We start from the raw sequence: 144,179 nt of genomic DNA, 5'->3' as shown, positions 1-144,179 counted from the left end.
ATTTTTTTTCTTAAAAGGGTGCTGAATTGGAGTTAATCAAAATAAGTGATCTGACCAATGAAGATTATAGTGCTGATAAACTATCCTAAAATAGTTTTAGGATAGTTTGATGACTTCCAGTCACACCATACATTAATATTCAGGGTGGAATTAACTATAGTTTCAAGAACCTTTTTTAATACCTGCTATTCACAAGCCAAGAATCCTTCATCCTATACTTGAAATCTTTTCCTAAAGGAGGAATACTGATTATTCTCAATTTAATCACAGCCTGTTATTTTTTTTTGGTAATAAATTTTATTTATTAAATTTTAGCCTATCAAGATTATTTTGAACTTCACTTTGTAATTATCTCTGCTACCATGTATTATTTGAACCACTTATTTATGTTTGTTTGTTCCCCACCTTTATTATTTTTACAAATAACCCAAGGTGGCAAACATACGTAATGCTCCTTCCTCCTCCTATTTTCCCTCACAACAACCCTGTGAGGTTAGTTGGACTGAGAGAAAGTCACCCAGTTGGCTTTCATGGCTAAGGCAGGACTTGAACTCACAAGCCTCCCGTTTTCTAGCCTGATGCCTTAACCACTAAACCAAACTGGCTCTCATGTTTAATAGATTCTATGTTTGATAGACCAAACATGGTAGATCTAGAACCAAACCTGTTTTAGCCCACTTGATAGCTTACACCAATTTGATTGATGAATATCTAAATCTAGTTTTCAAAAAGTAGCATGCAAATTTCTGAGGTCCAATAGCAGAATTTTAGAATTTTACAGCCTTATCTGGAATGCAGTCAATTACTTCCTGCTCCAGAATAATCACATCTGGAAAATATGATTACCCATACCCCAGAACCGCTGGATTCTGACAGAGAAAAAGGAATGAGGACACTGGAACCAGACCGTGGATTTCTACTTATTTCAAGTGAGCTGTTGCTATGCCTGATACACATGCCACCCAGCCCATACTGTTCTAGCTTCATAACAGACTATCAGGATAAAAAAAGCAAAAAAAAGCAAGGCACAGAACTCACAACCAAGGAACCTGTTCCTAAAATTCACCTCTGGGAACAGCTGATTGGGGGTATTCCAGAAGGCAGATCCACCTGCCAATCAGATTTTTTCTTATTTTCATCCCCAAAAACTAAGGTGCATCTTGTACTCCGGTGTGCCTTATACTCTGAAAAATATGGTATTCTATTCAACCTTGTTAGTGGTTCTTTCCTGACATTCTAATCATGAGGTCTTTGATATGCCTCCATCTTCTGAAAGAGAAGATTGTGAGAAAGACAGTCAGGAATTTCCTGGAAGGACCATGCTAGCCTACCTCCTGCTTTTTTTACCAACAGATATCAGGATAATTAAATTCCCTCATTACTGCTACTTTATGTCTCTTTGAAGCAGCTGCAATTTACGTTTGAAAAACATAATCTCCATTTTCTCTTTGGTTGGGTAATTGCTAACAGCATTGCTTCTTTTATTCTCTCTTACCCATGTTAACTCTGATTCTCTCAATACCACTGCCAAGTTCATTTCCTTGGATTTCTCTTCAGATGTGGAAATCTTTTAACATACAGTGCAATGCCTCTGACCTACCTATTGTTTATATTCCTTATGAATAAATTGTATCATCAGTTATTATATTGCAGTCATAAGAATCAGACTAATGTTTCAATCATATCTATTAAATTATATTTGCCGTTCTGTAATGACACTTTGAGATGATAACCATTTATTTCTTCAAGCCTTGGTGCAATGACAATAAAGATTACACATCTTATCAATTGGTTTTCTTCCTGGTTGTTCATGCGGTGGGGTAGATGCTCTTAGTGTAGGACACATTCAGAAAACTTGTTTAATGGGTTTTCCTCCACTCTGTGAAGACACTAAGGATGCCAGCATAAATTTGCTCTGCTCCCATAGCTACTGTATTTTTCAGAGTATAAGACGCACCTTTTCCCCCCAAAAAAGAGGGTGAAAATCTGGGTGCATCTTATACTCTGAATTTAGCCCCGCCCAGCTTCTCAAACAGAGGTTTCAGAGGCCGAAAAAAGCCTCAGAAACAAAGCTTCAGAAAAGAAGCCCCCAAACAGAGCTTCAGAAGTTTTTTTTTCTGAAGCTCTGTTTCGGAGGCTTTCAGAGGCAGGAAAAAAGTTTTTTCTGAAACAGAGTTTCAGAAGTTTCAGAGATATATTTTAACCAATTAATGCTTATTAAGTAAATTGCTGGCAAGGAATAACTATAACAGATGCCAGGGGCATGCTTTTAAGGAATTTGTACTGTTTAAAGGCTGCTGCAGTCTGGAAATAAACATATGTCATGAAGTTGTAAGACTTCAGTACTGTCTCCTCACAAGATCACAAATCATATGAAAGACACCTACAAAATTTATATCGTAAATGATCAGTGAAAAGAGGGAAAGCTAAGGCAGTGTAACTTAAATGAAGTACTAAGTGATAAACATCTTTGTAAAAACTATAACCATATTTATTGAATAATGATATTAATAATATTTGCCCCTCTGCTGTGAAATGATCTGTGCATTCCTATTCCCATTCATTGGAATAATTGCAATTGTATTAATGCAGAGTTTTCTCCAGAGAAGTTCAGTAATATTAATTCTGTCAGATTAAAATTCTAATGCTAATAAGAAAGAATGGTGCTAAAGCTATCTTCTCCAGTCTGATAACTGTGCAGATGTTACGAAATCTGTACATTCCAGTATTCCAGACAAAAAGTTCTAACACATCTGGATCTTGCTGGACTAAGAGGGCTGGTCTTACCTTGTCGAAGCTTTAAACTGACCAATTCTAGAAATAAACACAGAATTATAAAATCTACCACTTCATCGGGCCAATAATATGCATTATACTGTAACTTTTCTCTACAAAACACAGGACAGCTTTGCTCCAGAACAATAATATGGGGCTGAGCTTGATCAACTATGACAGTGGAACTCAGTGAATTTAGAAAGAGATCAGTGCTGCCTTTCGTCAAAGGATCTTACATATAAATCCTCTCCATCTTGCCCTCACAACAGCCCTTAAAAGACTGTTGGTCTCAGAGCTTGTGACTGGCAAAAGGTTATTCGGTATCTAAGTGAAGATTTGTGACTGGATCTCATCAACCTTAGTTAAAACTCAGAAGACTTGAGAACACTGGGGCAAGAGTCTAACTACATCTGTATGGGAACATAGCATCATCAACTAGATCAAAAAATTGGGTTTTGATTAAAGGGTTTAATCTTTTAAAATTTAAATTAATAATTTTTCACTTTCCAGTTCCTACATTTCCGACAGAAGACGAAACAAGATGAGATCAGAAATTGATAGGAGCACAATCTCTTCTTATTGCTAATTTTGTAAGACACTATAGAATACAGCCAAAGAAAAAAGTAGTCATATTGATAGGTGATGGGACCCTCTCAATCAATCCAACCTTGACCTTAGATCTCACCTGCCTTGGTTTAGAGTCTTGTTACACAGTAATTTCTTTCACCACTATCCACCCTTTTTGGAGCAAGGAAATTCCTCCGTTTGGCTTCCAACCCTTAATACTGACTTCTGAGAGAGATGGGCTTCTCACAGCCTGACATGCTAATACGCTGTGTGTGTGTGTGTGTGTGTGTGTGTGTGTGTGTGTGTGAGAGAGAGAGAGAGAGAGAGAGAGAGAGAGAGAGAGAGAGAGAGAGAGCGAGAGAGAGAAAGAGAGAGAGAGAGAGAGAGGCAGAGGCAGAGGCAGAGGCAGAGAGATATATGATGATAATTTGCCAATATACTGAAGTGGTGATGATCATAATGGAAAACAAAATCCAGCATTATTAATACTACTAGCATTAGTAGTTTCAAAATGTTGACCAGATAATAGTTTCCCATGCAATTTCAATTGAATTTATTTCCATTCAGATTTCTATAATTAAAACTGTAAACCTATCAGCAATCCGGTAGCATCTTTCCTAATACATTTTATTAAAAGGCATAAGCTTTTATGAATTTGGGAAAAGTTATGCCTTTTAATAAAGTGCTTTATTCAGGACAGATGCTACCAGAGTCCTGATTTTTTGCCACTGTTGACTAACACAGCTCTCCTCCTGTACTGATTACTACTCTAATATCCTAATTAATCGTGTGCATGATCCTGTTGCGAACCGGTGGTAAAGGTAAGTAGAATCCACCCCTGCTTATGTGTTATGTATATAAAGAAAAGTTAATGAATCCTGTTTTGGTGGCGCAGCAGACTAAAGTGCTGTTAAGTAACACCTGCTGCCTGCAATTACTGCAAGTTTAAATCTCACCAGGCTCAAGGTTGATTCAGCCTTCCATCCTTTTGAGGTAGGTAAAATGAGGACCCGGATTGTGGGGGCAATAAGCTGACTTTGTATAAAAAAGAACACCGCTTAGGGGGGCCCGAAAGCCCTACTAAGCAGGTATATACAAAAGTATGAAGGCTATTGCTTAACGCATTGTAAGCCGCCCTGAGTCTCCAGAAAAGGGCGGCATATAAATCGAACTAATAAATAAATAATAAATAATAAATAATAAAATAAATAAATGAATCAGTTACCTGTGTGTGCTGCTGCAAACTCTGATAAAACCTGTGACATGCAGCCAACCCCCCTTTTTGCTGTATATATATTGGGACTGTAACATGGATATTTACCTTTCTCCAATTCCATATAGGTGATTTCTGAAATTTAACAAAATCTGGATGGCCTTGATTTAGCTTGAAAATGCTAAATATAGAAAGATCTGGTAGTACTTGGATGGGAGACTATAAAAAAATAAATCCCAAGACTGTATGCTGGGCTGGGAACTTGTAAACAATCCAGAAAAATGCATTAGGAAAGCTCTTCTGTACTTTTACAACTTGCATGAATACATTCCTACAGTCATTAGGAATCTTTCTTGAGAAAGGAGGGTTTTCCCTTCCTTTTTTTTCTATACGTTACACAGACTTTGAAAGTTGATGGCAAAGCAGTTAGTAGAAGGTTGTCTTTCAGCAACATTTTCTTCCAAGGAAAAGGGGTGTTGACTCCTTCATCTCCCCTGGCTCAGCTGCTATAATCTCAGGATGTTGTGCTTTAAGTTAGAGCTACATGTTGACTTCAACAGAGAGTACATGATCCCACCCTTCCCAGCTGCCTTTCAATAACATTGACAAAGTTGCTTGGAATTGAGATGGGTAATTTAATAAATAAATAAGTAAATAAATAGTAAAACATACCTGCTGCATACACATTGTAAAGAGCATCACACTGCTTGTCTAAATACAAAATTTATCCTAATAGAGGTGAAGGAGGAGATGGGTATAACTATATTTTAAGAACAAGAGAAGCTCTCATAACCCAGGTCACCCTGGAACTGACACTATGTCACCAGGCTATGACATAGTTTACTTTAACCACAGCTTGTTGAAGAAGCCATAGTGGCTTTCTTTATATATAATACCAAACCATTAATTATAGAATACAATTTACAAGGGATAGGGCTTATGGGCCGGTTAGGTTAAAGTCAAACAAGCCAATTTATGGATTTAGCACAATTAAAAAACCAGTTTCTGCCCATTTTGAGGGGAAGTAGCAACTTAGGATTTAAATCAGAGTTGGACATTTCCAATTTTTCATGGCTGTTTAACTGAAGTCCTAAGGATTGTTCATCAGATCTTTGAACAAAAGTAGTTTGATATAATTCCATTCTTCTAGTGCAAGGGTGTCAAACTGGCGGCCCACGGTCCGGATGCATCACATGCAGGTTACACCCACCCCAGAAAAACATTGTGAAACATCACATGACTGCAATGTGATGCGGTGAGTTTGACACCTATGTGTCAGGCCTGGAAGTTATCTTTTACATTGGGCCTTCAGGCCTGACACATTTACTGCTCTGGGAAACTGGGCGGAGGGATTGTATGGAGCAGGGTAATATATATAGTCATAATAATATTCCTTTCTCAGAGAGTCAAGGACAACTTGTCCTGTACCTGGAGGGGTGTGACTAGGAAGCATCTCCAGTTGGGACGGTGCAATGATTGGACCATGTGATGGACATGTGGGTGGCCAGAGACTTGAACTTTCCTTTGGGTGGGGAAAACCTGGAAACTTTCAGATTTGGGTTTCTCCAGATGTGCCAACATGAAATCTCTAATAAAATGGAATTTTGAGGAACTTCAAGCCTCAGTCTTCTTTCGTTGGGGGTGTTACTTGGAACCTGGCACTGTGTTCTAGTGGATATTTGTATATTCAATATAGGAAAAAGCAACTTTCCTTTCAATCATAATATGTATGATTGGGCTGGAAGAGCCATTATGCTGTAGCAATGAAGATATCAGATTACTAACTCTTACTAACTAAGAGACCACAAGTTCCACTTCCACCTTAGGCATAAAGTTAGCTAGGTGATATGGGCCACTCATTCTCTTTCAACCCTGTGAAGAAGACAATGGCAAACCATTTGAAGTAGTTTTGCCAAGAAAACTGCAGAGACTAATTCAAGTAGGCATCAGGAGAAAACAATGACTGAAAAAAGGAGGTCTTGGGGATACCTTAAGAAAATAAAAGGACTCTTTTGATATATTTACAGGCACTGCCATCATGGAATGTATGTCAAACAATTCGCAAAATAACATTCTGGTTAGCTTTGCTTCAAATTCACTTCATGGAGAGGATTTTGTTTATTACATTAAGGACATTCCAGTTCACTGACCCACTAAAGACTTTAAAAATTATAATAATATCAAGGCAGAGAAACCCTGTAAATACAAGCTAAGAATAGTTCAATGGAGAGATGGATGGCATATTTCCATTACCTAAAAAGAAAAGGGAAAAAATAGATATAGAGGTTTTGAAAGAAAATATGATGCAAAGGGAGCATCCCTTATATTTTTACCAGAATCATAGCTGCTAACAAGAGAATATATCTTCTCATAACTTTAGTAGCAAGACAGTTTACTTCTCTAAGCCTTTTATGAGTTAAAAAGGCAAATTTTTCAATTTACTGCTTGGCAGGATTATTCTTCAAGAGTGTCCATATTACAGAGTACTCTTTTCTTTGAATATAATCAGTTTATAAAACAAGATCTTCCATGTTTGGTAATAGAAGAGGGGCATCCACTTACCTAACCCCGTGATAAATATCCGCTTTCCATTGCATGATATAAAACATGTGATTCAGAAAAACATATTGTGTTAGTTTGGTGAGTGCATAGATGGAAAACTACACAAGAGAAGCCCTGAATTCTATTTAATCAATATATTTAAATAATATTTGGATCATCTTTCCAGACTGCTTATATGCAAGGGTTGCATAATATAGGTCTAATTTTCGAATCAAATTCCTGTATTATACAAGATAAATCTTGCCAGCTTCTCAACTAGGCAGCTCTGTGCTATTAGCAATTCAGTATGGAAGTTAGCTGTTACAATCTTTATCCTGACAGTGGAAACCTAGACTGATTCTAAATATTTAAGATGTTTACTTACTGCATTACATAAACTATCATAGAGGTTTACAAATTTGATATGCAGTGATAAACAACACTTAGTAAGGATGAAATCTCTCTTCTCACAAAATGGGAAAAAATAACAACATGACGATAAAATATGGGATAGAATAATCACCCTGATTTTAACAACCGGCTGGAATAGAGTGCACTGTCTGTGCTTCCTTGCAGGCAGTCAACAGGAGAGATTACTGTATACTCATTTCCTTAGAACTGAGTTACATTACGTAACAGTACAACTGCAAAGAAAAAAATTGTAGTGGTCAGAAAAAAAATAGGAATATATAATGGGATACATGTCATCTTTTTCCAAGAGTGCCAGAGAAAAGGAACATTGGATTTGGTCAACAACCCAGACTAAAAAGTAGTTGGCAAATTGGGGGGGCAGGGTTATGCCAATTCAACCACTAGTTAGTTTAGTTTATGTGTTGTGTGAATTCAGGCAGTTGGACTCAGTGCACAGTGTTCTTTTCATCATGCTTTATCACACTGCATAAATATAGATGGTTTGCATCACTGCAATTTGTTGAAGAAGTTATAGTTCAAAATAGCCCCATTTCCTATGCAACAAGGTGCTATTAAAAGTACAAGATTGGATGTGCCTTTTCTTGACCAAATCATTCTCCTTCCTACAAAGGATGGTTAGTCCTGAGAAACAGCAATGCCATTGGCAGAGACTATAGAAGAGGGGCAAAATGGCAGGAGATTACTTTGGTCTGGCAGTGTGTCTATCATGCTTACCTATCACTATCTAATGCAAAATTATGACTTCATGCAATTCACTAAACCCAATAACTAACTTGACTATACAGGCTGTGTCCACAGAGTGTACCTCATTTTTATTTGCTAGGGTTAGTGCCATTAGAGTACTGTACTACTAAGACTGGGCTTGCACAGTGTAAGCATATTGTGTTTAAATTATGTACTAGATTAAAATGTGACTTAGTGTATGTGGTACCAAGGCAGGAAGAAATCTGGTTAGTTTATCATTTAACATGTATGAATCCAAGCAATTTGGTTAATAAGATGAACCATGGTTCTGATTTTGTGTGTTGCTTGTATATAGCTGAAGAGTTAATATATTCCACAAGAGATAAGGAAGGTTAAATTCAATTCCAGATATAAACATACATCGCTCATTATATATAATATATAATTTTATTCAGGTACTTAGTAATTTAAAAAATCTCATTCATCTTGGTTTTCTTTTCCTCCCATCCTCCTGAAAATATTGAATCCCAGCAGCTTTTCTGAATTCAGACCAGATTATTTGCCTTGGTTCCTTGGGATTAGTTTTAAAACAGCATTATCTGCTAATTTATGTATTTATTTTCTGAAATAAGGCTTTTTGGTTCTTTGTTAACTATAACCTAGAGTTAACAAAATTTCAGCCAGGTTCTACAGCTTTTTCTTAATGTTATTTTGATGTGCAATATTTGATTATTAAAGGGTTACAATCCTTTCTTCTCACAATGCACTGAAACAGGAGGAGGAGTTTGTCTTGCTATCTCAGCTCCTTACAATAGTTTGCTTCCTGTAATAGACATAATGAGGTCAATTTAAAAAAAACAGTAAAACAGTAAATACCTTTGAACAACAGGCTATGCTATGTTAGTTTTAATTTTAATTTTGTTTAGGTGTTTTCTTGTGTGTGTGTGACTTAATATGTTCTGAGAATCCATCTCTTAGTTATTTTATGATCTAATGTATTTGGCGGACCCAAAATAAGTAACTAAATTATGTGTGCTGTATTGTAAAAATCCAGCACCAGTTGTTAAAGAGATCATTCAATCACCATTTACTTCCTGTGTTATGAATATTAAATTGCCTTTAAAAGTACAAGAGTTTATCAAGCCATTTATCTTCATACTTTATCTTTCCTACTTAGCTCTACTGGCAGTCTTATAATTTATTTATTTATTTATTTTATTTTATTTATTTGATTTGTATACCGCCCTACTCCCGAAGGACTCAGGGCGGTGAACAGCCAACAATAAAATACATAAATACACAAAATTTAAAAACCCGATAAAATCAAATTAAACTTTTTGGCCCAGACAAATTAAAAATACCCCAATAATTTAAAAACAAATTAAAATTTACATATTTAAAAAGGGAAGAGATCAGGCCAAGCCCGCTTGATGGAATAAAAAGGTCTTCACAGCACGGCGGAAGGAGCGCAGATCCGGGATCCTCCGTATCTCCGGGGGGAGCTCATTCCAGATGGTAGGTGCCCCCACAGAGAAGGCTCTCCCCCTAGGGGCCGCCAGTCGACACTGTTTGGCTGACGGCACCCGGAGGAGTCCCTCTCTATGAGAGCGTACTGGCCGGTGGGAGGCTATTGGTGGTAGTAGGCGGTCCCGTAAATAACCAGGCCCTAAGCCATGGAGCGCTTTAAAGGTGGTAACCAAAACCTTGAAGCGCACCCGGAAGACCACCAGGAGCCAGTGCAGCTCGCGCAGGAGAGGTGTTACATGGGAGCGCCATGTCGCTCCCATTACCACCCGCGCGGCCGCACTCTGCGCCAGTTGGAGCCTCCGGGTGCTCCTCAAGGGGAGCCCCATGTAGAGAGCATTACAATAGTCCAGGCGGGAGGTGACGAGGGCATGAGTGACCGTGCGTAACGAGTCCCGATCCAGAAAGGGACGCAACTGGCGAATCAGGCGGACCTGATAAAAAATCCTCCCGGCCATGGCCATTGTTAAAAGTTTGAACTTTTTATGGTAGAGAAAATATCTTGACATACAAACTTTATTCAAACATTGCATAAAACCATGCCTTAATTATTGATTAAACCACAATTAGCTGGATCTGTGCCACATGCCAAACCTAAAATCATGGCTAAAAAAACAAACAAATCACAAAATGGCTTCCTATGATACATGATCTTGGTGACATTTATCTAAATGTACCAGCTCTTCATTTCAGGATGATTTTTGTCCCCTGCAAATATTTCCTCTGTTTGATAATTTTGACTCACACATCAGATCTTTGGAGTTCAAGATGGAAAAGAAGATAAATTACTGTCTAACCCTGATGAGAATAAAAGCTCGTTAAAATAAAATAACTATCTTGCTTATCTTTTAAGGATTTAAGGAAAGGTGCTTTCTTATTTTGCATACTTTTAAGACTTTCAGCTGAAAAATTATAGTGGTTTCTGCATAACCCTATTATGGATCTGCCTTTCCTAGTCTGGCAACTTCTGAAGTTTTGGGAGACAGCTGAAACACTCAAACCTCATCTCTGTTTTTCTCTCCCATCTGTTTTCACTCTCACTTAAGTATGAATAAGGCTTAACATCTGAAAGAAAAAATCCTTTTCAGCCAAATTTCAACAAATATCTTCAGCCTCTCCCATGGACATTTTTTTGTTAATGTTAGGGGGTGGGAGGGCAAAAGCTATCTCTGTTGAGGGAAAGCCATGCATTACTAAGGAAAATCATACTTTTTTTTTTTTTTTTTGCATTCAGCATCCAGCTTAATTTATCTGAGCTTGAAGAGGAGAAAGAAAAGGCAAAAAAACCCAGCCCACAACTCTATCTTTTTAAATATGTACAAATTATGGTAATAAGCCAGAAAAATATTAAACATCTCCTTATGACTCTTGATTCATTTTAGCATTCATCTCTAAAACATTTGTCTAGATTATCTGTATGGGTATCTTCTGCATTTTAGCTTTTGAAAGATAGACCTATGAAAGAAATAGATACAAAGGGAAGGTAGGTGATCTGTTCCATTTTTCTTTAAAAAAAGAAAAAGTTGGGTAACCAGCATATGAACTCAGAAAAGTTGGCCTCATATATTCAATACAGGAGTCTAAAAATTCCTGGGCAAGTTCTTTCTCAGCAAGAGACCCAGCTTAGTTGTCAGAGAGAGTAATGGAACTGGATCATAGGTGATACCATAGGCACCAGAGAACCATATGAAGGTTCCCTTGAGTTGATTCCTGGTGATTTCACCAGTGCATCCATGTAGCCTTTTTTTAGCAGAAGTATACAAGTGATTTACCACTGCCTTTTCTTCTAGAATATTTCTCCCAAAATCCTTATCTAGCTTAGAGTCCTGGGCTCTCCTAATGGTTTCCCACACTACTACTAACCAGGAAAGTCAAGTCATGATTAGCTTTTGGAGGATCAAAGTTACCATACCATACCTGATTTGCAAAAGTATAGAGAACTAGTAGGTGGCACCAAGAGTTGGTGTTTCTATATCTGGGTTTCTACAGTTTATGTAAGTAAAGGTAGCCATAGCAATAACATTTAGATTTATATACTACTTCAAAGTGCTTTACAGCACTCTTTAAGCAATTTACAGAGTCATCATATTGCCCCTAACAATCGGGACCTCATTTTACTGACCTCAGAAGAATGGAAGCCTGAGCCTGTCAGGATCGAACTGCTGTCTGTGAGCTGAATTAGCCTGCAATGCTGTATTCTAACCACTGCGCCACCATGGCTCCCATTGTCCAACCCCAGCCTGGGGTTTGCCATACCTGGGGGAGGGACTCCAGCACAGGAGGTGTGTGGTGGGAAGACCATCTGTCAAACCCGCAGCTGCAAACAGCATCCCAAACCCAAAGCTGCAATACCATTCTAGATTAAAATTGAAAATAGATACAACAAAGGAGTGGGAGAGAGGAAAGGAGAGAGAGGGATAGAAGAGAGGGAAAAGGAGAGGAAGAAAAGGGAGAGGAAAGAAGAGTGGGAGAGAGGGTTAGAAAGAGGAAGAAGAGAGGAGCGGGGGGAGGGAGGAGGGGAAGTAGAAGGGGAGGAGAGGAGGAATGAAGAAAGTAGAAAGGGACAGAAGAAGAAAGAGGAGGGAAGAAGAGGAAAGGTTGTGGTAAAACAAAGAAGAGGAAATGGTAAAAGAGCAGCCCCGAACAAATAAAAATGAAAGTTAAAGGATAAGATGAATGATAAATGATAAATGATGGATAAGAGACTGTATACTTAAATATTTTTATGAAAAATAAAAATAAAAAAAAATATGAAAAAACAAACAAACAAAAGGCTCCCAGTGCAAACTTTAGTCCTTATTTTTTCGGAACTCACTGTGTGCCAAGAATCCAGCTTAATAAACCACTTGGAACTCAAAGTGAGTGGCGTCCTGTTTGTGAGTTCGGTCTGGAGCTCGGACCTTTGAGACCTATAAGGTAAATGTAAAGGATTTTCTGTCCAATCGTGTCTGACTCTAGGGGGCAGTGCTCATCTCCATTTCTTGGTCTCCAGCGTTGTCTGAAGACATTTTCTGTGGTCATGTGGTCAGCATGGCGATATGCCAAACCTGCACAGAACACTGTTACCTTCCCACCAAAGTGGTACCTATTAATCTACTCACATTTGCATACTTTCAAACTGCTAGATGGGCAGGAGCTGAGGCAGCTTATTTAGGTAGAGTAGGAGTTGCCATCAGCTATAAAATATATAGTTATCCAATTATCACTGTGACGATATACTACTAACGAAGACCAGTTTCATATTGCCATAGCAATGGTTAAATGATAATTTAAAATACTATAATCATTTTCAACTGTGAAAATGGCAATTTGTAAGCAAATAAGAAACGGCATCTTGATCAGGCCTATTGTGCTCTCAAAATTAAAAACCAGCTGTCCAATAAAAGATTCAGCAGTAATTGCAATACAAGGGCTTCCAAATTTGGGTTTCTTAGCAACTTCTTCCCATGGCTGCTGACATCAACATGGCTTGTGGCCATTGTAACATTCTAATATTGACAGTTATTTTGTCTTCTCTTCCTAATGATTCTCAATATTGCCTCTTTTTTTCCAGCTACCTATTGGATCGATTCATTCACCATATCATCTACCATGAACCCAGAACTATTCAGGTCTGATAAATTTAAGATTTCCAGATACTGAGGTTGTCCTTTAGATATCCCTCCGAGGACTCTAGTCATGAACAGTATAACAGATGAATTTCTTATCTATTCTTTTTTAAAAAATATATAGTATACAATACATAATCTAATTATACTTAAATATATAATTATAATTATAAAATAATATAATTCCAATATAATTATTGTAATTATATATTATTAGTACTATTCCCTGACTTCTTTTTTCCTGAATTCCCTTTTGGTACCTTTGTGAGAATTCATTTACAGGACTTTAGTACAGAGACTTATCTTAAGTATACGTTGCAATTTTTTTTTTAGAAGAGCAAAGATTTTACATTTGAGGTCAAGGATATGGAACTTCTACTCCTTTGAGGCAGTGAGGGGTTCCACTTACCTTCGCTACCGGTTTACAACCAGGAGCACTCGCACGTGGCCCTTCTGCACATGCGCGGAGCATCCGTGATGACGTCTAGGCAGGTGGGTAGAGCCTCCCGCCACCGCTACTACTGGTTCCCACGATCCAGAGCAAACCGGTAGAAACCCACCACTGCTTTGAGGCATTCAAGATATGCTTTAATTTATTTTCAAATATTTACTATTCCCATTTTTCCCCAAGAGAGAAGAAATTGAAAATCAAAACTTAAATTCTGGACAAGTAGTTAGTGAATGTTGGTATAATAGACTAATTAATTTTTTTTAAAAAAAATTAAAAGTATATAGGTAGCAAAACCACATCAAGAGAATAATTTCAAATGATATTTGTATAATTTTGTCTAATGACTAACAAAAACTGCACAAGGGTTGGGACAGAGGGTTGGCTGAGAATGTAGCATTTTTGATCTAAGTACAGGCCAAATTTCCTCCCTAACTTTGCATGAAATATTCCATTAAATTCCTGTACCAAAGCCAAATAATATTTTAACCTATTTTCTACACTGTCATAAATTACATGAAGATTGGGTTCTTTTAATAAAGCAAATCACATCCTTCCTAGCCAATGGCTGTCCTCTTCATACGAAAGATTTCTATTGTCTAGAACCCTGTTGCAGGCCATTGTGCCAAAACTATACATTTGTTTTGGGCTTTTTCTGTACTTCCCTTGCTATACTTAAAAGAAATATATCCAGAATTTGACTCAGAATGCTTACCAATAAGTCCTCTGATCTATATCAGCATACTCTCCATGTGAGGGCTCTGAATCCCTGAGTTATTTAGAACAAAGAGTGAAAGATAGATGCCAATGGGCATATGGCCATGTACACTGTATGTGGATTCTCTTTTTTCTGACAGTTATGCTGAGTGTGCACAAACATTGCAAGGAAACTAGTATCACTTAAGTGGAATTGGGTGGAGGTGGGGGAGGCTGTACCAGAACTTTTATTGTAACATACTCCAGTTTAGATCATGCCTGAACAATGATCTAGTCATCTCGGGATCTGCTATTGAGGACTTTCCCAAATGGTCTAAAGTTTTCTGCTTCTTTTTATGTTGGACATTTCTGCAAAATTAGATCTCAGCTGCTTGGTAACACAGATTTGTCATTTAAATACTATCCTTTATTGGCTCCTAGTACTGGTATCTTATTTCTGAAACATCACTAGAATTATCTGTGAATAATATACCCTAACTCAGTAACATTACAATGTAGACTGTATTTAAACAATTACATAAATTGTTTAATGGCTCCTTTTAAACACTCAAGTGAACTCTTTGGAATACAGAAAATGAAGGCAACTGGATACAATTGCCAGCTATTACTGAACATCTTGGTTGTAGATTGACATTTGCAAGTTACATTTTGAGTATTATTTCACATTTAAGAATCAGTCATTTCTGGCAATATTGTGAAATGGAGCTTGCTGGGACTTTCATGTCTGTACAAATCAGTTAAATTCTCTGGTTTGGATTCAGTCTCAGTTGTAATTGAAAATCCTCATATGTATTATTGACACTTAAATCAAGCACTGGGAATATCCTCTACATCCTTCAGATGTAGAACTATCATTCACAGTATATTTCACCAGCGGCCATGTTCTCTGCATTCTGGATAAATATTTACATGTTGTTGGAATTATTTTATAGTGCTGTATCCATGCTATTTTCTATATGAAGACTAAAATAGAAGGATACATAGTATATTCCTAAAAAATGTAAACCAGTTTAGCTGCTTTCAAAGTAGCCGTTCTGTTGGGAAATGTTTTATTTAAATAAAATGGAGCAATTTATTGGAATAATTTGCATTATCTCAAGAGCTGAAATTATCTATCATTCCTGATCGAATTCCAAAACTGGAACTTTGAAGAATATATTCAGTAAATCTTATTCCTTTACAGGATGTCTGTTGGTTTCTAACAGCTCCCTGACACTGTGCAGACTTTTCTAATCAGTTCACGATGGCATTTATAAGACAAGAATAATCTTTATCAGTAGCAAAAAGTCAATGTCAGTGTACAGAGCACACTGGAAAACTAAGGATTATGATTATAACAAACTGAGATAATTCCCAACTCTATAAATGCTTCATTTTCTGAGTAACCCTGCAAAGCCAAATTTCCTGAAGCACTAGGGTGGAAGCATTTCAAGCCTATTCTTTGCTGTGAATATTACCCATGGCCCAGTCATTATACCCAGCTGCAGTTATATTACATTACTGTATATAAAATTGTGTCAAAAAATAGCCATATTTGAATCCCCAAACCAATACAATAAATAATCTCTACTGGTTTCTTACAGTACAAATTATGGAAAAAAATCTGCTAACTAGGTTAACTACTAAATAATATAAAAGATCTTAAGACATTAGATTGTTCCATTTAAGCTTGGATTAGTAGCTTCCAGCTTGGCATGCTCTCTTAAGTAAACTTTTTTTCTGGATATTGAAGGTTTTTAATATTGATCATGAAAGTAATACTTTCCTGGCTTATCCTCCTGTATATTAAATCAATGGAATTTTTTTAAAAAAATTCCATTAGAAAAATATATATATTGGCACAGCTGTAGTTTAAATGTCATTTCAGTAGTGCTTTTCAATGTTGCCTACCAATCCTTCTTACACAGGGACACTGGAGCAGAAGAAAGGTATAAACAACCGAATTTACCACATTTAGTGTTCAAGTCATAATAATAGTAATAATAATAATAATAATAATAATAATAATAATAATAATAATAATAATAATAATAATAATTTTATTCTATACCGCCCTTCTCCCGAAGGACTCAGGGCGGTGTACAGCCAATTTAAAAACACAAGACACAACAATAATTAAAAATTAAAATAATTAAATAGATTTGGCCAATTTAAAACCCCAAAAATTAAAATACCCCAATTTAAAATTATTATATTGACAGCCCTGCCTGACGGAACAACAGGGTCAGTGCGCATTTGGATTTTCGTAGTGCATTTGGATTTGCTGACCCTATAGGTTTCAGCAAGTCTTTTTAATTTACATTTGTTCCCAGAAAAATCTGCCCTGATATTTCAATTAATTCAGTAAGCATCCAGATTAGCCAAGGCCTTTCCAGAAATTTCCCCAAATATACTACCTCTTGCAATTAGATGATCAAATCTGGCAGAATAAAGTAGAATACTGTAGATATACATTATGGCAAGGATGTTTATGTGGCAGATGAAATAATATATAAGCAAAGAGTTTATTAATATTCTGATGCTTACTAGAAACTAGCAACAGTATTTCTTCAGTTCTGAACATGTTATAAAATACTGTAACTAGGGAAAGGGAAAAAGATCGAAATGCAATGCCCTTCTTATAAAATATTGCTGATTGCTCATCCAAATTCTTGTGTGCCTTGCATAATAAACAGCATCACTACTTCTACTCTGAAAACTATTTGATTGCCAGAAGTGTGCGTGGGGGGGGGGGATATGCCAAGCCTTAAGAGACTATTTTGAAGAAAAAAAAAACCAATTAAAATATCCAAAGCCTTCCATATACAAATGGTAGATTTAGAAACACAGTATCTTAGAGTTGATGGAATAGGCAGTCAACTAATTGTTAACACAGAAACATTTGTTTTTAACATACTTTTATGTTTATAGCAATTATTTATGATAAAACTCTACAGTGTCCTGGCTCCACTCCAGATCACTGTTTCCATGCAATACCATGATTGAAAACCACCAAGGAGCACCATCCACATCAACCAGTCTAAGTGCATTGTGCAAATATATCAGCTTTATTTCTCTTTTGTGGAAATAATTACAGGCATTCAGGTAGAAACATATTAAATTAATGCAGTCTAGAGTTTAATGCAAAAATAAATATAAAGTTCAGCAGCTGATTGCATTCATAAAACTTCATTTTCCCCTTCAACGTTTATAGAAAAAGATGTGCAATTTTTAAAATATTTTCTTCATATTGCAAAGAAAGAAAGAAAGAAAACCTCAAACAGCCAAGCTAGAAACATACAAGCACTTTTTCCCCAAACAAAATATTTTTCTTTCCAGACTGCTGCAGATTTGCAGACTGCTCTTCGAATCTACCACATTCATACTGGATCTTATTGTCGATAAAAGAAGAAAAGAAAAAGAAAAAAAGAAAATAGAAAGTGGAGGAAGGAATGGGATTCCATCCTGTCAAGTCTCCTTGCAAGGATTTAGATTTATCGTACAAAATAAACCGGAGCGCCCCAAAGGCTATTTTTGTGCGAGGAGGGAAAGCCGAAATGAAGGTTTATTTCTAACCAAGTCTTTTTCAGAAACTGTCCGTTTTGTTTCTCTCTCCCCCCCTCCCCTCTTTTTAGGATGCCCTTCCACAGAGTTCCTCCGCCAACTTCAGTATGAAGCAGAGAGCCGGGGGTGCGGTGGGGCGGGTACACAAGTCCAGGCGGCAGATCCGCTTCTCCCCCCACGCCGGTGGGTGAGGCGCGCCCGAGCCCAGCCGAGGCGCAGCTCCCGTCTTCAGAGGGCCGAGTCGGAGTCGGAGGAGTCCAGGCTGTTCCTCAGGCGGCTGCAGCTGCTCAGCTTCTTCTCCTTCTGCAAGCTGAGGTTCTGGGTGCTGCGGCGGAGGCACTCGAGGGACTGCAGGAAAGACTTTTTGGCTTTCTCCTCCTCCATGGGGGAGACCCCTTCCTCCTCCACCTCTTGGATCTCGTCGAAGGTCACCGGCTGCGTCTTGAAGCGGGACTGGCGGGGTCTGCGCAACTTGCCTTTGGCCAGCTTGGCGGGCCGGATCGGTTGAGGGAATTCCTCGGCGATGCACAAGAAGTGCGGCATTACCGCCTGGTAGCTCGAACAGATGCCCATTAACTCGGCGGGCTTGGCGGCGGCGGCGGCGGCTGCCATCCTGCTGCCTTCGATCCCCCCTTCCGCGCAGGGTCGAGGCGCGAAACTCCCGCTCGCGTTTGGCACCGGCCGGTTGTAGCTGCTCCCCCTCAGGGGACTCTGGCTCCGCTGCTCCGTGCCGCTTGAAAGTATACTCCCCGGGAAGGAGCAGAAATTGCGCGGGAAAACCCGCCCGGGACTCAGCCGCCTCTTTGTTTTGGTTTTGGTTTAGCGCCGAGGACTCCGCCGAAAAGGAGCACGGCGCTTGCGAGGCTCCTGAACGATCCCACCGACTCGCGCCGGCTCTTTGCTTGAGAGCTCCGCGTTGCGTCCCAGTCTTTTTTATACCCCTCGCCGGCCCACTCAGGAGCATGCTCAGATGACACGCAATGCCATTTAAAGGCGATGAGGCTGCTTTCCTTCCGCCTGAGGTCTCCACGGCTCGCTCTCTCTCTCTTAAAAAAAAAAAAAAAAAGCAACAATAACAGAGTAACGGGGACAGCCCCCGCGATCCCCCACTGTGGAGTCGGAGGAAGAGGAGGGCGCGCTTCTGCATCGCCTACACACACACACACACACACACACACCTTTCTCAGGCGACAGAGAGAGACCGAGGAGGGGTGAGGGGAGATGTGGGGGTGCCCTCTCCCGCAGCCAGAAACGCAGCTTCGTGCTGAAACCTAGGCGGGCGTATCAACCTGCAAGCTGCGCGGTGGGATCCCCAACTTCTAACACCGATTTAAACAACTTTGACGAAGCTCCAGAGGCGGCGATTTGCTTTTGCACCCGGTAGCCGCTCTCGACTGGACGGGACTTTTTAAAACCTGGCTCGGTGGCGGGGACGTCTATCTATCTATCTATCTATCTATCTATCTATCTATCTATCTATCTATCTATCTATCTATCTATCTATCTATCTATCTATCTATCTATCTATCTATCCATCCATCCATCCATCCATCCATCCATCCATCCATCCATCTATTTTCCCGAGCCCAAATTTCTAATCTCGCTCGTCCCCTTCCAGCGACGCATGTTGTTACCCGATTGCAATCAACAACGACCGTGTATTTAAGCCTACGAAATGTGTGAAAGAGAAACTGTTTTTAAATTTTTCTCATTTGTTGCTCATGGTCGCTGAAAAATCGAAGTTTAAGCCTTGTCTAAAGGTAGGAAGGTGGTGTCGGTTTCTTTGGGCTCACCCTCCCATCTCTGGTTTTGTTTTGCTGGCATCTACAAGACCGCAGGAAGTCCCATGCCAGTCCCCCGAGTCTATGTTGATGGCGATGGTTGCTTCGTAATCATTCTTCTGCGGAAGAATGGCAAGTTTATGGGAGAAGGGATTCTGGTAATTTGTTACAATGTGCAAGAAAAGGAGCATCCATTATAGTACCTGTTTTATAGGTGCATCGTAGAAAAGCTAGATAAATTGGTTAGTTAAAAACACTTCAAGTGACTAAAAAGCACTCAAGTAAAAATAAACACAACCATATCGAGCAGGGGGTTGGACTAGATGACCTCCAAGATCCCTTCCAACTATGTTATTATTACACCTGTTACTATTACTTGACTGTTAATAAGTTGGTTTCAGAAGTGTACATGCTGTGCATGTTGTTTTCTATTGTATTCCACAAATCTCAGGACCACAGGCAGTGCTGTCATATTTGCATGTAAAGACCATACAAACATACCCTGCTGGCAACATTTTTAGGCCATGTCTGACAATGTTGTTTTCATCTTGTTCTCAGCCCAGGAGTTATTTATTTATTTAAATAAATAATAAATAAACCCAGGAGTGAGACAAGTGTACATTGTCCTTAACTAAAAACTGTGTTGTACAAATATTTACCATGTTAGCCCATTGCCATCCAAAGGGAGCCTCAAGGGGTATACATTCCTCATTAATGACATAACTTTATCCCACCATATCAGTGAAATAAAGTTTATTTTCATTACTAATATAGTGACCCAGCAATGGCAGACAAATGATGCTATGATGATGATCTGAAAATCCCAGGTGAAGAATGGCCTTTGTCATCCATTGGCTTGGTGGGAAATCAGATTATCTGCAACAGGTAATTCAGACAGGATGAGATTTGACACTGCAGACAGTGTCAAATCTCACATGCTGCAGTTTTCTGCTCAGGAATCAGCTCAGCAGTGGTGCAAGGCACTAAGTACATACATATATATGCACTGTATGATTCCTTTTCAAAAACATTGTGCAAAAGACAGAGAGTGAGTAAAAATAAAAAGACAAATTAAATCATGAGGTAAAAGAGAAGAAAATATAGCTAAATTTATAATATGCTATACTACCATACCTTTCCATCCTTGCAAATCACGGTGGTGCAGTGGTTAGAATGCAGTATTGCATGCTGGCTCTGCTCACTGTCAGGGGTTCGATCCTGACTGGGTCAGCCTTCCATCCGTCTGAGGTTGGTAAAATGAAGACCCAGATCGCTGGGGGCAATATGCTGACTCTGTAAACTGCTTAGAGAAGGCTGTAAAGAACTATGAAGCAATATACTGTATAAGTCTTAAGTGCTATTGCTATGATCCACAACACCTCTTTAAATGAGGGTTTTTATTCTTTAAACTTCTCACAAGTCTCTTTTTGAAGAATTCCTCAGTTTCATCCAACCAAAACTTTCTCCTTCTCTTCCTTTTGGTCCCATTGTCTCTTTTCTTCCTACATTTATTTTGCTATTTGCTTCTCATTAATTCTGTCTATAAGATCAAACCATTGCATTGTATTTCATACTGGTGATTTAGTTGTTATTTAATCCATGTCCATTTTCTCTCCAAGATCCAAAACTAAACATTGGTCTGTTTCACATTCAGAACCTCCCAGAACCTTCTTGCTTCCTTTACTAATTATCTCAATGTCTTATAATAAACAATGAAATCAATTATGTTTTTTTATTTATAATTTTTTTTCATTGATTTCTTTATTTTATTGCATATGAATAGGTTTATGTTTAAATAGTGTATTGGAAACTAATACACATTCTTCTGTAAACAGTTACCAGTTGTTAATTCATTTTTGAATTTCTCAATAGCCCACCAATTTTTCTGTTCTCTCTCTGATTTAAGGATTATTGGAGTTGAACTCCAATCCATTATTCAAGTTGGAGAAAGTTACATAATTTTCCCCAAAACTCACTTCTGTTTTTTCTGTTCTGCCAGTGGAATGTAACCTGTACCCATGACCATCCTTTGAAGAATTACTTTCATGCAATTCACTACAATCTTATTCCAACTTTTTGACACGTTTTAGTCCTTTCATTCATAATTAAGCCAGCATCTTCAATTCCAACCATATATTCATCAGCTCTACAAGATCTAACCATATTCATTCAGATTTATCAAATCTGAAATAAGTTGTTCTTGTTTTTTTTAAAAAAAACTTCATTTGTTAAGATATGATTTTTACCACTTAGTTACATTCCAAGTCACAATTTTCCAAGTGCCTTCACTATTCATCATGATGCTTCTCATAGTTACTTTGTTAGTATTGCCTTCAGTCCAGTGGTGGGTTGCTACCGGTTCACCCCAGATCAGGCGAACCGGTAGCGGCGGTGGTGGTAGGCTCCTCCCACCTGCCCGGATGTCTCTGCGCATGTGCAGAAGTTTCTGCACACATGTGCCCACGAGCGAACCAGTAGCGGCTGAAATTGAAACCCACTACTGCTTCGGTCACTGGAGCAAGGGAGCTGAATTTCCAGTCTTCAGGTTAGAAAATTCCGTTTAATAGGAATAAGATAAAATATCACAAAGTTCTAAGTATCTAATGGTTTTTTAGTTATTTTTTCCTCATATTTTATGATTGAGAACAGCAGGGAAACAGCATACTAAAGCTATTTTTCTATAATTTTGTTGTGCACAAACAGGAAATATTAAGTATCTCATGGGGTGTTGTGACCCAGGCCCAAGTAAGTGGTAGGAAAATCAGTCAGTGAAAAAACAAACAAACTTTATTCAAACAACTGAGAATTACTTCATTCCCAGCATCGTTCAACTAAATTAAAGCAAATTCCTCCCAACTCAAATTCCTCAGTCCTATTGCAAACCTTGGTCCAATTAGGCAAACTGCCAAAGGCCTTTCTTGGCAAAGGTTCAGAAGTCACAGATACAAAAATAAATACAAGACGTAGACTAAGAAGACGACGAAGCTACCAACATTGTTTTCCGGCAAAGCCCAAATGCCATTGCTGGCCTGTTTTAAGCCTTATGGGAGGGGCCAATCATCTCTTGGCCCTACTCCTGAGTTGTCCTTTTTGTTTGAGCTGCTCTTGCCTTCTGGCAGCTCTTCTCATGCATGCACTAGGAACAGACTCCTCCTGTTCCTCTGCCTCACTCCTATCAGTCTCTGGAGGCTCTGGAGTCCACACCTCACTCCCTGATGACTCTGTCCCCATCTCTGCCTCCGACGCAGAGCCCTCATCCGGGCCTTCCTCAGCCTCCAGGACTGGCCCATGTTCTTCCTCAGCCACATCGCTGTCCGACTCCGCTGCCAGCGCCGCAGGCTGCTGGCGGACCACAACACAGGGTAAGAAGCATTACTATATGTTTTGCATGGAATGTCTGAAGTGCATTGTGTACCAAAACCAGGATTCTAGTTACCTTCAAAGTTTTTATGATAAAGATAATTCACTAACAGATTTATTCATAATTTATGGAGTTTCTACATGTAAAAAGAAACAAAGTGTTATTTTAGAACATCAGTAGAACAAAAGTAAAGTTTTGGCTAATCAACTAAAATCTAAGTATTTTGTTACTTAAATTTGCTACAATATAAAACAATGGAAGCAGCATCTTGATGTCTTGTCCAGAATCTTCAAAACATTTCCCTGATCACCCTTTCTCAGAAACCAAAGCCTCTGCATTAACCTGAGACTGAGGTTAATGCATCATCTGGCTCGCTTCCTAGATCTTTGTGAGGAGTATTTGAAATTATGTTTGAAAGGAAAAAAAGGAAAGAAAAAAATGATACTAATTTGGCAATGGTAAATTTTACTACCAATTAAGTGAAACTTTACCAGTATTTTAGGACTACTATAGAAGGATTTTTTTAGACTCATGGTGTGAATAGTATATTATTATATGATGGAAGCTTTACTAACACTGAGCTCACTACATTATTATTATTCCAACACATAATCAGTTGCCCTTTGGCTCATTCATAAGTACCATCTATGTCTACTGAAAACTACTGCAAGTAAAAATCAAAGTTGAGATACAAACCAATATTTGAGACTTAAGGGCCTCGTGTTTTTTTTTACAAAGCCTTGGTCATCTTACCTAAGAAATTGAGGAAACATTTAAAAATATTTGTTGGGCATGAAAGGTTTGAGCTACAGGTGCAAAACAAAACATTTCCATCAAGTACATGAAATAGAAAACCAGGAAGAATGTTGCTGACCTCAATAATCAGGTACGCCAATAAAACATTAACATAATCTTTACTTCTATTTTAAGCCCAAAGTAAATCTGATGTATTTCCAAGTTCTATTAAACTAACAAAAAAAACACCCCTCAATTTCCCCTCAATGGTATTTACATATATGATATGCATACAGTATATAATTTTTAACAAATGAGTCAAGTTTTGTTTAGCTATATGGGCAGGGGGCAAACAAGGAAGAACAAAATAGGGAAATACTTATGGATTTAAGAAGAAGCAGGTCCAAGTTACTTAAATCAGTATTTTATTTTATTTTTTTGCCATATTCTTATAAACTGTCCCAAAGGTGCTTTTTCAGGAGGCAACTGGACTTTCTTGTTTTTTCTTTTGAAGATGTTTTGCTTCTCATCCAAGAAGCTTCTTAGCTCTGACAGGAGAGTGGGGAATAGTAATCATGTCAGAGCTTCTTGGATGAGAAGCGAAATGTCTTCAAAAGAAAAAACAAGAAAGTCCAGTTGCCTCCTGAAAAAGCACCTTTGGGACAACCATGACCTGGATGACTGAGAATCTCTACAGATTCTTACAAGCTGCTACTGTTTTATGTGAACAGATAAATTTACATGTTGGCTCACTGTTATCTCCGATTAAAAGAGTACCAAATGCCATCTGAAAACTCATGAAATTATCATGAGGATCTTAAGAGACTTAACTTACACTTTGGAAACCAAGCTATTAATAATATGTAATGATTATTTTATTTTATTTTATTTAAACCATTATACATTTTATTCTTTTTTATTTTATTTAACCTGTTTTCTACTTTTTTATCCATTGATAAAATATTACAGCATAATATAAAATTATGCATTAATCCAATGCCAGCTTTGAAGAGACAAAGAAGTTTTTGCTATTTGCTGGAAAGCTACAAATAAGTTCAATGAATATTTCTTGCCTGGGATATCATTCTGTTCTATAAATACAATGGAAAGTGGGGGTGGGAATTAACTGTATTCACAGACAGTAACCAAATATAATTAGTACTTAAGCTGGGAGTTGGGTGGCATGTATATTTAATTAATTATTAATAATAATACTAAATCCAAGTGTATTGTTATTTATTAATTTGTTAAATTTCTATCCTGCTTTCGTACCAGAGTTCAATGTACTGTACATCTTTGTTCCTCCAATAACACCCTTTGAGAATTAAGGCTAAGCTTAGAGAAACAAATGCCTATCCAACGTCATCCAGGGAGTTTCCCTGGTTAATATACTTAAATGAACCTGAATGTCCCTGACCCTGGACCAACCTCTTAATCAGTAAACCACACTGACTTTGGAGTTTAGCTTTAGCATCTTATGTAATGTAAAGTATTTTGGTTTGTTATCCACAATGGCTCATTTCATTGTCGGCCGCTGCCGACTATAATGTTGATAGGGCATATATGCACAGAGCAGAGCTTGTTTTTTTTTTAAAAAAAAAATCTTTACGAAGATTCATATGCATCCTATTTTAAATAAAAGTAGATATCTTTGTGATCTCTTCAGTAAAGTATAGGATGAGAAGTTACCAGAGATTGCAGAAAAAGTGCACATTCAGATATGTAGCACTAGTAAAGCATCAGCCATTCAGTATACTGGATCAGCTCTCCTATCAAGAGTGGTTTCCTACTTCTTTTAATCAAGATTAATACTTCCCAGCACTTATCCTATGATGCAAATATATTTGAGGCAGATGATCATTCTCATAATAAATTAGTCATACAGATTGCATTACTTATCAGCAAATAAATAGCTGATCAGGGATGTGAAAGAAGTGCAATGACTTGACAGCATGTCTTCATGCTTCATAGCATGCAGAACAATGCAAAATACATTAAATATGACTTTATGCTTTTACGAAAAATATATTCTGAACTTTTGGATGATTTCCCATGCTCTTTAAATGTGTTACATCTCTTCTAGAGTTTACAACATGGCTTTGGCAGTGCCAATCAATGGGACTTTGAAATCCACTGCCTCCATTACATCTTACAGCTTCAAAATATACCTCTGTACAATAAGAAAAAAATTGTTATCCATGCAGTCATTACAAAGACATAAAATAACCCTGTGATGCAATTAACTATATTTTCCCAAAAATTCATAAACAGAATAGTCTTGTATCCATTCTATATTGCCTTCTCCCTTGCTCTCTTCTGGAACTCAGATATCTCTTTTTAAAAAAAGAACATAGCTTGTTTGCAATCAAAATTAGTAGCTATCTTCTCAAATGATGTGAATTTGATTATATTAATAAGCCAAAAGTTCCCTTATTCTACTTGTGGAATTGGCATTAATAAACAAATCATAATTCACGTTATATATTTTATTTCAAGGTAATATACAGTATTTGCATACTTTTCCTGACTCCCCCCCCCCATTTTTTCATTTTAGTTTGCTACTTAATTCTGCTTAGAATTTTCACATTTGAAATAGTCTGCTGACACAGAGAAAATCCTTTTACATAAACAGATGTTTGACCTGCCTTAGCAGCAACCTATCAGGAAAGAATCAAAGTCTCAGAACAAAGTATATTTGATCGCTAACCTGTAATTAAATACTAATCATGCTCATTCTTTTCCATCCTCTCTTCTCCCTTATTTTATGAACAGAGTTCTGCATCAGAACAACTATTTTCTCTCCATCTGGAAAGAGCGTTTACGCCATACCATTATGAACAAAAATGGGTTTGGATAATTTTCTGCTGAGCATGCTCCATGTAGCTGAGATTACTATTTGCTAAGCATTGGGGCTGCATAGCCCCTTTTTTGTTAATATGATCCATGCAGAAATTCTTTCTTAGCCATACTGAAAAAAGAATATAAGATGCATAACAGGTGGGGAGAGTAGTTTTTGCTCAAGCAAGCTTAAAATTTTAAGTGGAAATATTCACTGATGTAATTTTCTAACTTGGGTTTTGGCTTGCAAACTGCCCTAATGTCTATATTTGTTCCAGTGGCTTAAGTCATTGCTTTAATCTCCTGGTATCTGAAATGTGACACTGACATATAGATGACTGATACTTCATGTCATGCAGTTGCTCTAAGTAAGTATATTCCTTGCATGCAGCAAATTCAATATAGCATATACATAAGGCATTCTGACTATATCTGGTAACATTTGAACCACTACATGTTATTTAAACCAACGCTAGATAAAGGAAAAGCAATAATAACATTGTGACTGACAGTCTTTCTGAATTATGTATTGTTTTCACTATTTATCACCATCACCAGCTGACTAGATGAGAATTATACATTCTGCTGCAATTTTGGCATGGTTCTATTTGGTTCAAAAGCTACAAGTCCAAAGAGCCCCATTTAGCTCAGGGACTTAATTTTGGATAAAATTGCAGAAGATGAACCTCTAAGCCTTTTTGACTTAACTTAGTGTTAGTGAAACAGTTGTTGGTGATTTATCAAAGCAGCACCAAACATCAAGGAATAAAGCTTTGAATGGAGAAAAGATTTAATAAAGGTAAGGTTTCCCCTGTCCAGTCATATTTGGCAATAGGGGGCAATGCTCATCTACATTTTTTAGCAGAAGTAGCCAGCATTGTCCAAAGACATTGCTGTGGTCATGTGGCCAGCAATAACAATACGCCGAGGCACACATAACACCGTTACCTTCCTGCCAAATTGGTACCCACTTATCTATTCACATTTGCATGCTTTTGAACTGCTAAGTGTGGCAGAGCTCACTTAATGGGAGCTCACCCCATCGTGCTGCACTTGGATCTTGAACCCGGACTGTCAGCTTTCTAGTTGATAAGCTCAGTGTCTTTAACTGGAGAAACCCGGAGAAAAGAGATATGAAACTATCTGTAGAGCTGTTGTCTCCTACTGCTAGGAGACAGGAGTGTGCCAGATGTTTTGTTTTCAAATGGGAATTTTCTGTGTTAAAAATTACCCTTAATATAGTAAATATTCACCTTTTTCTCAATCCTATAGCATTATTTCACCTGTATAGTATCATCATTTCCTAGAAAGTGAAGGGTGCATCAAGATCCTCTGAATGAAAATCTGAAATTACCAGTTATAATTAGTTTTTCAAAAAATAAAAGCCTTTATCTGATGGTTTGCCATAGTACATCTGTAGAATACAGCTATTTATAAAATTAAAAATCTTGAAGGCTTATTTCATTATATTGTAATTAATGTGCATTGCTCCCAATAATCACGTATTAGAGATTTTATTTTTAAGTACTTTGTAAACATACCACAGATCCTTTATCAAAATTAACTAGGAACAAATAAATGAATCTGGATGTGGTAAAGTGTGTAGCACATAATTCAAAGTTGTAGTCCTCATGATTATCTCATTTCTGAAGACATTATCAGTTTACCTAAATGATTTTGGTTTAAGTCTTTGAATTTGGAAATTGTCCACAACTACTAGTATTAGGGCTGTCTCATTTTTAAAAATTGAATATCTATATTCAATTTCATGTACTATGTATATGATTGCGGAATGCACACAAGGAAAATATTTTTCCATCTCAAGTCTATTAAGACTTAATATGGACACTATCTCATTCCCTCTTACTTTTAGCCTAATTCAGACTTCAACTGAATTTCAGCATCATCCAGAATTATAGACTGAGATTTATTTGGGGCCTGGTAATATACATCAAAGTCAGAGCAATGGCTACTTTCCAACCATATGGTCCCATTACTAATAAATTCTCCTGCCTCTGGACGGTACTAATGGGTCACATCCATTGTTACAGCCTGGTGTGTGATGAAGCTTTCTATTACTGCCCCCCCTTCTTTATCTGCAAATCTATTCCACAGATTTTCCCAACTTTCCTGGAGGGAGGGAATGGAAGAAAACTTTATTTTACTGGTCAAAAATTCCACCAGATTTAATTCTCTGTTTAATCAAAAATTTTAAAAGCCTAAGCTCTTAAAAAAAAAAAACACCACTAAAGTAAAAAGGAAGGAAGTGCACAAGAATAAAAAGGGGATATATCAGAGGATATAAACATTTCAGTTTAGTACAGCTTAATGCAGAGACAAAGCAGAGATAGCCGATTCTGAATGAGAAAAATGAGACGTTCCAATATGGATTCTGATGCAGCAAGTGGCTGAGGTAGTTCAGTTAATTTTGTTGACAGATGTCAGACTGAATAACATCTTGTCTTCTAAATCATCAATGCCAAGCTACACTCTCATTAATTCAGCAAGTAGAGTACAAATGGTTTTCTGCCAAACGTATAAAACTGGAATATTTGCAATGGTATTTGCATGCATGTATTTTAAAACATGGAATTAAAACTGAATGGCTACGTGAAAGAGCTGTTGACAAGATGTTAATCCACTTGTTTCTTGCATGGACTGCACCAGTAGAGGCTAAACCAATTTTGTTGTATACATGATGTACAATGACGATAAAGGCTTTGAAACTTTGTTTCCATCCTCTGCGCAGCCGTGGACAAAACACAGCACTTTGTACTTTTATCAGGATTATTTTTAATAGTTGCTCCACTCACATGAAGCTTCACAAGTGATTCTATCTCTATAATTTCCAGAATCAACCTTTATCAGGGTCAATCCAATTCCCCAAAGATGATGTATGAGTCCACGTAGCTTTATACCTTGGAAACTACTTCAAAACAATTGGATAGCCACACAATTATTGTTCTTATGTGAACAATAAAAGATCTTTTCGTTGAATTTTGTGGAATTCTGACTGGGAGTTACCAGAATCCCTCAATCAACAGTGTGAAAATAGACACAGAGAGAAGTACCACACAAACTGTATTTTAGCTTTAATCGTCACACATTTTACAATCCACATTAAGAGTTCCAGAAAAATACACTTTCATAAGTGAGCCAGTGGTAATTATGAAGATCACAGGCCTTGAGCAAGAATGGGTGGTGCATCAAACCAACTTGGAAATAAGAATTTCCTGATAGAACTATTAAGTAACGGAACCACTTACCTTTCAGCACCCAGGTTTGGGTGCTCCATCACTGGAATTTTCGAAAAAAGATTTGGCAATCATTTGTCTGAGATGGGCAGGGGATTAGAAGACCTCCAAGGTCCCTCCCAGCCCTATATTATGATTCCAGTTGTGCTGAATCATCCCAGCGGTGTTACTACTTTAGCTTCTATAAATATTTAGAAAATTATAAAAACAAGGAAGAAAGGCAACGGCTAATACAACAAATCAAAGTTCAGGGATTGAGCACTATGAAGGTTTCCTGAAATATTACCTTTAAAATGCACCAAGTACTTCAACTAAGCCTAGCATTGCCCTCTAGAAAGCTTCAAGGCAAAGCTGATACCAGAAGCAGGAGAGACAAAAGCAAACATAAAGGCCACGTTGCAAAGAAACAAAACAAAACCAAACCCTTGCTCTTCCAGTGATGCTTGTAACCAACCAAAGAGCTATTGATTCCCACCTGATTGGCAGGACTCACTGTAGCCTGGTACTGGCTGCAGATAAATACAGAAAGATTGAGGCTCATTTTAAGCAGCACACACACGAGTGAGGGGGGGGGGGAAACATATTAATCAAGATGTCATCAAGAGGCAGTATGCTTAGATTGCACTTGCAAAACAGAAACTATCTTACAGAGGAGTAGATTGCCCCTGCACTGAACCCTTTTTTTAAATTGCCCTGCAGGCCTGTCAACTTGTTCCAAAAAGGAAGCTAGGATTCAGGCAGAGGAGGCCAGCTCTTGTTGATTTGGGGGAAAACACAGTTCTTCCTTAATTCAGGCATGTATACATCAGTCAAGTGCCTCTGTATTCACCAGGGCTGTCTCTTCCTCCCACTCGGTAGGTGGGCAGGCAGTTCATTCCGATTATATAGTGCCGGCCATCTCGATGAAGGGCACGTTTGTCCTTATCTCCCCCAAATAAAATATCGAAAAAGTTCTGCAAAAAACATCAGTCCAAACTGAATCTAAATCATGGTTTGCGCTTTTATTAATATATGCTGAAACAGTGACATTAAAAGAAAGCTGTGATCATCCCTTGTCACTGACCAATGCTAATGTAGTTGAGTGCAAAACACGAAGGGCCCCAGATTGCCTAATCTTGAAAAGATCATAACACATTACGATTTAACTTCTCAGTGTTTCTCTCGTGTATAATATAGAAAACAACTTTCCCTTATGAGAATAAACAGAATAACAAAGAATGGCTTAATTTAGGGGTGCTGCTAAAGAAATATAGATATCATGCATACATTTTTGTACCAGGAAACAAACTGCAACTTGATGTAGACATATTATATCTAGATGACTGCTAAATGGCAATTATCTTTGCTATCAGCCTGGGCTTATTTGGATTTTTCCAGCCTATATATGATACACTTTCATTAAAGAGGCCTTTCCCCCCAAAAAAATATTCGAAAGTTGAACAGCTCCTTTCTAATGTTATTGCTTTAATTCAAATTGGGGATTCCTGTACTATGAAAAAAGATATGAAAAGAAACAGTCACATATTTTGTACTTCCCAGAAGAGGCCAGGTCTGACAAACAAAGTCGTTGCTGAAGCAGCAATAGACTTATCAAAACTTCCCCATCTCTGATAAAGAAACCTGGAACACATTGACATTTATAGAAAACATTTGGTCTTGGAAGAGCCGGTGATTCCTAATTCAAATAAATAAGAGAGGGTTGCTGTAGAAACAAGATATTTAAAATTTGAACACACACCACACACATGCCTACAAATTCATTAATAGGACTTCTACTTTCAAATGGAAACATTATCTGCCCAGAAAAGGCAATTTGGAAAACTCTGTTTAGTTAAGAAAAAGGTGCCAGCACTGGATGCTGAGATATTTTGGGCTTCACAGACATCCATCAAGAATTGCTTTATATTGCCACTTGATGAAAAAAATGTTGTCCCAGGCCACCCAAGATTCATTTCTGTTGGTTCCCTGGGTCCTTAAGCATTTTCCTGTCATCAACTATCTGCAGCATTGAAAAGGTATTGGGTGACTTAGCCAATTCACTCAAGCAATCCTAACGTAATGGATAGAATGGGGCCAACTTGTCAGTTCGATAAAAATGCATGAATGATTTCAAGGGAAGACAGATTATAAAAGAAGTGCTTAAGCAAAAGAAAGAGAAGGTAAAGAAATAACAGTGGATTGGATATTTTCTGTTCATTTTAAAAAAAAAAACTTTCTTCTTCCTGGTGGTATTTGGTTTCATTTTGCTACCCAGAAACTCTACTAAATAATGAGGAAGAGGTACAAAACATCTCTCTTTATAGAGGGACAAAAATACTGTTGACCCAACACTCTATTTTTGTTCTACGCCTGGGAGAAATAGTCATTAGAAGGTTCCAGAAGGTGGAGTATAGATATGCAATGTTCAGTGTATGAACCATTTCATGCTCAGAACAGCTGGTTTTGGATAGTTCCTATACAACCTGAAATGGATAAGTTTCAGCTGTCTGGGGTCATGCGTGTTAGCAAATGCTGACAGAAGTGGTTGAGGGGAAAAGTGGGTGAATGGCAGAAAGGTAAAGGGAGAGAGGGAAGCAAAGAACAGCAGTAGGCCAATTAATTGTCTCCACTGGAAATCTTCCTTATTGCTAACACCAGTAAAGAAGGACAGGCCAATATATTGCAATAAGATGAGGTGAAGGTTTGTTCTGAGCTTGTGGGTTGGTTTCCAAACGTTTCGTTACCAGGCTAGGTAACATCTTCAGCAGAGTTTAGGGAGTGTCTGGGTTTTTTTGGTTGTTGTTGTTTATAAGGGATTCAGGTGTAGATGTATCAAGTGAGGATCTTGTGATGGGTCAGCTGTGAGTTGTTGATGGGTCTTGTGATAAGATTACGTAAAGTCAGAGTCATTGGGAGGTGAACTGCTGGGGGGGTTTGCGTGGATTGATTGAGGGTTGGTGCGGTCTCTGGTTGGCTATGGGGTTGATTTGGACCCTGAGGGGTTCATAGGTTGATTGTAGGTCAGTCTGTCTGTTGATGGAATTGCTTGCGGAGTGCCAGGCTTCGATGAACTCACGAGCGTGGCAGGTGGTAGTGTGGCTGATGATTTTTGTGTTGCTCCAGTCGAACTGGTGCTGTTTGGTGTTGGTGTGGGTTAAGGATTAAGGATTTGGGATTGTGGTGTTTGACTGCCAGCCAGCTGTTGTTTGTGGATCCTGGTTTTTAATTGACGTGAGATTTGTCTCATGTAGATTGGTTGCAATTGGTTAGTTGATTTTGTAGATTACATTGTTTCTTTCATCGTTCTGTATTTCTGTATAAGGAGAAGAGGCTGAGAAGATTGGAGAGCCAGGTCAGTTGATGGGACGTAACATCACCTCTAATCAACATGGAAGTGACATGGCAGAGAGGAGGGGAGCTGCTGAGATGGGAAATAAGATGATAAACATTTTATAAACAGGAGCTGGTCAGAATTAGCAATCTAGCTGCACCTTTCTTGACCAACAAATATTATTAAAAGGCATAGTTTTGTAAACTGAAGCTCATTTCATAGGATGCATAGTGGTTAGATTGATGCAGGATTTAAATCAGGTTGAGTCGGGAGTGAAAAAAGTGGAAAGAGAGAAGGTAGGTTGGCTATGTCTAAAACATTACAATAAATCAACAACTATAAAGTATCAAAAACTCCTTGTATTTGTTCAGACCTTCTGAAATTGCCCACAACCTTTTGATATATGCAAGTTCAACAATTGTTTGAAAGTGCTGTTAAAAGTCCCACTTTTCCAAAGTGTTTACTTTGAGGTTTGCTGTAGAACATCTGGGAGGTTTAAATGCTTTCATGTTATGTTAGCCTTGTTTTGAGTCTTTATGTCAAACTTTTCTCCACTATTTTTTTTGTCCCTATGTAGAATCCAGGGGAGATAGCTTGCAGATGATGACATATATCAGTTGGAAGAATAATATGTGAAGATGCCTCTAATTAGTGTGTATTTGTTGGGGCCTGTGATGTATATATACAGGAACCAATTTTTGCCATTTTGATATTATAGACTAACAAGGGCCTCCTCCTACAATGTCAAAAGCTACTCAGGGAAGGGAGATCTGGATTAAATGAGGGTGGAAATCAGAGGCAATATATTACCATGCTTGATCTTGATGTTATCTTGTCCAAACCAGAGCACCCTAAGAAGCCCCAAGTTTTAGCTCTGCTGAATTGTAACTGATTCAAAATAGTTTGATAGAATCTCCAGAACATGAAATTTTGCTTTCAGTTTCTAGGGAAAACTACTGTCTTCTAATAAGGTTGTTTATTGCTCCACATATCATCATGTTCATGCATATATTAAGCCATAACATGATCTGTTTTGTCTTAGCATATCTAAAGCTATTGTGCCTTGTATTGTAGCTTTATTCTTCGTTGTTTGTTCAAAAAATAATAGCGAGATGAACAAGATTGGCCGTTGCAGTTTGTGTGTAGTTTATGGTTTAACCTGCCATGTTAACTAATCATGGCTTATTAAATAATAATGGTTAAACTAAGTTTAGCAAGATTAATACATTTTGTAAGGTTTGCTCATAGAGCTTGACAAATATTTGCCTGCTACCTCTTCTATAACAGCAGTCAGAATTTTTGAAAGGCACATCCCCAAACATAATTCTGCAGAAAGAACCTACCTTCAGTTGCATAATTTTCACTTTCAATGAAAGCTTGCCATGGACACAGCTGTAAACTGCATTTGAAACAAATTGTTGCCATTTGCCCCGGGGTTACACAAGTTAGGTTTTTCAATTATGACAAAACAGAACTATCTATTGATTGCATAGCTTCCACCATCACAGGCCACAGGCATTACTGAACAGCAATTCTTTTTGATCCAGTTAAAGATACTAGCACAGAAAAAAGGAGAGGGGGATTCATGCTTATTGTCGTTACTCAATTTTTAATGTGCAGAAAAGGCTGAATCACACATTCACAATCAAAGCAGGCAATGAACAAGCTCCAAATAAGGGAGAAGGAGGAAGAGAACCATTTACAGCAGTGCAGCAGCCCCTCTAAAAGCATTGCTATTCACATCTACCTAATTCAAGTATGAAACATTAACCTACTAGTAGCTAATAATTTGGGAAAGGGGTGGAATTTGAAGACCATTCTGTGGGCATTCACATGACATTCATTGCCATTTAATTTATCTTTTCATTAAGCAGTTGGCATGGTGACGTAGCTAATCACAAAAACACCCATTTATCAAAAGGTAACTCATTGAGGCTGCTGTCTGCTACCCAGCTATATTCTTCTCCCTTTTCTATACCATCAGTTAGTTTAACTTGTCTGGGGACATGGAGCCCACTCCCAGACCAAGCACTCAGGTGCAACTCCTTATGTCTATGAAGATTCTCAGTCATTCAGGTCATGGTTGTCCCAAACCACTTAAGAGAGGGCTGTAAAAGCACTATGAAGCAGTATGTAAGTCTAAATGCTATTGCTATTACTAAAGGTGCTTTTTCAGGAGGCAATTGGATTTTCTTGTTTTTCCTTGGACATTCCACTTCTCATCCAAGAAGCTACTTCAGCTTTGACTGAATGGTGGGGAATGGAAGGATTTATACTCCTTGCAGACAGCTGATCATTTGCATTCTTTTAGAGCAGGGGTGTCAAATTGGTGGCCTGTGGGCTGGATGTGTCACGCACAGGCCATGCCCACCACAGCTGCACTAAGGGGAAAACATCACAAAACATCACATGGCAATATGATGCCATCAGTTTGACACTCGTGTTTTAGAGTTGTTGAGGCCATTTGGGAATTTATTTGTGTCCTTAGGGACACCCGAGTAATGCAAATGGGGTAGAGCCTTCTTGATTGTAGGATGTCCAGTGAGAGCTGAAGAAGCTTCTTGAATGACAAGCAAAATGTCTTTGAAGAAAAACAAGAAAGTCCAGTTGCTTGTGAAAATGTACCTTTGGGACAACTCCTTACCATGTTTATTTAGTAAGGCCTACGGAAGCCCACAGGCTCCTATACATAAAAGTGATATTGAAGGCAGATGTTGTAGGTATTGACAAGCTAGTTTCTCTCATGGTTTCAGTTAGAAAATATAAGTAAAAATCATTGGAGTGCAGATCCTGATAGTTATCCTCCTTCAGTATTTTGCAGTTGTTCAGTCATTCACAAAACAACAAGTTATCAATTACTCTAGGCAAGCTTTTGGAAGAGGCTCAAACTTCAAAAATATGTGGCATTGTAAAGAAAACTTGTTTCCATGAAGTCCACCCTTTTCTTTCATTTTTAAATGCATGTGCAAAACTATAGCAATGCATGCTGCTAGATCTCTTACCTTATAATTATACACAAGCTGTTTCAAGGTCATTACAGATTGGCTGATGAAATGTTCAAATTAGTTTGGACCCATTAATGGTAGCACCTAATATTCAAAATCCAACTGAGGAAGTTGCAAGATTCTTTATATAAGTATCAAGATGTATTGCCTTTACAATCCATGAAGTAAAATATATCTAATTTATTTAAATAATTTGAGCATTCGTGCTTTGCAGCTACTGCTAAAGCAGAAATGTACAGAGATTTCTACAACTTTCCTCTTCTAGCCGAAGTTATAGCAACAGTGCTAAAGTAGTCACATGTTCCAAAAGACTAATAAATCTCTGCCCCAAACAGCTTAACAAGTTGGTAGGCAGGAGGGCAGCCTCATCTCTCTCGAAACAACTGACCTGGCTGGACTATTTTGGGACACAAAAGGTTTACAAATCTTCCAGAAAACAATTGCATTCAGAAATATTCCCAGTGAGTGCACTTCTTCACCAGCACTCTGTCTTTCAAGAAAGAGGAGAGGTACCTAAAGCTTCCATCCCAGACCATACTCAAGCATACTAACCTACCACACTGAGAAGAGAGTGACTGGTGGAGTTTCTTTTCAGCAAATGGGAAGGAAACAAAACAGAAAATTACTGCCCTCAAATTGGCCCATAGTAAATCTATATGGACAGGACTATTCAAAGCCCCCTTACTAGGACAGATTACAACTATTGGGAGTACCAATTATGTCATCATATATTTCTGCCAACTCTGCTACTAGAGGAATACAGGGAGTCCTCATTTAGCTACTACAACTAGCATCAGCAACTCCGTTATTAAACAAAGTGGTTGCTAAGAGAAATGATGTGCTTATGATCTTACTTCAGCTTTTCTGCAAAAGTCATAAAGTAAGAATTATTTGAAAAAATACCTTTTCATCGTGACCATCATTTTGTGGCTTTCACTGCCTGCTTTGACAGTAAAATGGGCAAAATTACTCTTGATAAAAGTAGTCCTGGATTTAAGACAGCTCATTTAACAGTGGAGGAAAGTTACAGCAGTGTCAAAAAAAAAAAAGTGACTTACAATCCATCCTTGGAATTGCAACCCTGCAGTCACATGTTCTTAATTTGGGGCTTGGCAAATGGCTCATATTTATGAGGGTTGCAGCATCCTGCTATCACATGATCACCAATGCAATTTTCCCAGCTGGCTTCCCATAAGCAAAGTCAAGGGGGGGGGGAGGTCACACATGGATTTACTCAGCAGCTGTGCAATTCACTTAACAACCATGTGATTCGCTTAACAACTATGGTAATTGTTAACTACCGACTTCAGTAAAACTGATTGTAATATTGGTTCTACTCATATGACTTGGTTAACAACCATAATGCTTAGTAACTGTTAATTCTGGCCCCAATTGTGTTTGTAAGTCAAGGACTATCTGTATTTGTTTTTTTTTTAAAAATATGCTGATGTAAATATATCCAGAAATCTTGCTATATATATCCTGGTAGAGTGCTTTTCAACTGAAGATCCTGAGCAATCGTAACTAGGAATGTAGTTATTCCTTCCCTGTCTTATCTTATGAATAACTACACTTGAGAAGGAACATGCTCCTGACTCTTGAAAAATGAGGCCAAGGTTCCTAGATATATATTTTAAAATATTACTGAGTTCATCTAACACAACAGAATGCTGGACTGAATAGCACTGAGTTATTTAAAACAGCTCTGTGCTACCTTCAGTTACACTCCTCTTACTGGTATAGGTAGAAGATTCTATTGAAATCATTACAGCTAATTATAAGGATTACAGCTAATTATATTAGATACTTCTTTCTCCCTGCTCTCCTTTCCCTCAAAATTGCTCCAGCATTGCAAGACATAGTCATGGACATGGCAACTACAGTTATAAATTCTGAAATTGGAAAGGTTTCTAAAGTCCATTATTAGTCGTTCTCCTCAAGAAAAATCCTTTCTTCTTCTCCATTAAAGGTAACATTTGCGCTCTGAATTCATACAAGATTTCAATTGGTTTCAAACAATAAACAAATAATTGTCAGGATTACATATTAGCAAGCAGCCTAAGAAAATAATACATTGCTCAATGGAAATATGCAAAAGTTGTACGTTCTCTTTGCAAGCAGTCTTTCTTCTCTCCTGAGATGAAGGCAATCAAATGGTGAATCTGGCTGGGTCATCACATCCAAGTCAGCATTAAACTCTGAGCTCAGCAGAAAAAGCAGAGTTCTGCATTTCTTTCAGTCATGTATGCATTGCCTCTGGTTCTGGATATATTGTCCTGAATGTCAAATTTATACGTGGTTCCCTAGAGTGATACTCCTTGGGAACACGGTGCTGAAAAAGATGCAAAAAGACAGCCCTTCAATTACATAATACATATTAAGGAAATACAAATATTTTGTTCTTTGGCATGGAAGATACCAAATTGTACTTAAAATGAGTTTCCTTATAACTGCTATACTTCGTAAAAAATAAAGAAGAGGCCAAATCCCATCTTCCTTTTGTTCTTTTCTTTTCTTTTTTTCTGGTTAATAATACAACATTGTTTGCTTACTGCATTATTTCACAGGTGGCAATCTCATGCCTTTTGGTTGTCCAGGAAGAAAAAACTTGTAAGATTTTTGTGACCCATGAAAGACAAGCAGCCCAATCTCATAGCATAGCGTTCCCCAAACTTTGCGACTTGGTGACCCGGATGGGAGGGAAAGGGGAACCAGGATGCATGAGCAGCAGGTTGGCGCATATGTGCACAGCTCCACTCAACCCGCTGCATGTGTGAGTGGAGTTGAATGCGCACATGTGTGCCAGCCTACCTCTTGCATGGCCCAGTTCCGAATAGGCAGCAGCCCAGTAGTGGGCTGCAGTCCGGGGGTTGGGGACCTGTCATAGCAAACAACTTTTCATTTCTCCCCACCTGCATGTGTTTCATTGTTGCATTAGCCTCAGGTTCCAATCCTATACACAGATGGTCATGCTTACAACCATCACAGCATCTCCATAGTCACATAATCAGAATCTGGATGCTAGGTGAACAGTTGCAGCATCCCAGTGTCACATGATCACCATTTCTCACCAACTTCCATTAAGCCAAGTCAAAAGGGAAATGACAGCATGATTCCTTAACAACCATGACAGAAAGGTCATAAAATTGGGTGTGACTCACTTAACAACCACCTTGCTTACCAAGGGAAATTCTGGTCCCAATTGCTGTCATAAGTTGAGGACTACCTAAATATAGATCTGTAAGGAAGAAAACAGCATTTGTAAAACTTTTCTCTAGGCTCCTCACCTGCCAGTCTTCTTGAGTAGCTCCTTCCATCATTAGCAAAGTACCATGATCCAATGGTATGTGAACTCTTTGCACATAAGTATAATCATTGTTATCCTCCTAAAAAAGATGCATTAAGTATGATTAATCTATAGTCATAAAATTCTAGAAGTGGAAGCAGCTACTTAGGCTATTTTATTCAACCTCTGTCTAAGTAGATGTTTTAGCTTCTACTTGAATACCATGAATATAGGGAAACAAAATGTCCTTAAGCCAAGTGTTCTCATGACTTCCTATAAGAATTAATGAATTTGTGCAATCCCTCCGATGACTAAATCTAATAATATCATTAGGGTTAGGCGTGGACAACCCCCATTCTTTTATTAATTAAAGTTTAGTCTGATAAAACAATGATACATTTTGCAATTTTATAAATATAAAATAACTTAGAAACTGCAGCTAGTCCACAATGTGGCGATGCATGAAAGGCAGCATCATGTAAAGCAGCAGTCTACATGCAAGTAGACTACAATATGCATCATTGAAGGAGGATAATTGATATATCACACAAATTTGGTCACAGCTGCCACATCATCTTGCAACAGAAGCTGGAAGTCCAGGAGGATCCCCAAATTGCACATTAGGTCTGCCTGGGGAACTATGTTCCCATTCAGGCTAAAAAATGGGAGCCAGTTTGATCTAATGGTTAAGGCACTCAGCTAGAAAGCAGGAATCTATGAGCTTTAGTCCCGCCTTAGCCATGAAAGCAGCTGAGCTCTTTCTCAGCCCAACTCACCTCACTGGGTTGTTGTTGTGGGGAAAATAGGAAGAGGAAGTTGTGTTGGGTATATGTATCACCATGAGTTACCGGTATTTGTAAAAATAATAAAGGCAGGATACAAATACATTTTAAAAATCTACGGTAGTGGAAGCATTGAGAACATTCCAATTCGGCAGGGAAGCCACCCTCCCAATCCCACCTCCAGATTATAAACAGTCACTGAAAAAAGACCTCAACAACTTGGTCAGTTTGGGATTGAGATACAGTTGAGTATCATCCAGATAATAATGATAGCAAACTCTGTTTCTGCAAATGACCTCAATCACAAGCTTAATACAGATGTTAAACAGGTGAGGCAAGGATCAACTGGCCATGTGAAGAAGAGGAGAACTACGCAACTCTGTTCCCCTCATTCTTAATCCACACAGTGCATTTGGAAAAATACCAGTACTATATTTAACAAGTTATGCCATCTGTACTGGCCTAAAACTCAATTGACATGGGCCTAGATAACCTACTTCTTTCAGAGCCTTCTGAAGCAGCAACTCAAGTACCTTCTCAATAACAAAGAAGGGAAGGTTGGAGACTGAGAAAAATATTCAGAATTGTTGGATCCACTAATGGCTTCCTGAGGAGACAGCACATTGCCACCTCCTTCAGGGTAGGCAGAACCACATCCACATTAAAAGATCCATTCACCACCATAGGGATCCAACCATATATTATCACTCAACAAGAGATATGAGGAGCATGGGTCTAAAAAGCAGGTAATGGATCTTGTCCTTTTTCATGGGGCACAGGGTCGAATACTTTCCAGGGAACAAGACAAGTTAGTACTTCTGTCAAATCATACAGAATGCCCAGTCAGAGTCTAATTCGTAGATTATATTCAAGAGGGGTCCATGATAATGCAGATAGCTTTATGATGCAGCCCAGCAGAGAACCTGATTAAACAGGGCTGCTGGCCAATAACCATTTATGCTACAATGCCATGCCTAATTAAAGCTCTTATGTATTTGGTAGATTCATTCTTCTACTATCCCCAATAGCATACTAAGTCTCTCTTTTGTCATTTCATCTCCAGGAGCTCCTCAGAAAACAAGGAAGTTTTTCAGGACCAAGGAAAAAGAAGCCAATGCAATCTGATCCAAGGTCCTTGACACCTGCCCATTCTCAAGGGCAACTAAAGTCTTAGCTGGATTGCCCATCATATCCCTAAGTTTTCTGTGAAATCTATCAAGATTTATTAGTATGGGTCAGCTTCATCTGATAGGTCCAAGCTCCCAGCAGGGGTGGGGAAAGGGCCAGTAAGATGACAACAAACCAGAAAGTGATCTAACCATAATGAAGGAGTGCTAATAATATCCTTCATCTTCAGATCACACCACAACTACCCCAAAATAAAATCCAGGTCTAACATGTGATCACCACTATGTGCTAGCCTCTAAAAATCTGGGATAGATTCATGGTTGCCATGAGCTCTTTCACCAATCCATTCTGAACACCACATGCTGTCTTGAACAGGCAGAACAACAGCAAGTTCTGTTGGTGTGTAAAGCGAGAGTGGGTGTGAGTTCCGGCAGCTGCTGGCTTCCAAAAAAGATAGAGAGGAAACCCAAAGTGCATCACCTCTCAATATATCTGTATAGTTCCTGTTGAATTTCCCATCCCCTTTGTGATCTTAGCTGCCCTTGTCTGATATTTATATCCCATCTTTCCTCTAAGGAGCTCAAGCATTATAAACAGTTCTTCCGTTTCCACTGTAATTCTAATAATACTCCCGTAAGCATTAGGTAATGACATAGCAATTGGCCTAAGCTGAGCACACCATGCTTATTAAATAAGAAAACAACTTGGAGTCAGATGTCTAATTCTAAACAATCAGATATCCAGCAACTCTTGAAATACCTCCAGATGAGGTTTATATTGTATTACCAGAGTTCAAGATACTGCCACTTTCTGTCCCAGATAGTTCCATTACATGCAGTCCTTATAGATTACAAAAGTAATTCAGTTTAGTAGGAAAAGATGGAACAGCTACACAATGTAATTGGTAGAACCAGAAACAAATACAAGGAATGATGAATTTCTGCAAGCAGTATTCCTACCGTCAAGAAAACATCCAGAAAATATTTTCCTGAAAGAATTATTTTTCTACAGCTAGAATCATCTGCAAGGACAATGTGGAATGTAGATACATGTGGCTTCCATTGACTAAATGGTATTATGCTCTCAACCAAGAAGTATCCAAAGTCTTCCCAGATCCATATTGAACTCAAGATTCTTCCCGAGTTAAAAATTCAACTACTATAAGAAAAGCATCTATCCTTGAGTTTGGTGAATGTGTTCATAAATTTTGTTCCAATATATTTCTTTTTTTAAAAAAAAGTTCTTGCAAATCCACTGCAATACTGAATAGTAATAAGCATCTCCCACAATTAAGGAGAGAACTTTTTCAAGTCTGAAATGTTGACAGGATATTAGGCAATTGGTTAAAAAAATACTCTGAGGAAGTTTCTACGTACTATTCTATAGGATCCATCCACACAGTGTATCAGATTTCAGAGAGAAAATGCTAGCAGTTTTATTACAGTAGTTACTGATGTTCAAGATACCATAATAAATCTGGTTTACAATTCCATGGTTGCTAGTTCAAGAATCATAATGGAGTAGCAGAAATGATCAATTGTGGGAGATATGACTTTGGAGAAATACTGAAGTAGGAGAGAAAATAAGGCTACAAAATTTCAGGTCAACAGATACTATTATTTGGGCTTCTGAAGCCAACAATGATGCATAATGCAAGATATGGCCCTGGAGGTGGCTATCATGCTTCTGTGTAGGACTGATTTGGCAGGATAATTGGACTGAACAACTAAACACCCAGATAGTAATGACTGAATATTTTGTCATGCATCAGTCAAAGAGTGGGAGGGAGATGAAGTAGCAGTAATTTGAGATAGCAAATTTGCCAACACAGGAACCAAAACTGATCCAACAGGAATGTATTCCCATTGAAGATCTGGGATGCTGCTAGCATGCCACCAAACTTTTCAAATCTACAGTATAATTAATGCAAGGTTCTGACTTTTATTTAACACAACACTGACATTCTACATATCTGAAATCCTTGGCAAAAAACAGATCACTGTCAAGAACTATCACTTTAACTATTATCCATCTGTGAATCTCTGCATCTATATGTTCCTTTCTTTTAAAGTTAACAGAGTTATTACTTCTGTAGCAAGACCCAAATAATCTCTCTGCTCTGGTAGTTATCACAATGATTATTGAAGCTATTTTTATTTCCTCAAGGACCCACTAATTTATGAATTCATGTCTCCTGCAGCCTTACAAAACACACCAACATCCTATTTATTTCAATGTTTTGTTTTTTAAAATCAATCTCTTATGTTGGTTTCTTACAGACCTTTTTTTCAGACATTATGACCAAGATCAATACTACAATCGTTACATAATCTCCTGTTAGAAATGTAGACATTTATGTCTCATTTATAGCATGAGATAAGGGAACCTGCAGCCTTCCAGATACTGGACTACAACTTCCATCAGCCTCACCTGAAGTAGCTGAATGGAGATTCATGGGTGTGTCACTCCCAATTTGGTACAGCAACCAATAGTTATACAGACTCCATACAGACTCCAACCGATAGCTAGGATTGCAGAAAAAACAACTTGCCTTCCATAGAGGACCTGTATATTGCACTGGTTAGGACGGCTGAGAAAATATCAACAGATATTTTCACATCCTGGATACAAACTGTTTCAATTCCTCCCCTTGGAAAGCCACTACAGGGCATTGCATGCCAAAACAATTAAGATACAGAGAAAGTTTTTGCCCTTGTGCCATCATTCTGCTGAACACCTAATTCCCACAGTACTGTCCTATATCTAAGTATATTTACTATGTGGTATGGCTGTATTCTTCTTCTTCTCATTTTCTTTACCACTTCCTCTTACTGATATCATCATTATTATAATGATTACTCTGTTGTTTTGCAAGTACACTGAGAGCTTCTGCACTAGAGACAAATTCCTTGTGTGTCTAATCAAACTTGGCCAAATAAAGTATTCTATCTAATTAATGGAGAATCTATTCTGTCTTGGTTTGGGCTATGCACATTTAATATTCACCCAATATACATAAAAAAACTTCTGAGTAACAACTCATATGCATAAACCATTATTATCTTATCAATAAAACAAAAGGCCTTCTCTGCAGTTCTTTTCTGTTGTTTTTGTGTGTGTTTGTGCAAATAATTAAAACACTTAGTATTCTTCAGTGGAGGGGATCAGACTTTGTTCAATATTTTACTGGAAAAAAACAAAATTATTTAGAAGCTGATCATGGATATCCACTATTATCTAACATACGCACTCCTAACTCCTCCTCCTGCTCTCAGCTACCTGTTTCCTTGGTTACAATCTTAGTGGCAGAGCTGCTGCTTGCCTACCATTACAATTTGGCTTCAAAGCTTTAAATTTACATTGCAGTGTAAACTGGGAAGTTAACTGCAATGAACTAATTCTTCAAGCAAATTCAAGGCTCTGCAGCAAAAAAGACAGCATAGGTAAATTTTGCAGATCAGAACACTTATCATTTATCTTGGCTGCTGTATATATTTATTTTTGAGATACTTTTATTTTTAAAATGCTTTTATTGTCTCAACTGTTTTTATAGATTTAGAACAATAAGCTGCCCAAAGTCACTGGTTGAAATGGGTGGCTACAGGAATTCAATGAATGAATGAATGAATGAATAAAATCTAAGATATGAAAAGCCGAATTGCATCCTGAAAAAATGAAAAGCTAAATTGCATCCTGACAAATTAGTCACCTTACATGTCATGTTTCCAAACCTATATATATTATATTTATGCACGTATCCTTTTTGCAAGAAATCAGAATTCAAAGTTCAAAAAAAAGAGGTATTGAGTATATTGAGTAAAAAGGATCCTACTATTAAACACATCTCATGTATCCTTGTCAATAGTCAAGGTTTTACTATAAATAAAAATGTTTTTAATTTTCTAGAGTATTAGCTACCTCATGCAAATCTGTGATCTGCAAATTTGATAACCATTTTTTTTCTACCTCATCATCACTATTAATAAAAATATTGAAGATTAGAGTACTCAGAATGGAACCTAGTGCCATTCTATTCAATTCTTCCCCCCCAACCTGATGATGAACCATTATTGAACCCTCTTGGAGTACTATTTTCAAATATCGTGTTTTGTACTTCTCATAACATCCAGCCAGCATGTAACTAGTGTGATCATTATGATTATCACAGGGCATTTTCCAGATGTTATCCTGAAAACAAGACATAATATGCTTGCAGCATTTTGGCAATGAATTAAGGAAATTTATCTGATCAAAATATGCAACAATATTAGTTGGCAAGATTTGTTCTTGGCAAATCCACCTTGAGTTTTTATTATTACCTTACTACTTTTAAAGTTGCTTGCAAGTATCCACTTCTTTGTAATCTGTTCTAGAATCATCCCAGGCACTGATACCAAACTGACTGGGCTGGTCCTCATTCTGCCCCTTTCCGATTACAGAACTGGCACTTGCTCTGTTCCTGCCATCTGGCACTTTCACCAGTTCTTCCAGAGACAGCAGGCAAAGTACATTGTCAGCTCAAATGGCTCCTAGTCCACCTTTCTTTAATACATTTTAAAGTGCTGATTTTAATTTTTTTTTTAAAGTAAAACCTGGGACTAAATTGTCTGAAGTATCACCTTCCTTTATACCTATTCAGATCTTAGGATATTCTTCAGAGTTCCAATTCCATGCATCCATGCTAAGACCACATGAGGAAACAGAACAACAGAGGGACCTCGGAGGTCTTCTAGTCCAACCCACTGATCAAACAAGAGACCCTCTATCATTTCAGACAAATGGCTGTCCAGTCTCTTCTTAAAAATCTCCAGTGAGGGATCACTCACAACTTCTGGAGGCAAGTCATTCCACTGGCTAATTGTTCTCACTGTCAGGAAATTTCCCTTTAGTTCTAGGTTGTTGCTCTCCTTGATTAGTTTCCATTCATTGCTCCTTGTTCTTCAGGTGCTTTAAAAAATAGGTTGACCCCCTCCCTTCCTTGTGGCAGCCCCTCAAATATTGGAACAACAGCAGTGAATCTCTTCCTTAGATAAGCTCATCTGACTCTTTTGCCTTTGAAAAAAATTATAAAGCTAAATCCTCACTGGGCCATTAAATCATTTTATTTTTTCTGCTACTAGAAAATAACTTTTAAGATATATTTTGCTGTTAATTTTGATTCAAATCATAAAAAAATGAATATTGCAATTTATCACCAAATTTTATTCTTTCTTTTGTAAATTACTCAGGAATATATACTGATTAAACAGATTAAATATTGGAAGATATTTCAAGACAAGATGGAACGTCTTTTTATATAAGTGAAAGTCTGCTCATAAATTCTGCATCTCACATTATTTCAAATTATTGATCAACTAATGTATAAAAAGGTTGTTTTAATTCAATGTACAAAAAACTGTCATCTCTAATCATCATCTTCACTACTAAGCTATCCTATTCCTCAGCAAAGGAAAATGAACCTTGGAGTTGGCTTTAAAAAATTGTCAGTTATCCAGGGAGCAAAGAATGTCAATAGATAAAGTTTGTACATACAGTTTTCATTCAAGAAGAAAAAACAAATAAAAAAGTGGTCTTAACACCAACGGAAGCTGATCAGTTTCAAATCATTATTCCATTTGTCTAAATCTTATTCAACATTTGTTGTACTTCTCTACCTATTTATCTGAACAGGTTTAAAATAAAAGATTGGGTTCTTCCATTTTAAAATGGGAACATACAGTTTCTGGATTTACCAATCAGGTACAGTATATGATTAGGGCAAATGAGAACTGAACTGAAATTCTGCAATGACACAGGAAATATTGCTTAGCAGATTCACTACAATTAGGACATTTTCCAGCCTCATCCAGAAATGGCAGCAAAAAACCCTGCATTCAAACACTAACCTACTACCAAAGCATCCCACCCTATCACCAAATAGCTCATCAAATGCTATTTAGAGCTATGAACTGGTTAGTAATGGCTTGAGCACTGGGTTTATGTGCTATCCATCTATTTTTAGATAGGTGGGACAGAAAGAGCTATGTTGTATTATGCATTTAAAGTATTTAAAATATGTGTTTCAACTGAATTACATTCCAGGTTTATAAACTCACAGGCAGAGGTTTCTTCCTCATCTCAAACATCCGGGTAGCACCAAAGCTAAGCGATGCAATTATGGGATTTTTTCCCAGTGTAGGCTCATCATCGCTATGCCAGTCAACACTGTTCTTTTCATTTTGGTAAAGATTACAGAGTAGGGAATTGAAAGTATTCTTGGTGAAATCTTCTACAAGATCCTTCAACATGGCTAGTAGTGGGTGCCACTGAAATCAAAGGAGAAAAAAAAGGAGGTAAACATCACAACTACAAGCAAACTCAGCGCCCAGTAAATAAGATAGCTATATTACTAAGAAGCCTGTTTCCAATTGTAATATCACTAATTTGAAACATAAAGAAAAAATACTGTACTTAGAACTTGTGCTCAAAATTTAAGCATAATGAAATAAAAATCCCTCATCTTATATATGTAGGAACATATAGCAGTTAAGTGGTTGCACTCTTAAGAAAGTGGGCAGTTTGTCAATATTTCTTATAAACTAGAGTAGGAAGTTAAAAAAAAACAGAACGCGACAACCCAGAAGAAGGTAACAGTAATTCATGCCTGTATTACTGCCAAGAAAATGGGCACATGCATGTAACTGACAAGAATGATTCTGGGTACAACTCAAGGTGCTGTGATCAACACATTTCAAATTCTATATGGACTGGAGCCAGGCAATCTCAGGACCACTTAGATTTCATCTTCCCAATATGTTCTGGTAATCCCCACCATTTGCAAAGTGGATGAGAGAGGACTCAGAGGCAAGCATTCTCTTCAGGAGCTCCCTCTTGCAGAATGCCCTTGCACTCGTATAAGAACTGCACCCTCAGTTTTAACATTTAGGAAGGTCTTGGTAACATCCCTTTCCTACTGTAAATTTAGAGAACTGAGGTGAGAAAGGGAGATGTTCTTTTGATGTCATGACTTACAATGACTCTATTGGGTTTTAAGCAGACTATATTTAATGGTAACTTTGACAATGTGTCATTATGACCTGAATTGTATTGCTGTAAGCTATTTACAGTCAAATGATTGAAGCAGTATTTCTTAATAAATAAGCCTTTACTTTTATACAATTGTATCTTTACATACATACAAATTCACATTTTTGCATCTGATTTGCTAGACCCTTAGTTGCTCATATTCTAGAAAGGTACTGATAGCTTATGAAAGTCTTTCAGGGCTTAAGTGCCAGAAAGTTTATTAACATCTGATTAAATAATGTAAGAGCTTCATGGCTAGCAAAGTCCTTTTATAGAGGGTCACCAAAGCTTGCATGTTTTGCAATATCATGATTAATTGGTGCTTGCCTATAGCATTTTCTACTTTATGCCTGAACTATATAAGGGCTACAGGTAGTCCTCCTTTAGGGACAACTAGAATGGGCAACTCAAGTCATTAAGAGAAATGAGTCACTGAATGAAACACAAGTGTGCTTATGATCTTACTTCACTTTTCCTTGCTTTGCTTCACAGGTACTCCTCAATTTACGACCACAATTGAGTCTAAAATTTCCATGGCCACAGTTATTTAGTGAATCACTGCTCTTGTTACTAACATGGTTGTCAGGTGAATCTGGCTTCCTCATTGACTTTGCTTGTCAGAAGGTCACAAAACATGACCCTGGGCACTGCAACCATTATAAATACAAGCTAATTGCCAAGCATCAAAATTATGATCAGGTGATTATGGGGATGGTGCAACAGTCATAAGTGTGAAAAATTGTCATTTTTCAGTGCCATTATAACTTCAAATAGTCATTAAATGAATGGTTATAAGTCAAGGACTACCTGTAAAAACCTACGTTTGCATACATGAGGATAGGTCACAATTTTTTCATTATTGTCATAACTGTGAATGATTGCTGTACAAGGCAGTTGCTAAGAGAGGATTACTGTATTTTTCAGAGTATAAGATGCACCTTTTTTCCCCAAAAAGGGTGAAAACCTGGGTGCGTCTTATACTCCAAATGTAGCCCCCCCAGCTTCTCAAACGGAAGTTTCAGAGGCTGAAAAAAGCATCAGAAAAAAAGCTTCAGAAAAAAAGCCTCCAAACAGAGCTTCAAAAACAAGCCTCAGAAACGAAGCTTCAGAAAAAAAGCCTCCAAACAGAGCTTCAGAAAAAAGCCTCAGAAACAGCTTTTCGGAGGCTTTCAGAGGCAGAAAAAAAAAGCAAAAAAAAAAAAAAAAAAAGCAGCAAAGCACAGAGCTCACAACCAACAAACCTGTTGCTAAAATTTACCTCTGGGAACAGCTGATTGGGCGTATTCCGGGAGGCCAATCCACCTGCCAATCAGCTTTTTTCTTATTTTCCTTCCCAAAAACTAAGGTACGTCTTGTACTCCGAAAAATACAGTACTTATAATTTGTTATCTTGTTGCAGATGTGTATTTGAATTACAAAAATTAAACCAGTTACAAAGTTGCTCAACTAACAAGCTGCCTAAATTCTTCATGGGAGTTCAATTTTTATAAGAAAATTTCTAGAATTTCCTCAACGGTTTAATACCCAAGGTAGTTTGGGGAGGGGGGGAAGGGTTCCCTTAGCAAATCATGACATAAATCAGATTTAAAGTCAGAATTAGCACTGCTATTTGACAGGAAAAAACATTGTTAAGTTCTTCTCTCAATTTTAACTGAAGTAAGGAAAAATACTGTATGATTTCATTATGTGGCATGAAGAGTGATAGCAATTTTTACTCTGTTCTTTTCCAATACTGCCCTCCAGTGTTTGATAAATGCAAGGTTCCCCCCCCAAGAATTTTCCATCATCCATCCAACAGAAATTCAGGTAAGATCACCATATTTTAAAGTATACATTAATTAGGTTTATATCCTACAGAAAACTCACGGGCTATACCTGTAAGTCAAGGGTTGGGAAGAAATCCTAATTAAGCAAAGGAACAAGAGGAGGACAGTCTGAAAATTGAAATTGAGATTCAAACAAATTATAAGAGATAGTCTGTGAGTGCAAACCACTACCCAAAGTATAGAGGCATTAAAAGAAGATCTGTAAAAAATATTCCATTTTCATTCTCAATTCCCCAGTAACTGAGGAAGAAGAATGCACGTTCAAAAGGTGCATATATTTTTTTTTCTTTTCCATTTGATTTATATGCCGCCCTTCTCCGGAGACTCAGGGCGGCTTACAGTGCGTTAAGCAATAGCCTTCATCCTTTTGTATATTTATACAAAGTCAGCTTATTGCCCCCACAAACTGGGTCCTCATTTCACCTACCTTAGAAAGGATGGAAGGCTGAGTCAACCTTGAGCCTGGGGAGATTCGATCTTACTTTAATTGCAGACAGCTGAATGATAATAACAGGCTATTAGTCTGCTGCGCCACCAGGCACAGCAGATGGAACAAACCAGGCTGAATGGCCAATGCTGTAGTGCCTTGAAAGCTCAATAAATGCATTCCCTAACCTCCTCAGCAAGGCACAGTAAGAATACTGTGTATTAAATATTGTTCTGTCAAAACATCAGCTGCTTACTTTTTAACAAACCTCTGTTCAGGAGAGGGAAGAAGGAATGGCCTTGAGAGATAGGAGGAAGATTTGTTATGATAATGGTCAAAAAAAGGGCTAAGTCTAGGGCAGAAATTGTAATCTGAGTAAACAACTCAGACAATTGCTTAATGCATTGTAAGCCGCCCTGAGTCTCCGGAGAAGGGCAGCATATAAATTAAAGCAAAAACAAACAAACAAAAAAAGATTCTCCTTAGTAGTCACAACGATAAAGGAAGGGGAGGGGGAGGCATACTCAAACTTCAAGATTCTGTTACTATAGTTTTTCAATAAAAGTAGTACTACCTACACAATACTGCATTCTTAGTCTGATCTACCGTGAAAGGATCACATCATTCCTTATGAAATCATGACAAATTTTAAGGATCAGCTCAGTTTCTGTTTCAAAGGTAAAGATAATTCAGCTGTGATTGAGGGATTTTCCACTAAAGGAAAATCCGCTTTATCCTGTCTCAGGGGATTTACCCCCGTCACAATTCTCCACAGTTGCAACAAGAAGTGGCTTTGCTGCTTTCTCATTCCCATCCCCTGTATCCAGTGGAGTTGTATTTTTTCTCCCTTGCTTGAAAAGCAATCACAGTGAAGGAGGAATGCCTGAAATTCAGATCACCATTGTTATTATGGCTTTTTAATTTTATTTTTCAACTTTAGAAAACTCAAGATCCATACGTACATCAGGGTTTGCTTGCATTTCAAGTCTGGAATAGGTGTAGGGTAGTTTTCCATACCATGCTGTGAGTCTGGGTTCGTCATAAGATCGATCTACAGAAAGAAAATTGAATGCAATTATTAGGGCTACTATGGAAACCAGTAATAAATGGTTATAAAGTTTTTTGACATTTAGGGAATAAATGGCAATAACTCGTTTAGCAATGTTTTGTCTTCTCTAGATAAAAAAGCTAAGCAAATGAGACTTTAAACTTGCAATTGATAAATTATACGACCAAGAGAAAATTATTCTAGGCTATTTATACATCAATTAAGTTGTTCTGTTTGATATACAAATTACTAGAGGGAAATGTAAGAAGTAACACAAATGCCCTCAAGTGAACCAAGCTCAGACAGCTTATGGTTTGAATGTCATGGTACTTATACCCAAATCCAATAGATAAAAAAATAAACAGAACAATGAAAAGTTTGTTATATGACTAACCAAAAACATCCCATTGTAAAGAATCTGTTCTACCACAGAAGGTGTAGTCCCAACTTCCTACTGCCTTTTGAAACTCAGGAACAGGCAGACCAGTTCAGAGCTGAAAAGATAACACTGAATCTTCAGCCTCTCTGCCTTCTCAAAAAAAAAATCACCAGCAAAACACAGTACAAACAAAGAAGAATCACTAGTAGGTGCACAGAACCTTTCTGAATCTTTAGAGCAGGAAAAAACATGTAATTGTTTTGGCTATCTCCTTAAACAAAACAAAACAAAACAAAACAAAACAAAAAAACAAAACAAAACAAAACAAAACAAAACAAAACAAAACAAAACAAAACAAAACAAAACAAAACAAAACACAGGTTAGCCCTAAATCTGTGTGTTAAGTGGAGATTAGAATTGGTGGCAGAGGGCCAGATATTTTTCTGGCTGCAATGGATTCTACTAGAGTGAATATTTCAAGATTTACTGCTGGACCTTGCAAAAACAGGAGTCAACAGTTAAAGGAGATTGATAACAAAGCTACCGTGTCTAACGTGTGTTCTTTGCCTCCATGGAATTTCATGGAACAGCTGATCAAACATCCAATCTGCTTCACTCAAGGAAATGAAGCCAGGAATCAAATGAATCCTAGAATAAAGAAAAGTCACATTACATGTTGATATTTTCTGATTTTATTTCAAACTAAGACATTCCAGGCAGGTTCTGTGTCATTTCTTTCCATCAAGCAAAGAAAACAAGTGGCTTGCTAAGAAGAGTACCCACCACCACCACTTAAATATTGTGAGTTGCTTAAGAGTTATCAAGCTCTTCCAGTCCCCACTTGCTTATGTTTATAGTTTTGTTGGATAACTTTTTTTAAAGCTCACATTTTCTTCTTGTTCCTTGCCTGGAGGACAAGAGAATAGTCTCATGGCATCCATTTGGGAAATAAGAACAGAGAAGTAGATGTAAGGAGAAGTAAAGTATATGATTTATGTCGAAAAGGTGATTGGGAAAATAGTTAATTCTTCTAGACTTCTCAATAACCTTCAATACCACCATTATATCATTTTGAGTCAATGATAGGCCAATGCAGGCATAATGATATGAGGTTCCAGGTCATTCAGGAGGGACGTTTGGAAACTATAGATTCTTTGAAGCAGATAAGAAGTCAGTGATGATATTAAAATGTGCACACAGATGTGTAATTCGGATCTGGTTATAGCACCAATTCATTTACCATGTTTCCCCGAAAATAAGACCCTGTCTTATAGTTTTTTGAACCCAGAAATAAGTGCTTGGCCTTATTGCCATGCGCTCAAAAGCCCAACTGGGCTTACTATCAGGGGATGTCTTATTTTGGGGAAAACAGGGTATTGTTAACTTTTTAAACAGGTCTGGAATCTCGTGTAACACATTTTTGAATCACTTTGGCTCTCGTATAAATAGCATGACAAAACCAATAAACAGAAGACAGAGATTACTTTTTCTGAACACAAGTCCTCTTCTGTAATTGGTAAGAACTCCCTGTAAGCTTTTCTTCATTAGAAAGGAAAAATTAAGTTCAATCATGTTCTTTTGTTAGCACAGATATTTTTTGTGCATCATGGAGAAAGTGAGATTTGGAAAAGGAATGAAATTCAATGTTCTCCTAACAAAAAATCTATGGGTAAGTTCCCAAGCCCTGAAAGCAGGTATTTCTTCCTCTAGTAGCATTCTTTGGATCCAGGAAAAGAAAATTAAAAAAGCAAAATACAAGATTTATTCAACATGGAAGGAGAAATACACAAAATAATTGTTATTTTTGTTATTGTGGGTGTACAATAAAGGGAGATCTCCAAGTATGTCTGCTTTGGGGAAAAAACTCAGAATTTTAAATCTAGCAAATAAATATATAACATTGTTGGAAGGTAACTAATAGGAATGGTCTTGATCCAATGATTCTTTTCACCTGAAGATTTAGTAAAAACAGCCTTAAAAACAGTTAAGCTTCAACTACATTGTAGACTTATAAGGTATCTGTCAGAAAAGAAAGCCAATATGGACAGTGTTATTAAAACAAGTGTCTTTGATTAAAGATAAAAGGATGTTCTTAATAGGTGAAAGTTACTTATTAATAAATTTTATTAATACATTTCTGTACAATACCATGGTCCTCCATGTCTGTAGTCCTTTGTAACATCTTTGCTATAATGACTTACCTGTATTTTTCGGAGTATAAGACGCACCAGAGTATAAGAGCTCTGGTGGCTCAGCAGACTAATTAACATCCACTTACATCTGCTGCCTGTAATTACTGCAAGTTCAAATCTCACCAGGCTCAAGGTTGACTCAGCCTCCATCCTTTCTAAGGTAGGTAAAATGAGGACCCAGATTATGGGGGCAATAAACTGACTTTGTATAAATATAAAAAGTATGAAGACTATTGCTTAACGCATTGTAAGCCGCCCTGAGTCTCCGGAGAAGGGCAGCATATAAATCAAATTAAAAAAAAAAAAACCACACATCTTAGTTTTTGGGGAGGAAAATAGGGGGGAAAAAATTCTGCCTACCAGATATTTATCTGGCTACTCCCAGCACATTAGTTCACTCACTGGTTTTGAGGTTGGGGCTGGTTGGGGTATCAGCTTCAGCACATTAGTTCCCTCGCTGGTTTTGAGGTTGGGGCTGTGCTTCAAAAGCACAGCTGATCCTCGGAGGGAACTCCAGTGACTAAAGCAGGCAAAGTGCAGAAGGTGTAAGAGAAGGCAGCAGCTGTTCCGGGTAGCCATTTTGGGCACCGCACAGGGTTACATTCCAAGTATAAGCAGCACCCAAATTTTCAGCCTCTTTTAGGAGGGAAAAAAGTGTGCCTTATACTCCGAAAAATACGGTAATACTAATTAAAATACTTAAACATAATCCTAACAGAACTATTCTGCAAGAACACACACACACGCACACACAAAGTGTTAGATACTTACTTTGATATTCCTGAGGGCAATGTGCTGATCTCATATACACCCTGTTTTCTGCAGTAGAGGAGGAAAAAAAAATCCATCATGGTAGGGTAGACATAAAAGATTCAAACTATTAATTAGGGTTAGAGAAAGGGATCCAAGGGATATATACTATGTTTCCTCGAAAATAAGACCCTGTCTTATATTTATTTGAACCCCAAAATAAGTGCTTGGCCTTATTTTCAGAGGTCTTATTATTTTGGGGCACAAGGAGCAAGATGGGGCTCCTCTTGCCGTCTTATCTGATTTCCAGCTCTGCGTTTAAATATTTTTGGGGAGGGCTTATTTTCCGGGGGCAGGCTTATTTTAGCGCATGAGCTCAAAAGCCCGATTGGGCTTATTATCAGGGAAACAGGGTAGGAGTAAAAACACATTACAGGTAAACCTTGACTTATGATCATTCATTTAGTGACAGTTCAAACTTTTGACAGAAGTCACTGAGAAAAGTGATTTATGACCTGTCCTTGTACTTATTACCGATGCACCGTCCTCATAATCATGTGATTGCATTTGGGTGCTTGGCCACTGGAATGTATTTACAACAGTTGCAGCATCTTGGGAGCATGTGATCACCACCTGTAACCTTTCCAAGGAGCTTTCAGCAAGCAAAGTCATTGGGGAAGCCAAATTTGCTGCATTGCTTAATGACAAAGTTCTGGTCCCAATTGCAATTGTATGGACTTCCTGTAAAAGTAACAAAGCCAAATGAGATACCGGTATTAAAATGAACTAAAAATGAAAATACTTACTCTATTACTCTGGGTTCTGGGACTTTGCATACAACCTAAGGATTTAAAAAAAAAACTTACATTTTTATAAAGTATGTATATTTAGTTTACTTTAAGGGGGAGGGAGTGTAAAAAATAATTAGAAATAATATATTTTGCAATCAAAGTGACAAATATTGCTGAAGATTCCAATTATAATTATTTAGTTATGCTGCTCTATGATGCTGATAATACATCTGAGTTGGGAGACTATTTTTTAAAGAAAATGCACACAAGAAATCATTAAAATGTGCTTTCTATGTGTTCAGGCATTTTTATATACATATAAACAAAGCAATAACAATATAATACAATATTTTTACCTCTTCAGGTGCTTTAAAAACAAACTGTCTTTTAGATGAAAGCTCTGCCTCTCCTTGGAATGTGGATGGTGCTGAATTGGCAAATGTTTGATTTCTAGCATTGGACTTTCTAGAGGCTAACATAAGAAGGAACAGTTATCAAACTAGATAACAAGAACTTTCATTTTTTCAATATTATTTATTAATCATATTTTCAAATTAAGAATACATACACACACACATACACACAGGTAACATTTTATCCTTTGGCATTTCTACTTCAAAAGGCAGTGTGGTGACTCAGTGGTTAAGATGCTGGGCTTGTCAGCTGGAGAGCCAGCAATCCAGGTTTGAGACCTGAGCGCCATATGATGGAGTGAGTTCCCATCCTTTGCCCAGCTCCTGGCAACCTAGCAATTCAAAAGCATGCAAATGTGAGTAGATAAATAGGTACCACTTCAATAGGAAGATAACAGCGCTCCATATCATGCTGGCCACATGAACATGAAAATGTCTTCGGACAGCGCTATCTCAATGGCCTTGAAACTTTACCTTTTACTATCTCTACTTCAGGAACTGTGATTTTTGTGAGAGGGCTCAAAGTTTTGATAGCACTTATTTCTTTCATGTAGAGCCCCCATGTGCGAAGTACTTTGAGAATCTGATATTAAAAATAATACAATCTAAAATCAGGCTTGTTATTTTTTCATGCTCTTATGAAGATATGCATGGAGGCTTTGAGACAGGCTCAAACAAGCGTATGAATCACTTCTCATGGTTTCATTTCCGTCATGCTATTATTGAAGAAATCTATACCTTTGCATTGAAACCATATTTTTATAGTTCTAGTAAAATCTATTATAGCAAGCTCTATGGGTTTTTTAAAAAACACTTAAAAAGCTTATATTATAATCCTATATTTAACTAGCAGTAAACTTCAACATTAAATAGGATTTATTTCTGAGGGACCATGCATACAATTAGACTGAAGTGACCTTTACTTAACTGTTCAATTATTTGGGTCATGGAGAAAATATAATATTAATGTGTCATATTTAGTAAACAAACATTTGAAAAGTCCTAGATTAAATCTCCTATTTATGGCAGTCAAAATTAGGTCAAAGGTTTCTAAGAACCCAGATCAATAATCACTGAAGTTAGGAAACTGTTTCTAGAGCCTCTATTCTAAAGATCTTAGGGAGGCAATTAAAGCCCTTGTTTTGACAATCTCCCTTCAGTTGTAGAGATTTAATTGTTTTAAATAATATTTTATTTTCAGAAATGAAAAGCTAGTATATTTCAAACCAACCACCATCTTCTGCCAAAAATTGCATTTCTAACTACCTCTTTGCCTTACAGGTTGGAGGAGGGGGGAGAGATCAAGAAGCATAGCTCTTTATATATAAGCACAATAAAACAAGATGGTAAAGAGCAGGATGAGAAGTAGAGGGAGACACGTATCAATCTACCTTGGAGGTTTTGTCATAAGTGACCATTTTCTGAGAGTGGCCATCAAGATTCCAAATGTTTCCACTAGCCTCTAAATTTGATGTTTTTCATTTAAAATGTTTCATTAAAGCAAAATGCCTTGTGCCACTAGTACACATGTGCAAAAAGACTTAAGACCTTTAGTGGCCCAACAGGCCAAAAGATGTTTGATCTAAATAGCTGACCCCAAGATTGGGTCAGTAGTCAAAAGATAGCTAATTTGGAAATAAAATGAACTATCAGAGTAGCATCGGATAGAAGAAATCAACCTAGAAAACTAGTTCACAGCCCGAAGGGGCTGCATAGAGGAACCCCTTCTGTAGTATTTATAGGTAGGGAGAAGATCTTTGTGAATTGGTAGCTGTGTTCCTGCTAGGCAACAAGTTTAATTTAGTTTATTTATATGCATTAGAACAAGACACCATTTACCTGAACATGAAGTCATTCTGCTATTACCCTGGCTAGCCCAGCCACCCTGGACTCTGGCTCTCTGCCTTTTATTTTCCATTACTCTTCTTTATCAGTCTCGTTGTAAGGAGTTTAACATTCCTAAATCAAAACACATATATTAACACACCCTAAACTTCTTAGATCTTAGTTCCTACTGCTTTTGAAGAAGGGTGTAATGCACCCTTATTAATGCATGAACAGAAAACACAGAAGAGCGCCTCTCTATACATTACTAGGAAACAAAATTTCTAACATCACATCACTGTTAACAATAGAAAGGTAGGTAAGAAACTGCCTTCTATCAAAAATGCAGGAGCACCCAAGTTCAACAACCTTGCACTGTTTTATAGGAATAGGTCTTGTTAAGATCAAAAGCCTTTATTATTATTATTATTTTCTTATTATTCGTTTTTCCCTAACCACAGATTTCAAGAAACAGCTCAGAGTGTCTGCCTAACAAGGGCCATCGAGTATCCTGGGCAGGGCAAGGCAAGGCCCAAGGACACCCTGCAAGGAAAGCAGCCTCATTTTTATCCTGGAAGTAACATTGCAGATTGAACTGCTGTACACTATGGTCCATGTGTGCAGAACCAACTCCATACTGCCACACCAGCCAAGGATTATGGGCCATGGGATTCAATAAATCCTGAAGTCACTTATTTGGAAAAGAAAAAAAAGGGGGGGAGGGAGCGGGGAGAGGGAATAATAAAACAGGCTTATTAAGGAATATCTTTTTGTTCTCCTCCCCCCACCCCACTCCCACTTCCCCCCCCCCTCCAACCGCCAGACCCAAAGCTCTAAAATTCCCCTCCGGCTACAGTACCGCAAGGCTTTCAACACCAATTATGAAGGTTTCTCTGCTGCCTCTTTTCCTTCAGTCCCACTTTTTTTCCCCTCTTTAATCAAGCGCGCTTACGGGCCACAGAGCTACTCACACAAGCGCGCCACCAACAACTACGCCCTCCGCGCCGCAGGCGACCTCCACCAAAAAGAGGGGGAGGGGGGGAATAAATAAATAAATAAAACAAAAGCGCCTCCAAGCCCACCTGCGCGCGCACTTTCCGAAGGACCCGCCCTTTTCTCTACGGCATTTATTGAGCAGAATAGGCGACTTCCTCGCGCCGGTATCGTTGGGGCGGTATGACGTCCTTCGCCCCGCCCACCGTGGCGTCTCCGCTCCTATCCGCGGATCGGAAACGTAAAAGGAGCGGGAGGCGGGGCTGCGCTCATTGTCTGGCAAAGATTTTTTTCCGCAGAGCGTCTTTGCCATGCTCGTTGGAAAACTTTTCCGGGTCGACGCGACACCCCGTTCCCCCCCCCCCCGAGATGACTAGGATGTTTACGGCAGGATCTGAGCGGGAGAGTCTCTGCCGGCTGCTGTACCTTAGCAAATGGCATTCTGAGACGAGATGCTTAATGACAGGCTGCAGAGCTTTACCCTCACATTTTCATCAATGGTGTTAAGCAGTTTCACATTTTAGGGTTTAAAATGAGAATTAACTTTTCGCCGCGTTTACAGTTCTCTTAGAGCAGAGGTCTTCAAACTTGGCAGCTTTAAGACTTGTGGACTTCAACTCCCAGAATTCTCCAGCCAGCTATGCTGGCTGGAGAATTCTGGGAGTTGAAGTCCACAAGTCTTAAAGCTGCCATGTTTGAAGACCTCTCCCTTAGAGATAAAAGTGTGCGTGGAACTCCTGATTTATAACTTGACCTGACTTGTTTACTCAAAAGCAAGGCTGTGATGCTTACTGGAGAGGGAAACTAGATATACCTAAAGGCTTTTAGTCAGATTGTGACTTACATCTTTTGCTATGTTTGTGTTCACTTTTTTTTAAAAAATTTTTTTAATGCACATTCAGAAGCAAGCAGGAGAAAAGCCTAACGTTTTGCAGTCTGGTAGTGATCAAATCAAACCTAACAACCAGCCCAGACGCTAAAGGGAGAAATGGTGTGAACACCTGGGACATTATCTAAGAGCTTTGTTGCAGACAGTTGCTTGAAGACACATCCTGACAACATCCTTTTGCCACATCTGTGAATCTGCCTTCGTTTCAAACTCGCTAAAGGAGTTAGACTTAAGTTGTCCTAAGCAGAGTTCATGCAATCGGCTACATTTTGCCAAGCCATTAGACTAGAAGTGAACTCAGCTAGGATCAACATTTGTGGACTATAATATGGGCAGATCTCTGGTTCTAGGTTCCAGATTCACTGGCCACCATGCAGTTCCTCCAAAGACAGCAACACAATGCCTGTGATGTATCAAAATTGCACAACAGCTGACAGCACTGTGGGCCTTAATGTTTACTGCAAAGCTGAAAAAGCATGCACCTAGAACAATGGAAATCCGCTCCGCCACCACTCCCCACCCTGCTTCACATAGAGCCCACAGAAATATGGAAGTTGGCATTTGCCAGGATAAGGAAAGAGAAATCCTAGGTGTTTGTGATGTTATTGTAAACTAAATCATTTATGCCAAAGGGTTGTATAACTTTAGTATTGTAACTGTCCACTGCAGGTAAAGCTGAGAGCTGGAATTAAGAGTATCTCAACTTTGCCTGAGCTAGTGTTATGGTAGAATACTTCAACTTCCTTGGACATACCCACAATTGGCTTCTGTAAGCAAATGGTAAACAAATCCTGAACAAGTGTTGATAAATGTTCCTATTTTCCATGAGCAAGTCTAGTATTATACAATTTCTTATTAAAGCAGCCCTTCAGTGAATTCTGGTAGGGAAATATAGAAAGTATTCCTTGGGTGTTAAGATACACACTAGTTAACACCATGTGTCGTTTTCTGGTTCCCAGAATTGCAGTCAATGGCATTCTCAGTAAACCCTCTGCACTGATGTGCTGTGATTCTCACTAGCTAGGCCAGCATTTTAGGGCTTTTTGTGTGATATAAAGTTGGGACTGTTTTTTGTTTATTTGATAAAGTTGTGTTTATTTTTCATATATAGAGGATTCTCAATATTCGTGGTATTTATGTTCTATAATTGAGTTAGCAAATACCAAAATAGATGAGTATGTGCCCGATGGGATAACTTAAAATTTTCACCACTTTGTATGTCCGTAAGTGACCAAAGAGTGCTGTATTTAATTTATTTATTGAATATATATGCCGCCTATCTCCCGAGTATTCTCAGGTGACTCAGTATTCATTTTGTTATTGCAAATATATGTTAGTGAATAGGCAAATGGTAAATAACAATTGTATATCCTGCTTTACAATAGTGAAAAAGAGCCATCTAAGCAAGGGTGTCAAACTGGCGGGTCGTGGGCCGGATGCGTCATGTGTAGGCCATGTCGACCCCAGCTCCGTGAAGGGGGAAAACATTGCGATGCATCCTGTGATGGCAACATGCCGCGAGTTTGACACCCGTGTTCTAATGGGTCTAATTACAGGCGGGGAATTCTAAGGGCTACAAAGAAGAAGAAAAGTCTCAGGAGTTTGATGGGCCTGAAGGTCCCCGTTTATCCACCCTTCACTATAAAGATCATTTTTCTTTTATGTGATGTGTTAAACATAACCCAAAATCTCCAGCCATCATAACTGCAGCAAAGAGAATCCTATTCCATCATAGAAATTTAGACGTAGAGAACACATCCATCAGTTCTAATGGGAATACTTCAATAGGATGGAGGTACAGCAATAGAATCTCTCATACTGGTAGTCCTTGGCTAGTTACAATTGACATCCCAGAGGTAGTCAGTCACCTGTTATCAGAGTTATGATAGCCCCATGCATCCCACAGTCATGTGATCAGATTTGGGGCACTTAGCAATTGGCTGACGTTTATGGCTGTTTGCAGCATTCTGTGATCACATGACTGCAATATACAATGTTTTTTGCTGGTTCCTGCAATGATCGCAATGACTTACAAGCATAATTCTGGCATCAACTACAGTTGGAAGTCAAGGACTACTTGTATGAGATGCATAAATACGGTAAGTCTGACAGTTTTCTTTTCTCAGACTGTTTGGTGCTGCTAGAGATGCAATCCAGACTGTGGATTTTTCCAGGATAAATGCCCCGTTATTTTAACTGACATTCACACACACACAAAAAGAATTTGCAGTGTAACTATAAAAGTACCAGGAGAAGTATGGAAACCAGAGATGAAATAGGAGAACAATTATTTTTTTATTCCCTGCATCCTGCTTTCTGTATCATTTGTCCATTTTTATTTACCCTTATTAATTTTGTAAATAATTCAAAGCAGTGAACGTAATATTCCTTCCTCCGCCCATTTCCTCTCCACCAACAACCCTGTGAGATGATTGAGATTATTGAGAGAATAATTAGCCCAAAGTCACCGAGCCACAATTTTATACTGAATTAGTTTCTCTTCTGAGATTTCATGACTATTCTGATCTAAATAACCTTTTATTATTTTGAAAGACATTACCAAGTCCACAGCCAAGAATAATCTACTGGAAACCAAGATCGAGAAGAAAAAAAAAAAACCAATCCACTCAGGCTACAAAACCAAGATGTTGGTAATGAAGAGCCAAAGATCTCAGCAGGCAATCCATTCTGCAGAAGGCAAGTGATCAAGTCACAAGTGGCACAATGTGCATTCTTGCAACACAAATCTTATATCTAATCTTATTTTGTGAATTCAAAGTACTATTACAATCAGCACTTTCTCTTCACTTCCTTGTTATATAGTTTTCATGGATAAATTGATAATTTGCCTATATTAAAATAAGTTTCTGTACAAAACTTTTTTAAATGTTACTTTATAATTTTGATATAATTCTAAATATAGTCCAATGTTTTCATGTGTTGTATTTGTCAATTAAAATAAATTTTACCTTCAATTCTAAAGAAAACCTCAAAAAATCCCAATTTTATTTTTTCCATATCCATCTGTACCCTTTAGATCTCTTTTGCAACCACTGTTATGTCAATCTATCAATCTGTGTGTGTGTGTGTGTGTGTGTGTGTGTGTGTGTGATCTTAAGTAAATAACAGAAAAACGTTCAGAGAATTTTTATTTTAATCATAAATGTTACAGATTTCATTCTAAATATGTATTATTATATGCCAGCAGATATTTTACATACTTCCAAATATTCTATAAATTGCCATGTGTCCTTCAATAATTCTCCAATAAAAAATACAGCCATTCTGGACAAAACCAGTTTCTGATTCCCAATCAGCACCATTGCATCGGTTTTTGTTCATTTTCTATGTACAATAACGTTTAAACACATATTTACTTTCATATCAATCTTAAATTATTCTTCAAAGAACAATATTCAGAATTCAGTTATAGGGTCTGTAGCATCTATAAAACATGCTGAAATTAATTTGCAGAAATTATTATTTGTATGCCTACTGATAAAGACCACTGCCCCCAATAAAGCAAAGCAAATGGAATAATAGTATGCACTTTTTTCTTTCCCTACTCAGGCAAAAGTTGAGCTACCATGAATCTCCACTGAATATACTTGCCAAGCTCAGAATGCAAATGAGTTTTCAATAAAGGAAGGAAGCCCATAACATGTTAAAGTATTTTCATTTTATTTGTTCTGAAGATACAAGTAATAAGATTTAAGGAAATAAAAAGCCAAATCTTAATTTTCATGTAAAGATAGATAAAACTACAAGTCTTAAGAAGGTGATTTTTCATTTCAATAAGTTACAATGAAGGATTAACAAATCCTTGTTAAATGTATTCTCAACATTTGGAGTGACTTCTTTTAATTCTGGAGACAAGAATTCTTATGCAAGAAGACAGGCTGTCCAGACATGCTTATGTTCTTTCTCTCATTATCCTTTGTGTTGCAGTCTTCTATAATACATCTCATATCACTCAAAGAGCTCCCCCATCTCGTTATAGAGATGGAATCTCAAAAGCACTTCCTGGTCCCAACCCATAAACGTTTATATTAAGAGAACATGCAGGTAATCAAAATCCTGCCTGCTGTTGCAAATATTTTAAAATATTTGCTATGACAGTTCACACAAAGTACAATTTTACTTACAGTATTGTGGTTAGTAAAAAACAAACAAAACATTGTGAACATATGAAGTCAGTGACAGCATTATATTTAGCTGTAATTCTTAAGCTTTGTAAGGAATAAAGCATTATTGTGATGCTTGAAGCTGACTATCACATAATGAACATTCACATTCCTGTTAACAAGATAGATCCTATAGCTAATCTTGTAATTTTTAAAATCTCAATTTCAATAAGGGATATTTCTTGAAATATCAAAATTGAGGAAATAACAGATTTTTAGTTAAAATAGAGAATAATGTGACTCTATTATTGGTAGCGACGTTACAAATTCCATATTGTTATATTTCAATTTCAATCACATTTCTCAAAATGAACCTATCTGAAACACTACTAATGCACTTCAGTAAGACTATTAATTGAAAATATTGTTTAATAATTATGTAACACAAAACAGGTTCAGCGGGTTCTGACAGGTTCTGGAGAACTGGTAGCGGAAATTTTGAGAAGTTCGGAGAACCGGCAAATGCCACCTCTGGCTGGCCCCAGAGTGGGGTGGGAATGGAAATTTTGCAATATCCTTCCCCCAGGAGTGGGGAGGGAATGGGGATTTTGCAGTATCCTTCCCCTGCCATGCCCACAGAACCAGTAATAAAAAAATTTGGATTTCACCACTGAGGTATGTACATATATATTTTCTTCATGCCAGTCTCCAATTTCCCTCAGAATATCCCATACAAAAACTATAACATAGGACTAAGTATTTGATACTTCCAAGTAGATTTTAAAAATACCAGGGTTCTCGTCAAGGCAATGTAGCTTAGTTTTCCTTTAGTTTCTTTAAATGGTAAGCTCTTGATTTTAAGACTATTTCTGTGATAGTTTTTTTGCTATACCACTCAGGCAACACATTTGTTCCAAACCATTTCTAAGAAAGAGAGGCAGAAAAAGATGTGTTACTAAGTTGTTAAAGTCCAAGGTATCAATGGATTAATAAATGAAAGCAAGTTATAGACACACTTGGAAATTGGAATCTCTCTTTAAATATACATACCACAAAAGCATGAGATGGATATCCACAAGTTACCGTTTCCCGACCAATCGTATTGAGGGAATATTTTACATATTGTTCAGGAGTGGGTCTATATATATTTGTTCTACGAAGTTTAGACATTTTTGTCATGACAAAATATGGTTGAACAGTCTGAAAAGGAAAGAACATTATTTTATTAAATTTATATCTAACGGTTTGTACCTGTATATTGTTTTAAAGTCTTATTTAATATCTACAACAGACATGTGCTATAAAACAATTTAAACATAGAAACTGTTATAGTGACAACATATTATAGTAAGAATCATATGGTTAATACAGGTCAGTGATAGCAAATCTTTTCGGCACCGAGTGCCCAAACCAGAACACACGTGCATGCATGTGCATGTGTGTGCATGTATACGTGCCAGAGCACTGGAAACCCGAAAACCAATCGGCCGGCACTCGCATGCCTGTCTTTTGGCCAGTTTTGGCCATTTTTTGGGGCTGTTTTCAGACCATTTTGGGGCCATTTTAGGCTGTTTTTCAGGCCATTTTCAAGGCATTTTTTGGGTCGTTTTCAAGGTGTTTTGCAGGCATTTTTCAGGCCAATAACATCCTGAAAAATGGTCTGAAAAAGACCCCAAAATGGCTTGTTTTTTGGCTTTTTTTCGGTCTGCTTTCAAGCTGTTTTCCAGCACTCCAGTGCCTGCAAAGACTAGCTGGCCGGAAACCAGAAGAGTTGGCGATGGCGTGCATGCCCACAGAGAGGGCTCTGTGTGCCATTTCTGGCACACGTGTAATAGGTTCGCCATCACGGATATAGGTAGTCCTCACTTACCAAGCACTTCGTTCAGTGACCATTTGAAATTATGACAGTGCTGAAAAAATAACTTTAGGCCCAAATGGAGCATTGGTCCTACCTGATACGATCCTTCTCGTTGAGCGGAGGCAGCATTCAGGAATGGGTTGTCTCGTCTATCAGTCAATGAGACTGAGTCTGTCAAAGCTGTGAGGACACTCCCTCTGCCAACGGTCCAGCTTTTGGCGAAGATGAAGTGATAGACTCAATGTGGTCAGTCCAGCTGCTATCCCCAGGGGAACAGAGGGCCAGCCCTAAGCTAGGGAGGGGCTGGATCCTGCCTCCAGTCAACGAGAAGGATCATATCAGGTAGGACCAACGCTCCTTCTCCGTCATAGTGGAGGCAGCATCCAGGAATGGGACATACCAAAGCGGTGGTGCCCCTACCGGTGGACTGCAGCCTGGCCCGAGGCCCCCATATCAGTATGCGTACTCTGTAGGACCCGCCTACCAAAAGTCGCCTCAGCCGAGGCATAGCTGTCTAGTTTATAGTGCCTGATAAAGGGCGACGGGGATGACCAAGTAGCCGCATGACAAACCTCTTCCAGAGAGGCCTGCGTTGCCCACTCCACACTTGTGGCCGCGCTCCTTGTGGAGTGTGCCGTAATACTCTTGGGCAAAGGAAGGGCCTGAACCTCATAAGATCTGGCGATACACGCCCGAATCCAGCGGCCCAGGGTAGAGGATGTTACCTTAGCCCCTAAGGTGGCAGGTTGGAAGGAGACAAAGAGCGACTCCGTTCTCCTAAAGGAGGAAGTTCATTTAACATAAATCTGGAGCGTTCGCTTTACGTCCAGCGTGTGCCACTTCTGTTCCAGAGGGTGCCCTGGATTGGGACTGTTAGGGTGTGTGTAAAAAGTATTTGTTGCTTGTGCAACGAGCAGAGCAGAAACACACAGGGAAGGAGATAAACGTCCGGCTCGTGTGAGAAAAATACTTTATAGATAACAGTCTCGGTGTAAGTAAAACAGTCCAAGGTCATAAACAGTAATATCAGTCCAGTAAGTATCTTCCCTTACCAAAGCAAACAGACTTTAGTAACTATTGGTATACAGTACCATATAGTAGACTCAGTAAGCAACAGGATACAATCAGGTATCTATCCGGAAGAAGCAGGAAGAACCAGGAAGAAGGAACGCTTCTCTGTGCTGCTTATTTATGCACTGTAGCCTAATTACAGGGCTCAGCAAACCCTGATTACATGGCTCAGTTGTTTCTTAAAGAAACAGATATTGCCTGACCAACAAGTTAGGAGTAAGCTGCAAGCTGAACCTAACATTCTCCCCATTGGGCAGGACAATATACACAATAGATACAGAAACAAAAATACACATCCAAATCATACATTGTACAGTAGTATCAGTTACATTTCAGATTCTTAATCCAAATCTTTCACAACAATTGGTGTGTTTAATGGCACCTTGCGCTTTAGTAAAATTATCGGCAATATTGTCCTCTGATGCGCAGTATTCCAATGTAATCATGTTATCCTTAACACATTGCTGAATATTCAGATAACGTATATCAGTGTATTTAGTCCTTGATTTCTAAGTTTAAATTTTGTTTGCAACTGACTGATAATCTCTCTGGCCTCAGCGTCAGTTCTGGTAATTATGGCAATGTCGTCTGTAAAGAGTAACAAGAATGAAACACATCCATCCTGTTCTTTTTTAAACAGACATTTATCTGCTACGCCCTCATAGAACCCAATGTTATGTAATTCCTGCACTATACATTGGTTCCACTCGTAACCTGATTGCCTTAAACCATATAGGCTTTTCTGTAGCCTCCAACACTCAGTTCTATCCTGTGTATCATAACCAGGAGGTTTCTTCATATATATTGTATGCCTTAACGGAGCGTTCAAGTAAGCTGTTTCGACATCTAAATGAGTAATAGAGCATTTATTTCTAGCTGCCCAAACAAGCATTGTTCTCAAAGTGCTCGCTCGTAAACTTGGAGCAAAAACTTCATCATAGTCTCTATCTGTCTGTGAGAACCCTTGTGCAACAAGCCGAGCTTTATGGGTTACTAGCCCATCTACACTTTTCTTTACCTTATAGACCCACCTACAGCCTATAAGTTTCTCATTTGGTGGTATTCTTACAACTTCATAGACACCAAGCCTCTTCAAAGAATCAATTTCTCTATCCATTGCCTCTTGCCAGGCTTTTTGCTCCTTTTCTGGATATAATTTTATATCATGATAACTGGATGGTTCGATATCTACTTGGCAAACCACTGTGGCTTTATAGCGATCTGGTGGATGCCGGTCCCTGGAAGATCGTCTAGGCATAACAGGACTAACATCAGGTATATTGGGTTCATCCTCCCCTAACCCTAATTCCTGTTCCTGTTCTTCCACCTTAATAGATGGTTTATCATCCATCTCAGATGAACTATCATCAGGAATATGGTCTATCTTAACATCAATATCTGTAAAACCATAGTCTGCTTTTTCTAACCTGTCCCAGCCTTCATGTTCTAGGAATTTAGCACTAGCGCTACACAAAACTTTTGTTGTTCCTGTTTCCCAGAACCTATAGGACCTATGGTTAGCCTCATAGCCAACAAAAATCATTTTCTTTGCTCTCTGTTGGTCCTTCCTTCTCTGACTAACTGGTATATGCACCCAGGCTGGTGCACCAAAAATATGTATATAACTTAAATCAGGCTTCCTCCCGTGCCATAAAGTAAAAGGAATTTTTCCTGTAGAGGAGTGCACTACATTATTTAAAATATGATTGGCACATAGTATTGCTTCTCCCCACAATTTATCAGGTAAACAAGCATCAGCCAGCATAGTCCTAGTCATAGCTTGTAGGGTCTGGCCTCTTCTTTCTATATATGCATTATGTTCTGGCCGAAAAGGGGCAGAACGTTTATGCTGTATCCCAGCATCCTTCAAAAACTTAGCCAACTGATGGTTAGTAAACTCAGTTCCATTGTCAGTTACAATGCATTTCACCTTAAACCTCTGCTTCCTTTCAACAAAACGAAGCCAATTTGTGATACATTGGAACGTATCACTTTTGGACTTCATAAGGTAGCAAAAACCATATCTGGTAAAGTGATCAACTATACTCAAAATATAGCATGCTCCCCCTAAACTGGGTTTCTTTGGCCCTATTAAGTCTAAAAAGACTACCTCCAAAGGTTTAGTTGTTTTAAACCCATTGCAGCGGTTTGCAGGTGTAACTTTACTTTTATGCTGGTTACAAGTATTACAGTTCAGGTATTTGCTGCAAGCCCTTAATTTTATGCCTTTAGACTGCTTAACAGTCAAATTCAACAACCTGAAATTCAGATGACCAAGCCTTCTATGTAGTAAATGTAAGCATTCATCATGAGGCTTTACATTTTCAAATTTAGCTTTTGACTGAACTAACAGTAATGACTTATCCCTAATGACAAATAAGTCGTTTTCTAATTCTGCAGTAACTACAGTGCCTTCACATTCCAGCAAACATTTGTTGTTTTTAAAAGTTACTGTAAACCCAGAATGTAGTAATGACTTTACAGATAAAAGGTTATATTTCAAACTAGGGATATAAAGCATGGGTAAAGGGTGCTTACTAATAGAACATTGAACAAGTCCCTCCCCAGCTACAGTCACATTCCAGCCATTAGCTAATTTGACCTTTTTAGTACTTTTCTTCATGTTTAGAAACAGTTTTCTGTTTTTTGTTATGGATTGAGAGGCACCGCTATCAATCACCCACCAATCATCTTTTATATTATTAGATGAACTGGTTGCTAAATTACACCCTTTCCTGGGTTTAGCAGAGTTTCTAGCAGATACTTTCTTATTTTTACAATATTTTGCAATGTGCCCCTTAGCCCCACATGCATAACAGCGTTTAACAATATTGACATTCTCATATACAGCTTCCACTTTTGGTTGCTGTTGCATCCTTAACTGGTCTCGTTCTTGTCTACGTTTGGCCTCATCCAGTAACCTACCAGTTATACTGGCCAATGTTAGTTCATCTCTAGACAATACTTCTAATGATGAAACAAAAGAGTCATAACTGTCATCCAACGATGAAAGAATAATATAAACTTGCTGCAGTTCAGTAAACACAAGGTCTTTCTCATGTAGCTCCTGGAAAAGCCCTGTCATGGAGTCCAGGTGAGCCATCATGTCTCCTCCTTTCTGAAGATGTAAGCGAAATAATTTCCGTGTCAGGTAGATATGGACACCCACAGAGTCACGAACATAGAGCTTCTTTAGCTTTGACCAACACCTCGCAGCAGACTCTTCGCCTCGGAAATGGACAAGTTGCTGGTCTCCCAGTGTCAGGCCAATGATGCATAAAGCACGCTCGTTGTCCCTGTGAAACTTCGCTATCTTTTTGGCATCTTCTTCGTCAGCAGCATTCAGTGCAGTTATGTCCGGTGGATTATTAACCATGTCCCACAGTCCTTCTTTTCGCAAAAGTAGACAGCATTTTGTGGACCAGGTAACATAGTTTGTACCATCCAACCGGGTTATGGTAAAATAACTTGTACCTTGCTCAAAAACCATCATCTTGACTACTACACCCACTGCCTGCACTTCTCACTTCCACAAAAACAAATTAAAGAGCCCTGGAACGTTCTGGGCCCATAACCAATGTTAGGGTGTGTGTAAAAAGTATTTGTTGCTTGTGCAACGAGCAGAGCAGAAACACACAGGGAAGGAGATAAACGTCCGGCTCGTGTGAGAAAAATACTTTATAGATAACAGTCTCGGTGTAAGTAAAACAGTCCAAGGTCATAAACAGTAATATCAGTCCAGTAAGTATCTTCCCTTACCAAAGCAAACAGACTTTAGTAACTATTGGTATACAGTACCATATAGTAGACTCAGTAAGCAACAGGATACAATCAGGTATCTATCCGGAAGAAGCAGGAAGAACCAGGAAGAAGGAACGCTTCTCTGTGCTGCTTATTTATGCACTGTAGCCTAATTACAGGGCTCAGCAAACCCTGATTACATGGCTCAGTTGTTTCTTAAAGAAACAGATATTGCCTGACCAACAAGTTAGGAGTAAGCTGCAAGCTGAACCTAACAGGGACAAAAATCAGGAAGGACTCATTCCTCGGCCCTATAAAACCATGTATTTATCATTGGGAGGAAAGAAGAATCCAAATGTAAAACCACCCGGTTAGGGTGGAACACACAAAAGTCCTGTCTGATGGAAAGCGCTGCCAACTCCGAGGTCCGCCTAGCCGATGTTACGGCCACCAAGAAGGCCACCTTGTAGGACAGGAAGCAGAGCGTGGCCTCATGTAGTGGCTCAAATGGGGCCCAGATAGCCCAGGAAGCCGCCTGATGTGTCTTCTTAAAGATCTGTTCAGATTTTCTATCCTCAGGTTTGAGAGCTTCCTCGGGCACCTTGGGGAGAACTGTTTGCACCGCCAAAGCAGCTACAGGTGCATCAACTGAAGGCAGGATCAGTGCCTGCGATAACTCTGGGCCAATGTTATACAGCCTCTTATCCAGAGAACCAGGGTTAGGCCCAATCGCTGGTGCAGACCACTGGCGTTTAACAACGTCCAGGAAAAGGCGAGGAGATGGTACCACCTTGGCTTCACTAACCGGCTCGGAAAATAAAGAGCCTGTCATATCAGAAGGACCTGGGGCAGGATCCATAGAAGCAGGAGCCATAGCCATATTAGTTGACTTCCTGGCCTTAAACAGCAATGATTTGAACTTTGCAGGCTTGAAAAGTACTGAAAATGCTGGTTGCTCAGGCAGTAATCCCTCATCCTCTGAAAAGTCTAGATCTCTGTCTGTCTCCTCCCCAGACACTGATGAATGATGAAAATGACTGGGGGAATAAGATCCCTGGGTGTTTACAAATCCTTCAGCCTCCACATTCTGTAAAGGCAAGATATGTAGGGAGGCAGCTCTTTGTCCCTGCTGAAGACCAGCTGCTATCCCCTTTGAAATTGCAGCCGCAGTTATGTCCCCCATACTTGGAGACAGCTGTTCTGCTCTAAGGCCAGCAGCCAGCGGAGTAAAGGAAGCCTCCACCTGAGCAGGTCTCTGTCTGACAGGTTGTTGCCAGGCAGAACTTCCCTGACGAGCCTGAGAGGCCAGAATTAACAGGGGTTCCTTGTTGCTGGGCAGACTAGACTCCCTGTGTTCGCTAGCGCCATCTGGCGACCATTGTAATTCTGGCCGGCTGTCAAAATCCTCCAGCAGCTCTAACGGCTGCAATGCAAAAAGGCGGGAATGGTTATCCCTATTAAGGGCCTCCTGAGGGATGATCTGTCTGTCCGCCCTCCTCACGGCTTTTTCGATCTCTCGATTGAACGCCTTGTGCCTTCTTGCTGCATCAGCCTCTGAAGCCTTAGAGGACTTCTGGGAGGCTCCCCGATGTTTGGGGGTCTTTGCCTGTTGTGGCCCCGCCCTCTGAGCCTGTCCCATCGGAGGAAGAAAGCTCCGAGCATGAGCTGCCAAGTCGGAGATAAGAACTGGGTGCGTTCCAAAGTGTTTCCTTAACCCTCGACTGGCTGTGTGTGTGTGTGTGGGGACGGGGACAGATCATTGCCTTAGTTCTCTTGCCCGAGGCTTGCTGCCCAGAGTGGCCGCCAAATCTGTCCTGTCAGGGGCCAAGAGATCTGGATTCATGACGGGCGTGCTGGCCCCAGCACTCACGGTGGCTGCTGTGGCTTCCTCCGCCATTTAAAAATCACAGGTTGGCTTAAACAGCTCCACTGCGCTCCAAGCATGGCAAAACAGCTTCTGCTATCAGAGAAGTTTGCACGGATAACGGGCAGGGACTCCGATGCCTCAAAAGCCCGAAGGCTGAGGCTGGGCTAAAGGGGCAGCCGCCCGGCGCTGAACTCACTATTTGTCTCTTGCCTCAGCCGTTTGACAGGTCCTCGGCTGACAGCCCGACACACGGAAGCGTCCGAGTGGAAATGGGCAATTTTGAGCCCAGCGTAGCCCAAGAGTCAGTGGTAGCAAGGTGGACTTCGCTCGCTGCCCTGCCAGGAATAAAACCTCTGGCCAGTTACTCAGCAATATCTGGCTAACAGCCTTTCTCACTGGAAAAGCCCACTTCACCAGCCTAGCCTGGGAGCAGGCTGTCAGTTCAAGCACAAAACACAGAAACACAAAGGAAACAAAAATCAAGAAAAAATCTAAATAAAATTCTAAATAAAAGTGAAGCAGCTATCCAGAAATGGGTGAGCTAATACAACCACAACAGCCTTCGACCAGACTGAGTCAAAAGCTGGACCGTTGGCAGAGGGAGTGTCCTCAAAGCTTTGACAGACTGAGTCTCATTGGCCGATAGACGAGACAACCCATTCTTGGATGCTGCTTCCACTATGACGGAGAAGTGTGATATTCACAGTGTCATTCATGTCATTACATGAACACGATTATAAACTCCCATTGGGGAAATGGTAGATTAAAGAGCTACCCTGAAGTGGCAGCCCACATTCAGTTATGCTTTGGGCCCAGGCAGGTTTCTTTAACAACTGCCTTGCTTAGCAATGAAAATTCTGGTCCCAACCGTGGTTTTAAGTTAAGAATTACCTCTACACATTGAAAGCATTCCAGCACCCAGCTGGAATAAAAATTGAAAAGAGTGGGGAAGTAGTTAGGAGACAAACTAAAGAGGAAGGCATGAAACTAATTATTCTTGCAAATTTTGAGTTAGCTATCCCAACACCAGGGTAAACATTCCAAAGGGAGGGGAACATGAGGAAATGTGATTTCCCATTTAGCAACAGCTTCATTAATACAGCTGCTAGTCCCAATTGTGGTTGGCTACAATAAATCATTGATTTAGAAGCAACATTAAATGATCTCCTTTGTTCATACATGACTGAGTTAAAGATCAATTTATCTGATATTAAGTGTACGTAGCTTATGTATCATGGATTAATTCATTAGGAACATTGTACTGAGGTATTTTGAAATGGAAATTTAATCTTCAAACTGCATTGTTCGATTATTGTACTGGGTAGCACCAAAGGATAAAATATTAAATATTGTAATACTGTTAAAAGAGGTATCATTTTGCAGTTTTTCACTTAAAAACTGGTCCGCAGGATGTTACTTTAACAAAAGATTCCATATTAGCAAGATATTTCTAATTTTTTTCCTCCATTCAATTGTGTCTGATTCTTGGAAATTGCCTGGACAAGTCGTTGCAGCTTTCTTGGCATGGCTTTTCAAAAATGGTTTGCCCTGGCCTCCTTCCTAGGGCTGAGAGAGAGTGATGCTACAAGGTCAACCAGCTGGCTTTGTGCTTAAGGCAGGATTAGAACTCATAGTCTTCATGTTTCTAGCCTGATGCCTACCAAATACACTAAACTGGCTCTTATTCCTAAATTACTCGTTTTCAATTTAACAAGAGTTTTAAAGTTTGATTTAAAATTTGATTGATGTTTTCCTAAGGTTAAAAAAAAATCTATTTCTTTTGCTGTTCACTAATACTTATCTGAGTAATTATTTTTTTTAATAGTTTGGCACAGTGTTATGCTCGTTTTTTCCTCGTTTTTCCTGGAAGAAGGAAAAACAAGCACAACACTGTGCCACCCATTCCCAACACCACTCCAGATATCATGATTTACAGGCCTGAAAGGTCAAGTGTGCACCTTATCATCCTGTTCTCACAGAAGCCATCTAAAAGTGCAACCAATGCTGTCAGGACCTCAGTCAGACATGCAGTAAGCCCTCCAGAACAACCCCAAGCGCCTTCTGAAATCTAATTTGATCCATTAGTTAACTTGGGGTGGACCAATCTAATAGGTGTAGCTTCCCTGCAATCAGGGTGGTATACAATAGCTTGCATCCCAGCCCCAGCGATCCTCTTCTAGTTTTTTTTAAAAAACATCTTCTCACATGCAGTGGAAAATAAATTATTTAGAAGAGTTAAGTAATTGCTCTAAAATTTTGTCATTTTGGGGGATGTGATATGTCTTCACAGTCTTTGCTTCCCATGCTCTTTTGATATTTTTAAATTTTCACTATACTCTTTTGAATGTTCCTGATGTTAGAAAATGCTGTAAATCAGGGGTGTCAAACTCAAGGCCCTGGGGACTGGATCCGGCCTGCTGGGTGCTTAGATCTGGCCTGCGAGGGTGCGCTGGAAACAGCGAAGGACCAGCCTCCAGTCCCTCTGCCAGTGAAAATGGAGCTCTCCCAAACTCCGTTTTCGCTGGCAGAGGGTTGCAGGAGGCGATAGTAGCCAAAAATGGAAGTCGCGAGGGCCACGGGCGGCACTCCCAAACTCTGTTTTCACTGGCAGAAGGTTGCAGGAGGCCATCGCGGCCGAAAATGGAGCTCAGGAGCCCGTTTTCATTGGCAGAGCGTTCAGGCCACCTCAGGAACCCCCGACACAAGTGACATCGAGCTGGCCACATTCACTCTGACCACGCCCACTTCACCCCCCCCAAGGTCAAACCCTGATGTGGCCCTCAATGAAATTGGTTTGACACCCCTGCTGTAAATGGAAATACCCTACCGCAGAAGCTGATGAAGGAGACGAGATTTTAACTTCATTTTCTAAAATGCAAGGTAATATGTAGGAAATGGAGGATCATGTGACCCTACAACTTTAAATTAATTGCCTAAAGGACATTTGCAACCCCAGATTAAGTAGTGATAGAATTCAAAAAGTATTGAAAGTGGAGAATGTTCGAATCCGAAAGGTGGCAATGATAAGGACTCCCCTTCTGCCAAATGACCAAGAAGATGCCCTTAAAATACATGGCAAAGAAAGTTCATGGAAGACTTAAACACTCTAAAATTCACATGGAAAGATGCTGAGGTACTCATCCAAGACCCAATATGCTACATAACATGTGAGGGTATAATGCTAATGCTAAAAAATAGAGTTCAAAAATGGTCACATAACTCTTGCAGTAAAAGCAAGTAAATAAAAAAACCCTCCAAATTAACTAAAAGCTCTCTATCAGCCAGACGATTAGCAGAATAAAGCTTTAAAGATGGTATTTCATAAAGTCAGCACTATAATGAAAATACTTTGATTCAAGGAACTGCCTACTAATTTATTTTTGGCAATGGTACCTACAACTGTCTTTCATATAAGGAATAATTTGAGTGTATTTTAATCTCTAGCATCCCATACTATCAGGTTAATTACACATACAGTATCAAAACAGATCAATCACACTAACCTGCACAAGGATACCTTTTTCTTTGTATTCCTGGCTGAGGGCTTGAGAAAAGAAATCTGCAAAAACCTAAATACATGTAAAGAAACATAGTGGTAGGAATGCACAATATGAAACTGCAAATAAATCATATACTGTAAATTTTACATACCTTGCCATTAATTGTAAACCATGTAGTGTGGAAAACAGCATTCCAAACTACGAATTTTGTACATTGTAAGGAAATGTGAGTAATACTTGTAATAGAATAATAGAATAACAGAGTTGGAAGGGACCATGGAGGTTTTCAAGTCCAACCCCCTGCTTAGGCAGGAAACCCTATACCATTTCAGAAAAATAGTTGTCCTATCTCTTCTTAAAAACTTCCAGTGTTGGAGCATTCACAACTTCTGGAGGCAAGTTGTTACACTGATTAATTGTTCTAACTGTCAGGAAATTTCTCCTTAGTTCTAAGTTGCTTCTCTCCTTGCTTAGTTTCTATCCATTGCTTGTTGTCCTGTCCTCAGGTGGTTTGGAGTATAGCTTGACTCCCTCCTTTGTGGCAACCCCTGAGATATTGAAACACTGCTATCATGTCACCCCTAGTCCTTCTTTTTATTAAACTAGACATACCTAGTTCCAGCAACCATTCTTCATATGTTTTAGCCTCCAGTCCCCTAAGCATCTTTGTTGATCTTCTGTGCACTCATTCTAGAGTCTCAACATCTTTTTTACATCATGGTGACCAAAACTGAATGCAGTATTCCAAGTGTGGCCTTAATGTGGCATTAAATTATTAAAGTAGTAATATAAGTTGTATATCTAACTTGTATTGTATGATCAACTAAACATATTCATAATCTATAGTATATTGTTCATATACCTTAAACAGAACAGGAAGATATATTCCAGAAAAGTCATAAAACTCAAGATTGTATTCGTGCTACATTACTTTAGATTATGAGGAACTGGTTTGAGTGTTCAACTGTCCAGCCACAAAGAGTTTTTTGGGTGTGGAACTCACATTTTAGCAGTAACCTTGCTTCACTTTGTATGTTTGAATTTGCTGCTCATTTCCTTTTTTTCCCTCAGTTCTTACATCAATATAGCACTCCTCAAACTCTAGGTACTTATCGATACCAATTTTGCATAAAACCACAGGTTTCTGCAAGCTATTAAATATGTCTCTTAGGAACTTTTTTCAAGCTTTCTTGTCACCTCAGTGATGAACAAGGGTTGATTGGCTACCTTTTTATTACAAAGCAAGAGTCTCCAACCCCTGGTCCACTACCGGGCCTTGAGTGGTTCAGAATCAAGCTGCAGAAATGGTGGGCGAGCACTTGTATGAGCAATGGGTGAGCGCATGTATGCATGCTCCGTTTGCGCATGCAGCAGGCACGCATGCCCGCTTGCATGGAACCATCCCCTCTTCACCCCTGCCACCCCCCCAGTCCAGAAAGCTGGAAATTAAATATATAGTTTGTAAGTTCTGTAAAGTGTTTTTGTGTTTTTTCACATTTGTTAGTTACATTTATTTTATTATTTACTGCTACTTAAGCATTCTATACCTTTGATTTATATTTTTAAGCAATAATATCATTTAAAAAAGAAAGCATTCCCTCCTCCAATATTTTTCTTGCAATAATCCTGGGAATAGTAGTTTTGACAGACACGATATGACTGAGCCAGCGTTAGCCACTAAGCTTCCATGGCAGAGAATGTTTATATAATTAGTATACTATGCTCACATGTTCCCTCTTCCTTCCTCTAATGTGGCTGCCAGAATAGTAGGGATGTTGGTTTGAGAATAACTGCAGTTTAGGGTATTGTCTGAAGTGAATTTATTATTAACCTTTGCTATGATTACTTGAAAGAAACTAGGCTTTGGGAACTATAATTGGCTACAAATAGTAAAAACTATGTATGTACTTAGTGTAAATCAAAATGTATACATTCATAAAAACAATTGGAAGGTTTTAAGAATTGTGCTCACATGAAAATACTTCCTTAAAACAGTGGCATTTGAACCAACTTAAATTCAGATTCCTTGCACAAAGCTGAAGGAGGCAAACTATATTTTTAAATAGAAGGCTGTCCCACACCTACAAAGTTATAAGTACATTTCATTTTAAAATCTGAATTAAAAAGACTAATTCCAAGATCTCTGTATTCACTTTCATGAAATAAGGAAAACATTATCCTCTTTAAAAAAGACTATTGCAAATATTGCATTTGCCAATAAGCAGTTCAGTTGAAGAATGAAAAAAAATACAGACACTATGTTTTCCCCATATATGTACCTTGCTTGCTGAATAAAGAGTTAAAAATGGAATTTTTGCTAATGCAGATATAGAAGTGACATTAATTATGATTCCCTTGGACCTGAAAGACACACAGAATATAAATTATAAATTTGTTGAAACAAAACAGAAGCCTAAAATATGCAAATGTTAACTATAACATCCATAAGTATTTGCATAAAAAATCCTTGCACTTGACTCCTAGTGATTGTCTAGAATAGCCATGTAGTTTTCAGGGCAGCAATGTAGATATGGTCTGCTGCTACCTTCTTCCTGGCTGCTCTTTTTTTAATTTTTTTTTTAAAAAAACAATAAATTCCCAGTATAGGATACAAACCTGAGATTTCTTGGTGGTTTCTCATATACATACAATACTCCTCACTTACTGACTGCCTTGTTTAATGACTGTTAAAAGTTATAACAGTTCAGAAAAAAATCCCTATGATTGTGGCCAATCCTTGCATTTATGACTGTCGCAGTATCCTGTTGATAATGAAGGTTATCATTCAGGCACTTCACAACTAGCAAGCATTCAATGTATGATCATCACAGTGTCACATGGGTCACATAATTGTCATTTGAATTCTTCTCAACCAGCTTGCAACAAGCAGAATGGAGAATGCCTTTCACCAAAATCTGAGCCACTGGAATGATTCTTGTGCGGGTGAATGGACTATACATTATGCAAAACTATCGATGTGTTAAATAGTAAATATGAAAAGCTAAATGGGAAGCTTAACCCTGAGCACGTGACAAAGTTCAACTCAGAAGCATTCAAAAACTGTGAAACTGATATGGGGAAGATATTCTTTTTACTTATCAAATCCAGGAGACTTTACCAAAAAATAAGACTTCAGTACCAACTTTAATTTCAGCAAGAGCTTATGTGAAACCAAGGAAGATCTTGCTCAATCAATAAATTCTTTAAACAGTCAAGAAGGAAAAATGTTTTTAATGGCCAAAATCTCTAAGTTTTTTGGCTTTCTCCAACCATGAAGAGACCTGAACAAATGAGTCTGGATAGAAAAATGGACTACTTAGGCAAGGAGGAAAGAATCTGCAGGCAGCAGAAGACACTTTAATGCAGAACCAAATACCGTGGTTCAAAAAGAAGTATATCAAGCTGGATGAAGATGAGAGATACTTGTAATAAAATGGTTTTATCTATCCATATAATTGGAAGGAACTAAGCAAGCAAGAGTCGGGAACGACTATTTATTTATTATTATTTATTATTTATTTATTAATCAAATTTCTATACCGCCCTACTCCCGAAGGACTCAGGGCGGTGAACAGCCAAGATAAAATACAGATAATACAAATATTAAAAAATCCCTTAAAATTATTAAATATTTCGGCCGAAACACAGATTAAAACACCCAATTTATAAAATCACAAATTAAAAATTTAAAAAATTTAAAAGATGGGAGTTAGGCCAGGCCAGCTTGCTGAAATAGAAAAGTTTTGAGAGCACGGCGAAACGTGCGCAGGTCCGGGATCTTCCGTATAGCACATATGTGCGAGGGGGACCCTTTACCTTTAGGCAAGCAATAATTTTTAATTTTACAGAAAAATTATCTACCTCATGTAACAACGGCATAAATGGAAAAATGCCAAAAGTACAATCTACACTAATACTGAAAGGTTGCCACCTCTTAACCCCTTATTATTCCAGAGTCTTGTGCTTTTGTGCATGAATTTTCTGTACCTGCCATATAAGTAAAGCTTGTTCTCTCTATTCTCTCTGTTTTCCTTCCAGTGATACTCAGGAATGGCTTTAAGGTTATTCCCAGGAACATCCCAGAAACATAGCCACCCACACACAGAGTAGCTTGTTGTTGAGTTCTCACTGATGAGTCATTCAGGTTTTTAAATTCCATTTTAAAAAGAAATCACCAAACAGTGAAAATAAAATAAAAAAGGGAATCAAGTAAAGATAGGCTTTCACGGTCTGATGATTCATGCACCCAATCCCATGACTCACACAGCATTACACTGCCAATAAAACATGGAGGCCTGACTGATTAGTCACAGTAATGAATTTTTCAAAGAAAGGATTTTCCCCTATAAATAATAATGGCTGACTGGATGTGTTTATGTGACTCACCTTTCCACCATGCGAGGAAGCACCAATTGTGTCATCTGAAAAAAATATATTAAAAAAAACGATTGAGTAATATGCAGAAAACAGACTGAGGAAAGCCCTCTCACAAAACAGCTGACCTCTCTTCACCTCAAAGAATTATAGAAGAATTTGAAGGCCGTCATTTGTAAGGCAATGTATTTTTATTCTACTTATGCAGTTTGGTTCTTTAATAAAACATGTTGAGCAACTCAGATAAGCTGCACTCATAAACAACTTAATCAGTCTGTCTGATTTTGTATTATCATAGTATGGTTTCAGAACTTCTGTATGTTACACAGATAAATTTCTCAAATATCTAGTGCTGATGCTAGACAGTGCAAGAAATCAAATTTAATTAATATCACAGCAAGGGAAGCAAAAGTGGTTGAACAATGCAATTGTATGAGAGATATCAGCAATGGCAGTCTAGATCACTTATAGGAGGGGTGTCCAAGTTGCGTCATCACGTCATCACGTGACATATTGCAACTTTCCCTTTCACTAAAACGGGGGTGGGCGGGGCCAGCATGTGATGCATCTGGCCCGTGGGCCGCGAGTTTGACACCTCTGGCTTACCAGAATTATGAAACAAAAGTCAACTGATCATGGATTACAATTCTATACGTCTCAGCCGCATGATTAAGTGGGAGATTGTATGAGGCACTTCTCATAATCCATTTCATCTTAAGAGGAAAGAGGAAGGTACAGCATAAATAGGCAAAAAAGATGAACATTTTCCAGGCTGTTGATCACACAAAGAAATCAAAAGTTTTTGCTTTGTGATTTTAAAAATTTCCATTGTTTTGTAATCACTGAGTAAGTTGGGTGGCCATATAAATGTTCCTAAATAAGTAAGTAAGTAATCTAGAAAAGAAAGCCACTGAAAGCTACAATTATTTTACTTTGCCACAGATCACCTAATGCTGTCTTTTATCTTATGCAACAATTTGTGTTAGCCAGCTTTTAATATTAAAAAATGATTCTGAAAGTAAGAAAAAATAGTTTTCTTATTTTTGAAATAAATTGTTATATAAGAAAAAAATGGTTCTCCAGCCAAAACCATGAGAAACTTAATTTATATTTTAATATATCAACTGTACTATAGCAGTTACCATTAAAAAAGAATGTATTTTATCAAAAAATATACTGTTTTTTACAGTATAACCACCATTATGAGAACATGATCCAATCTACAATTTTCATTTTGAATCTAATTCAAATTGCAAGTTTTATGGCCACAACATCTGCCCTAACATTGGGCTTCTTTTGCCACCTGTTCCCCTAATACACAGTCTGACAAAGAATTGTGGAAAAGATAATGATGCAAAATTTTCTGTGACATTTCATTATTAACCATTTTTAAAAATCATATTGGCTGTTTATGATAAATTGCCATGCAATTACTTGAATTAGATAAATTAAAAGATCATACTAATTTCAGATGATTATATTTCAGATACAAAATGTAATGCAGTATATTAGGGACCAATTTAGTAAGAGAACTCGGCATTCTAAAGAACTGAAACAAATTCAAAACAAATGCTGGAATTTATATGCCGATTCTGTAAAACCGCTTAGAGAGTGCTGTGAAGCACAGTGAAGTAGTATATGGTCAAAGTGACTACAGTAGTGGCCAAAATTGTGGAAACCTTTTGGGAAAAGTGTATTTTTGAGATTTGATGGCTAATAACACCACTTTTTTTGGAGTAGTACCAAAAAATTCATGTATAAAATTATATATCAATGGAAAGATAATTTTTATTTTTATTTATTTATTTTATTTTATTTTTAAATTTATATACCGCCCTTCTCCCTGAGGACTCAGGGCGGTGTACAGCCAGAATTAAAAAACATGAAATACAAATATTAAAAAAATTTAATCAAGAATGTAATGCAACAAAGTTTGTTCAATTATCTGTATGAAAAGTTATAGCCAAATAACCAGAAAAAGGAAGCACAACTTGCTTAGGTTGATATCAGGTAGCTTTCCTTCATCTGATTGTAGCCAATGAGCATGTGTTTAGAGAGCCAATCAAGGGTCATCTTGTTTTGGCAATGAGCCAATCAGATCGCAATAGGATTCAGTTATTGATGTCATGTATTGAAGCTGAGAGGAGGACATCTGTCAGTGTGTTATGTGATCGCTATCAAATTGGTTGGGGTTTTTTGTGTTCTTTCATTAAGTGAGCTTGTAAAATGTAATAAAATTGAAGTAATTTAATAAAGTAATGGTGCAAAACGTTGACTGGTCACCCAGAAAGCAATGTAAAATAGTATTATTAAGTGAACAAGGCTACAGTTATGAAGAAATTAGAAGAAAAATATAGTTTCCCCAAAAGGTTTCCACAATTTTGGTCACTACTGTAAATGCTATTTCTATGATACAATTTAGCTATTGGCAACTGACTCATATTTATGACAGCTGTAGTGTCCCGGCATCATTTTTTGAAGCCTTCTGACAAGCAAATCAATGGGAAAGACAGATTCACTTAACAACCGTGTTACTTACCTAACAGCTGCTGCGATTCACTTAACTGTAGCAGGAAAGGTCATAAAATAGGGCCAGACTTATTTAACAACTGTCTCATTTAGCAACAGAAATTTTGGGCTCAATTGTGGTCATAAATCGAGGACTACCTATATTTCTGATGTAGCATATTGATACTTTCTACATACCTCTTTTCTAGAATAAGAAAACATTTGTCTAAAAAAAATACCAAAATGGCTGGACAGGCGCAGGTATGAACAACTTCAAGTACCTTTTACCTTTTCTTCTCCAGGAAAATGTTATACTATTAACATAAATAGAAACTTCTAGAGGCTGCTAGAGTCTAGACAAAAATGGATTTATGGAGAAACTCAACAGAGAAGCCTCTATAATTGCACCTGCTTTACAGAGATGAAATTGCACACAAATTGTTTTAAACAAATACTTTTATTACTCTATATGCAAAATAGTCAATTCTCCTGCATTAGCACAACTTCCCAAAAATGGCACTTACCTTGCACATAGCTAGGGCATTAACATTTATCATCTTGTCAATTTGCTGTAATGGAGAAAAAACATAACAGCATATTATGAATTCTTGATTTAAAAGTCTGCAGTAACGAAGATGACTAGAGTATATACTATGTAGAAATTATCTGATCAAAATTTGGAGCCCAATTGGGATCTTGTAATTTATTGATTTGATTTGATTTGATTTCTGGATCCAGAATTCAAAGTTATAGTACTGAAGAATCAGAAATGTAATATACTTTACTTGGCAGAGTTTATACAACCATGCTACATCAATGTATTGTCTCAAACTTCTTTTTATATATTTAATTTAAAATATGCCTTAAAATGATCATTTTAGGTCAAATTGTCCTGAAAATTTCATGGATATAATCTCTACAATGATAACTACTGTCAGAGGGTTTTTGATATCCCTTCTTGAATGCAGAGGATATGATTATTGAGACTGATATGGAAATATAAGGCATTAATTCACTTCTTTAACTTTGCTAAGTGTAGTGTTTTGAAAACTACAGATTATGGCTTTAGAATCTCTGAATTAAACTAATGTTCAGACCAGATGACAGACTGAAGTGAAAAAATAAAATTTTTATCACACACCCACTTAGGATGAGTTATTATGAAAAAATGGAGCATAGCCATGTGGAGCAAATGGTAAAATTAAGACTTTCCCACTTCATGATCTTTTCACCCTGCAAGATACTGTGACTGGATTGAATCTAATTGCAGATTGTTGTGTTTTGATATCAAACATATGTGTATAAATTACAAACATATACATGACATGTATATAAATTATTGATGCTTCTCTTCCTTTTCTACAGCATCATAAAGTACCAGAAAAAGAGATTCAAGACTGGACTTCATTGATACCGAGCATTAGAATGCACTGGGTTCAGGCTTACCCACTCAACATTGGGAATGAAAATTGAATGAAAGGGTTCAAATGATACCCTTTCCCCGTGGCATTTCCCCAAATTACACTCACATGTCAGATGTGCCATTTTGAACTGAAAATCTGGTAATATTTGTTTTAAATGTTTTTATTTTATCGCAAATAGATATTGTTTTATTTCTGGGTTGTAAGCTGTCTGGAGTTTCAGTCAAGATTTAAAACATAAACTGTTTTAAAGGAATACATTCACTCATTAGTTGAGTCAAGAATGAGTCTTGATGGGAAAGAAGTTGCAAATACAAGTTCTGACTGTACTGAGGGACAGAATCTTCTTAAATCAAAACTCCAGAGGTGGCGGCTGAGGAAGCAATAGAGCAAAAGAAGACATAAACGGTAGGTAAGAAAAGCCTGAAAGAAAAGCAGTATCACAATTTGAAACAGCAAATATCTCTATACTTTTTGGGGTCCAAATTATGTACTTCTGCCATCAAGGAGCAAGTACAACTATCTATTGTTTCTTCCATCTTCCTTTTTAGTGCAGCTTAAAGAACTCCTTCATAATAATCTACTTTCTCATCTTGAATCTTTGTGTGAAGTGTGACATAAATTAATTGAACATGTTGGCAATAAATCAGTATTTTCTTTAGGTGTTGTTTTGGGAGCTGGGGTGGAATTTTTATCATCATAGATTTCCACATAGCCGTGGTGGCACACTACTCAGGCTAACTCACTGCTCACTCCAGGAGCTCGATTCTGAGTTGCTCAAGATTGACTCAGCCTTCCATCTTTCCGAGGTTGGTAACCAGATTGCACCCAGATTGTTGGAGGCAATATGCTTTAATTCTGTAAACTGCTTAGAGAGGGCTGTAAAGCACTGTGAAGCGGTATATAAGTATAGCTGCTATTGCTATATAGTTAATATAAAGAATATTGTAATAAAAGACCTCATTTTAATATGTTTTATGTGATATTGCTTAACCTTGTTTATAATAATCTTGTATGTATTTTACCAGGTTAAAGTGCAGCTCAGAAAATCAGGATATGTTAAACACAAAGCAATTCTTGCTTTTTATGGCCAGTATAGTAGCCTCAATTATTTTTCTTGCATGTGAAACAAAACCTTAATAAAGACTTCTACAAAACTGAGAGACAAAGATGTAAATACAACATTAATTCAAACAAGACTAATGCACTTAATATTGGGGATTTTAATGAAGGTATTGAAGGTATTGAAGGTGTGAAGTATCCTGACTCCTTGGATTAGGATTAGTCATTATACATTTTAATTTGAAGTTAATGAACAATTCATAGGACTGTTTCTAAATCTGGGGAGGGGAGGTGCTAATAAGTTCTTATATATACCGTATTTTTCAGAGTATAAGACGCACCTTTTAACCCCCCCAAAAGGGGGTGAAAATTTAGGTGCATCTTATACACCGAATGTAGCCCTGCCCATCCACTGGCCCCCACCCTTTGGCCTGTGCCTCACAGCAGTTACCTTCTTGCAAGCAAACAGCAAGAAAAAAAAGCCCCTTCCAGCTTCAGCATAGGTTAATTAACACAAGTTGATTAGATCGGCTTCCCGACTCTCAGCTGATTTGCTCTCAACTGTTTTGCACAGGGCTCTCCTGCTTGCTGCAAAGAGTGGTGGAGCAGATTTTTTTTCCCCTAGCTATGCTGAAAAAACGAAACTGAAAGTAAAGCAGGCTCTTTCCTGCAACGTGACAAAATGAGGCAGAGAGAGAGATTTCTTTTTCTTTTTCCTCACCAAAAAAGGTAGGTGCAAACAATGGGAAATTTAGGGCAAAAGAGAAGAGTTCAAGATTTTAAAACGCAAAAGAAAAAAAAGCTCTATTTAACTAAGGAATTGAAAGCAGAAATGGTTAAGTTGTGGTTTGGAGGAATATATGGGGAAAATTATTTGGTTTATTATTATTGATAAATATAATTAATTGATTTGTAAGAAATTGGATTGCATGGAAATAATTGGAATATTCATGTTCATATTGATATACAAAAAAGATAGTTATAACTAATTGATTTATATAAAAATGTTGAATTTGTATTAAACAACTGTAATATTAAATAATTAACCAATGTGAGGATGGATATAAAAATAGATGACAATGGGAAGGAGTATAATATATAATAGAAGGGAAAAATTGAGTTTGATTAAGATTAGAGATAAGAATGAAGGGTAATATTGTTTTTTTTAAAAAAAAATAAATGAGGAATAAATATGGCAAAAAGGAAATATAGAAATTGTAAATTTAATTGAAATGACTAAACACTGTTTAAATTTGTGAACCAGCCAAATACTCTGTTCAAAGAAAATACATTGTATGTTTGTTTGTCTAAAAAATTAAAAAAAATTTAAAAAAACAACAACCAAAAAAGGTAGGTGCGTTTTATACTCCGGTGCGTCTTATACTCCGAAAAATACGGTACTTTTGCAATTATGATCCTATTAACAAATGAAATGAAACCAGTGTCACACTTACAAATATTTAAATTTAATATTAAATATTACATGAAAAAGGCAGATGTGGAAGGAAATGAATACTTACTTTATCTAAATCTGGAATCTCGAGGAAATATTCAGGATAATCATATGAAACGCCCACGTTGTTCACTGAAACATACATAATTTTTAAATATACACCTTGAATGTATGATGTTCTAAAATTAAGTTTTGATAGCACTGTGTTTATCAAATAGTTAAGTGGGATGTCAGTCCTATAGACCTGAGATTATGCATGTATTGAAGTTCTTTAACATGTTATTAATCAAGGCAGAGAACAAGAATGAACCCAAAAACACTGTCAATAGTGTCACTTCTATTAAAGTCATAAAGCATCAGAAAAGCTACTTTGGTTGGATCCAGATGCATAATTTTATGAGTTGCCTGAAAAATACAAATTCAGTTGTATAGTGCCATGTAATTATGTTGAATGTTCAACTACATATAAACTAACATGTTTGCTAGAATGTTGTTATTTTCATTGTTTAAAGTTTAATCTCTTGGACTGCTGCATGTCACTTAAACTACAATAAGTAGTTTGCATTGACATATAAAGTTCTTCATCGTAAGAACTGTTGTATTTTACATTGTTTAGCAAGTAACATTTCCTTAGCTATATGTACCAATCATAAACACAGTTATATAAGTTAGAATTTGCATTCTTTTAAAATCATGCTTTTCATTGACTTGGTCCAAACTTAATTTAATCCAGTGAATCTGCATAACGGAACAGAAAACTTGCATAACTTTACATAAACCTACATGAAGCTTAATAATATTCAGTAACTAAGACATGCAGAAATTCAAAATAACCAAAAGGAGAAAAATACTTTTGCACAGAACTGAACATGCCTTTTCAAAATTGGCTCCAAAGAATAAATGAGTAAAGTTTATTAACTATCATATCAGCCTTCTTTCTTTCATTCAGGTGCAAGTGTTAACTACCGTACTTACTTTCTACTTCAAATAACATTCTTTAATTGTATCTAGAAGTATAATAAGTACTAGCACCTGGCTAGTAACTAGGAGACTATGAGTCTAGTCTGCCTTAGTCCTGAAGCCAGCTGGGTAACTTTGGGCACTCATTCTCTCTCACTTCTAAGAAGAAAGCAATGGCAATATTCTTCAGAAAATCCTGCCAAAAAAGCTACATGAATTTCTCCAGGTGGTCGTGAGGAGTCAAGATTTTCTTGAATTTCTCTCTCTAATCAGTTGAATTATTTCACAAAAGATACTGTAAAACTACTGTATGGTTATTCGCTCTAATATGCCAAATTGCTATCATGAACTGCACATCAATATCATTTATAGCCCTATTAAGAGTATTTCTTCATGATGTCTAAGAATAAATGATACTCTTCAACTGAGACTGAATTAGACTATAGAACATTAGATGGCAGTATAAACCCACACAATGTACATAATATTTGAAATCTCTCAATAAAGAATATTTGAGTGGAGTGAGGAAAACAAAAAAGACAGAAATATAAGAATAATGCAAAATAGTATCCTTAAGAACAGTTTTATTACATTAAACATTTTCTTTCAGCCACAATTTCTTGTTTTTAAAATGTTTTCTTTTTTGTTTCCATGTTTCTAAAAGGTCCATTTTTTACAGATTAATAAAATGTAAGTGTTTTGAATATTTTTTCACACACTTCAATTTCCCCCCACACACAATTCAAATCTGTGATGTTCTAGTCATCACCAATCAATTAAACATAATTTCAATCTAGATTTTTCATGGTATTTTTTTGATTGGAATTACCACTCACTTTAAATGAGTCCTCTTCCAAAAAGAAAAAAAGAAAACCCCTGGTATCACTATGTGGGTGGTAAACGGTTATGTTTTCTTGGGCTCAAGAACAGAAATAGATAGTATGCTGAAGTAGTAAAGAGATTACCCCTCTAGAAGGCGGCAATGACAAAATTCAACAATATCATGAAGAATGAGGGTATTGAAATGACAAAAATAGTTTGTGGTAGCAATATATGGATGAGAAAACTAGTCACTGATAAAAAGAAAGACAGAGGCCCATAAATTATGGACTTAGAGACGATTGCTAAAAGTAACATGAACCTCAAGAAGAAATCAACCAGTCGTAGATTAAATAAAGGCCGCATCCTTGAGCAGATGGCCAGCAAGCAAAAGTGTACATCCTTTGGACATGTGATGTGAGTAGATGGTAAATTGGAAAAATGATTGTTTCTCAACATTGAAAAGGAATGAAAAAATGTACTATTTTTTTCACAGCATGGAACTTGTTGGCTAAATAATAATGTGATGTTTTATGGATTTGTTTATAGATAAGAGATGGGGTACGGGATGAAGAGAGAAATGTTTGTACCTTTAGAGAGGATGAAGAGTTACTAAATGTGTTTATACTTTTGTGATGAAGCTTGCAACTCACTTCTTTATACATTTGTTTCCTCTTTTTTGTTATATTCTTACATTTTCTTTTCCCTTGCACTTTTTAACTCTATTCTCTTTCCTTTAAGTTTACTTTGTATTATTTTTCATGATTATAATCAAAATTCTTAATAAAAATAATAAATAAAAATCCCAGTGTTTCTGGTTAAAAGTCAAAGATCTAAAGATAGAAAATTGGTTGCATTTGAGAGAACTTTTTTTTTTTTTTTTGGCCCTTGTTTCACATGGAACCACATCAAATTCTCATTTGCCCTCTCCGTGAAGTGCGGGACTGGCAGGGACCTCGGCCGATGAACAAGCCGGCAGGGTGGCTTACCAGCAGACTGGTAGCCTCCCAGATCACTTTGCTGAAATCTCTGAGTTCTGTGTCTTACAGTTGGAATAAATCCAGGAAGGAAATGGTGGTCAGAACTTAATTCTTTATGTCTCTCTTCGGCCGAAGACCGAGTCGAACTGGAGAGGAAGCAGGGAAAGGAGGCATGGCCAAAAAAGATGACTCGGTCTCCAGGCAGAGAAGCAGAGTTACCACACATTCCTGGATTATCTTCCCCAACACAATGGAGAAGCCTAGGGTTCCATGGAACGTAGTTTGAAAAATTCTGAGGTAAAACTGGAATACAACAAGATGAATGGGACAGATATTATTTAAATGTCCTCATAAGAGCTATTATTAATGACTGGAAAAAATTGGAGTCTCCCAGACATTTGGCATGTCCCACAGGTCAGCTGCTTTGCACACCATTGTGGAGGCTTCATGGGTGTGGTCCCTTTTTGCTGTACTACTGGGCCAAGTTGGGGTGCTTATGGCTTCTTTCCCTGGTCTCACTGTACTCACATCACACTACAGTCCCCCTATCCCTCATAATTTTTACAGAGTCTGTACCAGGCCTCCTAGGAATTCCCTCAACCTCCAAAGCCCTCAGCTCCACTTAATTGCATCTGGGAGAGACAAGATGCCATCATAAAATTATGTCACATGGTGACCCACTTAACAACCACAATAGCTTAAACCAAAATTCCGGGTTCAATTGTGATTGTAAGTCAAGAACTACCTGTAAAGTAAGAAAACTACAGGGTAATTGACATTACATTAAACTTCAGCCATATCATGCAGGGGAATTTCCTGGAGAAAGCAATGATGCTTGGAAGAGTTAGCGATAAAGGGAAACCAGACTACCAAAGAACACGGTGGTTGGACGCAATCAAAGCTAACACCAGCCAGAACATAGAACAAGTCAAAGAAGTAGTGCTAGATCAGAAAATATGGAGAGACCTGGTGCAGAGAATTGCCAAGAGTCGGACACAACTGAATGGATAACATCATCATCATTATCTCTGGAAGGAGTGCTCTATTTTTTTTGTGTTCAAGATATCAAGCTTTGTTCCACAGAGAACAAATATAATTAAAAAGTGCATTTTTATCAGCCCATTGCAAGGTTATAGTTTCCTCCCACCCTCTCCAAAAAACCCCAAAGAAACTGAATTTAAGATACAAACCTAAGATACCAATTTCAAGGCCTTCCAAGCCTGCTTTTATTTTGTTGTAAATAGTTTCTCGGTTTTCAAAGTCAACAGCAATTTTTTTTGTTTCCACCTTGAATTTGTCCTCTGAAATAAAGAACATATACATAACAGGTAAACATGGAGCATTGTATCTCATTACTATTATACAATAAGGTGAAATTGTAAAACAGCCAAGGTTTTGAAATATATCATTGCAATGAATCTTTTATCAGATTGTTTGCTCATTTTAATTTAAAGGCTTTCAAGAATTTTAAGTTTCTTATTTTGCAATAAAGAAAAGATTTTTCAAAAAAATTAGTTATTATTCTAAAGTACACCAAGCCTCTTCTCTTGAAGATCTAACAAGTTACTTATTTAATAGTCATTTACAATTATTCTTGTCTAGGCATTCATCACTGACTAGTTTTAAGGAACTTATCTTAAATACTGGATCAGATATTTTCCAGGATAAGTAACTATGAATCGACGAAAGTATTTCATACTTTTATTTCTTACTTAATAGCAATAAAGCACTAACGACAACCTGGGAGCAAAATAATCATCTGACAGCTAAAAGTTGCTTCCTGATACTTTTTACCCGAAAGCCATAGCAATAACACTACACACCATACAAAATAGCAATAGCAATATTATTATGGACTAGCCATTAGGCAATATCAAATATAGAATATAAAACACGTAAGATTAATAAGACCATAGATAACAGAATAAAAGAAACAAATTAAATAAAAAATAATAAGAAGAATGCAAAAAGACGATCCACCTTGAAAAGATGCGACAGCGCATGCAATCAAATTAAGCCCCACCTACAAAATTAGCCCTAATTAAGATCCCGCCCACCCCGAGATGAAGGGGGTGGGGCGAGGCACACAGGGAAAGAATAAGCTAGGCTGGGGATGGAGGGTGGAGCTTCCCTACTTACTAGGCCTTGCACATCACAACACATGCCTCGCCTTCTTCTGCAGCCGCTTGCTGCCACTCACACGCATCACCCTGGCCTCCATTTCGCCTTCAGATGCCTGCCAGCATCTGTTATCTGCAGCCCATAACAGAGATCCAGATCGGTTTGGAGCTCTATTATCGGCTGCAGAGGGTTTTCCAGAAGGCATCTGCAGGCAAAATGGAGGCCGGGGCGATGCGTACGAATGACGTCAAGCAGGCCAGCAGCAGGTTCCTGCTGGGCAGGGCTGTCGGTGCCACTGCCATGAGGTGAGTCAATAATTAGAACCCTCCAAAAAGAAGGCCTAGCCATTTTTTCGGGGGTCAAAAGAAAATTAGAACCGGCCTTCTTTTTGGAGAAACACCCCTACAACTTATCCCAAATTAGATATGTAGAGCTCAACTGAACTAATTTGTTCAAATAAAGGGCCATGTGATATGTAATTTTTGAATTCTGACCACATATGAAATATATTCTGTTTAATATAAGGATCCAATAGGGATGTGTCCAGTTGCACAAATCTTGCTTGAATAAATACCGTCCAAAGATGTTTGTGCATTTCTGGGTTTAAATAACTTGGCAATTTGGAAGGTAATATTTGTAGTGTCTCATCCATTTCAATGTGCCAATCTTATTGAAGATGGCTATACGTTTATGTGTGTCTATAGCCAAGATTCTTTGTGCAATAATATTTTTAGCTAGTTTTCCAATTATACAAGAGCTAGGGAGGCCATAGCTCCTAACATAATTTGTCAGTTGGACAATCCAAGAGATTTTGAACTGAAATTTTGCCTGTTCTAACAGATACAATTTTGGAAGTCTATCAGTTTCTATAGTATTATTTTTGCACCAATAATTTTATGCCCTGATTAGACAAAGAACAAATCGTATAAATTCCCCCATTTAGCTCTGACTGCAGCAACTAAAGTCTTTTTATCCACACCAAAATACTTCTTAGATGCTGTGCTTATTCTAGTAGTCATATATATTTTAAGTCCCAAACGTTTGCTTCATATAAGACAGGGGTCCTCAACCTTTTGGACCTCAGGGACCACTGAATTCATAATTTTAAATCCCGCGGACCACTAATATGATCTGTCTAATGACTGGCTGGGTGGACATGGCTAGGTCGTAATGTGACTGGGTGGGCATGACCAACTCGATGTTACTCATGTTGAGGGGCGCCTTACAGGCCTCTACTCACCCCTCCCCTCCCAGCCACTCCTCACCTGCCCACCAGGGCTCCTTAGGGTCCCAACAGGAAGCAGTTGCTGGAACTAAGCAGCCACCATGAGAAAGAGTTGGCAAAAAAAAAACTGGCTCAGGTCAAATTGGATCTGACTGAGAAGGAGGCTCAGCAGAAGCACCTCACTGAGGACTACGAGCATAGGCTTCCCAAGCAGAGGTAAGACCTGCAGGAGTGCAAGGTACAGGCACCTGGAGGCTCAGCAGGCTGAGATGGTCAGCCAGTTCCAGGCCATGAGGCAGTCCCACTGAAACAAGGCCCTCCAGCTCCTTGCCACCAGCGGCTCTTCCCTCCAGCCTTCATCCAAAGCCCCACATCAGGAGACTGAAGCAGACCCCAAGTCGGAATTTCTGCCTCCCCTCCAACCCGCACAAAAAGACCCCGAAGGGGGAGACTTTCGGCAGCAACACAAGTTGCACATATCCGACCCAGGGGCCATAGTTTGAGGACCCCTGATTTAGTGCAATATAAAAATGCAAATAATTTTTCTGTGGGGCAGATCATCCCAGAGAAAATTCATCTATGGGGCTGCCAAGAGTCAATTTCATGGTTCATCATCATCATCACTATTGTATAGGTTGATCAAATATTTCATATTCTAGTTGAATTTAGATATTAAGACTTTTTTGTGCTCTATTTTGTTTGTTCCTGCTATTCTAGTAAGTTAACAAGCTCTTTTGTGGGCAAAGCATACCTTATCAAGGGATTTATGTTTTAGCTATCTCCTAATCAAAGCACTGCAACCTTCAGCAAGAAGATTCAATGAATCTCCTTACTAGACATTCAGCAGCATTGCACTGGGTTCTACAATGTGTGATATTCTATTAATATGCTACTGATAACATATGGATTAATAAAGAGTATAATTATTTATGGCAGTTCATCTTTGTCAATATCCCTTAAAATCTTGGATTATTTTCACTAGCAATAAAAAAACCACGAGCTTTTATAATAAAGAGATGTGATCTAGAAACAATGCTCATTGATAAGATGTCTCTGCTAAAACTCTGACCACAGGATTTCAAAGCAGAGCAGATGTAGCTAAAAATAGCAGCACTCCACCTCACTCTAGAGATGTTCAACCTGTTGTATTTTTTTCCCCTGATGTGATCACAAGATTGCTGCTGCAGTAGGAACTATTTACGTCATTATTTTGCATAGCAGCATGTCCCTCGGGACTTGAAAATAATGCACTTGTTTCCAAAAGATGAAACACAAAGTGAACATTTGTATCTTGCTGTAAGGACTATTTATTTAGGGGGTAAGGATGGAGGAAAAAGTAACTGAAAACAATTGATAATTTCCCATGATTAGATAAACAACGGACAAGCAAAATAAGTGTGCACCATGTAGTTTGGTCCCAAGGTACAAGATGACTAATTGGGAAAATGTGGAAATCTGCAAACACTTGCAATGACAGAAGGGAAGGGCAAGACTAAGCTCTGCCCTCCTCAAATACAGTATTTACCAGTCTAACAAGAGCAGAATCAAGATATATAGATCTGCATGCCACTTCACATTTTTCTTTTAAATAAATGAATACAGAAGATGGTTTTAATTACAGAGATACAATTTGGTGTCTAACTATGATTCAGTGTGCTAAGGGCTATCAGCAGAATGCACTTATGTGCTATTTATGGAACGTAAATGAGGACTAAATATTTCATGTATTACTTATATTAATACTAATTTGTTTCTAGCCTTTCTGCTCAATTTCTCCTATAAGGTGGATTACAACAAATAAAGAACAAACTTAAAACAAAACAAAAAATTAAAGACATGTTAAACCTAGTGCAGACATGTTTTTAAAATTTAAAATCTAATCTAGGAAACCAAGGGAGTCTGTACTTTTATCAAGAAATCAACAAGATGTATTAAGATGTTTAACAATATTGTTCCCCTAGTTTAGAAGCTCTTTGGGCCTTGTCCTATGAGTAGCACCCTATATCATTGCCTGTGTCACCTTCCATTTTAACGCAGATGGCAAAGTGCATGTGGGGACGGCAGAAGCAAAGATGGCAAGACACAATAAATGCAGACATGAACATTGCCCAGTTGGACCCAGATGTTGTGTTTGATTGTGCAAAATGGCGTTCGTCAATTTGAAAAACAGACCCTGCACCTGCAGGAATACTACTAGGAAGATTATGATTCCTTAGTTTAGTAGTCCTATAGCAAGACACCAAACATCTCACCAATTTATTGTAATCAGGGATGTGCAAGGTTCTTATCTAAAAGGCATGCTATAATATTGTGCAAATACAATTAAAACTTTCCAATTCATGTAACTAACATTTTTAGCTCACTCTTCAGACAAAAATCATCTACATTGGTTGATGGGTGATGATTTATGAATGTATTTGACTAACATGGCCACCAATCTTAAAAAAACACACCTCTATGTGACTTGTAAAAACAAGAAAAGCCAAAAGACAACAGAACCAAACCTTTTCTAATATATTCAGCAAAACCATTGCTGAGCTTGAGTCATACCCTAAAAATTGCAGTTGTGGGAAGAGCCAGTTCTTATGGTCTTCTGGAAAGCTACAAAGGCAGGGGCCAGCTGGATCTCAAGAAAGGGGTTCCCCACAGAGTTGGGACTGCTATGGAAAAGTTTCCCTTCCCAAGTCCTGCTAGATGACAATATTACCCTCAGGCAGAGACAGTCCTGCAAATAACCTTATCCATGCCAGGTTAGCAAGTCATTAAATAGCAAAACTGAAGAGGCAGTAATGATGACAGTTGATTATTTTTCTCTTCATAGAGCAAACTCTGAGGAGAGCAGCAGTAATATGTGACTATGACTGACTAATTATTCTGGTTAAGGACTATAAACTAATTTTGTATTTCTTGTTATCTGCAATTAAATGGCCAAACTACACCAATCAGATATTTTACATGCTGTATATGTGTACATATGTATTTCTAAATGTTCTATTAATACCAGCAAAGTATTGATGTACTACTTACTAGCTATTCATTCACAGCAAAGTTTGTAGGTAGATTTTTAATCATTAAGAAGAATCTCCCTTCTGCCTACATCTTTGTTGTTAAATATCACTATAAAACCCAGAAAGCAGTCTGCCTGGAGAAGCCTGCCTTCCAACATTTGTATAACTGCCAATCTAAAACCACCTCTAGATGGCCTACAGCCAATAAAACAATATTTATAATCTTAAAACCAACAATTAACAATTTAACATTTAAATCTGATTTTAAAAAATCACAATGTATGAACAGACCATTTGGATCACCACTAATAAAAATTAAAAGAGAAAGCATTACATAATAGTTTATTTCTGTAGTTTGAAGATAGTTCTATAATGCAAGATTAAGGTCACAAAGAAAAAAAAAATACTATCCAAGGGGAAACTTCTGTGACACATTAGAATTGGCTGAATCCAGAAGTGTGCTCAATATAATTCCTATAGTAGTTTTTTCTTATCACCTTTCCTCCCTCTGATTCCCATTAAGTCCCCACCTGTGACTTTAGGAACAGATTGGAGGGGGTTCAGAAAAATTCATTACCTATTTCCTCCAACAGGGAACATTTACAGGAACCTGATTTTTTCTACAAATAAAAACAAGTTCATGGATGGGTAAACTCCAATACTATCAAATATGCATGTTGTATGCAATCATCTATTTACTTACGTTTCAGCATTTGTTTAAATCAGGAAAGCAAAAGTTACTCTATATTTTCTGTGAACAATATTTTGCACCAAATTACTGCAGTATGGAATACTACCTTACTTTTAGGTAGTCTTCATGTCTTTGTATATAATCATATCCAAAAGGCATCGATCATTTACTTATTTAATAAACTTGTATGACACCTAGATCATAAAGGCAACTCTAGGCAGCTACCCAGATGGTGGCAGATAAATCAACACAAAAGCAAAGCCATAAAGTAATATGGAATCGAACAAACCACTTGACTTTTAGCAAACAAAAACACTGGCAACTTGAGTCTTTTTACTTCTTCAGTGTTCTTCTATTAAGAGTAATTCATCTGAGTGATTTAGCTATTTGAATTTCTCTGTATAAAAAACTTTGTTGAGCAGTCTTTAACAACCACATACCCTCCTGCATATCCATATACTTTACTGCCTTGTCTGCATATCCATATGAGTTACATTATAATATCAATACGACACATTTGATTTCTTGCTCTAAATATAAAAAAAAATACTCTAATTTCCACAGGTATTCTCTATCCAAATTCTGCATTACAACTGCACAAAATTTACAGAACATATCTTGGAGCAAAACCATTGGAATGTCTTATGAACATCTTAGACCAGTGATTCCCAAACATAAACTACCCAAAATTGGGTAAAAATGGTTTTTCTTTGCGTAATGACACACAAACCCATTATCCAAACACAAAGGGGACATTCAAGTAAGGAGTTTCTGATAAGTGGGGGGGGGGAGGACTTTCTGGTAAGCAGTTTGGGTAATAAAAGAAAAGGTTTGGGAGGCATCGCCTTAGACTTTACTGCACTGGAAGAACAGATCTGTTTGGGTTTTTTAAATCGACTTCTTCCTTCTTCCATGTGAAGTAGTTGTCTTTCCTTGTGGAAACATCAAGCTTAATTAACCTTATGCTGCCTTGAAGTATTTTTCCTCCTAGCCTTTCATACCACTGGCACATTTTTCTTCTGTAAGCAAAAATTGGATTCCAGGAATTGTTTAAAAATACACAGAAAACATACTGCCCAGGATATGATGGAGTTGAAAAGTAGGGAACCATGCTCAATTATTGATATTACAATATGTTTAATTTATACCACTAGACTGTGGTTTGTACAGTATTGTTCTAGTGCTGGCAAACTGCCAGCTAGGCTCGAAGCAGGAGTTAAGTGGGAACTCACCCTGGAATCGTTGCGCAGCTGCAAGCAGCATAAGTTTGACCTCCCCCAAGATCCATGGAGCTTTATCTGGTCCTTCTCAGGGGAAGACAACCAATATGGGGAGATTCTTGTAACATAGGTAAAAGTCAATATATTTGCTCACTTAAGCTATTTATGAATTGCTCTGGTTGCTTGCGCCTGACCTCTACCCTTTGAAATCACTGGTGGAAACGAAAGGGCTCGGGAGTTTTGTTATGCCACTAGAATGACATCAAATATGTCCAATGACACCCAAGATGATCTGGTAGAAAGGGAGCCTTCTGCTTGGAAAACAGCTGTTTTTATAATCAATGTTTTATCAATATTAGGAGGGGAAGGGGGTAAATCCCCTATCTTTTCAACTACTGCAAAAGAGCAGTAGTTAATTAATTAATCTTACTAAAGAACCTTTCAGAAATTTGAATGATATAGCACGAGGAAGATTATATTCATTTTAAACTTCTTCCACAAGGTTGTCATGATGCTGCTCATGTCTGAGTGTGTTCCTCATGCTTATGATAATGAGGACTATTTTTAGCTTTGTTGAAAGGCAGACACCTGCCCAGAGGTTCCTGTATGAATTGTACCGCATACACACTTTTGTGGATAGCTAAGCTTTGTTTCGAACCTTGGATGCATATGGTGATTTTAGTAATCTGTTTAACTTTTTTTTTTTTTTTATAATAGCTGATTTCTGAAGCTGCATCTAGAAAGAGTTTTGACATAAAAACTCTGATAATTCAGAGATACTGTGCATTGGAAAGCCAACTACTCTAAATCAAGTACGAACAGTACTGTATTGCTCTTTCAGCTGTAAATGCACCGTTTTGCAGTTCTTCCAGATTCTATGGAAGCCCAGATAATCATGTCTAAAAGTGTCTCATTGTTGAGTTTTTGAAATCATTTTAGGCTGATTCTGTCTTTGTCAGAAAAGTGATCTTGCTTCTTATCCATACACTTGTGCAAACTTGTATATCCCAAATGTGTTGGACTTTTACTCCTATAGTTTTAACTGATATTGTCATGAGAAGAATGAAGTGGCATCCAAACTGGATAACTAAGTGATCACTTCAATTCAAATACAGGTGGTCCTAGACTATCTATCCACCTACAACACTTCCTTTAGTGACTGTTTAAAGTTACAACATAACTGAAAAAATTGATTTATGACAGCTTTTCACACTTATGACCATTGCAGCATCCCCATGGGCACATGCTTTACATTCAGATACTTGACAACTGACTCACATTTATGACGGTCGCAGTGTCCCAGAGTCATGTGGTCATCTTTTGCAACCCTCTGACAAGCAAAGTCAAGGGGAAGCCACATTCATTTAACAATTGTGTTACTAATTTAATGACTGCAGTGATTTGCTTAACAAATGTGGCAAGAAAAGTCATAAAATGGGGCAAAACTCACTTAACAAATTTCTCACTTAACAACATAAATTTTGGGCTCAATTGTGGTCGTAAATTGAGGACTACATGTACATCTGACTCTTCTTAAATTGTAAAATGCATGTGGTAAATAAAAATTGGTAAATAAAAATGGAACATACTACTGGTAGTCCTAAACTTACAGCTGGACACTGAACGACAATGAGAAGTTATGACTAATCTCTTCAGAAGTACTTACAACTCATTTTCAAAGTTACAATGGCCACCCATGTTCATGTGATCGCATTCTGAGTACTTGGCAGAACTTTACAGCTGTTTGCGGTGTTCCATAGTCACATGACCATGATTTGCAACTTTTTTTTACAGGTTTCTGGCATTTTACTTGGCAAAAAGTGCCCAATAGGGAAAATGGATTTGCTTAACGACTGCCACACAAAATGTAAAGAATTTAATCTGGCCATTAAATTACGATTGACTGCCAATCCTAATTCCAAGGTCAATTTTGAATGGCACTCAGTCGATCCAATGAGAATAAAGATTACCCAATCAGTGGAATGTCGGAGCAGCGAGGTGGAAAACTACCTGTATTAGGTAGGTTTGCCACTTTGAGTTATCTATAAAGATAACAAAGGCAAAACAAAAGAAATCTTAAATAAATGTAAACATCACCCAGGCTGCCTGAGTCATGGCACAGTCTGCTTGGGACCACTTCACTGTAGGAGAAAAAAGGCCACTGGGGTACAATATAGCTCTGTCTCTGGTGCAGTGGTGGGATTCAGCCAGTTCGCACCACTTCAGGAGAACCGGCTGTTAACTTTCTGAGCAGTTTGGCAAACTGGTTGTTGGAAGAAATCATCAGGGCAGAGAACCGGTTGTTAAATTACTTGAAACCCACCACTGCTCTGGTGCCTGTAACTTAGCCATCACCACCATCTGAGGCAGGAACCTCTGTGATGTGGCTAGCAGGAGGCAACTACCACAAAAGAACTACCTAACCCAGGTAGAGGTTGCCCTCTTGCCCCTCCCTTCCTGCCTGTGACTGGTAAATGACTAACTCCTGCCTTCTAGCCAAAAGAGGTGGAGGTAGCTCTTTCTTTCAGCTCCATCTTGTGGTGACGAAGAATTGATTTCATAAAAACTAAATATGGTTATTCATGATTAGTACTTGGACACAAGACCACCAGAAAATTCAGTGTCTGAAACAAAGGAATGCTGAAATAAAGCAATACTTCTGTTTTTAAGAAAACTATATGAACATTGAAGTGATGTCCCGGTGCCTGGAGGCCGTGCGGGTCTGGATGGGGAGGAACAGGCTCCGACTCAACCCCTCCAAGACTGAGTGGCTGTGGTTGCCGGCGTCCCGATATAGTCAGCTGGTGCCATCGCTGACTATTGGGGGTGAGACATTGGCCCCCACGGAGAGGGCGCTAACTTGGGTGTCCTCCTGGATGCACGGCTGTCTTTAGAAGAGCATATGACGGCCGTGGCCAGGGGGGCTTTCTATCAGGTTCGCCTGATATGCCAGTTGCGCCCCTTTCTGGATCAGGACTCCTTATGCACGGTCACCCATGCCCTCGTCACTTCCCACCTGGACTACTGCAACGCACTCTAAATGGGGCTCTCCTTGAGGAGCACTCGGAGGCTCCAACTGGTGCAGAATGCAGCCGCGCGGGTACTTATGGGGGCGACATGGCGCTCCCACGTGACACCTCTCCTGCGCGAGCTGCACTGGCTTCCAGTGGTCTTCCAGGTGCGCTTCAAGGTATTGGTTCTCATCTTCAAAGCGCTCCATGGCTTAGGTCTGGTTATTTACAAAACCACCTTCTGCCACCAATAACGTCCCACCAGCCAATACACTCCCACAGAGAGGGCCACCTCAGGGTGCCGTCGGTCAGGCAATGTCGGCTGGCGACCCCCCGGGGAAGAGCCTTCTCTGTGGGGGCACCCGCCCTCTGGAATGAGCTACCCCCAGGGATACGACTGATCCCAGACCACCGGACCTTCCGCCGGGCTCTGAAGACTTTTTTATTTCAGCAAGCCGGGCTGGGTTAAAAATCTTTTACTTGCTGAATTTTATGGGTAAGGGTTTTAAATTGGGGGAAGCCAATATAAATTTAATTTTGTTTTTATAGTATTTTAATGTTTATATTGTATGTTTTTTAATTTTGGCTGTTCACCGCCCCGAGTCCTTCAGAAGAGGGGGCGGTATAAAAAATTTAATAAATAAATAAATAAATAAATAAATAAATAAATAAATAAATAAATAAATAAATAAATAAATAAATAAATTCTCTTGAAATCACTAGGAATCAAATTCAGAAGGTTGTTTTTTTTTTAATTTATTTATCAAGAAAAACCAAGAAAAATACTCACCTATTTCACTGGCAGTTTTATCCAGTTTTTCTTGAGATCTGCTAATAAGAACCACTTTCATTCCTCTTTTTGCTAACTGAGAAAATAAAATAAAAAATACAAAAAGATTAATTCCAATTCTGTACAAGTTGAGAATCATTATTAAGAATTGCAAGTGTGGGGTTGAATCCAAAGATTCTGCCAGAAGAAAACTTTAGTACCCACCTAATTCCAAATTCTATTTGTCTCAAATAGAAAAAAAAGCATTTTTTATACAGATAGTCTTTGACTTATAACAGATTGCTTAGCAACCATTTAAAATTATGACATACCCGCAAAAAGGGGGTATGGTGAAACAACGAAGGACCGGCCCGCAGTGCCTCTGCCAGCAAAAACGGGCTCCCAATCTCCGTTTTCTGTTGGGATGGCCTCCTGCAACCCTCTGCCAGCAAAAACGGAGCTCGGGAGGGCCGCACGCTAAGCAACACCTTACTGAAATGAATTCTCCTATTTAAAAAAACTGAAAGAGGTTTAGGTATATGAAACACAGGAATTTCTGATTTGGAGATTGCTATTTTTTTTTATAGAAGTAGGTAAAAGTTTAGCTAGAAAATTGTGTCAATGTTTTTAATTTCTTTTTACACTGAGTGCAGCTGAAACAAACCTAGGGTTCTTCTCCACACAATCTAGAAAACAGAGTTTCATCTTAACGTTTTATTCAGGCTTATGATACAAAATCTAAACACAACTTTCAACCCCTCAACAAAGTTCAGAACTCCAGATTCATCAAAAGAAAACTGCTATGTCAGGAATATGTCTATAAGGATATTGCAAGCCCTAGAGACACTTAGCTATGCTTAATAAGTTTCATAACCACATTCAAATGGACACATGAAGCGGGCAGACATAGAATAAGCAATTTTTTTACAGGACTTGATATTGTTGGGATGTGATAAAATGAATAAAAACCTCTAATGTTTACCAGAGAATGGGAAACAGCAAGGATGGAGTAAAGGCACCTTTGTAGCTTGCCAGTTCAGAGAGTGGCAGTAGACATCCGGGGGTCTGTCAACTTCAATCACTCTGGAGAAAGCAATATGTACTGTGGACTACGTCATCACCCATTTTTTTTAAAAAAATATATCTGAAAGCCCAACGTTTCCTCAGGTCGTTGGGAAGCACTTTTCACAATTATATATGTTAGCAGAACATTTTCTTCCAGAACATACTGCTTCCACCCTACCCATTTTTTGGTTTTATTGATTTGAATGTTCTACACAGAGCCTGGACTCATTTGGAGTAAGGCAAGCTTTTAGATTAAATTGATAAATGGGTGGAGGTTAATCTGGATTAGCGCAAAGTGGTAAATCAAGTCTTGATTGAGTTATTTACCAGGATAGGATAGCTGTTGGAATCATGATAGATATAGCAATTACTTTTTTGTAAAGGGCAATGGAGAAGTTATAAGCCACCCACGGTATGGAATATTCTCATTTCAGACCCTTACCTTCTCCAAACAATTAGCTTAATTGAGAAGTTAAATGGAACATTTGGCACCAAGAAAAATCCAATAACTGGAGTTTGATAGTGCTGTATTTCTTGTTTTTCTTTAGTTGGGATTTTCCTTTTCAAATCTATGCAGAAATGTCTGAAGGCCACTGGAACTGATGCATTATCAGGTGAGAAAGAAGACATAAGCAGGCTGGACTTTTTAAAGCAGTATAGGAATTGGTATAACTGGAGATTTTTATCTTGTAACTATGGAAAACTTCACTTGCCCAATGAGAATTTACTCTCTGTATTCTATAATGAGCTGAGTTACAAGTATAAAATAAGTTACTACTATTAAAACTGAATTACCATTCAAGTATCAATTTCTACATGTGATCTGATTAGCACATCTTGGCAGCATACTATGCTAATACAAACACAAAACTTTAAGACATACCAGTAATTAATTTCAAAACTGTCACATTACGGAATGTAAAATTCATTTAAGTAAAAAAGATTATAAGTAAAAACTCTAATGCCCCCTTGTAAGTCAGAATGTAGGTAACTGACCTACAACACTCTTATGATATATCCTTAGTGCCAAATTTGGATGGGGGAGAGAGACTGTTCTGAGAAGGATGAGTGGAGAACGTCAGGAGTGTATGCCAAGAGTATATATTCCCGACAGGATCACCTAAGATGTGAAGGTCGTCCCAGCTGCTCAGGTAAAGCAAGCAGACATTTATACTGGACAACAGCTATATATAAAATATCTGTCTCCACAATCACTTTAGTGATGATACCACTCCTGTATTTTTACCAAAAAACCCCACATGGATGGAAAATATCAAATGACTGAGGACATAATGAGCTTCTCAGGTCAGATGGCATTCAAAAAGCTACTAAAGAGATGCTGAAGATCTTTTGGAGTGCACTAATGACATAGCTAGATTAAGTCTTTGGGACATTTAGTTGCTGATGCTGCCACAGAGGAAAAGAAAATCGATGGCTGCAAAGAAAGAGTGAAAGATGAAAGAATTACAAATTGATATCTAAGGCATTAGTGAATTGTGATGAATCCAGATTGCACATTTCATTCAGAAGTTCACACTGTTTACTACTCAAAAATGAAAAATAAAGAAGAAACAGTGTTGTTTTTATAGGTTGTAAGAGTATAGTAATAACAGTACTTGGCTACAATGCAAATCAATGACCAAATAATATTGATCAGATATGGTGAACAATTCTTTAATATGACAATCATTTGCATATACGCTCTGACCACCAAAGTAGGAGAAGAGGTTGAGTTTTATGATCAAATTCCATTTGAAATCAACAGAACGTGCAAGGAAGATGTGGTACTTGTGACTGAAGACTGAAATGCCAAAGTTAGAAATATTAAAGGGGAAAATGTGGTCGATTATATAGTTTAGGAAACCAAAGCAGGAGACTAGTTTAGCCAATCTCTGCTATTCCAATGAATTCTTCATAGCTAACACTATCTTCAAACAACCAAAATGATGCCCCAATACATGGATATCATCAAATGGAATATATAGACATCAAACCAATTGCATTATTGCTAAAATGAGGTGGAGCTCAATTATACATCAAAGACATGGCTAGGTACTGACTGTGGAACAGATTACAAAATGCTTTTGTGCAAGTTCCAAGTTAAGCTAAAGAAAAAGAAGAAAGCTTGTCAATTTCCATGATACAATCTTGAACATATACCCCACTAGTTTCAAGGAGAAGATCAGGAATTGCTTTGAAGCCCTGAAACTTACTGATAGAGAACCAGAGGAATTATGGAATGAATGTAAAGATGTGTTAGGGATGAATGCAAAAAGAAACAGTCAAAAATGAAGACAAGGAAGAAAGCAAACTGGATGTTGAAATAAACTCTTGAAATTGCCATGAAATGAAGAGTAGAAAATCCAAAGCCAAGATAGATTAGAAATCTGAGAAAGGAATTTAAGAAATTTTTCAGAGAGCTGTTAAAAGAGTCAAGAAGCAGTATTATTTTAATAACATCTCTAAAGATGCTGAAAATGCAAACTTTGTACAATATTCTTAATTTCACATGCTAGCAATTTAATGCTTAGAATTGTACAATGTACTTTAGAGCCCTTGGTTCCAGGAATATGGTTTTTTAGGATCTGGACTGGCTAATGACCTACCCACAATGTTGTCCTAACCACAATCCTTGGACTGTTCCCATTACTTTGGATTCTGGTTAATGAAAATCCTTTACAGGTAAGTTTCCAAAGGATGAGGACACATGACTGGCCTGTCACTGCCTGTGTTTGCACCATTTAAAGTGAAGTCTTGCAGCAAACTTCTGCATGTATGCACATGTGCCTGGTCCAGGTCAAGATACCAATTTAGAAAGAGACTGTCATGGAGAAATCTATGTGATCGTTAGTTTGTACCAACATGATGGCACACAATCAATTACAAAAAAAATAATATTTATCAGGTGTGAATACAATAAGAATACCATTTTAAAAATTTATATGCAAAGCAGATTCAAGATATTAATAAACAAATTGAAAAGATTTCAATTCTGTCGAGATTTCAGGTGGGCCAAAGGCAATACAGAAGACAGTACCCATATCTTTCATGTGTATTCATGAGTACAAATTTCTGTGTACTGTTAATCACCTGTTCATACAAGACCTGACTTATGTAACCTAAATTTATACAAGGAATGCAAAAATGACATCTGGCTTTTTGCACATACACACAGAACACAATGTAACATATAGAACAAATAGAATACATACGAATTACTGGAACTGACAAGGATGAATTCCACTGTACAAAAGAGGGGGGGCTGCGATTATGGTTATCCTCTGATAGTGTCATTAACGTTAGGTTTTGCTGTTGGAAGATGTGTACATTGTATTTTTCCCTAGGATGATTGGTTATACTCATAATCAAGTTTATTATTTCATACTGTAGAAGTGAAAAGAGGTGAGTCACTATAAGTTATTGTAATACACCAATTATTTATGCATTATTTATTTCAAGCTCAGAAATTTCTACAGCAATTGAAGCATTTTGTTTTGAACATGAGAGAATTCATATTGAAAATATTTTGCACGTCCCTATTGTATATGGTGTTATGTGTATCCATGTAGTGTACCCATGTAGTGTGTGAAAAGAAAATTCTTGGAATTCAAACTATGTATAAGCAGTCCCTGAGTGTAGAAATATTCATTCTAATCCAAAATGAATTTATTTGTAACTTTTAAATATATTTTGTGGTTCCTTAATATATATGAAGAAAATTTTTTATTCTTGAATTACTTTTATAAAGGCAAACAATTCCAAAACAGATCAGCACTAAAAGAATACATAGAATCAGTATTTGGGGTGGGGCTGAGGTATACAAGCTTAAAACTTACCGCTTCTGCATAAGCCTTTCCAATTCCATCTGTGGCTCCTGTGACAACTATAAAATAAAGAGCAGAGAAGAAAATAGAATTATGAGAGTGAATTAAAATTTCCAAAGTACAGAATATCATAAATAAACACTAGATACTAATATTCTCATTACAAAGGGGCCTTTAAGGAGACTCTTTAATTTCCCCCCAATTGAAGCATTGTACAGATAGTCCTCAACTTACAACCATTCATTTAACTTATGTACTGAAGTTATGACAGTACTGAAAAGTGACTTATGATCAGTCCTTGAACTTATGACCATTGCAGCATCCCTGTGTGCAAAATTTGGGCACGTGGAAACTGGCATTTATTTATGATAATTGCATAATCCTGATGTCATGTGACCATCATTTGCAACCTTCCCAGGTGGCTTCTCACATGCAAAGTCAATGGGGGAAGCCAAAGTTGGTCAGTGCCTGCATGATTCGTTCAATGAATACAGCAATTCACTTAATAATCACAGCAAAATGATAGTAAAACCAGGTGTCACTAACTTAATGACTGCATTGCTTAGCATTGGCAGTTTTGGTTCCAATTATGGTTGCAAATAAACTATAGATATTACCGTAATTAAAAATAATAAAAAACATTTTTTTATCATCTCCCTAAAAATTAGAATTCGAGACTATTGTGAATGAATTAACAATATCCAGATGCAAACGATTCCATTATAAGTTAACATGAAATAACAAGTTCCTGTATAACCCTAACACAAATTACCAGTCACCATTATTTCACAATAGAAAAAGCAATCTGACCTGCCCGGCCTGTTTCTTTTTAGGAGGTTTAAAATGTAGATCACTGGTATACTATTTTAACTGGGCCTTGGACCATGCGACAAACCAAAACAGAACCAGCTTTGGTGATAGCTTGGCTCCAATATATGTTTTAAAACCTTGGAACCTTAAAGAATACTATCACTGTTGAATGAAGGAACAGAGTAATGGCAACCTAAGGCCAGATATGTCTGGGACTTTAGAATTCAAACACCTGCCTCATAGACCTAACAACTGTTGATAAGAAAGACAAAAAGGAATGGATAGCGGATGTGGCAGTAGCTAGAGACGGCAAAGTAGAAGAGAAAGAACTGGAGAAAATCACAAAATACAAAGACCTGTAAAGAGAACAACTGTAGCAGAAGAAACAAAGATCGTACTAACAGTAATAGGCACCTTGGGTGCAATCCCAAAACATCTGGAGCATCACTTGAACACCATCAGCATTGACAAAATCACAATTAGTAAAGGCAGCTTTGCTCAGAACAGCTTACATCCTGCAATACCTTTAATACCATCAAACAACATCTGCCTTAGGAAGGATTCAATATGTGGCTAAAAAATGCCAAATCCAGTCTAAACATCTGGTTGATTGGGCAACAAACCAGAGTAATAACAACAACAAATATCCCAATATTTCCTCCACAAATCACCATTAACGTTAAACTGAAGTCTTTCACTGGAAAGCAAGGAAAATGCCTTTATATAACTTAATGCTGGCACTTGACCTGTATTACTACAAGATTCTCTGCAGTCATAAATGAATTTTGAAAAATTAGCTTGAGCTGGCTAAAATATTATGCACGGTTTTAGCCTACTGAATTTAAAAAATCAAAATCAAAAAGCACATTATAGGAATACTTGAAGTTTGCCCTCCACCTGCATTATACAAACTGCTTAGTTACTTGAAACTGTTTCAGCTCATGCCTTTTTGCCCCTTGAACACTTAATGCACAAACATTTGATTGATTAAATATTAATGCTGCAGTAAGCTTTGACAGCTGTCTTTTGTCTGGGTACTTTTGGGGAGGGGAAATATATGCAATGACAGAGAGCTTGCATCAATATTCCTCTTGGGATCTATTACATGGAAAGCAAATTGCTATTTCAATTCTTTCTTGCTAAAAATAGCAGCCCCGATTGATTCAAGCAACAGAGCATCAGCTTAGCAGTGCCAAATTTAGAAGCTACTGAAATCCCTAGAAGTGAAAGCTAATGGTGTCTAATATATGCTATCTCATATTTTAGTAAGAACAAAGAAGGTAAGTGTGCAGACCCTGCAAGCTAATGTCAGTACAATACACTACATTAAGAGAAGCCCCCCCCAAAAAACTGTTACAAAAATGACACAAATGCGAATTTTTAAAAATGTCTTTTTCATTCCCAGTGTAACAGAACACCTTCAGACTTCGCACCTTATCTTTCTTTTGTTCATTATGCTTCCCACACATAAATTATGCAAAGATATCACGACATCATAAAATCTGTGCAAAAGAATCACGACATCGTGGATTTTATATTAAAAGAACACAAGCATGTAAAGTTTAGGAAGCTGGACCAAGAGAAGTGCAAATAACATAATGCCTGTATAAGGGAATATTTGTCATAGCTGTCTCCTAACTTCCCACTCCTACTTGAAGCTATATTGATGCAGGTTTTGGATGAACCATAGAGGCTGAATTAAACTTAAGACTCCCAAACACCTTGGAACCAAAACTAAAAACAACAGAGGTCCAGACATTCTAGAGCACAGGTGTCAAATTCCATCACATCACGTGATGTATCGTGACATTTTTTTGCCTTTCTGGAGCCGCCAGTTTGACATCAATCTAGAGGATTGGGAAAGATCACAGATTAGTTGGTTCATTTAATGGGAAATTTTAAAAGCAATTTTAAATAGACCTGTTCCATGTTCATAACTATACATGCCATGAGATTCAGAACTGCTAGTTATTATTTCTGCTTTGCAGTATTTTTCAATAAGTTTTCAGGCCAAATCAAATAAGTGGCTTAGCTTTTATTTTATAGGATGAGGATGAATGTCCACATGAAAGGCTGCCTTAACTTGCCCCACTACTAAAGTTAGGGCCTTCTTGATGACAATATCCAAGTTACAGATCACTCTTCAGCAGTGTGAGAAGATTATCATTTTCATGCCTGGACACTATCTTTTCATTTTTACAAATATGCATGGTGTAATTTTAATGTTTTAATAGATATATCATTTAGTTTAGACCAGAGGTGGGCAAATGTGGCTCTTTTACAACCTGTGGACTTCAACTCCCAGAATTCCTGAGACAAGCTGTCTCAGGAATTCTGGGAGTTGAAGTCCACAGGTTGTAAAAGGGCTACATTTGCCCACCCCTGGTTTAGACTGTATTTTTGTGTTGATATAATTATAATGCAATAGCGGCATTAGTTCGATATGGAAATATGCCTGAAGGATACTTGAAAAAAATACTAAATACACCACACCCACTTGCTCATTATTCAGGTAGTCCTTGACTTATAACCATTCATGTAATGACCGTTCGAAGTTACAATAGCACTGAAAAAGGTAACTTGTGACCATTTTTCATACTTATGACTGTTGCAGCTTCCTCACGGTCACATGATCCAAAATCAAACACTTGACACCTGGCATATATTTATGACGGTTGCAGTGTTCTGGAGTCATGTGATCACTTTTTGCGACCTTCTAATAAGCAAAGTCAATGTCATATTCACTTAACCATGTTACTAACTCAACAACTGCAGTGATTCACTTAACAACTGTGGCAAGAAAGGTCGTAAAATGGGGAAAAACTCATTTAACAACTATCCTGTTTAGCACTGGAAATTTTGAGCTCAATTGTGGTCATAATCACCATTACTGGATTACCTGCAATTAAAATTCTGTTGGATCATCCTATAGCCTACATTCTGGTACTATACTTCCAAGAAAACAAATGCACGTATAATATCTTTCCTTTGGACGTGAGTGATTGACAGTATGAAGTTCATTTTCTATTGTACATCTCTTTATTGCCAATGACCATTTTTGCAGCCAAAAAAAATGATAAAACAAGAGTTTGTATAAGCTGATAATATCCTTGTTCTTCGAAGTTTTTCTTTATGAACCTGTGACCTTATCCTTAATGTAGGCATAGTGTAGCCTACAATGGACAATTCACCTCCTTACTCTGGAGATGTATTTTTGGAAACAAAATATATCCCTTTTATTCTGGTTTTCCAGCTCCTAAGAGACTTAGCTTCTTAATCATTTTAACTCCTAACAACTGGCATTGTTTGGTCCATCACCAGGGAGTTCAGGATATGTAAGATCACTGGTTGGCTTGTATAACAATGACTCAGTACTGCTGCCAAACCTTTCTCACTGTTTTGAGTATATAATCTGCATCACTTGCACTTATTTGCTATAATTGAGCTAATCTCTTATTATCTTATTGGCTAATTGTCAAGTAAGCCATTTTACCGTTTAATTTTTTTTTTTTTACTAAACTAATTTCTTTTGTAAGAAGTAGCAGAAGAGGCACTTTGTCAAGGTGCTCTTCTGCCACTGTTAAAGAAAAATACGGTTTAAGTTCAAACGTATGTCCAGAGTGTTAGTGTGAAAATATGACAGAGTCATTTGATGTGTAATACCTTCTACTGGTATTTCAGTGCTGATGCTACAAGTCAACAAACCAAGGTGGAAAGTGGATTACTTTTTAAAAACACATAGGCTTTACAGAACTTGGTGAAATGGAGCCAGCCAGTACAACATACTGCTATAAGAAAAATGGCATGAATGCAATCAGCGTATGAAGAAAAGGGAAACAAGCACCCAGACATTTATTGAATTATAACCATATTAATTAAATGCTGGGAAATTTAGAGCCACACCTAGTTGGGCATAAATTCCCCATACCTGTTTCGAAGTCTTCATTTCATTCTCAGGTTACCAGTTACAGTAAACTATGAAATCACTAAAATTTCAAACTATGTTCTGCAGTCCCCTAAGATTCTATGATAATTTGATGGGATTCTGTGAAAAAGTAAGGGGAAAAAAAGTTTATTCAAAAATAGCCATCCATAACATCAAATCCTTGCTTGCTCCCAAACTCTGACATCCATTTCTAACTCTGTGGGATCATGGCGAGTCCTTCCCTTCCCATTTACTTTCCATATTGCAGGCAATATTTATGTGTGCCTGTGCATGCACATGCCATGAAGAAGTCTACTTAATAATCAAAATGGCATCCCTGTGAGCTTCACCGAGCTGTGTGGAAATTAGTAAATTTAGGATTGCACTGCTCAGGTTCAGTCGTGTGTGTCTCAAATCCCTTTGGAATATGACTTCTTCTGGAATAAATATAAATGAGGATTGTGTTTAAAAGGAAGGAGAAAAATGAGTGTTTAAGTGGTTTCAGACAGGCAATGGGGGAAAAAATACAACATTTATCCTAGATATATATCCTCAGTATGTTCATATTATTTTTTCTTTGTTTTTTTATTAGATATAAAATGTATTTTTCCAGATATGTATCACTCGCTACCAATTGGAAGAATTGCAGATGGTACTGAAAAAGCAGAAATAAAAAAGTGAAATAAATTCCAGGGCTGTTAGTGTTGCTGTTGCTTCTTATGACACATATTTTGATAAATTAGGCTCAAGCCCAAGTAAGAAATGGAAATATGAAAAAAAAAGTTTTATCAACTTTAGTTTTACGTGGAATGCAAAAAAGATAAACCAAATGGACTGAATGTCAGCAAGTATTACATAACAGTAATCTGTAAAATTGTGAAGGCATCAGGAAACCATATATTGCAACCTCGTAAATTAGAAGTACTGAATATTCTAACACAAAATGTACAGAACTCCATGTGAAAACAATGGCATTTTGTACATTTTTATGTAACAAGACAGATGTCCATAGCATTTATTTGATTAAAACTGTAACTTCTCAAATAATTGCAAAATTAATGTTTTGTTTTTGTACATTGGAAAAAGAGTTTTTTATTTTATTGCCAATTTTCTATCACCAGAGCTTTGTCCCTTGCTTGGGAGTATCAGAATTGAACTAACAGATTCTGCAGCCTGAAAAAAATTGAAAACCCTTGGGCTAGTCAATGTTCATGCTATTTGAGAGTCTCAAGAGGATCACATTAAAAATCTGACTGGGTAACTACTATACCCATGAATCAATCTATAGTTATTCACATATACAATACAGAAATGTGGCCATGCCACAACTCAGTAATATTAATTTGTTCTCAAATTAAGTTTAATATCTACATATCTAAGAATTCCTAAGAATAATATGTAATGCTTTAGACATTAATTCCATTATTTGATTATCATAGCCTATGTTTTATATCCAGAAACATCAAAGCAATAATGGAAGATTATTTCACTAAATACTGTATTCAAGTTAATTTATCACTACTATGATCAGTAAGAAACCATGGCTCAGCGCAACCTTGAAATATTATTCCCAAGCAGAAATAGTAAATCTAGTCTCATATTTAGAGCAAACTTTCAACCTAACAAGTTGCACATACTGATGTTTTGTCATTCAAATATGCCGGGGGGGGGGGGGGAAGGGGAGAAAAACACATTATTTACAGTTATTGACACAGATTATACTTCAGCGTATTTTGTGGATGTGTTGATGCATGTGTGGAAAGAAATTGAATTCCGAATTCTAGCAGAGGCATTTGAATTGATTAATTTGCCCCTCCCATACCTTCAGTGTTTGAACAGTAGAACAATTCAACCATAATAGACAATAAGCAGAGATGCGTAAGCAGCTGTGAATAGAAAACGATGAATGGAATGCATGACGTTAGAGAACTATGAATTGGGGAGTTTACTGCATGAATTGAAGTCTAAAGTAATCTGCCCCTCTGCCTTGAGCTGAGCATTGCAAAGTAAACTAGAAAGATGCGGGGGGGGGGATGGGAAGGGGGGGGAATGGTCTCTGACACATTTACAGAAACTGATGGCCTGTCACCTAGACGCTGATGAGTATTTTCACTGGATAAAAATGGCAAGCAACAGTCTAAAAATAGACTAGTGTGCTGCAGACCTGTCTGGCTTGGCTACACTACCAGAATACCAATGTAATTTCTTGCCAGTAACACTTGTCCCATATTTGAACAGTAAAGGTGAGAGGAAAAAAGGTGATTGTACACTGTTATTTGTCAGAATTTAAAAGAATATACAATATATTAGGCGTGTGTTTAGTTTACATTTTGCAAGAGAAATAAAATAAAATAAAACTATAACAAAAAAAAAGTGCCTTTCAATATGCAAGGAACACAAAGTCAAGGAAATGATCGTTCCACTAATGGGCAAAGATGGTGAAAAGGTGATGGGCAGCAGGGTAAAAGTGGAACTGCCTTTGCCTTCTTGGCCTTTGTCTTCATGCAAAAGGGAAAATAAAAAATAAGTCCACCCTACCAAAAGCAGCAACGTGAGAGAAAGAATAGGAATGCAGTCAAAATAGGCAAGAAATTGGCAACAGGACTCCTATGCACTCCAGCTGAGTTCAAATCACCAGGACCAAATGGTTTTTACATCCCAGGGTTCTGAAGGAGCTGGCAGGTGTGATCTCAGAAGCACTAAGCAAAATAGCAATAGCACTTAAGACTTATATACCGCTACACAGTGCAATATAAAATCTCATCAGAATTTCTGACATGGGTGATGGGTCGTAATGTTACATTATTCTTAGTGACAGCAATCTCGGCACTCCCCACTGCTGTCGTTAAGCAAATTCCATTAGCCATTAGCCAAGGAGCCACCCCAACCCAAACATTCTGTGTTCAGTCCCTCCTAGCCCTGAGCCTTGGTTCTTCAAAGGTAAGGGACTACCCTCCCCTTCAACTCATGCCAACTGGTTACACTGTTCCATCGCTGCCCTTTTGGCTGCCCTGCACCCTACCTGGCAGGGCAACATGCAGTCCCAAAAATGCACAGCTCCATGACTGCTTGTCACAATGCGTCCCAGGGGTTTCTTGGGATACTGCATCTTTGAGACGGCAAAAAGTGCTTGAGCCACCCTACAGTGCAATTCTGCAGCTACCCTGGAAGCCTCAGCTAACCCAGCCCAGCCACATGCTGAGGGTGTGAAGCCTTAGCCCAGCCCAATAGCATGGTACAAAGCTGCAGCCACCCTGGGGAAGCTGCAGCTGCCCCAGCACATTCTCAGCTACACCACCCTGCACTCTGAGGCCCCTGCTGCCTTGCACTCTTGCTCCCCAAGCTGCTGACCTGTGCCTCCTTCTTGTTCCCACTGTTACCCAAGCATGGTCCTTTACAGGCCAATGGCTGACCGTGCCAAGCCAACTTCCACAGGAAATGAGGAAACCCCTGTATGCAAACTGGGGAAGAAAGATTCACACCATCAGCAGCAAGAGCAAAATGATGGCAAAGATCAGCTGGGGTGGCAGGGGCCATTGAGTGCAGGTGGGGGCAAAAGGACATAGATGAGGGAGGGATAGGCGGGAGGGGGGCTTGAGGTATAATTGTTAAGTGCAGGTAGGCTGCTAAATGCCTGAATTTTGATCAGATGAGCTCAGGGGTGCTGCAATCGCCGTAATTTTGGGGATCAGTTGTTAAGTCCCTTTGTTCAGTGTCACGGTAACTTTTAATGGTCACTGATCAAATGGTCATTAAGCAATGAATACTATACAGAATTATTTCAGGTTTTGCTTCTTAAACATATCAGCAGAAAAGCAGTACAAGAAATGACAATCCGATCTCTCAGACATATCAAGTATATGCATTTAGTAATTCCTCATGCAATAAACAGTTGATTTAATAGAACTCCATTTGGTAGAGTTCAGATGAGGTGGAAAATTTCTATCCTTATGCTACACTTTTGTGCATTCATAACTGAATGCAATAAAATCTTGCTTTGTTAAGAAATCTAAGTACAAACACATGAAAAGGAGTAAACAGAAAAATAATGAAAGACCTTAGACACATATACAATAAAAACATATATAGGTAGATAATATTTTATTTTGAGATTGTGGGATATTCCTTAAAACTCAGCTTCCGGACACAAAATAAATTCTACATCTCTGGGGCTTGCTGGTTGCTTTGACAGTTAGAGTTTGTAATCATTGTTAGATTAAATGAATAAACAGCACATACCTTACCAACAATTTTGCTGATTAATTAAGCTGAAAAACAGCCAAAAGCTAGCTCTATAATTAAAGTACAATTTAAACCCGATATCTCAAGTGTGTTAAACCAAAATGCAAAGCAGAAAGCACTTTAAACAAACATTTCTTCTTTAAGATGAGCATTTTACAAGCCTCTATCAGGAAAATTTTGCTCATATGTCTACATCACCAAAGCAGACATGAGATATATCTGCAAAGCAAATAACTGCCTTGCATTTTCTTCCATATGGATAGTTGTCTGTCAAAAAATTGACTATTTCAAAAATAAAAAAAATCAAACCAAGTTGGCAAACCAAGGGACTAAGTAAGTGGGAAACTACAAATTAACACTTTTTTAAAAAAAATATTCATAGCAATTTCTAATTAGAGATAAGTTATAAAAATACCAATTTTCTGTTGTACTGTTTGATTGAAAATCTACACAGAAGGCAACAGTATCTAAAGAACACTACTTCTGGTTTAATAGAAATTGTGAAGTCATTCACACATTAGCCAGCAGAGGTAGCAATATACTCTAAAAGCATTTTTCTGTAACAGGGTTAACACCTTTTTCAGATGCAGAATGCTATCATGTTTTTGTATAGGTTCACTGAAAAAACCTTACTTTTAAATTTCACAAAATATTATATTTCAGCACTTAAGCCTTGAAATTTTACAATTTTTTTTAAAAAAATTGCAAATGTCAGAGATGCTATATGTGAATATCATGAGCAATGCCCACATATACTAGGTTGCTAAACCAAGCATAGATGTTTACAGGAATAATTAAATTCAAGATAAAATATTTTGCCACTAAGCATAGAGTATTATCTTTATTACATTAGTAATTCTTTATGTTTCTTTATTTTTAAAAAAACTGCCTAAGTGATTTAGAGGAACTGCTAGGTAACTAACAAATGCATTTCTTAATTTGCATTACACATGTATCACATTTGTATTTCACAGTTTTAGAAAATCACTACAAGTCTACAGGTCTGCTTCTAGTTAAATTGTTCAAGGATTCTTTTAAAGGATCTTAAACAGTGAAATAGGATGGATTGATAAAAAAAAAGACAATAGCAGTTGACCGAACACCTCCTTGGGGAATTTAAAATTCAAAAAATATAAGTTATCATAGCCATCAATTTTTTAGAGACCTTCACAAGTTATACCCATACAGCCACTGCTGATTCTTTCAATCATATATTTTTTAAGTCTACTTATTAAGAAATTCTGTCTAGTTGGTAAAAACTATATAGGAAGGTAAGCTGCACCAAGATGCTGTGATAGTTAGCTATTGCTGAAGTCTAAGAGAATTGCCCTTTGAGAAATTACAGTATACTACTTTTTAATGGTTACCGTAATTAAGACTATTAATTAATTTGGAAATAATACTTTGTCAGTGTTTGAAGGGGCAGTGTGTATCTCCCTCTACACAATAAAAAAATAATTTAGTCTTTGCTCACCAGCTATGAGTTTTGTTCACCCTAGATACAAAAAATTTACTGCTAAAAGCGTATTAATTACTGTATACATGACTAGAGATAGATTTTCTGGTTGAATGTACACACTATATAGTTCACTGGATTTTGGCATGCAAAAGGGGGATATGGAGGGAGAGTTAAATACCTCTGAGATACAAGATCAGTATTGTAGAAATTAAAGTTTATACAGTAGTTATGTGCTCCCCATTCTGTTTTCAATTAGACTGCCAAATGCAATAGCATGCAGATGCATTTCAGAATGTACCCTGTTTTCCCCCAAAATAAGACATCCCCTGATAATAAGCCCAATTGGGCTTTTGAGCGCATGGCAATAAGGCCAAGTGCTTATTTCAGGGTTCAAAAAAATATAAGATAGGGTCTTATTTTCGGGGAAACACAATACTGCACGCTGGTGAACTTTCAGGTTAATATTTTTTTAAGCTGTACAAGTGAGCCGCCAAATACAAATAAAATAAAATAATAATTAGTATGGACGTCTATTAAAAGTCTCAAGAAAATAACTTGGAAAACTGCATATCTATTCTTTTTTATTTACAATCCCATTCAACTGGCAAAGAAACTCTGAGCATACACAGTTCTATAGAAGCATGAAAACAAAGAAAACAAAACATAGCAGAGATCAGGAACCAAGGAATTGCTGGAAGGAAAATCCATCTGGTTCAGTTCCAAGCTGGGAAAAAGGCACTGGAAACAAAATGGAGGTTGGAGGCTGACTGGAAAGAAAAGTTCTCTATTGATGAAGCAGAACCACCAACCACATGTGATTCTGGGCAGCTGACAAAATGGAGTTGAGATTGGGTGGGTTTTATATCTTCTTTGGGCTTTGTATTTGAGCTTCCTGTTCCTGTGCAAGAACATATCCTTTAATATTCTATTGGCTGTTGTCAGATTCCTATGGGGTCATGGCTGGCTCTATAGGCAAAAGGAGAAATGCATATCCTAGGTCCGTGATGGCGAACATATGGCATGCGCACTGTCATCCCATCTCTGTGGTGTTTCTTTCGTGAGCTTGTTTCCCTGCAAACACTGAAACAGAAGCTCACGAAAGAAAAAGATCTTACCTCTTGCTGCACTGCCGGTGTTGGGATGCCCCGCCTCCCATTGGCCAGCTGGTCTTCAGGTCTCTGCTGCGTATGTCTGTGCACGCGCACACACATTCAGTTTGGGCAATCGGTGTCTAAAAGGTTTTCCATCACTGTTCTAGGTGCTTGTCTGAGCTAATTTTGTTGACCTTTTGTTTGTTCTTATCTGAGTTTTTGTCTTGACCCAGTCTTCCTGAATGGATTACCAAATCTGCATTTCTAAAAGCTGGCCTTCTCAATTTCTGCTTGGGGAAGGGAAACTGGGGCTGGTTTCTGCCCCTTAAGATTTTTTCATTTTCTCCTTTAGAGGAAATATTTTGTCCTGCCTTTTTAAATATTTCCCAAAATATTTCATTCTGTGTGTGCAGTGTGGTGGCTTCCCACACTTTTATACAGTTTTACTCCATCAGCATGTTAATTTCAAGAAATTTGTATACTGCCCTGACAAGGACAGGATTGCCATTTTAATCTCTTTTAGAGATACGGGTAGTAATACAGGTAGTTCTCAACTTACAACCACAATTGAGCTCAAAATTTCTGTTGCTAAGTGAGACAGTTGTTAAGTGAGTTTTGCCCCATTTTATGACCTTGCCACAGTTGTTAAATAAATCACTGCAGTTATTAAGTTAGTAATATTGTTGCTGGGTGAATCTGGCTTCCCCATTGACTTTGCTTCTCAGAAGGGAGCAAAAGGGGATCACATCACCCCCGAGACACTGCAGCCGTCATAAACATAGGTTACTTGGCAAGTGTCTGAATTTTGATCACTTGATCATAGGGATTGTGTGAAAAGCAATCATAAGTCACATTTTTAGTGCTGTTGTAACTTTGAACAATCACTAAATGAACTGTTGTAAGTTGAGGACTACCTGTACCAATACCAAAACAAGACAAGATTATGATTTAAAGAGAGATTATCTAAACTGCATTACTAAGAACCAGCCAGATACTCAATAGCGGATCAGCACAATTTTGGGAATGGGGTATTGGAATAACTTATAGAAATTTAAAATGTTTACCAGGAATCCAATACTTCCTTGAGAAGCAGTTATTAAGGATTTATGTGATGTAAATGTCACACAATCATCTTCTTAATATATAGTTGCCTTATTCATTTGCTAGATTTATAAGGCTACCCAATTCAAACTATGTGATTCTGGACAATATACAATAACAAACAACAGCCAAACAAACTCTAACCACTAAAAACATACACAGAATGTAAATATGAAATACAGAATAAAGAATGGTGTGCAAGAATCATAATAAAAGTAATCAAAAGGGATTATAGTCAATTGGCCTCAAAAACGTGGGGGGTGGGGCTGAGGGAAGCTAGATTTTAATGGTTTTCCTAAAGGCAAGCACATTTTGAGGGGGATTGCTCTAGAGAACAGGGGAGTCACCAAAAGCACATGCTTCCTAGATTTAAAAAGGTGTCAAGATTTAAAAGAGAAAACCTGAAACATGCCCTCTATACGACAGCATGTGTGGCAGTCAGGTGCCCTTGGGAGAAGGCAGCCCAACAAATAATCTGGTCCTTTATCATGTAGGTTTTAAAAGTGATAACCAGTACTTCGAATTGCATCCAGAACCCCACTGGAAACCAGTGCAACTCATGGCATAGTGGTGTTACATAGGTGTGATGAGTTGTCAATAATTACCTGTGCAACTAGATTGTAGTTTAAATAAATAGGAAGGACAAAGGCAAAATGGACTGCTAAATTGGCCACGCCCATGCAGTCATGACTACCTAGCCATGCCTACAGTCACATGACCACCTAGCCATGCCCACCCAGCCAGTCCGGCCCCCCAACAGTCTGAGGGACTGTGAATTGGCCCCCGTTTAAAAAGTTTGAGGACCCCTGTTGTAGAAGAATTTCAAGGGCAGCATGTTGCAATAGTCTAATTGGGAAATGATTAAGGCATGAATTGACCATGAGGAGGTCCAATCTAGGAATGAGTGCTTATGAGTGCAGATATTGTTATATCTGAGTTGTTCAAACTCACCCCTCCTGCTACTCCCGATAACTACCCCCTGCTCTTTAAGTAAGAGCTGTGAGTTCAGAAGAATCCCTGGTTTGCATAATCTGAATGGGGTAGTGTCACCTTATCCAAAATCAAAGATAGAAATGCCCAAACTCCCTGAAATCTGGATCTGAGGAACCCAAACCCTATAAGGATTTAAGCTGCAACCTGTTTTTTCCCACCCAGACACAGGGACAGAAATACTATGAGCTGTCCAAGGAGGAAATTTCATCATTGGGGCACTTGTACCAAGAGTGCTGTCTGAAATCACAGCAAACTGCTGACAGATGCCTAAAAAAAGCAGCCTGAATGTATTTTAATTTACCAGCCAGCAGAAATTAATTCAGATATGTGATTGATTTCACTCAGTAATGCTCAGCTACCAGAGGCAAGCATGAGATTACATACACACCTTAAGGCATTAAACACAATTCATACTATACTTTGACTGAAAAACTACATGGTCTGCCAACTTCGAATTCCATTAACTGGAAGCCAAATATGTAAAGTGTCTCTTGAGCATATAACCAAAGTAATAAAATTAATTCATTCGCTTTGGTTCTGTACTAACTTCTAAGCAGAATTTAGCAAACAGGCCCAGACATGTCCGAGCTTCAACGGAAAAAAAAAAAGAATACTGTACATTAATGGAAATAATGAGTCACTATTGAAAAAACTGAGTTATTTGTTTTGTTTTCTGTAACGTATCTTTATAATGTTCTGCAGATCTACTACAATAGAGATCAGTTGATATGAAATGGTGCAAGTAGTTCCTACAAAGTGTGCATTGCTATGTCAGGGGAAGACAAAGTGAAAAAGGAAATGGAAAAAGAGGAAATGAACACTAAAAGAAAAATGCTAAGGTTCAGATTTAGAGAAGTCTAGTGAAGGACAAAGAGAAAAGTGAATATTATAGAATTTGAGAGGGAAAGGAAACTAATACTGGTAGTTATAATGATCTGGTTAGATCAGGGATAAGGAATGACGCTAATTTTGTTGAAACCACCCTGGTCTTCATAGTACCTTACAAAGATCTTTTAAAATTATTAAGAATATAGGAGATAAAAGATTTAAATTTAAAATGCTCACATATTAAGAAAATTTACTTCACAAAAATTAGTTATAATAGTTTTTGAATTTGAATTTTTGATAGCTTCATATAAAAATATCAAAACACAGAAAGAAGTTAAAGAGGCAAACATCATTTTATAAAATCAATTGAAAGTAAAGCAAAATATATAACTGAAATATAAGTTTAATATACAACCATAATGGAAATACTGCCTAAAATTCTTGTAACTTATCTCCACAAAAAGATATACCAAAGCTAGAAAAATACAGAAAAGAGCAATTAGTATAAATTTTTGAAGGCTTAAAAGGGAGAGTAGGAGAGAGACTTATAATTACTTAGATGTAATCTCTATGGCTGAAAAGCAGTACGCTTCTCAATATCAAACATCAGAGAACTATTACAAGGGAGTGTTTCTGAAGGTAATTTAGACTAATCCTTAGAAGCAAATTCTGGATCTGATTACCTCTTTGATTTAACTGGTCAAGACTTCTGATATATTCAGGAAGAATTAACACAGAATTATAGAGTAAAAACCAGTGGAGAAAGAAAAACAGTGGGGAAAAAGTATGCTAAATGATGTAGATAGAGTACAGAGTAGCAACTACATGTTTCTCTTTTTCTGTCATTAACATAATAGTATTCTTTCAGACTCTTAAAAATACAGTCTAGTGTTTCCCTGTAATATATACAATTCTTATCACTATATTACAAAAATTACTCTTGTGCAACAGTTTACCAAATTTGACTTGCCCAAATGACATGACACATACTCTTATTAAAGCAAAATTACTTTGAAGATGAAACAGATACCATGTAAGCATTTTAACTTTTGTGTAAATATGAGTTACGCCTTAATTCATAGACTATGAATAATTAAAACTAAGGTAATTTCCTTTAAAGAAAAAGCCAACTGTGGGAAAGTGTAAAGTGGTCCATGATAATGTAAAATTCAGCATTTCTTTTTGTTTATATTACCTATTTTTTTAATTAAACATTTATATCATTTTGAATGCATGCCAGTTACATTCAAGTATAGGACAGTTTTAACCTTCTCAGTCTGTAGAGCTGTAGAAACAGGAAGGATTTTGCTCTGAGAATTCCACACTATCACTAAAATACTCAGAATGTAAGCTTAATTAACTAGATCTTTTAGCAAAGAAATTAAAAGAAAAGTGATGGTCAGCTTCATAACCCTTTGATGCACTGTTCAGAAGATTACAGGATTTCTATTTCTATTTCTTTCCATCAATAACTTAGTAAAGAATTGTAAGATTATGTTTTTATCACTACATCGATATTATTAGTGCCAAAAGCAGACATTACACAACAAAAGGGAAGGGGGGGGGAGATTCAGCCTTTTTTCTCCTCGTGTATAAAAGTAAGCAATCGAAAGGAACTTGTGGAAGACCTAATGCACAACCAAGTGACCTTGAATGTGCAACCATTCCGGATTTATGTCAAAAGGGCAAGAAGTTGATGGCTGTGAATTGGGAACTCCCAAATATCACGCAGGTGCAGCAGACAAAGACAAAGCCCCCCGAGGTAGGAAACCTTTCAGGTGTAATTTTAAGAGAGAAACTGGGCTCGAGGCAAAAAAAAAAAAAAGACAATTAATAAAAATGAAAAAAAAAATAAGATCAGAGAAATGAAAAAGGCTCCAGTTGATCCGCGGGGCAGCTTTGCATAATGAAAAGGCACACAACCGCAGCCCTTGCCAGAAACCGGGCAGGGAGCGTCGGGGAAAGACTAAATGGACTCACCTGCCCAGGTGTTCAGGTACGGCTCCAGTATCGCCGAGTTGTCCAGCACCCACACGCGGAAGGCACCCATCAACTTAGAAAGCATACTATAAAAGCCATAGCCGACTACCAACACTCCGACCCAATAGTAAAACCAGGCAGGGAGTAAAAAAAAAGAAGAAGCCTCCATAGTGCCCCCACTGCTGCGCCAACAGCTACTGGAATGATAATGGCCCGGCAATACTGAGCCCTCCAAGCTTGGGTCGGACCCGCCCACAAAATAGCCCCGCCCCAAAGAGCAGCTACTGGCTAATGAATACAATGTAGGATTGCGATTGGATATCTGTCGTGGAACACATGGCTCTTGATCTCGCGGTACTTTCTTTTCCCAAAAAAAAAAAAAAAAAAAAATCCCGAACAGACCGGCACAATGGTCCATAAATCGCTTCGCGCGCGCATGTGGCGAACGCCTTTTCCGGCGGAGCTTGCTTTCTCTGGCTGCTACTGGCGGAGAGTGATGTCATTCTTGTGGGGCCTCGTGGCGATTCGAGAGTGTAATTGTGATGAGCTGGCGGTTGCGGAAAGAGAATTCGTTGCGTGGAGTTAAAAATTGGAACTAGGGACGGGGAAGTTTTCTCTTTCTTTCAGTTCTTTTTAAATCTTGTTGTTCGGGCCCTATATAGCCAAAGTGTTATTATCTTATTGGCGTCTTTCTTCAACCCACGTCGTTGACCGCTTTACTACATATACCCAAGTATCCCAATGTTTCTCTCTCTCTCTCTCTCTCTCTCTCTCTCTCTCTCTCTCTCTCTCTATATATATATATATATATATATATATATATATATATATATATATATATACATATATACATACACACACACACGAGGAAAAGGGAAAACTATAAATTTATAAGAGAAAATATGGTATTAAAATAGAATTGGAAGAAGCGAGCAGAAAAACAAGCTATATGCAACAAATACAATATATAGGCATTTCTGCAGCTCAGTTTTTAGAACAATGAATCTGAATGCAGAGCTATGTTGTCTAGTCTTGCTACCAAAAAGTCTTTTTGAAGGCCGAGAATTGAAATATTTCATTAAATCTTGAAGTTACAACTTCAAAAAAGCTATTTACACCCTCCCTTCAAATTTTTTATTGCCTATGCGTCATATGATCCTATAGAGTCAGGTGACCAGAATTTGCAATATTTTTTTCCATTTCCCAGTAGAAAACCCTAATCCTTTGGTTATGCTGGATTCACTTAACAATTATGTGGTTTGCTTAATGACCACGTGATGTGCTTAACATTCGCAGTGACTAGTTTAATGACCATCACAAAAATAGTCATAAAATCAAGACTGGTCACATGGTGCACTACAGTGGTGGGCTGCTCATGGTCAGTGATGAAATCCAAATTTTTTACTACTGTGGGTGTGGCTTGGTGTGGTGTGGCTTGGTGGGCATAGGGGAAGGATACTGCAAAATCTCCATTCCCATCCCACTCCAGGGAGAAGGATATTGCAAAATCTCCATTCCCACCCCATTCCAGGGAGAAGGTACTGCAAAATCCCCATTCCCACCCCATTCTGGGACCAGCCAGAAGTGGTATTTGCCGGTTCTCCGAACTGCTCAAAATTTCCCCTACTGGTTCTCCAGAACCTGTCAGAACCTGCTGGATTTCACCCCTGCTTCCGGTTCTGTCCAGTTCTTTAGAACCGGTAGTAAAAGCAGCGGGAGGCTCCACCTACCCGCCCGGATGTCATAATTGACAATCTGTGCATGCGCAGAAGCGTGCAGGTGCGAGCGAAGCAAGAGCGTGCGCATGCTCCCGTTGCAAATTAGTAACCATGACTATCCTGTTCCGAATGGTGTCCCATGATGTAACCCAGCCCGTGAAACCCTCTATCCTTCCACTTAAAGTACACAGTCCCGCTTCTCACGTCCATATATTGTAACTCCTCCCTTGGTGTTCTTTCCAAGGCCGCTGGTTACACTCTCAAGGTCATCTTAATGGCCCGGAACCATCCCTCCCTACTTGCTTTTTAAGAGGCATTTGGTCGCACCCTTTATACTGGTACATTCACCCTCATGTTCTTATCAGCTATGCCCGTTCCACCCCTGGTTGTTCTTTTTATCTCTACCTTTCATCTGACACTCACTTGCCCGTTACCGTTCCCCTCACCGGGGCGTAGACCATTTAGTCCGGGTGGAGCTATATTCTTGGCCTGGCACCCCTGGTGCACTAACACGACCCCTGTGACTCACAACCATAGGCTCCATTGTGGTTGTAAATCAAGAAGTACAGTCAGGTCCAGAAATATTGGGACATCGACACAATTCTAACATCTTTGGCTCTATACACCACCACAGTGGAGTTGGAATGAAACAAACACAATGTGCTTTAACTGCAGACTGTCAGCTTTAATTTGAGGGTATGTACATCCAACTCAGTTGAACGGTGTAGGACTTACAGCAGTTTGCATATGTGCCTCCCACTTGTTAAGGGACCAAAGGTAATGGGACAGAATAATAATCATAAATCAAACTTTCCCTTCTTAATACTTGGTTGCAAATCCTTTGCAGTCAATCACAGCCTGAAATCTGGAACGCATAGACATCACCAGACTCTGGGTTTCATCCCTGGTGATGCTCTGCCAGGCCTCTACTGCAAATGTCTTCAGTTCGTGCTTGTTCTTGGGGCATTTTCCCTTCAGTTTTGTCTTCAGCAAGTGAAATGCATGCTCAATGGGATTCAGGTCAAGTGATTGACTTGGCCATTACATAACATTCCACTTCTGTCCCTTCAAAAACTCTTTGGTTGCTTTTGCAGTATGCTTTGGGTCAGTGTCCATTTGCACTGTGAAGCGCCGTCCAATGAGTTCTGCAGCATTTGGCCGAATGTGAGCAGATAATATTGCCCGAAACACTTCAGAATTCATCCTGCTGCTTTTGTCAGCAATCACATCATCAATAAATATAAGAGAACCAGTTCCATTGGCAGCCATACATGCCCACGCCATGACACTACCACTACCATGCTTCACTGATGAGGCTTAGGATCATGAGCAGTTCCTTTCCTTCTCCATACTCTTCTCTTCCCATCACTCTGTGGCAAGGTGATCTTGGTCTCATCTGTCCATAGGATCTTGTTCCAGAACTGTGAAGGCTTTGTTAGATGTTGTTTGGCAAACTCTAATCTGGCCTTCCTGTTTTTGAGGCTCACCAATGGTTTACATCTTGTGGTGAACCCTCTGTATTCACTCTGGTGAAGTCTTCTCTTGATTGTTGACTTTGACACACATACACCTACCTCCTGGAGAGTGTTCTTGATCTGGCCAACTGTTGCGTAGGGTGTTTTCTTCACCAGGGAAAGAATTCTTCGGTCATCCACCACAGTTGTTTTCCGTGGTCTCCCGGGTCTTTTGGTGTTGCTGAGCTCACCTGTGCGTTCCTTCTTTTTGAGAATGTTCCAAACAGTTGTTTTGGCCACGCCTAATGTTCTTGCTATCTCTCTGATGGGTTTGTTTTGTTTCTTCAGCCTAATGATGGTTTGCTTCACTGATAGTGACAGCTCTTTGGATCTCATCTTGAGAGTTGACAGCAACAGATTCCAAATGCAAATAGCACACTTGAAATGAACTCTGGGCCTTTTATCTGCACGTTGTAATTGGGGTAATGAGGGAATATCAAACACCAGGCCATGGAACAGCTGAGAAGCCAATTGTCCCATTACCTTTGGTCCCTTAACAAGTGGGAGGCATATATGCAAACTGCTGTAAGTCCTACACCGTTCACCTGAGTTGGATGTACATACCCTTAAATTAAAGCTGACAGTCTGCAGTTAAAGCACATTGTGTTTGTTTCATTCCAACTCCATTGTGGTGGTGTATAGAGCCAAAGATGTTAGAATTGTGTCGATGTCCCAATATTTCTGGACCTGACTGTATATACAATCAGGTCCAAAAATATTGGGACATCAACACAATTCTAACATATTTGGCTCTATACACCACCACAATGGAGTTGGAATGAAACAAACACAATATGCTTTAACTGCAGACTGTCAGCTTTAATTTGAGGGTATGTACATCCAACTCAGGTGAACGGTGTAGGACTTACAGCAGTTTGCATATATGCCTCCCACTTGTTAAGGGACCAAAAGTAATGGGACAGAATAATAATCATAAATCAAACTTTCCCTTCTTAATACTTGGTTGCAAATCCTTTGCAGTCAATCACAGCCTGAAGTCTGGAATGCATAGACATCACCAGATGCTGGGTTTCATCCCTGGTGATGCTCTGCCAGGCCTCTACTGCAACTGTCTTCAGTTCGTGCTTGTTCTTGGGGCATTTTCCCTTCAGTTTTGTCTTCAGCAAGTGAAATGCATGCTCAATGGGATTCAGGTCAGGTGATTGACTTGGCCATTGCATAACATTCCACTTCTGTCCCTTCAAAAACTCTTTGGTTGCTTTTGCAGTATGCTTTGGGTCATTGTCCATCTGCACTGTGAAGCGCTGTCCAATGAGTTCTGCAGCATTTGGCTGAATGTGAGCAGATAATATTGCCCGAAACACATCAGAATTCATCCTGCTGCTTTTGTCAGCAGTCACATCATCAATAAATACAAGAGAACCAGTTCCATTGGCAGCCATGCATGCCCACGCCATGACACTACCACCATCATGCTTCACTGATGAGATGGTATGCTTAGGATCATGAGCAGTCCCTTTCCTTCTCCATACTCTTCTCTTCCCATCACTCTGGTACAAGTTGATCTGGGTCTCATCTGTCCATAGGATCTTGTTCCAGAACTGTGAAGGCTTTGTTAGATGTTGTTTGGCAAACTCTAATCTGGCCTTCCTGTTTTTGAGGCTCACCAATGGTTTACATCTTGTGGTGAACCCTCTGTATTCACTCTGGTGAAGTCTTCTCTTGATTGTTGACTTTGACACACATACACCTACCTCCTGGAGAGTGTTCTTGATCTGGCCAACTGTTGTGAAGGGTGTTTTCTTCACCAGGGAAAGAATTCTTTGGTCATCCACCACACTTGTTTTCCATGGTCTCCCGGGTCTTTTGGTGTTGCTAAGCTCACCAGTGCATTCCTTCTTTTTGAGAATGTTTCAAACAGTTATTTTGGCCACGCCTAATGTTCTTGCTATCTCTCTGATGGGTTTGTTTTGTTTCTTCAGCCTAATGATGGCTTGCTTCACTGATAGTGACAGCTCTTTGGATCTCATCTTGACAGTTGACAGCAACAGATTCCAAATGCAAATACCACACTTGAAATGAACTCTGGGCCTTTTATCTGCATATTGTAATTGGGGTAATGAGGGAATATCACACACCTGGCCATGGAACAGCTGAGAAGCCAATTGTCCCATTACTTTTGGTCCCTTAAAAAGTGGGAGGCACATATACAAACTGCTGTAAGTCCTACACCGTTCACCGGAGTTGGATGTACATACCCTTAAATTAAAGCTGACAGTCTGCAGTTAACGCACATTGTGTTTGTTTCATTCCAACTCCATTGTGGTGGTGTATAGAGCCAAAGATGTTAGAATTGTGTCGATGTCCCAATATTTCTGGACCTGACTGTATATATATTATACTAAGGCTCATAAATTCATCTACTTTCTTTAAATTTATGCCATTTGTGTGTAACTTGCAAGAATTCACTTTTCCTGACAAACATGACTTATTGTTATTTTAATTTTCAGATCTACTACTTGCAATATTCAATTTTTCCAAACACCTCTAATGTTATTACAAGCATTTCTTATACATTTATTCCATAAACATCCAACAGGACTGTTAGGTTCAGCTTGCAGCTTACTCCTAACTTGTTGGTCAGGCAATATATCTGTTTCTTTAAGAAACAACTGAGCCACGTAATCAGGGTTTGCTGAACCCTGTAATTAGGCTACAGTGCATAAATAAGCAGCACAGAGAAGCGTTCCTTCTTCCTGCTTCTTCCGGATTGATACCTGATTGTATCCTGTTGCTTACTGCGTCTGTTATATGGTACTGTATACCAAGAGTTACTAAAGTCTGTTTGCTTTGGTAAGGGAAGATACTTACTGGACTGATATTACTGTTTATGACCTTGGACTGTTTTACTTACACCGAGACTGCTTGTTATCTATAAAGTATTTTTCTCACACGAGTCGTACGTTTATCTCCTTCCCTGTGTGTTTCTGCTCTGCTCGTTGCACAAGCAACAAATACTTTTTACACACACCCTAACAAGGACATTGTATATTCTTATCTTGTTTTGTGCTCAGTGCTCAGGCATTTATTAAATATTCCATTTATTTTCACACATGCCTTATTTTCCTGATAATACTGGTCTTACCACATTTAGATTCAATTTTCAATTCAAGCTTACAAATTTTAGCAGGAGCTTTTTCTAGATCAAGAAACATGCATTAAATTTTCTTTTTGTATAATGCTTAAAAACCTATGGGGAGCAAAACATCCAGTCTCCATGTGTTCCTGCCAATGGCATAAAGCTGATCTGCACAACTCCTGCTTAGCATTCGTTATGTATGTATCTTGAATATGGGATTGTATTCAGAGTCCATTTTTCTCCAGCCTGACTGCACATTTAGGCAATACCAGGAAACCATTCCATTGCAGCCTTTATCAATGATTGAGCTTTATTTAAAAAAGCTAATTAATGCAGCAATAGAAGACAGCAACTTCTCAGAGAATTGTATGGTTGCTGGGTGGGTGGGGGGAAGAGAACCTGTTCGTACCTGTACAGAATAATTATATATTTTGCAGAGGCTCACCCAAATTGTTTCATCCCTGCAACTGGTTATATGAGTTTTTCTGCTTAAATCAAAAATACATCAGATCTAATGATCAACATATTTCCATAATCTTCAGAATCTTTCTAGGCCTATTTCTTTAAACAAAAGTATCAAGCGTTGAAAAGAATATAAATATTTTTTGGCTTATCTGATTTTTTATAAATAAACCTGATGTGGTTTTGATTAGTAGTTTAAAATGTTTTTAAAGGTATAATATTAATTTGATAAGATTTAACAACACAAATATGGAAGTAATTGGGATGTTTATGAGCTTGGGCCTATTATTTCCAGAATTCCTCTCTCCCATAGGAGTAAACATAGAAGAGTAAATCTTCACAGGAAAGGTGAGATAAAATAATCTGTGAATCAAGATTTCTGTATTTAAAAAGTCATTTGTTGCTAGGGTTGGCAATATATTATGCATAGATACCTTATCTACCCAGATAATATTGCATGTATTCAATTTCTGCATTCATACTTTCATTTAGCAAGATAAGAATAGGATGTCTCACTCTGATTAATAGATTTAAAGCTATTAGTTCATTTCTGGATGATTATGAATTAGTTACATATATGCCTCCCGTATACTATTACAAATTACATATATGGCTGCTTTGATTCATTTCAACAACTTTGTATATGGTGGTATGTGTTTATGTGTGGAGTTGTTTTAGTTATAAAGTGCAGTATAATAAACTGTTAACAGTGTATTTAATGTGTATTATAAACATTTTTGTTTATTTTCAGTATTTTTTTGATAAAGGATATTTTTCTAAAATGTGTTGGGAATTAAACATACTATTTGAAAACTCAAGGCTGTTCTCCATATTGTGCCAAAATTATCTTTAAAAGTTCAGAAAGTCTACTCAAAGAGTAAGACTTCAAATATTATGGTGCCCACCATTTAACTTCATTAGTCTGAGCATGTCCTTGTTGAACTATTGATGTTGACTAAATGCTGGTCAGGTGTGATTGGAAAGAATTTTAAAAAACTGAGGGGAATTCTACTATGGACTAAAAGAAATGTTAGGAGAAGATGAGTGAATTTGACCTGGAGAATAAAAAAAGTCCAGCATGACATGACATGACATGGTATGCAGGGCTAAAATCTAAAAATTTTCGCTACCGGTTCTGTGTGTCAGCACTGGAGTGAATGCAGCTGTGTGCGTGGCTTAATTAGTGGGCGTGGCTTGGTGGTCAGGTGGGCGTGGCCAAGTCAATGTCACTTCTTTGCCCTTTTTTAACCTACAAAACAAAACACAACACAACACAACTGGCTCACCCACAATGTAAAAGCAGCTGTGCTAGACCCAAAATGGCCCCTTCAACAAGCAGGAACCTCACACAGCCCCAAAAAGCCCAAAAAAACAACTTTCACACTTTACACACACACAACACAACACAACTGGCCCACCCAATGTAAAAGCAGCTGTGCTAGACCCAAAATGGCCCCTGCAACAAGCAGGAACTTCACACAGCCCCAAAAAGCCCAAAAAACCAACTTTCACACTTTATACACATACAATACAACACAACACAGCTGGCTCACCCACAATGTAAAAGTAGGGGCAAAATGGCCCCTGCAACAAGCAGGAACCTCACACAGCCATAAAAAGTCCAAGAAACCAACTTTCATACTTTACACACACAAAATTCCACATTCAGCTTTGTGAGATTTTGTGTGTTTGTGTAGTTAGAGTGAAACACTACAGAAACACAAAATCTGCACAAATATTATTTTATTTTATTTTTATATAAAAGCTAAATTTAAAACTTCCTAAACTTTAAATGGCTAGGTCTAAAATAAGAACAACTAAAAAAACCCCAATTAACTATTTTGTTTAAAGCTCCCAAAGGGGAAAAAACTTACCCAATTGAAGGGAAAAAGGCAGGCAGGCAGATAGACCTGCTCACCAATGAGCTTGATTTCAGGCAGGGAGATTTAGTTGTTTGCTGATGCAATGGATTGCAGTAATTACAGCAAGCAAAGCAAGGCAGGTGTGCGAAGGTAAGCAAGCTGGAGGCTGGGCGGGGAGGGGGGAGGGATTTTTGCTACTGGTTCTCCAAACTGCCCGCCGCCATCGCTACCTACTCGCCCGAGCCAGTCCGAACTGGGAGCATTTCACCCCTGATGGTATGGTTTTAAGAGGGATGCACGACATAAAATATTGCATCAATGGGGGAGAGAGGAAACGGGGAAACTAGAGGAAAATGGCCGAAGAAAGAGAAATTTAACTAATTTAAGTTAATTAGATTCAAACTAACTTCAGGCAAAAAGTAATTTGGAAAAAGTGAATTAATTGGTATTGGCATGGGAAAATAATTTATTTTCTACAAATTTGAAATTTTGCTTTCTATTTAGTGGATGAACTTATAGAGAGCAATCAGTAAAGTTGGCAAAATGACGCAAGAGCCATTAATAGACAAAAGAGACAATAATGATCTCTCAGTTGGAGAAAAGAAGGGAGCGTGAGAAAGAGACTCAAGATAATCCACCTTGATTTTGTATAAGAATCTGTGAAACTGTGGCAGGTTTTCAAGATTCTGTTATTATACTCCAGAGCAATAAGGTGGAATTTTAGTAATCCTTGTAGCATCTTTCCTGACCTGACTTGCCTGAAAGGCTTGATGTCAATTATGAAAGCTTCACCATCAAGGAACTCATATATGCAGAACAGAAAAACAGCTTGCTGAAATTGTTACAACATCAATAGTAAGATATATATAATAACGAAACCTGTACAATGCCAAGATGTAATTAACACCACATTTGAGATGAGGCTTGCTTAAACCAGGAGCAGCTCAACATCCTACAGTCTAATACATATTACTTTGCTCTCATGGAAGCTTGCCAGATAAGATTGAGGAGCCCAAGATCAATTTTTGACTTTCATTATTTAGTGCAAATGGTTTATGGCAAGCCAGCTAGCAGAAATTTGCTCCAGGTTGACTTGGAATTTTGACTATCTATGCTCCTCACTGAAGGTATAATCCATTGCTGGATAATTAGCAGAACATCTGCAGAACTGAAAAGGTTTCTTGGATGAGAAGCGAAACATTTTCAAGAAAAAAACTAAGAAAGTCTAGTTGCCTTTTTGAAAAGCACCTTTGGGGACAACGCTGACTTGGATGATTGAGAATTGTCATTGACACAAACCCTGTCCTTGTCACCTACCACTATTATCAACAGATAGGGAACCACAGGACAAAGAAGATTGTGCTGCCCACCACAATACCCTCTCCGGTAGTAGTTGACATGCATAGGGAGGGGCAAGATTTGGCTTTAACCTTAAGAAACTAACAAGCAAGGGGGGGGGGATGAATCTGTCCTCATTTCCCACAACATGCCTGAGACAGCTTCACCCATAGGAAAAGAAACAGGTTCTGAAAAGGGTGGGTGGGTGTAGAGGAGAACAGAAGTAGAGTTGGCAAAGGTAAAAGGTGCTCTGCCAATACATGGAAGTTATACAAGTCTTTGTGTGAAAAAAACGGTTTCAGCTCAACCCTGACAAGGGTGAATGTGGGTTTTAAGATCCCCTGCATCTACTGAATTTTCATTGTTCACTCTGCATGAGGTTACATTCCATGCTCAATTTGGGGGTTCTCCTGGACTTGAATCTCATGCTCAAGGGACTGGTGGCAGCTGTGGCCTGGAGAACTTTTTCAAATAGTATATCTCATGCATTAGTTCTTCCCATTCCTAAATTAGGAGGCCCTGCTCATGATAGTTCACATCGTTATCACCTCCTGCTTGGACTATTGTAACGTTATATGTAGGATTACCCATAAAGAACATTCATACATTTCAGTGGATCCAGAATACAGTGACTTAAATGTATGCAATTTTGGGTGTACAACAGTATGCCTCTGTAACACTGCTGCACTGGTTCTCAGTAGGCTTCTGGTTGGAAATCAAAGTTCTGGTTGTCACCTTTAAAGCCCTATGTGGTGGTGTAAGACTACCTATCCTTGATGATTTCTCTCTGTCCCCATTAGATCTGGCAGAGTGGGCACGTTTTAGGTTCTCTCAAAGATCCAGTGGACCCTTTCTGTAACAGCATCTGCCCTGTGAAACAGTTTATTTCCAGAAATACAAACAGATTATTTCCAGAAATACAAACAGTCTATAAGACTCCTACTGGTCTTATAGAAACCTGTGAAGGACTAGCTTTTCCTCAGGCCCTGGTGCTAGGATGTTAATTCAGCGGTGATCTGGCTGAATATATGTAGGTTGTAAGGTAGAAATGATATTTTATAGGGGCCTCAACTTGGATTTTGTATTTCATTTTTAATGCATTGAGATTTGTTTTGTGAATTTTTTTTTTAATTTGATTTATATGCCGCCCTTCTCCGGAGACTCAGGGCGGCTTACAGTGTGTTAAGCAATAGCCTTCATACTTTTGTATATTTTATACAAAGTCAGCTTATTACCCCCACAAACTGGGTCCTCAATTTACCTACCTTAGAAAGGATGAAAGGCTGAGTCAACCTTGAGCCTGGCAAGATTCGAATTTACTTAATTGCAGACAGCTGGTATTAAATTACAGTGCCTTGACCACAGAGCTATCCAGGCTCTATCCAATTTCTTTGGAAAGGTGAGAGTGACATAGAAATTTTATTAATAAATGAAATAAAGAACTAGAAGACAAAAAGAATCTCTCAACCCTGAGAAAGGAGGGAAAAAGAGATTCAAGATAACCCCACCTTAATTCTGTAGGGCAGTGGTTCTCAGCCTCTGGTCAGTGGACCTCTGGGGGGGGCATGATGTCATTATAGAGGGTAGGCAAAGGCTTGAAGAAATGTTATTATTTAAATCTTAAGTCTTGGTGGTCCGTGGTCATGGTCTGTGGCCACAAAATATATTTATTTTGGGGAAGAAAAGGTTGAGAACCATTGCTATAAGGTATAAGAAGGGGCAAAGGGAAACATAGAAGCTTTCAAGATTCCAAGAAGCTAGGATGAGCCTAGAATCATATCTCCAGCAATAAAGCGGAAGACCAGTAGTTCTGGCAGTGTCTATTTCCTGATTTGGTCTGAAGGGATGATAGAAGTTTTGGTCTCTCTGCTTTCATAATCACTTTCTTTTTTTTTCTTTTTTTCTTTTTTTCTTTTTGACCTAGCATTTCTCCTTCTACAAAGTTGTAAATTTGGAAAGAGTTTCCAATATGTTTGATATCATGCAACAGCAAAGTTGCAGTCATTATATCTGCCATTATTGTTTAACATATCTGTTGCAAGATGTAATTTGCATACGCCTATTACTCAAATCTTCCATCTTTTAAGTAGTACCATATTCTGTAATACTTTAATAAATGAGTAAATAAAATTCTTTCCCAGCCACATGTGTAGAAATCACCTGTTAAGAAAAAAACTTAACATTTTTAATTTTTAATACCATGTTACAATTAATTAAAATTAATATGAGATTGATGATAAAACATTAATTTTTAATAATATGGTGAAATTTGATGAATATTGTAATATGTTCATGCATTAGAACATAAGAATAGTCCTGTGTGATCTGGGCAAGGCACTTGTTAATTCATCAGTTTGTTTCTCAATTAGTATTTGGAGCTAATCAGTTCCCACTCTGCTTAATAGACTTGTCACCCATGAATGTTCTAAGAATGTTATCTTTAGTTTTTCCAATTTATAATAATTCATTAAAGCAAATTTCTAGTCTTTCATAAGGAGTCATCAGATATTTGAGTCAAAATCCATGATCTTCACCTTTTGCTGGTACACTTTGGTACTTTTCTTTCCTTATTTTTAATCATTTCTGATGTTAAGATCATTTTGTCCATTTGACTAAGCCAATTTTTGAAATATTTTATCAATTTTGCATCTTTATTATGTACTTTTGCATTCCAAAATTTTAATATTTAATATGAAATTCATATTCATATTTAATATTGAATTTGAATATTTCATCTTTTTTAGGGCAAGCAATATATTTGCGGTATTTCCCAGTAACGCAAACAAATATTAGTTTGTTTGAATCTGCTGATTTTGTCAAAATTGATTTATAGCAATAGTACTTAGACTTATATACTGCTTCACAGTGCTTTACAGTCCTCTCTAAGCAGTTTACTGTGCCACCATATTGCCCCCAACAATCTGGGTCCTCATTTTGCCTACCTCAGAAGGATGGAAGGCTGAGTCAACCTTGAGTTGGTGAGATTCAAACTGCCGAACTGCTGGCAGCTAGCAGTTAGCAGAAGTAGCCTGCACTACTGCATTCTAACTACTGCACCACCATGGCTCTATTATCTTACCTTTGTATTGATTAATTTACTTTGAAGCAAGCCATGACTCTTTTAGTTGTTCTTCCTTACTTGTCTTAATATTAAGGTAATGGGTTTTCTGTAAAATTTCCCTGTAAAATTTCCCTTTTGTTTTTCTGCCTTTGAGTCAGTTCTGACTTCTAATGACCGCCTGGATTGGTCCCTACAGTTTTCATGGCAAGATTTTGAAGTGGTTTACCATTGCCTGCTTCCTAGGGCTGAGAGTATTACTGGCCCCAAGTTACTCAGTTGGTTTTGTACCTATAGAAGGACTAGAACTCACAGTCTCCCAGTTTCTAGCCTGGTACCTTTAACCACTACACCAAGCTGACTGTCTTTTTCATATTATTTTTTTCAAATATATTTTGCTTTAATATTTTCAAGTCACTGATATCAGTCATAACTTACTGATCTTTCTTGCCAGTCAAATTAGCTTTTGCTTTAAATCATAGTATCCCTATTATGCTGTTACCAGTGCTACTATAGTATAAATTAATTGATTGATTAGTTTTAGCCAATATGTTTGTTAAAATATCATCTGCTGCCAAGTTTACATATTTTGGTAGTTCTTTTCAATTATTTCAATGCTTTTTCCTATGATTTTGAGTTATTATATGTTTATTTTTTTATTTCCATCTATTTGCCAAAGAGCTGGCATTCATCATTTTTGTTCAATGTTTTCATGTCTTCAATCACCTTTTGTTATCACTCTTGGTAATATTTGATGTTGTTCTTCAAATATTCTGTTCATGTAATGATCTCTAGTTTCATTCATATTTTTATCAATGCTATTAGTGTTCTGCTAGTTTTTCTGGTTTGTTTGTTTTTAATTCAACATCTGTAACAGCTTTTGATCTACAGATAAATCAATATTGATTCATTGATTTCATTTATATCTGAGTCCAGGTACTTATTTTTTCCAAATACTAAATATTTTGTTTTGAATTCATCTCATTTTAGGGTTTAATTTAAAATAGTGTTTCATGATTCTTTGGTTTTCTTCAACTGACTATTTCTTTCACATTGCTAGCTCTTGCAGTCACTTTACAGCCAGCCTTCCTGATTGTCTAGCACAGGAGTGTCGAAGTCGATTTCATAAACCCGCATCGGGGTTATGTTTGTCCTCGGGGGTGGGTGGGTGGGCGGAGTGGGCATGGCCAGGGTGAGCGTGGCCAGCTCAATGTCACTCGTGTTAGGGGTGCCTGTGGTGGCCCGAGCACCAGACAAAACGAAGAAAATGCAACAGCCTCCTACAGCCCTCTGCCAATGAAAACAGAGCTCATGCGGCCCTCCCAAGCTCCATTTTTGATGGCAGAGGCACTGTGGGCCAGTCCTTTGCTGTTTCCAGGCTGGCCTTGTGGGTCAGATCTAAGCACCCCGTGGGCCAGATTTGACACCCGGCCTTGACACTCCTGGTCTAGGAGAACTAGCTAAGCCCTCTAGACTGTTTATCAACTGATGACCAGGAGCCATCATACCACATGTGGTCCTTGTTGACCTGCTTTTCTATTGTGTTCATTATTGAAAATAGGTTTGTACCATAGTTCATTATTTATATCTTATGCATTTTCTGTCTTGCCTTAAATTACCTCATTTTTTCTTATTAAGACAAGCTTTCCATTTTCTGAAGAAAACCTTTGATTTTATATTTTAATAGACACTAATAGAGAACCAAATAGCTTGCTTGATCCTTTCTTACATGGCGGAATACCTTCCAACTGATCCTTGATTATTGTGATTTTAAATTACCCTCTGGCATTAAGACGAGATTTGGTTCTCTCCCTTTCAGTCTTTTTAAGCAGTCCCCTGATTTTATTGTGATTGTATTAGATCCCACTTGTGTGCATGCTAACTGTAATTGCATTGTGGTTTTTATGTCCAATCAGCATTTAGAATGAAATTCAAAGCTTTCTCCCATTTGGTCAGTCCCAAGATCAATTTTCTGAGGCAAAGTCAGTCTAGAAATGCTGAATCAACCTTCATTCCAGTCAGGATCAAACCCCTGGCTGTGGACAGAGTTAGCCTGCAATATTGCATTCTAATCACTGTTACCACCATGACTTTTCTCCTGTACAAATCATACTATAAATAGGCACAACTCCCTCAGTATGCATTCCCTTCATATATATTTTTGAAGTTAACCCATAGATTTATTTTTTTTAAAATTGAGCAGCAAGTTTGACAGATTTCACCACCAACTTGGTTTTCCTTTGTTTTTTGCAAGTAGGAGTTCAGCTGCTTAAGGATAAAGCAAGGATTTATGTTGTGCTGAGGAAACAGCAAACAAATTAGTTGTCTGCATTATTATGCATGGGAATTACGTTGGTAGTTAGGATTTTGGAGACAAGAATGCTGACTATATGAACAGTTAATTGCTGTCTAACATCAAGCATGAGAAATACAGAGCGAGATGTCTATTAAGATGTGGAAAGCGATGAAAAACAACTGTCATATTTAAAATGCAGCGGTGTACTGCCCTGCTCACTCTCACACACATAACTGTTGTTTAGTGAGTTTATTAATATTCCTCAGCAATTCCCTTCACCAAAACTCAGAACTGTCCCAATTAAATCCAGCAACAAGCAGGCCAAGATTAGTCCACAGAGCAATTATCCAATAGTCCACAAAGTCATTGAAAGTTGCTCAAACAAAATAATTCCACCAAACAAACTTAAATCCACACACAAGAGAGCTCACCAAGGAAGAAAAGTTCAGAGTCTCCAAGGCATAAATCAATTCCAAACACTGTCAATCCGGAGTGAAGCATGAAACATGACCAAAACCACACAGCTAGAAAACAAATGCATTCCCAGCAACACCTCCCTCTGTCTGCTGTGATAAATAGCCAGCTTTCCAGTGCAGTTTATCAAGATAGGCAAGACTTTCTCTTCTCTAGTAATCGGGATTATCTCCATTGCTCCTGCCTTTTCTCTGCCCTACGTGTTTTCGGATCAGATTCAGAAGGCATTTCCTCCTTCTCTTCACTGGCCGTCTGCCGCTGCAAGCTTTCTCCAGCTAAAGCCTCCTCCAAATCTCTTCCAAATGGCTGTTTAGAGACAATCAATCAACTCAGTTTCTGATTGCCAGGAATGGGCTCATCCTCCCCTGAGCTGATATCAGAGGAGGAATCTGGGGAGTCATCCAAGGGAGACATCACAAGTGGTTATATGAGAGAAGTGTATGTTGTCAGAAGGAAAACATCTGTTCAAAATGTTTTTTTTAATGCAATAAAGATTCTTATGTAGCCATGTGTAGTTGAGCACATGGGTGGACTTTGCTAGATTGAGTTTCAGTCAGGAAGTTTGACAGTATTTTCCTATTAAAACCATGAAAAAAATGGGATTTATTTATTTATTTATTAAAAAAAAGGCTTTAAAACGTCATGTTGCAGTGTTGTGTATTTATTTTTTTTAAAAAAAGATTGTGCAGTAAGCCTAATGATTTCAAAAATTGCAATTAATTAAAGAGAGAAGAGTACTTAAGAAACACTAGAAAGAAGCCAAGACATGGCATCTGTAACAAATTGCAGTGGCTTCAAAATGCAAAGATGGAATCACAGAAAGGATGCAATCACACCAAGGATGCAATCACAGCAAATATGTGATTACATCATCATGCAAGTACAATACTTATGCACTTGATGTCTGATACAAGGGAAATACCATAAAAAAGACTTAACACTTTCAATAAATAATCCAGGAAAAATGTTTTAGTAAATGAAAGTAAATGCATTATTATTGCTTTCTACTTTGTGTACAAACAAAGACCATTGTCCATAGTCTTCTTCCATGGTAAATGCCTGAGCCAGCCACTTATAATACACTTCTTTTCTAGCCCAATTTTAGACTCATATAATGAGATCTTTGGAACTACCATACCAGAAGAATGGACAATAGGCCTCTGTGCTTCTATTTCACAGAACCAGAGATAACTGGGTGTACTGTACTTTAGCCTCTAAGCTTGGTTGAACTTTTTGATCCTGAACTTTGGTGAACTTGTCGTAACTTTCTCATGCCTTTGATAATATGCCCAATATTTCATCAGATAATGTCCTGGAAGCCAATAACAACTGAACCACCTCTGCTGAGAATGATTTAGTACTACTTCTTCCCACTAGTCAGCAACTATTAGAATCTAACTTATATCTAATTTGTAACATATTGAAAAGCCAAGAGGCCAACATTAACAATGTGACCAAGAACAGGAATAGTGATATGTTCTTAATTGGGATTCATCTGATTGAATGTAAGAACCTTTTGACTAACCTCACAGAAGCAGCCCTAAAATGATTCTTGCTAAGAAACAATCCCAGAAGAGAAACCTTCATTTACAACAGAAAGACTAAACTCTAAACCGGGTCATACAAATTCTAAGTTTAGCATCAACACCATGATACTTAATTGGACTAATAAGAATGGGAAATTGATTTTAAAAAGTCAAGAATATTAAGATCCCTAAACAATCTAGAGCAAGTAGACAGTAAAATTAATTTTTAAAAGCTACACCGACGAATTTAGAGACTGAAAATAGAAAACTTAAGGAAAAGAAAGAAATTGGCATAAAACATCTATAGAGAAAGAATTAAAAATGTAACATAACTGTCCACAAAAACTAAGAGACAAAAAGGTAGGTTAATGAAAACAAAGCCTATAAGGAACCTACACTGAAGTGAGGAGAAGGGCCTATTCTGGAGCACGATTTGAGTTGTTGGATTCCATGACTAAATATGGGAGCTTCCACCACCTGCCATATCGTAGAAGATGTGTACATGCAGTGCCCCAGCCATCAAAGACGTTGTTCATGTTTTGTTTGATTGTCAACTATATGTCCGCCTTAGGCTTAGATAATTAACATCCCTACTTGAAAGAACAGCACATTAGGATCCAAATCATAGCAATAGCACTTAGATTTATATACCACTTCACAGTGCTTTACAAATCTCTCTAAGCGTCAGCATATTGCCCCCAACAATCTGAGTCCTCATTTTACTGACCTCGGAAGGATGGAAGGCTTGAGTCAGTGAGAATCAAACTGCCAAACTGCTGGCAGTCAGCAGAAGTAGCCTGCAGTACTGCATTCTAACCACTGCACCACCATGGCACACTGCGCCATCACAGACTTAATCATAGATTCTCCTATTTCTTCCTGGGCTCTGTATACATTGAGAACAGAATCATTAAGTTTATAATTAAAACAGTTGAATAAGAACCTGTTATATCAAATAGATTGGGATTTCCTGTATTTATCTGTTTGCTGATTTTTTATATTTACTACATATGTACTTTATTATTGTATATTCTTTTATTTGTTTTATTTTTGTTTGTTTTTTTAATATGGTCTTAACACTAATTGATAATATCTATATATCCAGATACTAGTGAGCACTCTGCACCTTCTGCAACATTCTGATTCAGACATAATGCCAGAATATAAGGATTTAATATGAAATGGTTTGACATCTCTTGGCATCTTTCCTTTATTCCTTTTAAGATGGCCTATATAAATTATCCCAAAGCTAAGGGCCTCCTAACTCAGAAGGAGTTAATTATACTCTATGAAAATGAAGAATTCCCTTAACCATTTCTCTGTTTGTTTCAGAATCCTCTTAATGTTTTCTGGTATTGTGCAGAGAGAAAGAAACTCAAAAGAAACTCACCTTCAAAGCGCTCCATGGCATAGGGCCTAGCTATCTTCGAGACCGCCTGCTGCTACCGACGACCTCCCATTGACCTGTGCGCTCCCACAGAGAGGGCCTCCTCGGGGTGCCATCAGCCAAACAGTGTAGGCTGGTGACTCCCAGGGGGAGGGCCTTCTCTGTGGGGGCACCTACCCTCTGGAATCAGCTCCCCCCAGAGATAAGGAGAATCCAAGACCTCAGTGCCTTCCGTCGTGCCCTTAAAACCCATTTTTTCAAGCAAGCCGGGCTGGCTTAAGAAGAAATTTTTAAATGTTTTTAAATGTTTTAAATGTTTTAATTGGTAGTGAGTTTTAATTGGGCCAAATTTATATATCTTTTAATTGTTTTTTAATATTTGTCCTGCATGTTTTTTAATTCTGGCTGTACACTGCTCTGAGTCCTCAGGGAGAAGGGCGGTATAGAAATTCAATAATAAATAAATAAATAAATAAATAAATAAATAAATAAATAAATAAATGTTCTGAAAATAAGTTTCAGTGCTTTATTTCAAACAAAAACAAATGAAAAAGTGTAAATAATAAAGCAAAAAATCTATGTTAGTTCTCTTAGCATAGAAAGTAATTCTATATTTCTGAATATAAAGTTCTTTACTCAAGTTGTGAGCTCTATGCAGATGGCCTGCCCAACTCTTACAGAAACCCAAAGATCTTAGGAACAGATACTAGAACAGTGAGAAAGAGAAACCCCATTTTAACCTTGATGGTGATAGTGAAGTTCCTTTGATTTTTTTATTATGGCACAGGTCATATTGTATATCTTTGTAAACTGGAGTAAATTGGCTTGATGGTTGGGTTGTATCATACAAAATTAAACTTGCTGATTGGTCAGTTCTCTTTAACTCATCTAGAATCTTTTGAAATATTCAGTGACTGCTATTGATTCATCTGATAAGGTTGTTGCTTCTCCTCTAAGACTGTCCATGGGTCTTTTGGGTTGAAGTTGATTTCCTCTACCTCATCAGCTGAAATCAGATGTGCATGTTGTTTCGTTGTCTCCTTATTAATTTACTATCAATTTGAAATTTGAGTTGCTCTATTAGACTCACAATCATGCATCCATACTTTTTTTAATTGTGAAATTTCAGCTCTAAACTGTAAGTATGCCTTGCAAGCCTGATCCAATGTTCTAATTTTCTATCTTCTTCAATCAATATATTTGTAGGGCTACCTCTCTCCCAAATCCTGTCTTTGTTTTTGATGTTTGCATTATGTTGGGGGGCTGCTACTGTTTGTTTTCATTTTAAGCTGCTCATAGTCATGAATGTGAGTTTGGTGGCTATGTGAATTGAATAAACAAAGAAACCAACAACAAACCTTTACTGGGACAATCTGATGACATTTGGGTTGCTTAAGTAACAGGAATTGAATACAACTTGTTGCTACATTAAGCTATCCAGGGCTAATAAAAGATATTTGCCCAGATTTGTAAATCATACAACAGTAAATCATACCATGGTCAACCCATACACTGGAATGAATATAATATTTCACCAGTTGGTAATAACATATGGAAGCATACAAGATGTTTAGAATACTATATAGCTCTGAGTCTACTAAATATCTGAGGATATGTAGTTGGATAAACCAGATAAAAAAGAATTTACCTGTGGGTTTCTGAGGGGAAATAAATATAGTAAAATGAATTGATCAAATTAATCAAGTTTGGCATACACTTTTAGTGTCAATTCCTCTCAAGCATTTTATCAAAATTGATGTTAGTGATTTTTTAAAAAGTGTAGTATAAGTAAATAGTGGTAAGAAGCTTAAAATCAGTATAAATAATAGCTTCATGAGGTATTTAGAAATGACATCTACATCTCCAAGTACTAAAAATGCTCATAAACAAGAATGTATTTTCTAATAATTATATAATTATATTTCTTAACTAATGAATAAGTAACTGAAATAATTAATTAAACTGGTTCTTCCTGACTAAAACATCCTGTTTAGAATTCTGCCTATTATTTCCAGTACTAATAAAAATACAGAAATGACTGCTGAGAATATTCCTTTTTTGATCAAATAATGCAAAAAGAAATTCTCATATACTGTAGAGAGCAATAAAGATTACCTTGACAGAGATATGCAGGATGCTTGGGCAACAGGGGATGTAATATACTTCAAGCTCAAAAAAATAACATTCAGAAGCAGCTGAAATATTTTCCTAATT

At 37.9% G+C, this 144,179-nt stretch overlaps 3 protein-coding genes across 4 annotated transcripts; all 3 read right to left on the bottom strand.

Moving 5' to 3' along the window:
- Window positions 1-17,535: 17,535 nt before the first annotated feature.
- Window positions 17,536-18,928, bottom strand: CUNH11orf96 (chromosome unknown C11orf96 homolog). Its single transcript, XM_070931219.1, has one exon. It carries the CDS (start codon window positions 18,662-18,664, stop codon window positions 18,281-18,283), a length of 384 nt encoding a protein of 127 aa, XP_070787320.1. The 5' UTR covers window positions 18,665-18,928; the 3' UTR covers window positions 17,536-18,280.
- A 15,992-nt stretch (window positions 18,929-34,920) lies between these two features.
- ALKBH3 (alkB homolog 3, alpha-ketoglutarate dependent dioxygenase) lies at window positions 34,921-59,369 on the bottom strand. 2 transcript variants are annotated; one of them, XM_070935987.1, is made up of 10 exons: window positions 59,330-59,369; window positions 58,263-58,382; window positions 56,367-56,482; window positions 56,026-56,060; window positions 55,241-55,288; window positions 52,822-52,925; window positions 51,813-51,901; window positions 47,628-47,837; window positions 39,624-39,722; window positions 34,921-38,668 (listed from the first exon to the last, which is right to left on the bottom strand). In XM_070935987.1, the coding sequence occupies exons 2-10, from the start codon at window positions 58,339-58,341 to the stop codon at window positions 38,576-38,578; spliced, it is 873 nt and encodes a 290-aa protein (XP_070792088.1). In that variant the 5' UTR covers window positions 58,342-58,382; window positions 59,330-59,369; the 3' UTR covers window positions 34,921-38,575. The 2 variants fall into 2 exon arrangements, with proteins under 2 accessions (XP_070792088.1, XP_070792079.1); XM_070935978.1 differs by lacking the exon at window positions 59,330-59,369 and adding an exon at window positions 59,219-59,277.
- Window positions 59,370-63,336: 3,967 nt separating this feature from the next.
- Window positions 63,337-123,433, bottom strand: HSD17B12 (hydroxysteroid 17-beta dehydrogenase 12). Its single transcript, XM_070931218.1, has 11 exons — window positions 123,231-123,433; window positions 106,814-106,860; window positions 101,934-102,009; window positions 91,058-91,168; window positions 87,176-87,240; window positions 83,697-83,741; window positions 80,677-80,711; window positions 78,570-78,651; window positions 76,294-76,359; window positions 65,304-65,453; window positions 63,337-65,177 (listed from the first exon to the last, which is right to left on the bottom strand). The coding sequence occupies exons 1-11, from the start codon at window positions 123,397-123,399 to the stop codon at window positions 65,070-65,072; spliced, it is 954 nt and encodes a 317-aa protein (XP_070787319.1). The 5' UTR covers window positions 123,400-123,433; the 3' UTR covers window positions 63,337-65,069.
- Window positions 123,434-144,179: the final 20,746 nt, after the last annotated feature.

Source organism: Pituophis catenifer, unplaced genomic scaffold (genome assembly GCF_029215685.1).
Source record: "Pituophis catenifer annectens isolate HBS135680 unplaced genomic scaffold, rPitCat1.0.hap2 SCAF_1, whole genome shotgun sequence".
NCBI classification, from domain to species: Eukaryota; Metazoa; Chordata; class Lepidosauria; order Squamata; family Colubridae; genus Pituophis; species Pituophis catenifer.
Note: the sequence above shows the minus strand (reverse complement) of the source record. Positions and strands in the feature narration are given on the sequence as shown.

What these genes read in the sequence shown, in the direction of transcription:
- CUNH11orf96 (XM_070931219.1), bottom strand. Translation starts at nt 18,664, where the DNA reads ATGGCAGCCGCCGCCGCCGCCGCCAAGCCCGCCGAGTTAATGGGCATC.
- ALKBH3 (XM_070935987.1), bottom strand. Translation starts at nt 58,341, where the DNA reads ATGGAAAATAAAAGGCAGAGAGCCAGAGTCCAGGGTGGCTGGGCTAGC. An exon ending in CAGAATGACTTCATGTTCAG is followed by an intron (nt 56,483 to 58,262) that starts GTAAATGGTGTC and finishes TTCTTATGTTAG; the next exon opens with CCTCTAGAAAGTCCAATGCT. An exon ending in CCAGAACCCAGAGTAATAGA is followed by an intron (nt 55,289 to 56,025) that starts GTAAGTATTTTC and finishes CCTCTACTGCAG; the next exon opens with AAAACAGGGTGTATATGAGA.
- HSD17B12 (XM_070931218.1), bottom strand. Translation starts at nt 123,399, where the DNA reads ATGGAGGCTTCTTCTTTTTTTTTACTCCCTGCCTGGTTTTACTATTGG. An exon ending in GTACCTGAACACCTGGGCAG is followed by an intron (nt 106,861 to 123,230) that starts GTGAGTCCATTT and finishes TTTATTTTATAG; the next exon opens with TTGTCACAGGAGCCACAGAT. An exon ending in GAAAGGCTTATGCAGAAGCG is followed by an intron (nt 102,010 to 106,813) that starts GTAAGTTTTAAG and finishes TTATTTTCTCAG; the next exon opens with TTAGCAAAAAGAGGAATGAA.